This window comes from Tachypleus tridentatus, chromosome 6 (genome assembly GCF_004210375.1).
Source record: "Tachypleus tridentatus isolate NWPU-2018 chromosome 6, ASM421037v1, whole genome shotgun sequence".
Classification (NCBI taxonomy): domain Eukaryota; kingdom Metazoa; phylum Arthropoda; class Merostomata; order Xiphosura; family Limulidae; genus Tachypleus; species Tachypleus tridentatus.
Window position 1 is genome coordinate 56,846,058 of NC_134830.1, and position 129,662 is coordinate 56,975,719.

Below are 129,662 nucleotides of genomic sequence, written 5' to 3' on the forward strand. Positions count from 1 at the left end.
CACATGAGAATATCATATATGGATGACACTTTTACTATTTTCAAAAATTTGGATTATATTAATAATTTTGAGATATTTATATCAATCATAACACCATTACCTTTACAGTTAAGCTTCAGCAAGATCGTGAACTTACATTTTCTTATTTGTAATTAAACTTTATACAAGTTATACAGTCTTTGCAAATGAAGTTTACGATAAAAAATGTTTCCTGGATTGTTTTTCAACTTCACATAAATTATATATTTCTTTAAAGAAAACGTAAGATCTTAGTTCATTGGGTATATAAAATTCTAAGTACTTATGATATTTTGCGTGGTGTGTGACAACTTCAAGACTGGTAAAATATTTTGTATCTTATTTAAAAATAAATAAATAAGCCTAACAAAACCGTCAATATACCTTGAAGTTCCAAGGTGTTTAGTTTATATAACTTTATGACGGTAAGTATGCTTTAAATATTAAAACCAGCTAAACATCCTGCTCCATGGAACGTACCTTCACAAAAAGTTAGGGTGCATTTTGAAACAAGTGAAATAAAAATGTCATCTCGAGTGTTTTTTTTTCAGTTGAGAAGACTGAGTCTCTTCCCTGAAAACGTTAAATGTAGTTTATCAACTTACTTGTCCTTGTTTCAAGTAACGTTACATCAATTGCTCCAAAAGAATCCTGGTAACAGGAGCAAAAGAACATGCAGCTTTAATAATATTGAATAGATCAAACATAGTGGAGGTGTTCTACGTAAATATCACATAGTTATTCATTCAACTTACTCTTATATTTTAACAGAAGTTAATAACGAACCCCTCATTGGTACAATAGTATGTCTTCGGACTTCAACTTATCGAAACGGTGGTTTCGATACATATGGTGGGTAGTTTACACATAGCCCTTTGTGTAACTTTGTGCTTAATAATAAACACAAAATATTAACGAATAAAATTTTTGTATACTCAGACTGTGCAAATTAACGAATTTCAGATCAGCATATAAATTATTGCTTTCGTTAGCACCTCTCAGATTTAATAATAATAATAAGAAAAACAGTTATTTCTTCAAAGGGTAAAACTGCATCTCTGGCATCCACTATAGGCGTGGCACTTAATAACTTTTCAAGTACTAGAAAATATTTGACTTCCAACACCTCAAGTCCACTAGTGTTGATCATCACAGGTCACAAAATCTTGGCTACTAGCAGGAATAGCATTGAGTCAGAGTTTGAGTATAGAATAAAGATATGATAATTACTTTAATCAGAACATTAACGAGATCCGTAAGATTAAAATAAGGTTTATCTCAACAACAAGCAATTAGATAATTTACCAAATACAAAAGTTACGTCATGTTTTACTTATGATAATGTTCCACGCTGGTACAGCGATAAGTCTACTGATTTACAACGCTAAAATCAGCGTTGTACTCGGTGTACTCAGCAGATAGCGCGATGTGGCTTTGCTAAAACAAACTCATGGTAATACAGTTGTAAGGTATACTTTTAATGATTCCATTTACTTGTTTGGTGGAGAAAGCTACTCACATGATTTAGAAAGTTTATAAAATGATTTATAAAAGTAGTCCTTTGATACCTAAAATGTTATTGATCAAGAGAATTTGCAAAATATTTAGAAATAAGGATACATTATAAATAAAAGTATTAGTGAAGCATTAGGTTTAATCTGCTCAGTGAAAGAAGTTAGGGAAATATTCAGATGAGTAGACTCGTTCGCAGAATGTTTGAAAGAGGGGTTCTAATTTGTGAAATCAAAAGCCAAGACGTATTGTACTTCGCGAATATTATGGAAAGCATGCTAATGATACAGGAATCTGGGCGCATGCGATCATAATTTCAAGGCAAAAAATTATAATGCTTTATCAAAAGAATAAATATTAGGTATACAACATGAAACACTACAAGCGTAATATTTTGCGTCACAAAAAGAATGGGTTCCAATGAACCCCGTTGAATCCCTTGCGTACATGCGAGATCAGTGTTAAATATTGCGTATATTCACTTACTCGCTCGATTAATTGTGAAATTAAACAAATTCATTTGTACGTTATCATATTACCATTAAACTTCTGTTGAAAGCGAAAACGTTATTTGGGAACTTAAGATAAAACTATGTACAAATAGTAGTAACCTGTAGAGAGCGTTATGGATGAAGTAAACCATTCTGGCATAAAGTTCGCCGAAGACGTTCTAGGAACACGTACCTAAAATACTATACATAAGTGAAATTGAGAATTACTAAAGATAAGCAACGAGCAGAAATTTCAGCTAAACCAGCAATTTCCAAGACCAATAAGTTTTGTTTTGTTTTTCGTAAACTCAGATGCTGTTCATAGGCTCTTAAAATTATGCTTTTCATATTAATATGAACGTTTAAAACATTGAAAATATGTGAAAATTAAGCACTGGAACTAGAGTATGAAAACCGCGTTAACAGCAAATTATTGTTTTGTTTTTTTTTAGTTTTTGCATTCAATAGGCTAATACGATGATTCATTTACTGTTATAACAAGAAAAAGCTACTGGAATAAGAAATATCATAATTTCATAGAATAATGATTTTTAAAATTCAGCAATTGTTTTTTATGTTAAAGATTGATCTTTTATCTATCTATTGAAAACGATTAAAATGGAATCTGCAGTGTGACGTCATGCATAATCACTGGATCCCCTATAAAACCATGTGATCAATATTAGATGATTCTCTCTTTTGAGTGGAAGAAGTGCTTGTGAGGTTTGTGTGGTATACGGTTTTTCTAAATAAATCGAATTTTTAAAAGATAGTCATCGATAATATCATTTTCTTGTAACAGTATTAAATATTTCTAGGTTAATTTTAAAGCTTGTTTTGTTTTTTGTTGTAAACTTTACGGCGCTATACTGACGTATTGTTATTGTCGGGAAACAGGTGGAGAAAGTAGAAGGCAGGGGAAGTGCAATTATTGTCACTGTTGTAAACATTTAAATTGTAAAAAATGATTAGAGAAAAATGTTGAATATTGGGATATGTTTTATAAAACGTCGAAAGTCTTTATAAAATGATTTTTGTTTTAGAATGCACAATGCTGCTACTTACATTTACTCTTAGTCTAAGAATGTTGTGAACCGGTCAGTATCAAAAAATTATACTTCGTCAGCCATGTTCAGTAGTCGTGTAATCTTGCGAATATGCGGTTTTAGTTGTAGTATTTCCTATTTATTCTGTTTTCATTTATGAACGATAAATGAGTTTGGGATATTAATAATCTTTGCTTAGTAATACTACTGATATTACTCCTAGTGGTGCTGTATAATGCAAATAAATTTACTAAGACGTTACTGTTAAAGACCGAGTGTAGTAATTAATAAATCGTAATTTTGTCAAACAAATGGAATTGGACGTACTTTAAATACTAACTCCTGTTTTTCTGGAATGTAAATTAATTTTAAACTACTCCTTAGCAAGCCATAGACGTTAATTTTTTTTAAAAAAACATGTTTCAAATAAGATTTTTCAATTTGACTATCATTATCATAAATTTTTCTAGTTCGCCAGAACATTTCTAAAAGAATTACTTTTATGAACGACTTTAACGTTAGTGGGATTAATGTGCAGTGGAAGTTTTTGACAGTTTGACTAATAATGGAAGTTAACCTTTTTCTTTTCTTGTCTTGTCTTTATAGCTGTTCTTAGTCCACAATGGGCAAAGAAAAACTTCATATTAACATAGTTGTCATTGGACATGTAGACTCTGGCAAGTCGACTACCACTGGTCACCTTATCTACAAATGTGGTGGTATTGATAAGAGAACTATTGAAAAATTTGAGAAGGAAGCAGCTGAGGTACTTCTAATTTTATTCCTAGCCTACATCATTCTTTATTGACTTTGCTTACATGCTTTAGTGTTAAAACATTTTGTCTTTGTTGCACTGGTGTATCCAGGGGAAGCACACCCCCTCCCTTTGGCTTGTATATTTATTTTCCACAGCTTTTCCATGCAATTCCTGATCTTGCTATGTACATTTTTGGTTTATTTTCATTAACTTCAACTTGTATCTATCTCACTCAAAATCTTACTCGTAGTGTGCAAATATGAATGTTAAGATTTACCTCCCCATCCCACCCTCCTTTTCAGTTTCCTGCATATGGCAGTGGTAGGGTGGTGTTTTCTGTAACAAAAAAAAAAAATCCTTTAAATCAATTCAGTAAATAAAAATTACCTTTTGCATAATGAAAATTTGAATAAATTGTTTCCTTAATGTAGCTGCTAAAATGTATTAGGCTTTTTGGTATTTCTAGGGATGAGATTACCTTCCAGAAACATATGCTAAAACATATTAAAGTAGAATGCTTGTATGTGGTTATGTTAGTGACTATTCTTGCTGATTTTACTCTAAGTGCAAAGTAAATAGTTTAGGATGTAAACTTGCTAACATTGCATTTTCTATTTTTTGAAAGTAAATAACTTGTGACAACTTTTTCAGTTGAAATATTAAAGATCAAGTTTAGGGTTGCTTTTAACCCTAAACTTCTGTAAATTTTACTTTGTAGCAGGACTGTTGTTTAAAAAAAAAAAAAAAAAAAAAAAAAAATCTGAGTTTTCTTAATTCAAGTTTTATTAGTTGGTCACTTGTGTCTGAATATCTAACTTTATGGGCCATTGTTGGATGAGTAGGTTAACTTAGCTAAATAAGTGTTCTTACCCAACTTAATAGTACTTATTTTGTACTTGCATCTTTTTAATCTTAAGTACTTGTTATAATCTTACAAACTATTTAAATTTTTAACTATAATCTAGTATTTGCCACAATTGCACAATTTATTTTTATTCAGCAAGGTTTTAGTACAGTGTGTTTGTGCACATGCTTTAGTAATTAAGTGGTTCAGTGCATTATTTCAAATGTAAATATTTTTCAATACTTTCCTTCCTCAATAAGTGCAACACTAATCCTGAATTCCATGTTAGTAGAACTGGGAAAGGTGAAACAAGATTCACTGAACATAGAAAAATCAACCATTACATTTTAAAATAAATCGCAGGATATTAAATGTGCAAACTTTTAAACAAATCAAATAGCAAAGCTTAGTTTCACAGCATATCCCTGCTCTATACACCTTTTTAAGTTCTTAAGCAACTACCACTTGTTACTGTGATATTCCTGTATTTGGGTAAGCCAGTTATATCTTAATCATGTAAATGTTGTATAATTGTTCTGTTGAATTTGCATTAATGTTTGTTACATTTCTTAGCAGTCTCAACTTGTAATAAGCAGTTGGTATAAATTACATCATAAACCTTAAACTAAACTTTCAACATTTGTCAGGAAGCTCTGTAAAATACATTTTAGTGTTTTTGTTTTTAATGCATTAAAATCTAAAGGGTCAGATGGACTGAGTAAATTTGTAGTGTACAAGTATAACATTTTTTTTTCATCTGATTTTGTGATGTAGCTTGGCAAGGGATCCTTTAAGTACGCTTGGGTCTTGGACAAACTGAAAGCCGAGCGTGAACGTGGTATAACCATTGATATAACCCTATGGAAATTTGAAACTCCAAAGTACTACATTACTGTTATTGATGCTCCAGGACATCGTGATTTTATCAAGAACATGATAACTGGGACATCCCAGGTTGGTGTACATTTTTCTTAAACCTTTTGTTTTTATGTACAGAAAGGAATGTAATGACAACTTGATATGCATTTTGATTACTTAATTATTGCACACTTAATGAGTTTTCTTGTTTTGTGTTAATTTTCAAAGGCTGACTGTGCTGTGTTAATTGTGGCTGCTGGGACTGGTGAGTTTGAAGCTGGCATCTCAAAAAATGGACAAACCAGAGAGCATGCCCTACTGGCATATACGCTAGGTGTGAAGCAGATGATTGTTGGAGTTAACAAGATGGACACCACAGAACCTCCCTATAGTGAGGTGTGTTTTAAGACTAATTGTGAATGTGTTCACATTTAAATAAAGTAAAAACTGTATATGGATAGACCTATATTTGGTCTTAAAGCATATAAAAGGGGTTTTGCATCTAAAGATTGTAGGCAGGGGGCAGAACTTAAATTTAAATCCATGCTTGCATACATGGATGTGTATGTGCAGAGGTGTTAAGTACTTCAATTGGACTGCTTCTGAAGAAAGTGAAAACATTTTTGTCAATATTACTAGCTAGTTTCTGCTTTAAAAAGTATGTTTAATTTCTCCTTAGTTATGAAACTTATTCAAAGTAAATTAAAAATGTGCCTTTATTTAGTTAACTATATATGTAGCAAACATTTACTTCTTTTTCTGTAAATTGATGTGGTTACCTCTTGAATAAATATATATGACTTAAGTTATGAAAGTAACTTCAGATGTTGGATAGTTTTCCAATGAGACATCTTATTTCCCATAAATAACTTTGAAATTTATTAAAGTTATTTGGCTACTTTGTCATCATTTAATATACATACTAAGCCTAACTAAACTTAACTGAAGTCTTCTAGAAAAATCAGATGTATTAGTTAAATATGCATATTCATTACAAATGAATTCATAGATCTGTATTTTGTTTTGCAAGTGTTTCCAACCTTGCACTGGAATCCTGTGTACTGGCAGTTAGTATATTGATAGACAAGACTAAATCTTATATTGAATAGTCTTCTAGCTTTTCAGGCCCTTTAGAAGGCTTTCTACCATCCTTTTTCTTCCTAATTCCCAACTTTGACTTAATTCAAATTATGATTTCCCCCCCCCCCCCTAATGGAAGTTAAGTCTGACTAGCATAGGACTTAAACGTCTTTGATCTATTTCAATAGAAACGTTTTGAAGAAATCCGGAAGGAAGTTAGTGCCTACATAAAGAAAATAGGCTATAATCCTGCAGGTGTTGCTTTTGTTCCAATCTCTGGATGGAATGGTGACAATATGCTAGAGCCAAGCCCCCATACTACATGGTTTAAGGGTTTTAAAATTGAACGCAAGGGTCAATCACAAGAAGGAAAAACTCTCCTGAGTGCTCTGGATTGTATTGAGCCACCTTCTCGTCCTACTGATAAGCCTCTCCGCCTTCCTCTCCAGGATGTGTACAAAATTGGTGGTAAGTTTGGCTTATTTAAGTATTGCAGTTCCTTTTTTCATGTACTAACTTTCTCAGGCTGAATTACTATAACCCATTTTTATGGAATTGGGTATGACTGTTATATTGATTATTTGTACTTTTATAAAGGATGGAATATATCCTTCATTTTTGTATTGTGTACACTTAAGTTCATTTTTTCTTAGGTATTGGGACTGTTCCAGTAGGTAGAGTTGAAACTGGTGTTATGAAGCCTGGCATGGTGGTTACTTTTGCCCCTGTCATGCTTACAACTGAAGTTAAGTCTGTAGAAATGCATCATGAAGCCCTCACTGAGGCTCTTCCAGGTGATAATGTTGGCTTCAATGTTAAGAATGTTTCGGTTAAGGAATTGCGTCGTGGATATGTGGCTGGAGATAGTAAAAATGACCCTCCTAATGCAACGGCTGATTTTACTGCTCAGGTGATTATCCTGAACCACCCTGGCCAAATCACCAATGGATATGCACCAGTTCTGGATTGCCACACAGCTCACATTGCTTGCAAATTCAAGGAAATTAAGGAAAAGTGTGACAGACGAACTGGAAAGAAGATTGAAGGTGGGGTTTGCAACTGTTGTAATGGTGCATTGTAATCTTTCTACAACAGAATGTAACAAGTGTAACTAGTTGGTCATTTTCAATACCCATTGGTGTAATTTGTCTAGTTTAACCTCCATGTACTCTTTTCCAAGAACCGTTATGCATAACTTTCCACACAAAGTTAACTACAGATATCCTATTTGTAGATATGTCTTGGGTAATGCTTATCAGGTATTACTACCTGAACAGAAAATCCTCTCTTCTGTGGTACCTGAAGGGCATTGCCCCAACATTGGCAGCAGTATAAATTTGTATTTAATTCATTTTCTCTTGGTAGTTTGACCTAAAATGTACTCTTATTTTAAATACCAGGTTTAACTTTCTCCTTACGAGGATAGTTTGATTTAAAGTTCATATTTAGTACTAGGAAAACAAATGTTTACAAAAAATTTTGTAAACATCTGTAATAGCACTAGTCCTCTTTTGTATGGATCAAATACTTCAATTAACTTTTCTTCTGCAGGCTCAATATTTCACTAATTTCTCTCTAGATAATCCAAAGTTTATAAAATCTGGTGATGCTGCAATCATTGAGCTGGTTCCATCTAAGCCTATGTGTGTGGAGACCTTCACCAACTATCCTCCACTTGGTCGTTTTGCTGTTCGTGACATGAGACAGACTGTAGCTGTTGGTGTGATAAAGGGAAAGAACAATAAAGATGTATCTAGTAAAGTAACCAAAGCTGCAGAAAAGGCTTCTAAAAAGAAATAACTAGCAATTGTGAATGTACTACTAATTAATGGCAAGGATACAGAACTGTTTACAGAAGATAACATAACTACTGGAATTGGTCTTTATTTAAGCTGCTACAAGGAGTGTAAAAAGTACTTAAGTTTTGTCTGTAAGATCAGAATATATTTGTTTCGTGTTATTTTGTTATTTTTGCATGTTTGGTTGCTTTGCCATAAGTTTCATCGAAAAGAATTTAGGAGAAAAAAAAATTATGGATAATCTTGTATTGATATTGTAAATCACTGGTGTAAAATTTGTGTTTAAATAAAGTCAATTTAACCTATGCTTAAACTTTGTTAAATATATTCTGAAGAACTACTGCACCTTGGTGTTTAAGTACTAGATATACATTTTATCTAATGTTAGATAAATGGTAATGCTTAAGTGTAAATGCAGTTTCTTTCTGATAAATATCCAAAGTTCAATTTGGAAACTTAACACCGATTAGAATTTTTAAACAAACTTCAGACTCTTAAACAAAAATACTTACTGTGTGGATCTTTGTCACTAACTTGTATACACGATGTGTTTAAGCAGTTCTAACATTCCATTCATAAACAGGAGATTCCAATTAACTTAAGCAAAACAATTTAAATCCCAAATATTATCTTTAGATACTTCTTAAAAGAATGCAAAAGTTTGAGTTTTGTTTTTAAGTTGGTTCTTAATTCTAATGTTGGCACTGTTATAGAAGATAGTCAGTTTATCACTTAACCTAAATGTCTTCCTGAGATTTATGCTTAAACTTCCCCTAGTTTAAAGCAGTTTAGACTTTTTCTTTTATAGTGAGTAATTGCTGATCTGCTGAACAAGTTTAAAATAAACATGCATTGTGTACAAATATTGAAGTAGGAATATATAACAATGTTAGTCTTTCAAGTAAGATGTACCTAATGAGTCTAACCTTCACCATATAAAATTGAATTTCAGTTTTTTGCATTTTCATAAGCTTAAGATCTTAGTTTGTCCCAGTTGAGTTTGATACACTTGTATTTAAGGAAGTAAATTTTCTTTTAACCCTCTATTAGCAGCAATGTTGCAGGTAACAGCATTTAATTGCTGGCTACCATTTAATGGTTAAAGGTCTAAAAATTACCATTAAAGTGGTTTTGCCATCATATACTTGTCTTGAGCCACTAAATGTAAATGGCTGAGATGAATTATTACTTCAAACTTAAGTCCTTTACCTCTGGTGCACTCACTAGATCATAGATTCCTTAAAAGTTTGGATAACTTTGCAATAGATCACTTACATGCTTCCTTATTCACCAAATGTGATCTTAACTCACCAGTAACTTAACACTTGCAAAAATCTATGCACTGTTTTGTGTTCAGTATTTGATCATGCTCTGCAAAAAAAAAAAATTGTACTTGACACTTGTGTAGTTATTAGCACTAAATTGTAATATCCACCATATTTTATAGGCTTTGCATAATCCATATAAAATATTAATGTTCCAATTCTCACTCAATCTGATCACAAACCCCTAATCATTGCATCTGAGAATTTAAATGTCTGGACTGAACAACATGAATATCAGATTAATTATAAAATTATTTAACATATGCAAGTTGAATGATACTTATTGAAATTATCATGCCCATACCCAGGTGACCTCATTTTAAGGTAGAAGTCCTCAACCATATTGCATACTATTATAACCTAAGAATTGTAAGTCCTTACCACTAACTTTTGTGCCTTTTGGATTGTTGCCCAATAAGATACTGTACTGTATTAACCATAGTTTGCATGATTTGTTGGAAGGTTTTCTTTATGGTTTGGTTTGTCCTGTGTTTTATGTCCTTTAAGTACAAAGGATATCCCACTTTTGAAAATTTTAGTTCCTTGGCTTAACTTAGCTTAAATGTCATCCAGATGATTAAAAAAAAAAAAACCAAAAAAAGCCTTGACGAACACTTCAGATAACCTTTCTTTAGGGATAAACAGTATCACTAAAAAAAACTCCTTTTGAAAGTTCTGGGGTTACAAAATTTTGGGACTTCTTGGACCTACGTAATTTTTAAAATACCACAAGCGTATGAATAGTTCTAGAAAGTGCTGTTGCATCCCCTTCCAACAACTATCAATTATTGGTTGTATTACTCCCTACAAAATACCAAATGTCATTGTAGTACTATCTTCTTTCGCCACATGACTTGCTAACTTGCATATTCAAAATTATGTTAAAACTTTAACTCTTTCGTGCATGTCATATTTTAAAATCAGTCTTCAACCTGATTTCTTTGTGCTAGTAGTTCCGTTACTGGAAACTATCAAAGATGCAAGTGGAGTTTGACCCACGTGCATCAAGTCTTGTTTTCTTGGGAAGTCAGCTGACCGTAGTTATGACTTTTAACGTAACTGGTTGAATCTTTGAATAGGTACAGCTTGTTCTGTGTATAAACAAAACTGAAAGAACAGTCTTATGCTTAGTACGGTACTTGCACTAGAACTGTTTAAAGATAATCGACAGAACGCAAACTGTGGCCTTCAAGATCAAGTGGAAGTGAGTGTTTTATATCAAACGCTTGTGTTGGAGTTTTACAATAAAAATGAAAGAACATAAAGAGAGAAAACATAGACCGAGTCTAAATATGCCTCTGCGGTGAAATTATTCAAAATGAATACAAAGGTTTGAAAATTTTGAATTTTATATTCAGCTTTTAATCAGGTTTAAAACCAAAAATGTCATTTTTGTTTACGATGTATAGGTATTTCTTTAATCAACCTGTGACATAGCGTATATCCGAGATAAATGTTTTATTAACTGAAAACTGGACCAATACGTTATTCATAACTGAAACTATTACATTATTTAATTCTCGCAAACAATGTCCGTCCTCGGCTCTTATTTTGGGACCTTTTAGATGTCCCTACAACGGTATCAATCTTGTTCATTTTTAGACGCAGCATAGCGGCTCGTAGAATGGATTTTTTCTAAGTACAAACATTTAGCTCAAAGCCCCATCTTTTGACCGATTTGAGATCTAACTACAACGTGGGCTATCGAGAGTTCCTTCTTGTTTTCAAAATATTTCGATCATCTCCGGTTTAAACCTTTAACTCTGAGTCAGTTTTTAACAACTCCCCGTTGCTACAATAAAGTTTAATTTCGCAAATAGCTCCCCTTTAAGAGACTAGAAGTTCAAGCATGAGTTACTAATTATGAGACTCAATTTCCACCGTCGCGTGTAGGTGTTTGCTTTACTTAACTTTGATTGTACAAAACATCAACCTAAATAAGCAGTACGATTAGAGAAGTAAGATATCATGCTCTTTGATAGCTAACTCATGCATGAGACTGTTTTGAGAATATTTAAATTCGTGTTAAAAATAAATTAATCAAAAGCCGTTAAAATCGTGATAATGAAGTGTATGTATGCAATCACGTGTAAACCAGAAACACTATTAATCAAAAGCACAAATAGCATAGAAACCCAGAACCAGTGACTGGAATCTTTTTCTGAGAACTTGCATTAAATAGCTTTTCGTAATATTTGTAAGTTTGGTTGTCGTTAAATACAGTTGCGTAAAAGGCCATCTTTGTACACAATGGGTATTTCAACCTGGTTTCTAGCAGTATAAGTCCACAGGAAATCCGTTGTGCCATTGGAGGTCTTTTTCTCGCAAATTAGAGATTTTTTCTTTCTTTCTTTCTTCCAAAGCCTATGCGAAAATCTGTAGCTCGGAAAATGTGACGTTGAAAATGGAATATTTTACTGATAAGTATCAGTACATGGTGCCTGAAATTATAAGATTTAGAATATCATAATCACGATGGGTGTTCTAACGTGAAGTTTGAACTCAAACGTATTCGTATAGTTTTAACTAATAAATTTGTATCTTAAGATGGAAGTTAGTGTTTGTTTTTGCGACTGCTAGAAAAATAGGTATTTCACATACGGTAAAGAATGTATATGGGAGATGTGGGGTAAAGTTGTAAGTTTTTTACCGTAAGTGTGAGGCTTTATAGGGCATGGATTGTTTACAGTAAGTGTTTATGACGTGATGCCGATAAATGTCAACAATAAATACATTACACAATCAGTTTGTATTAAAACGTATTCAACACAAGACAAACGTATGTATAGAAAATTGCTTACGCTATTGAATATCACAACTGTATCCTTTTCGTCGAAGTCCACACAGGTGGGTTGAATTACTTTAAAACACTCTGACAAGATACTCCTCTACTCTGTTGTTACAATACAAACTGTGAATCACTTTAGAAATCGACCATAACAGCTAAACTGATGATCACGCAGTCTAAATTCACTTTCTCATTTACTTTCACTAACTTGGTTAACTTATTCCACTTTGTATGCACGTTTTTATAACATGCAACAGAAAAATGTACGAATGTTTGGTCCTATAGTGACAACACTATCTACATTACGAGAAAATTCAGCTTAGAATTCAAATAAGATGACGTCAACAGTATTATGAAAGCCTAGTATGACAATTAAGAAGCATAGTCAATGCACACCTGGTGCAGAGTTAGGTAAACAAAACTTATCACAAATATCGGTTTTAAAATAATTACCTTTTTAACATACGTTATGAAAACTAAATAAATAGTAAATCACCAAACAAACTAAATAAATAGTAAATCACCAAACAAACTAAATAATAACTCTTAAACAGTCTCGTATATCTAACAAGGTGTTTATAACCCCCAAGGAAATTTGCTATGCTGCATTCAGTTACTTTATCCATCTTAAGTTGAAATAATTTTAAGGAACTGATTGATTAGAATGAACTTATTTAGACATCATGACCGAGGACAACGTACGTGTAGTGTAAATTAGGGTGAGGAATACCTGTAGCATAGAAAGTTTCAGAGATGAACCACAATAATTATTAACAGGCCCTGGCATGGTCAGGTGGTTCAGGTGCTTGACTCGTAATCTAAGGATTGCAGGTTCGAATCCCCGTCACACCAAACATGCTCGCCTTTTTAGCCATGAGGGAGGTATTCGTTGGTAAAAGAGTAGCCCAATAGTTGGTAATGTGGGGGGAGGGGTGACTAGCTGCCTTTCCTCTAATCTTTCACTGCTAAATTAGGAACAGCTAGTGCAGATAGCCCTAGTGTAGCTTTGCACAAAACTCAAAAAACAAACGATTATTAACATAATATTACCAATTATTTATAATGAATATTCATCAACAGAAAGGCAAGCTTGATGTAAAATTTTCCTTTACATTAATTGTATGGTAAGGGATATTCAATATTCAGAGCCTTTGTTGCTTGGAAATAAAGTTACAGAAAAAACATGAACTATACTGTGTTCTCATACTTTATTCTCTATGAATTAACTTTTTAAGGAGAAAATGAGTGATTACTGAAGTAGTATATCAGACCTAAGTATATTCCTACCAAGTATAAGTGTATAGGTGTTCGGGTCCATTGATATGCAGCATAGAAATTCAAAGGTATCTTCATACTTTTTGTTCGACACATGTTTGAACCAAATACAGAAAATACTTTTAAGCTTTCTTTTATTAGACCCTAAATAAAATATGCAATGGTATCATTTAAGTTCCACATGTTTACAAGAACTCGAGTGTCATTGTACATAAATAGAAGTTTTAAACAGTTTATAGCCTTTAAAGATCATAAGGTTGTGTCAAAGGCCTTTAAGATTAAACAGATGCTACCAGTAAGTCTTAAAATTAATTGTTGCTGAATGTATTCAAAACATCATATACCTGTGAATATCATATACCATAGAACTTCTAATATTGTTGTCTTCAAAATATCACTTTGCAGATTGTATATTTTAGCCATATTTCTATAACATTTTCAGATACTTGAATCATTTGTTTGTTACTAAGTTGAAAGCTGTACCATGGGATTTCTACGCTGTGCCCACCACAAGTATACAAACCTAATTTTCAGCAGAGTGAGTCTTCAGATGTATTGTTTAGCCATCAGAGGCTACAAATAACTGAAAGACATTATTAATGGACTGCATCTTTATAGGAAAAACGTTTTGGTCAATATTCCAAACTGCTAAGGCAGATCTTTATCCATTTAGTTAATACTCATAAATTCAAAATTTATCAATTACTCACTTGATATAAGAAGCAGTTTTTAGAAGGAAAAATGTGGTTTACTGATATAAAAACATTTTGATCCATCATTAAGGGTCAAATTCAAGTAACTTTCACATGGCAAGTTCAAATTACAAATATTACATGCAGAAATCTGAAGTTAATTAATAAATTTACAGGTGGTGCTAAGATAGGAAAAAAATGTAAGTAAAGATCATGGTTACTGTTGTGATGAGAAGGTTGTTTGTTCCCTTTATCATGAAATGTATTCAGCAGTTTATGGCAAATTATGTCTCCTACGCTTTATTCACAACTTCCTGTATTTATGCTAAATAGAATACCAAAAGTAAAAATTCTAATTCAGTCAGTGATTCTTTAGTATCTAAACTGATGTCTTCTTCCTGTGAAAGAAAAAAGTTAAACGTTTAATATATAGACACACACACACTTCATTATCAAAATGGCATCAACCTCTTCCTCGATGAGGGAACTGAGGTGGGCTTGATAAAAATGAAATGGGCTACACTACATCTTGTGGGCACACACATTTTAGTATTAAGAAAGTGAACAAACATGAACAATAGACATTGTTCTTTGAGTGTGGAAGCTACAGTGGAGGATAGAGCACATTTTGGGTTTGTTTCAGCCCTATCAAACCATCCCTTTTTGTTATCAATGATAAAAATCGTGTTAAATATATTATTATGAATATTCTAAAAATATTTCTCTCTTCTGAAGAAATTCTAAATGAAGTAATAATATAATATGTACAGTTATGACAGAAAGTGTTCGTACCCTTGCATCGTGAGTAGTTTTTTCCTCATAACTTAAAAAGTATCAAGATTAGGATAACGAAAGTATAGTATATTATAAATATTATACTAACACACATCTACATAAAGTTTCATGTAAATTGAACGACAAATAAACTGTTTATAAACAAATAACCAAACATAGGAGAGGCAGGAAGTGTTCGTGTGTCTACTTTAATGGTTAGTTGTGTAGCCTTGCAGGTGAATTACTTGGTGCAATCTCTCCTCATAGCCCTCCATGATCGGTTGACAGTACTCGATTGGTATTTTCTTCCATTCTTCTTTACAGAAGGCCTCCAACTCTTGTAAGTTTTTCGGATGACGCTGTAGAATCCTGGTCTCCAATTCATGCCAAACGTTTTCAATTGGGTTGATATCGGGTGACTGCGATGGCCACTCCAGAACGTTTATACGGTTCCTCTGCAACCAGTATTGCACATATTTTGATGTGTGCTTAGGGTCATTGTCATGCTGGAAGATCCAACGACGCCCAAGCTGCAAGTTCCGAGCATCATTCTTGATGTAACTACCTAATATATCAACGTACTCTTCTTTTTTCATGATTCTGTTGATGGGGTGAAGGCTGCCTATACCAGCAGAACTGAAGGAACCCCATAGCATGATCGAGCCACCTCCATGTTTAACTGTAGGGACGGTGTTCTTCTCCCAGAAAATATAGCAAACATCATTGTGGCCGAAAAGCTCGATTTCAGTTTCGTCTGACCAAAGACTACTCTTCCAATAGGTAAAGGGTTTATCTACATGCTTTCTTGCATACCTCAATTGTGCTTCTAAATGAACAGGCTTTAAATATGGAGTTCTATGAGGACGGCATGCTTTGAACCCAGAACTGTACGAACACTTTCTGCTCCTCTTATTTTTGGTTATTTGTTTATAAACAGTTTATTTGTCGTTTAATTTGAGTAAAATTTAGGTAGATGTGTGTTAGCATAATATTTATAATATACTATACTTTAATTATCATAGTCATGATACTTTTTAAGTTATAGGGAAAAAACTACTCACAATGCAGGGGTACGAACACTTTCTGTCATAACTGTACTAATACAAAAGTAATATGAAAAAATAATTTCAAAAAGTATTCTCATTAGATTTATGTATGAACTGATGTAGGGTGCACACATCTTTTTCTTATTAATACCTTTTCTTTCCCAGTTTCTCACAAAAAAGAAATTATTTTGTAGCTATGACTCATCTTTTGTTTTAGCCCACTTCTCTAGGTTACACAAGATTTGGAGATTAGGAAGTTCATCACCGTAATTATTGAAATATTTATCACCATCAGAAAAAAGAGAAGAAAACATCAAAATGTTAGGTAGTAAAGTCCTGCTAACAGCACCAAGAAAAATGTTGGTTGCAGTATTATACTCTCTGTTCTCTGAACGTGTGCAATACAGTACAGTAATTAGTAGATGGAAAAAATAAAAAATATGATCCAGATGACATCTTTTTTGTTTGCATAATTATATAGAAACTCAGCCATAGGATATTATTAATATTCTGTTGATATGAAAATAAGCTAGCTAGTGTGTTGAGAATGGCAGATTGCAGGAACACATATTTACTGTTATATAAGAGTAATCCATACACATACAGACGTGTATATATGAAATGTGTGTCTGTTTACACCCTAACACTTCTAAGCTTATTGAGCAAATCACATTTAAAATCTATATGTAAACAGTATAAACTATGGGGAATGTCCTAAGTGGCTCAAAATTGAACTTAAATCCATTTCTATTGGTTAATTAGTCCTACCCTATTGTGTCAATTTCAAACAATCTTGGCAGGTTGATGCTTTAGACAACACTGAATACTCTAAAGGAATTCAAAGTCAAAGTATAAAAGTTGCTGGATTTTTTCTTAAACAACTATGATTTTTTACAATGTAAATGAGATGTAGGGTGTTCAAGGGTTGAATCACCTCAGAATCTTTATTTATTGGTAAAGGAAAAGTAAACAACAAATGTTGTTTGTGGGGAAGCTTTGCTATAGTGATAAAATTTATGTTCAAGTTATTACTTTATATGATTGCTGTTAATTGTACACTGTTTTAGTAATGTTTAGACATTCCATATCTGCTGATGGGTATTTCAGCTGGTGCAATATATACACTGTTAGTGATTATCATTAGCAACAGCCTGCTGTGCCACGTACAAATAGATGTATATGAATAAATTCCTAATTTATTAAAACGATAAACATCAACCAAAAGTTTAATTAGTGTAGTTTCTGCTTACTTATCTATCCACACTTCCTATGTTCATGTGGCAACCACTTTATCTGTAGCTCAAGGAAAACACATGAGCATGGAACAGCAGCAGTCACATCCAGTGATCTGCAAGGAAAACACAACTAAATATCTAATACTGTATCACAAACGACAGCCATGTCTTAACACTTGCTAAACAAAAAAGTAACATCTCAACATTCTGTGCAGTAGAACTTGTCCATTAATTTCACTCAATATGGAAAATAATATAACAACACAAAGTAACTCTTAAGTTTAAGACACTTTAGTTGAAGCAAATATCACTATAATGTTTACTTATTAACCATCAAATCATAAGGTATTGTAATAAAACAAATGAATATCCAATAATAATGAACCTTAAAAATTATAAACTGACTGATATATCATCAAATCATGAGAGACTGTGGCACATGTTTTGAGATTAACTGAGATAAGCAGTTGATAACTTGATAAAGGTTTACCTCAGCTTCCTCAACATCAACTTGGTCAAATGATAAATTCACAGTAACATCTGAAACTTCTTTAATTTCTGTTACTTCTTCTGCATTATAATTCTGTTGTTTAGCTCTGCAGAAGAGTCCAAGGTCTGTGAAAGCAAGAAAAGTTACGTAGAAGTACATTTGTAAGTTATATTTAATATATAGAGAAAATTATCAATTACCAACAACCCAAACGCCACTTGAATACATCTAAAACGAAATTTCAGAACTTGGAGGTTGACAAGTAGTTAATAGACGTATTTATATTTGAGGCCAAGAATCAGTTTATAAGAAAACAAATTTTAGAGAAAGATAAATAATAATATAGTTTAAAAGTATGGTGCCTTACAGCTTTAGGATATTGTTCATTGTATTTAACCACAAAATAGAAAAAAAAAAAGGAACCTTATTTCGTTTCTGCATTATTGAATTGTATATCTTTACTTTCAATTGTTATTTTATATTACTATGTCACAGTAAGAGAATCAAAGAAATTGTTAACATATTATTACAAATTTCAACATAAATACTTGACTAATCCCAGCAGAAACTTTTAATACTAGCAAAGGTAAAACTGAGTGTAAAACTTGCTTACAGCTTTCAAGTATTTTAAACTAAAATTCCCCTTATTATAGAAAACAGTCTTTTAATTCAATATTTCTAACAATAGGAGCTGTGGATCTCCAGGAGATTGATTAAACATAAACTGTTCTAGATTCAGTACTACTTACACAGAGATTTGTTTTCCTTCCCTACTATATCACATTTTAATCAAATAATTATTATTTCATTATTCTTATTAAATTAGTTTTTTATATTTATTTACACAGCTGAAAATAAATGAATATAAATAGTAACAAAGTTCAGTTTATTGTGTATCATAGAAACATGTTACATTGTGCATGTATTTAAAGAAAAAACACAAATGCATCAAGTTATTAAAATTTGCTACTGTTTATAGAGTTGCTTATAAAAAATTATGAAGTTCCTCAAATGAAAAAGAAAATTAGTTGAAACTAATGACTGCATTTAATTCAAATGATCTAAGGTTATCATTGTCGTGGTTAGTAGCCTATACAATCATCTAAGTCTAATTATTAACTAATTACCTATAGTTAGTTACTAATTACTATTCTGATAATTTTATATCACCCTCTTGGAAATCCTGAGATGGGCTGTATGTTCCTGTGGTGTTAGTAGTTAGTATTGGATCCTATTGATAGAGTAAACTGGAAACCCTGGATTAGTGATAACACACCAATGTTTCTATTGCAATATTTTCTATTTTTTTCATAATACATCTCCTTGCCTCAGGTTTGAGGTCTGTCACATGCTAGACAAATACTCTACCACCTGAGCTAAAAGGCTAGCCCCCAAGCATTTAAACAGCTATACTATCAGTACAACCCTGGGCCAGATCTTTATCAGTAACACCAAAGTCACAATCCTTCTCAGGACATTCCTTAAGAAGGCAGTAAATTAGCAGCCAAAATGGAGGATATAAGTTAATCAGTAGTATACTTGGTATTTTATAATTAAAAACCTGTTAATAATTAGATTTAAGGGAATGTATAGGCTACTAATCATGACCCTGACCAATATCCAATCACTATAACCTTATCATAAGTATTTATTGTAAACCTCTTGTTTTATGTATAATTTATATAATTTAAAAAACTAAATTCAAATTATCTTTAGTTTTGAACACAACATCATAAAAACTTACCTTTTATTCTATGCTTAAAATAAATATGCATATATCTTAATTTCTCAGCAAATTTAAATCAGTCTGCTTGTATTTAAAACTTTTATAGTAAAGGCATTGCCACTTGTTTTAATTTTTTATGTAATACATATACTGCCTGGTCCCTGTAATAGGATACCAATTAACACTGGGTTAGACTATTTTTAACCAGCAAGTGACTTATTCATTTGTAACTCATCTGTCAATATGTGTTATTTACAGAACTTGGCAGTGCATTATAATGATAAATTTAGCATTGAAAATCATACCAGAGATACTCAATTAAACTTAGATCCAATGATTATCTGTCTTGATCACACTCTTTGAACCAATATTTGATAATACAAGCATGGTCAATCAAGGTGTATATGCAGTATTGTGGAATGAACATGATCAGCAAGAATCTTTAGCTGTACTCTGGATAATATTTTTCATTCTAAAGGATTGAGAAAATCAAACTTATAATAAAAGAATGTTCAGCCTTGTCCTATTATGACACTTACACTGTCAAAATAACACAAGCAGAATCAAGAGCTTCATCCAGGAGCTGGAAAATGATTAATAAGGAAACATTTGTAAATCCTGAACAGGAAATAGATGGCTTTACTTCATTATTCAATAAATACCATGAAGCAGCCATACACCCATGGAAGCTTGATCAGTTGAATGATGCCGTCAAAGTGAAAGATCAAATTGGGTAAACGAAGAGTGAAATTTTAGAAATGTTCTTTGCTATAAGCCAAGAATCTAGCAATGCTGCTGATAGGAAACACTGAAAATACCTGCTAAAATGAAAAATATCTGGGTTTTGATATAGCAATGCAATGTAGTTAGTTACTTTCACTGCAGAGTAACAGAGTCCATAATCATTGTTAAATAGAATGAACAATGTAGTTACCACATTTCTGAAAATCAAGCAGATATGCTAAATATGATGACGATTCTTTAAACAAATAACCCAGGAAGTAATTTTTTTTCACAATTATATTTCATTAATTCACAATTTTTGCTTCAACAACAAAAATGTATGGATTTTTCTGTACAAAATTAAGATATTTCTATGGATTAGAAGCCTGAAGATACAGTTGTGGGAAATGACAAATAATCATGATAACTAATGATAATCCTTCAACAAATACTTCTCATTCTACATCATGGCACCAGAAGAGAAGAAATTTCAGCACAATTAGATTATAAAGTTAAAGAACATTGAAGTATTGTATTTATAAAATATTGCTCAAGGAACTGTACAGTTTAAAACATTAACATGTTATTTTATTGGTTTGTAGGATATTTATAACAAAAATATGTTCTAGTACTCTTTAAGCATAACTTCCTGATTATTCTTTGTAATAAATTGTTATAAGATTGCCAAACAGAAAATGCAGTTGGGAGGGATATAAGTTCCTTTTTCCCCCTTTAAAATTTTATGAAATTATATTTTTATTGACATAAAATTTAGTTCAGCCATCATTCTTCTGAAATGATAAAGCTACTATGATACTGAACATTATAGATAATTTAATCACGAAAGATTTAAGCACTGTAAGTATGTGTTTTAAGGTTACAAGGATAAATCAGAATGCAAAATAATATTTTTTTACTATGTCAGTAATATTATTTATTGCCTAAAGTACTCTTTAGTCAGTATAATGAATCAAAATGCAAAATCGAAGAAAATACTAGTAATTAGGTCATCATAAAAAAATGTTTAGACACTGTTTTTATTAAATTGGTGTTAGAGGATGGGAAGTGTCAAATGCATTTCATAAGTCTCTCATTCACCTCACTTGATGTATGCATAAGCAATTAAGAAAAAACAAGTTGTTAACTTTAGCACTTTTCCTATTTAAAGGTTAAACATATATGTTTCACTAAAATTTAAAGATACATATGATAAAACTATCTCGTTCAGTTTCGAGTAACAAGAAAAACTTAAGCAGCTTCCATGTGTTACCTTGATCAAAGTTGTCTTCTCTGACAGGAGCAGTCGAAGTGCTGCTGATATCCTTAACATGTAAAAGGTTCATTGCAGCCACCACACCAGAGCTAAGAGCTGGCTCAAACTCAGTTGCAAACAGCATGGATTCAGTTTTAGTTGACTTCTGACAGTTAGTTTTGGCATTTTGACTTGCAGTTTTTCTTATTTTTGTTTTCACTTCCTTGACAGGGGTATGTTTTGATCTGCAGTTTACATAAAGAATCATATCATATCATAAAAGTTTCAAAACAGTGAGTATCAAAAAGAAAAATGAAAAGTTTATACAATTATGAATCAAAGACAAAATGTATTATCAAGTTACATGACTGTAGTAGATATTTCCATATTCTATTACTATATTATAATAGTTATATAAGCATTGAAAAATGCCAAAGTAAAGTGTTTTTGAAATAAGAGAGGAAACTTATAACATCTATTTTAAATATAAAATATTAACTGCTCAATGTAGTGTTAGTTTTAATCATTTGTAGGGTTTACAACTATGTCTAACTGTATTGTAACTCTTACTTTAAGATGCATCTTGTAAAAGATATGCTTACACTGAATGTCCACATGATGTGTAAATTATTTATTTATTTCACAATTAGGTTTTTTAGAATTCTCAGAACTTTCAAAATACTCAATGTATATTATGATCTAAACATTGTGGTCCACTTATGGATTGTCTATCAACTGTAAGTAACATGATGAGGTAAGAGTAATCAAATGTCAGCCTAATAAAATAAATTATATTACAGCCAAAACGTTTTTTGTGTTAATAATTGTACAGAAATTCATTAAGCTCTGTTTTAAATATGCAAAAAGGCCCAAATTGTAATCTATGAATAGCACTTAGAATGATGCAACAAATATATTTTGCATAGAAATGTAACACTTTATATTTAAACTATGCTCAATATATTCAAATACTCAAAATGAAGTATGACTTAAAACCTTTTCTCACACATATATTTACGATTACAAAAACATAATGAATAAAGTAAATCTCCACAACTTTAAATCATTCATTCACCTAATATAACAATAATTAGAATGATAAAGAAATAAATATCAAAGTTTGAATTTTTACTTCTTTTACAACATTTTCTAATAATAGTTACAAGCTCATTTATGATATTAGGAAGAAGAAGAAACAACACAAAATTAAGTTGCCATTTAGTATTAGCATCAAAATATAGAAGCAGATTAAATAATAAACAGAAATACAATATGACATAATAAGAATTAGAAAATTTATAAATATATTCCAAATTAAAAACATACATGAGGTTTTAAAACGGGAATTTGTTGGACAATAGATGTGAAATGTTGTACATAAATAAATCTATTATCAATAAGAAATAGTTGTTTCCAAACTTCATATTGTTAATAAGTTAAGTGAGTACCTCTGAAAAAGCAAGAAGTGAAACACATACATGGACAAATGATTTGGATGCAGACCACTCGAAATACTTGGAAACTAGTAATGTATGAAGAATTTAAAGTTTATGAAAACATTAATTCAAGGTAGAGGCAAGAATCAGAGTCACTATATATACATCATCTAGTAAGATGTTTGCCTCATGGAATTATAACTGGTAAACATATATGCACAGAAAAAAGAAAAAAAAACTTGCATGGTTAGTTTATGAAGTAGCACTGTGTACTAACATTTTATGCTATGAATTTCATTTTTTAAAAATGAATACACACACGCACCTTTATATATGTATATATATATTTTTAAATCACTAATCAAGGATATGGCTAAAAAGCAGTGCATACCTATATCTTTTAGGTTATTGGCTATCACCAAAACAACCATTGGACATGAAATACTGAGAAGGATTAAAAACAGTCTTTTACTTATTAAATTTGTCATTAGGTTTGCATCCAACTTTAACATTCGAGTCTCATTTTAAGCCTATTAGCAAGTCATAGTTCACTGGAAAGTTTGTACAAAACGAAAACTGCTTTGACAGTAAATTACTCTGATGTAATTTTAGCATATTTAATTTAGTACTGACACATAAACATTAAGGTTAAGTGTTTTCACAGCGAGCCTCCCTGCAATACACACAAGATAATAAAAACACATATTTTCATCATTCATTTGATAAAGCATAATTCTGGTAACTGATCAATATACATGAAAACGATCATTCTTATACCAACATAAAACTGGTGTAATACTGGGTAGAGATTCTGATCAATATACAAGAAAATGATTATTCTTACATAAATGTAAAACTAGTGTAATACTGGGTGGAGATTCTGATCAATATATATGAAAATCATCATTCTTACATAAATTTAAAAGTGGTGTAATACTAGGTGGAGATTCTGATCAAAACACAAAACAATGAAAATTCTTACATAAATGTAAAACTAGTGTAATATTGGAAGGAGATTCTAATCAATATACATGAAGATGATCATTCTTACATAAATATGAAACTGGTGTTAATACTGGGTGGAAATTCTTATCAATATACATCAAGATGATCATTCTTACATAGATGTAGAACTGGTGTAATACTAGGTGGAGATTCTAATCAATATACAAGAAGATGATCATTCTTACCTAAATGTAAAATTGGTGTAATAATGGGTGGAGATTCTAATCAATATACAAGATGATCATTCTTACATAAATATAAAACTGGTGTAATAATGGGTGGAGATTCTGATCAAGATACAAGAAGATGATCATTCTTACATAAATATAAATATGGTGTATATTGGGTGGAGATTCTGATCAATATACAAGAAGATGATCATTCTTATACCAATGTCAAATTGTTGTAATATTGGCTGGAGAGTCTACACAGAATTATATGCTTGTAAGTTAACTTACTTTTAGTTTTTGCAAATTAGTTTACTAATTTATTGAAATGTATGGATCTGTATATCTTTCAAGTTGATGTCAATATATTACAAAATTACTTTTTATATGCACTTGAAAATATATTCATATAAACAGTTATGTACACCTATATAACCTTAAATAATACATTCTCCTAACAGAGCTTTATTGATTGAGTAAATTGGAAACAATAAACAGATTAATTCTGATGCTAATGAAGATCTATCTTTTATGCACTGGATACACCAACAACCTTTAAATACGTGGTAAAAAATCAAATACTTTAACTGATCTATGGTAATTTTCTGTTAATTTAACTTCAGGCTGGAGTATGCTACCTATTTAAAGCAAAACTAAAACTCAACTAAGTAGGGGTATAACTAATCAAATAAACTTTTCTTACATTCTTACCTATAAAGATTAGAATGAATTATTTCTTTATTTGGATACTCTAATGTAATAAAAAAATAAAATGCAATGAAGTATTTATTACAAGGAATGCAAATGGCCAGGGGTTATTTTAATAATCCATATCTCTCTGACATCCCTGAAAAATTGCAAATAATATGTAGCTTGTATACATTTTCACAATAAATAATCTCCTATAACTAAACAATAAAACTTACAATATTACAGAGATTTGTTCAACAGCAATAAAATTTTAATTATGACATAATATATTGTAATTAAGAGATTATTAAGTACATTAATTTTTTTTCTTACCTTTTGGTAATTCTGGATTTGTCTACAACTTTTTCTTCGCTCATCTGAAATGTCTGGTTTCAAATCTTGTTTGTTTATAAATAATAAAGTACTTTTGGGATGATATTAATCTGTTTTTGATTTCTGAACACAATTCTAAAAATTTCATTTTCAGGTACTGGTAACAACATAATTTATTATTATTAGTGATAACATAAAATTAATATTCTAAAACTGTTATTTCGTCTAATGACATGTCAAATATCAATCTAAAACATTTGTAAAAATTCAATCACCTAAGATGCTATTTAATATCAAAATATTATATAGATAATCTATCAACTTGAGCTGATGTGGCTGATAAATGAAAAAAATACAACAAAAAACAGTGAGTGCTTAACTGTTTCTCAAACATCTTACAGCTCAGTCAGTAATAAGGCTGTACATCTTAATAAAACACAAACTTGAGTCTTTGGGTGTTGTTTAGAGTGTGAAAAGAAAATCTTAGATTTATGAGTTCTGGTATTACATCAGTAATTGTAACTCAGAACTAAAATCTAACCGTTGGGATGAAAACAAAAAACAAAATATTTTATTTTACTAGAGATAAGGATTCACTAAATTTTAAAAATGTCTGAGATACTCCAGTCTTGTTATGCACTCTAAAAACAGAACATTTAAAATATTCGTGGTGTCCATATCGCTTATAAACTTGTTGCCCTGGAAACTCTCTGGTTTCCACCTAGTGTTTAAAAAGTATATACACGTGTAATTAAATAAGACGATGGAAATTAATAATTTAATATGGTCATTATATATTTGGAGTGAGAGAATGGGGAGATTTTAGGCTTCTCCTAATTCTAAAAGAGCGGAACTTAGTAATATGTGAATTTCACAATCTTTCAATTTATTTTCTTAATGAATTTTATCAAAGCCTGACATTTTAGAAAACCAGGAGACTATTTGGAATCATGGAAATATTATTATTAATCACACCAGTGCTACAACAAAATATGGATTGTCATGCATAAAGTAATCACCTATAAAACGTTCAATGTTACACTGATCTACGTTTGACCCTCAAATCATTCGTCGAAGATTTACTGTCTGAGGTGTATTATTCACATTTGTTACTATTTTATGCTGCAATTTTGGAAAAAGTATATTGAATATAATTGTTTCAGATTCCCTTCACGCAGGGATCTTATATACGTATATTTTATTACTATTCTATGTGCATTTATGTATTTTAACAATCTAGTTTATATCCCTCTTTGACTGCAGCCACTTGATTTAAAGTGCATTATTCATGATATTTATTTTAGTAATAACTTTTTAAAACTTGTTTAAGGCTGTTGTTTTGAATTAAGCACAAAGCTACACGATGGGCTATCTGTGCTCTGCCCACCACAGGTATTGAAACCCGGATTTTAGCATTGTAAGTCCGCAGACGTACTGCTGAGCCACTGGGGGGCTTGTATAAGGCCACAAAATATGAGTTTTTAATGAAGTATTGTATAATATTATGCTTCTCATTTAACGATCTTATAGTAAGATTTCAGATTGCACAATAATTTATTATGATACAGTGGTGTTTATTTAAACTGTTAAAGTGTAAGGTGTATTCGCATTTTCTTTCAAATCAAATACTTTTATTGTTATTTAAGGAATAAAATCACAAGATGCAATAATGAATAAAGTTTGAATAATGTTCAGTAGTTGATTAAACACACACATACGAAATATATTCAGTCAAATAAAGGCTTAGTAAATCTACTAATTATTTTTCGATTTAAAGTTTATTTTTAAATTTATTTGGCTTCGATATTTCTGGAGCATTGTCTTTACTGAGTTTGATAATCAGAAAAACACAAAATGGTGTTATTTACTAAATAAACACAAAAAGGAGGCCAGTTAAATACATTCATAAATACAAAAGATGATTTCAGTAAGATGCACACAATCGGTAGCATCATCTGAATGCACACAAAAAGAATAAAATGTGATTTTCACTGTTTGATGCACTAATTACGTTACACGTAAGAACAGGAACAAGAGAATGAACGGCTAAAAATTTATGCTCAGTTAAAATAAATCCGAATTAACTGAGTTAAAAAAATCTATACTAAATATATTGTAAAACAACATGGAAAGCAATCTTTATTCACCAACAACATAGGACGATGACAAATGCATGAAAATAACATAAAATGATTTAATCTAACCGTCGACAGATTTTGACAGGAGAGAATAGCGATGGAGATTTCTTTCAAGATTAAAATAAGTTACCACTTTATACAAAAAAAAAGTGATATAATTCATTCCAGAACTCAGAGTCTGTCGAACTTACGATTTTCCCACAAGTAAAAGTATTGGTGCATATTCTCCAACTGCTGTCAAACTTGTATATAATTATTCTCAGTCAACATTGTTGTCCTTCACATACATTTTCCGTTGCAAGGAGATGAATAATAGTTAAGAGGATTGATTAATGGCAATAAATAACTTAGCATCAAGAAGTTGTCATACACCATAAAGGTTTTTCATTCGTGAAAAAAAAAAGTCAGATGTTAATCTGTCTGAAAAAAAGCAACACTTGATATGTTTCACAACACTAGCTCACGCGTTTCCCTTACGTTAAATACATTTATGTATATAAACGTAAACCATGTGATAATCAGTGATGACGAGAAAACCTACTTGCAGAGAAAAATATACATGTTAAACGGCTGGTTTCGGTTGAGAAAATTTTTTATGTGAAGGACAATCAACGTTTCGACCTTCTTCGGTCATCGTCTCTTTCACATAAAAATTTTCTCAATCTAAACCAGCCGTTTTAATATATATATATTTTACTCTTCGTGATAGATTGTTCTTGCCCCTGTGAAACACTTACGCAACAGGGCATGAAAGTAAGAGAAAGAAGCAAAACGTTTCAGCAAAGACACATATTCAGATTCACAATGGATATATATGTTTATGTGTACGTGTGTTTGTACCTTCTCCTCAAAGAAAAGTTAGAACAAAAACAACTTTTAGTTTAAATGTATTCTAAATACGGCTGACATAGATATTAAAACTTTAAAATAAAGTACTTAACACCCATACAACCATTTTCAGAATACATTTTTATTTCAAGTGGATTTCCTGTCTTCATGAACTTCTGCTTTAATTCAATGGCATTTTAGAGAAAAATCAAAGCAAAACAATGTTCAGTTTATTAGGCAACACCTGATTTGTCTGTTTTATAGAGCAAAGCCAAGTTGGTCTGTATGCTATGTTTACCGCTGGGAATCTAACGCCAGATTTTAGCGCTGTAGGTCAGAAAATCTTCCACTTTACCATCGTGGGACAGATCCCATTTGTTCCTGGCTAATACCGTTTGGGTCTGGCAAAGTTTTCTTACCACTCTGGGCTGTTCGGAAAGGAAACTTTCACATGGGTAGAATAAGAATGGCCCGTCAATGAAGTAGAAAGACTGAACCTTCTGACAAGTGTTACAAAATAGCCAGAAGGACCAAGAATTTGATCTTACATAGAAAAAGCCAGAATTGAAGATACTTGGTCAGTATGTCAAAATTTGTAGGTTGTAAAGCTCTAATAGCCAGGTTTCGATAACAATATGCTCTGAAGACAGGTTTTGCAGGTAATGTATCCAAACTACTGTACTTTTCAAGCCATTACTATAGATGTACGTGTGTATTGTTTGTACAGAATGTCTACCAAGTATCGTGAATATCTCAGTTCTACACATTGTCTGTTAAAAATGTTTGTCAAGCAATGTGAATGTCTTACTCCTATATATTGTCTGTTGAGAATGTCTAACAAGCACCGTAAATGTCTCACTCATATATTGTCTGCCGAGAACTGTGAATGAATGTATTAGTCCTATATTTTGTCTGTGGAAAGTGTCTTCCAAGTACCGTGAATATCTATTCTATATAACGTCTGTAGAGAATGTCCCAACCACAGTAAACGTCTCACTCCTACATATTGTCTGCCAAGCGCTTGAATGTCTTAGTCCTATATTTTATCTGTAGAAAATTTTCCAACCACAGTCCTGTATATTGCCAGTAAAGAATGTCCCAACTACCGTGAATATCTCAGTAGAACATATACTCGTCCAGCATATATGTGTGTACTTTTAGCTATGACACTCTCAAACGACAAGAACTTCCATATACATGAATCTTACACTGTTGTCTGGTTATAGCAAAAGATTCCAGTTACAATGGGGTAGAAAGGGGAGCTGAAGTTACATATAATTGTTCCTATTCAAAACAACAAATTCTCTAAAGACTTGATGAAGATTTCTTTTACTACTTAGATTTTCCAGCCCCCAAAATACGATCTTTATATAACAATGCAAATGTTGTTTGTTTTTGAATTTCGCGCAACGATACATGAGGGCTATTTGCACTAGCCGTCCCTAATTTAGGAGTGTAAAACTGGAGGGAAGGCAGCTAGTTATCGCCACCCACCACCAACTCTTTTACCAACGAATAGTTGAACAGACCGTAAAATTATAACGCCCCCACGGCTGAAAGGGCGAGCATGTTTGATATGACGAGGATTTGAATCCGTGATCCTCAGATTGCGAATCGAATACCTTAACCACCTGGCCACGACGGGCCTATTAAGTAACTGAAATTTACCCTTGCGAGGTACAATACCTCACGATACGTCTTGTTGTTGCGTAGTATTTGTAAAATAGTTATATTTGCAGATAAGTTCTGAAATACCAAGTTTATGCTTTCTTTACTAATGTAGTATTTTTGTTCAGAAAGGGAAATTCTCAGAGCTTTATTTTTGTTTTAAATTTCAAACTTAAATTCGTTTTGCTTACACGATCATAAATTTATGTGTCTCATAGTTGATGTTACATGTCAATAAGACTCGTTCGTTAAATTTCGTACAAAGTTACTCGAGAGCTACCTGTTTAACCCTTTATCAACAAAGAGTGGAATTGATCATCACATTCTGCGAGCCGTAGCTGAAAGAACATTTCTGGTAATATGATTCAAACAAGAAACCCACAAAGTATGAATCGAGTGCTCTAACCACCATGCCCAACAATCATGTGAATCAAGTTTTACTTTTTGTCCCTTTGGTTTTCAGAAATGATGTAGAGATAGCGTTTCAAAGCCACAAGTTGAATGTTTCAGTAAACAGAATTTTTAATCGTTTAAAGCTGCATGAAATAGATTTTACTTCTAAAGGTTCGAACCTTCGGTAGCACTAACTTGCATAATTTAATGATGACATAAAATCTACCAATGTATATTTGATTGAACATTCTTACTTCACACGCAATGAATATGAAATATTCAAATGTAATTAAAAACGCACTGTATAGAACAGTAATCATGTTTTCATACGTATTTGAAAATAAAGAAAAGTGTTCTTAAAATATAAGCATACGAAACTACAATTTGTTTTAATAATAAAGCCACATCGGGCTGTTTGCTCTTTTTACGTTTTTCATTATAATCTACTTAGGTTAGTCTTCAATAAAATTGTTGCAGTTGTTTCTAGAGTATCAAAATCCAGTTTCTAGTGTTGCAAGTCTGCAGACATACTAATGTGTCAGCACTTGTTCAAGATTCAATCCATGAAAAAAATAACCCTCTAACTTGCACTAAATTATGGAAGGCTCATGATAGCGATCACGAAGTGTGAGAACCTAGCAGTAATTTAAAATAATACTGGAATATCACTACTATTTACAAATAAGACTACAGTAATAAAACTAAGTCATAAATTCTGATAAATCCTACAGTGACCAAGAAAACAAGTACAATTTTCTCCATACTGAAAAGGAATCGAAGTAGTAAAATATCAATTGAAGAAGGGATAAAAGGAGAATTCAAAATTGAAATAGACACAACAATCTTAACCCATTTTAGGGTTACTGCTACAGGTCTATGTATGCAATATTGGTAATTAATAGAAAAGGAGAGAGCAAATACTCTAAAAACAGGAACAGCATTGATTTGGTTTGAATTTTGCGTAAAGCTACACAAGCGCTATTTGCGCTAGCTGTCCCTAATCTGCCAGTGTAAAGACTAGAGGGAAGGCAGTTAGTCATGACCACCTGCTGCCAATCTTGGGCTACTCTTTTATTAACGAATAGTGGGATTAATCATCATGTTATAATGACCCCATGGCTGAAAGGGCAAGCATGTTTGGCATGATGGGTATTTGAACTGTGACCCTTGGATCATAAGTCGAGTGCCAGGGCTGAAGAGGATCGAACAGAAATAAAAATTTATAAGAGCTATGAAATTTCAGAAAATATAATTGTTTGTTGTAAGGTGGAAATTAAGTGTTCTTTTAAGACTGACAAATTAAAACCAAAAGGTACAGAGTTTTTATTGGGCAAAGACATTTTAAAATTATTCCTAATAAAAAATTAGCATTTGAAGAAAATATGTTCTTTTTCTCTTTAAATGAAAGATGAAATACAAAACATATCTATTATAAAAACTAATAATTCCAGTCAAATGGTTATTACTCCTAACGGTTTTCCATTATCGCCAGGTAAGGTGGGCATTTAGTTAATATTTCATCCACCAAGACTCAGAAACAGAACATTTGTGTCATTATAAAATAAAGAAAATTAGCATGAATCAGGTTGTTTGTATTCTATGCAATGAAAGGTTAACAACAAAAAACAATAATATAAACACTGGAAGTGATAGACTACAGAGAAAAGAGCTAGTCAACATCACCCAATACTAATTTTTTTACAAATTAATAGTGCAATTTACTGTCACAGAATACCTGGCATGTATGATGACAGTCTTTGATCCCACAACTACAGGTTGCCAGTTGAGTATTCTAACCATGAGAAGAACAGGAAAAAAATATTTTCTTGGCATTAAAGTTTTTTCTCTGTTATTATTATTACAATATTGTGCATTCATTTTCCAGTTTATCAACAAAATGTTATTAGACTTGGATAAACAAATAAATAAAAAAAAATGAATTTTTAAAAATTGCTTTAGCCATGTCAGGTTACAGTATTTTCTTTAGAAATTAAACTATTTTTGTTGTCTGATATTCTACAAATTAACATTTTCATTAGAATGAAGAATTAAGTTTATTTGAAAGCAGTGAGACATCAACAAGAAATGAAATCTTTATAAAATACAGTAGAAATCAGTTAAAGCACCTTTATATCAGTTAATGCTAAGTGACCTCAAAAAATAGTTTCAAATTCAAGCTATTGTGGTAAGTTATAATTAACAAAAGTATCAAACAGCAATGTTGCAATTAATACAGAACACACAATTTCTCTCAAATCATTTTAATGACTGTATGTTAGTTTCCACTAGTTCAATAAGTACTGATGATTAGATCTTATTGAATGAAGCTATATCCACACTTTGAACCTAGGGGAAAAAAGAAATTAAAGATGATGAATAAAATTTGTTCTTAATGTACAACCTATTAAGTCTCATTAGAGCATAATTTAGTTAAGGAAAAAAACAACATTAAAGTCAACACTTTTCATAATTAAGTTAACAAATTAATTTCATAAAAAGTCAAATATCACTAACTACAGAGTAGAAACTAGTACTAACTTTTTCCATGTTTTCCAGGATATACATTATTCTTTTGGAAAATTTTTATATTCTTTTCTATTCAGTAAACATACTAATTTTTAATTACATTCATGCTAAGCCTAGTTTTTTTTCATTTATTCATTAATTTGGGGTCTTAATTTTGATATAGTTTCAACTTTAAAAGTTTAATTTTACTGATTAATTAATTAGAAAAATCAAGATATTGAGCACACACATCTGTGGTTGTATTATGCCACAATTATTTTCTCTCTACAAATTATTTTTGAATGGCTGCATTATGAAAACGGCTTTAATATACACAATTGCATATCAGACTATACAAGACTTGTGTCTACTTTACTGTTTCTTAAAGCAAACTTATCTTTCTGTTGTGTAACCATAAAGTATTTAAAAAACTAAACTGCTTTACACACAAAAAAGGAAATATAAGTCTCCAGACAACCAATGAAATCAATACTTTGTGATGAACTAAAAGACAATACTGATTTTGTAAAACAATTCTGAGGATCCTTACAATATACCCTTAGAAAATACACTGACGCTACTGAAGAGAGTAAGGTAAAACCAGATCACAACATAAGAATGGTTCTTGGATTACAGGTTTATGTGTCAAGAGTGTTTAAATAGGACTGCAGTAAACCTACCAATTCATCAAGTTCTTCAATTTTCTCTTGTAGCCAATCAATACTGACTTTCTCATCTTCCACAACACAAGATATCTGGAGCTTATGAATTCCATAAGCCAAAGGAACAGTACGTGCTGCAATAAACAAAAGACTAAAAATAGTAAGAAATTCCATTTTTCTTGTATGTTAAATTAAACTATGAATTATGTCTATCCTATTTGGTAAGAAACCCATGCTCTCTTCCACATTCAGTCAGAATACCAAGTCCCATTTACAAAACTTTCTCATTCAGTAAGAAAAGATACATTCTATTCCATTTTTATTAGAATTACAAGTTGTCAGTTTTCTTTTGAATAGAAAAAATAAAAGTAAAATTGTACTTGTTTGTGAAAAAAAATTTAGAATTATACTTGTTATAAAAAATTAGTATTAGGCTTATCTAATTTTTAAACACTATCTTCTTAATCCATCCCTAAAGGATTTCCAAGGATTAGAAGGATGTATAATAATAGCATTTGAACCACATTATATTTGTTACATCCACTCCTGACAACAAGTTTTACTTAATCTAGAGCTCTTTAGGCCAACTGGGATACAACAACAAGCTGACAAAGAATGACTACAATTATACTTGTCATAACACAGCACTATTAGATCTATTGCATTTTTATTCCAGTCTCCAAAGAATCTTGAAGAACTAGAAACTTGTATGACAAGTATAATCGTTATCAGTTTTTGCTGGCGTGTAAAAGGCAAACACTCCTTAACAACTACTGTTATACCAACTAGCTTACATAAATAGTGTTTTGACCAGTACTATGTTTGTTATATCTCAGCCAGCCTGAAGAGTTCTGGATTGTGTAAAACATGTTGTCCACAATGGATGTGACAAAGAGTGTGTGGTTGGAATATTATTATTATAATACGCTCATCTAATTATTGACTGGATTAAGGATATAGTGTTTAAAAATGTAATATACCCAATACTAATGTCTATACTAACTTTCTATGCTTTACATTTTGGTGCCGATGCCAAACAGCTACACACACACACTACAGATACAATAAATAATAAAAAAAGTGATGGTTTTTAAACTGGTCAACACTTGATCATTCATGTTATTAAGTTACCACTCTCACCTGCTCCCCAAAGAAGTCCATCAGTCATTATTTCACGGACTTGTTTCTCCATAAGTTTTAGATCAGTTTCATCATCCCATGGTTTCACTTCAAGGACTACATTGGACTTTGCAACAACTGGGTTTTCTGTAATGAGAAAAATTGCATAAAGTGAAAAAATCTATTAAAACTATTGTTTTAATTTTTGATAAGTTATTAAAATAATTGGTTAATTATGTCAAACCTATACAGTGTACAGTAAGAAAAATTAATAACCATTCCAGAAAGAAAGACAGTTTATTAAATAAACCAACCAGAAACCAATGGTTTTGAAAAAATTAACATTTGTGTTTTCTTTTAAATAATTCAAGAGAGAAAAAAAACTTGTATCATGGATTGATAGTTACTGAACCTAGGTGTATTCTCTGTGCACAGTTCACGCTCAAAATTGGAGCTCAGAAAAATAAATTAGTGTCACAAACTAAAGGGCTGTATGATAGTACTGAAGATACCCACTTCTTCAATGTATGAGATTATCTGGAGTAAGAAGTGGTTTTCATCTAGCTACTCGTAGTTTATGCTATATTCTAGAAGATGAATAACACATCCAGATCCCTTATTAGCTTATAATGTACAACACAAGCAATACTGTGCAAAATATTTCAGCTGTTATCTGACATACAATCATACTTTATTACTCTATGAAACCAAATTCATTGTGTGGTAAATCACATAACTTCACAAACCAATATAAGTACTGATCATCTTTCCTCAGGTTTATTTCCTCTCTTGTTTTCCACCATTATTCTCATTTTTAATTTTTTTTATTTGTAACTGTTTCATAAATCATTTCTGTTTTGTAGTTGAATTAACTTTACCTAAACCACTCTTTAATATTAGAATTAAACTTACTTTTTAAAACTGGATCTGAAAAGTTCACTTCAATGTAAATGGCAAAAACAACAATTATTATTAAATTTATTTCTGTTTATTTTACAAATTAATGTTCAAAAAAACTTACTTTTTGCTTTTTTGGCTGCATATTCTTCAAGCCTTTTGTTTCGAAGTGTGTTAGCTTCCTCATCTTCCTACAAAAACATGAAGCACATAAAAATAGAATTTAGTGCAATATGGCAAACTACAATTACATAAACAGAATATAGCTAAGCACACTTCACAAAAATCACAGAATAAGCTATGGACTTGGAAAACATATATCATAAGAAACAAGCTGTGAAAATTAACATCAGCTGCCATTACAATTTATAATAAATAAACTAGATGAGTAACATGCAAGTTAAAAATTCAGGCTGACTTAAATAAATATAATGGAACACACAACTCTATCACAGTAGCAATTACCAAAAACTTTAATTCTATTATTTAATTCTACATATTCCTCAAAAGCTGACAGTTATTAATAAGAATGGACCTGAGTTATATGTTACTGTGTTTAGCTTCCTTTAATATGCAATTCCAGATTAAACATCATATTTGTTTGCTAGATAACACATAACAAACAGTAACATGCATGATAATTTAGCTGCTTTCTACCATGCAATCATACTTTACTACTTTACAAAGCCAAATTCATTTAATGGTAAATCATGTTATAGAGGTTAAACTTATGCTAACTGTCACTGTTCTAAGAAAGAAGACATTTCTGTGAAACCAGCAAGAATCCATTGTCACAAAATCAGTATACTGTCAGTTGTTCTGTTTTCACTTAAAATGGTAAAGACATGTTATTCTGATAATTGAGTGTTGCAATTTCATTTGAATTGCAATGCTAAGGCTAGAAGCAAGTTTGGCCCTGTATGTTTACATACTGCAAGTCACATCAATAAGGTAAAATAAAAAGCAAAACAACAACTTTGTTTACATTGCATCTTGAAACAACTAATATTACAGCATATAATGTTGACACCACATGCTATCAGTTGCTTTCAATTAATAATTAGATTATGCCAATCATCTGTTGCAATATAACTTCTCCATTTCATAACTTTTTTTCATTATGTTTGAAATAATACAGTCAACGTCATTAAATTTTTCACATGAAGCTGGCAGTGGGACACCTTGCAGTAAAAGTAACAATAATGATGTCAAACTTTCATAGCTGCAACAGCCAGGAAAGCTTAAGGATTTTTTAATATTTGTATTTGTAATTACTATTTCTTCTGGATGAAGAATCATTTTAAAACTACTTAAAATTGTTTACAAAGATATCAGTACCTCTTTTAACCCTTTCGCAACAGACTCAGTATAAAATGCACAAGTCCGTAAACATATTAATTTAATACTATAACTTTTAATGCTATAAGTGTATCTTCACAAAATTTGATAGGCTTAGTAATGATTACAAGTCTTTTGTACAAAAAAGTTATAACACAAATGCTTGGTCTGAACAGCTTAAATCTCATAACATTATACATTTCTGTATATTTATTTTTATCATACTAACTTTCCAGCTTCACCTAACAAACAATATAAAAGTTACAATAAAACTCATGTTACCATATCCAATAATATAAAACTGATCTTTAGTCTTTAAAAAGTGACCTGTCTTGAATGTGTTATAGTGGGCTAGTATTTTGTAAAATACAGTAATATTTCAATTATTATACATTGTATATGTATGCAGATTATTCCTATTTAAAAAAGTCCTCAAACTTATTTTTCTTAAAACATAGAGCAGTAAATGAAGGACACAAGTAAATAATTATCTTTAAAGTTATGACAGCCTTTATACTCTATTGTTACACCTTGTAGCTTGCCAAGCCTTAAGAATCAGTTTGTTTAGGTTTTATATACATGTTTAAATAATGCAAAAAAAATCACAAATTACTATATCAATAGCACAGAATTCTACTATAATTTATCAAGTTTAGTAACTAAACTCTATTTTGGTGTAAAAAATATGAAATTTCAAGTAGATTACAGACTAAACCTACCTCTGAAATCTTGTTTTGAAAAAAATGAAATAGCTTCTTGATACATGAAAATGGCCTAGAAAGCCACAAGGAGGACATTCTGAACTTATAAATGGTTATTTTCTATCATATACACAAAGAAGTTTATATAATGGATCATTTCCAAAAATGGAAAGAGGTGAGTGGGGCCACTGTTTAAATCAGTACATAAGCACTATCTTGGCAAAATAGAAAACACAGTACATTCTTATTTTATATTCTAGCTTGTTAATATAATATTGATAATTAGAACTTCTAATTTGTACAAATTTATAGATTTGATATTCTAACATCACAAATATCTAATGTGAACCAGTGATGCACTCAACATACCATGTGACACACAAGAAGCAATGTTTAATTTTGTTTAATATTTACTTTTAAATTAAGAAATTTAATAATTTGAAATTGTTATGGTTTGAAAACAATTTAACACAAGTGGAGATTATCTGATTGAATCTGAGTAATCTAATGCATAAATCATATCAAATTAAAATTATTTTAGCATGAAAAAACCCATTGTAAATTGTTTGATCATGTTTATTATTTTTAAATAACTTTCCTCCAAACAAAGATTACTGATAAGCTAATACACACAACAAGAGGCCTGATAAGGCCAAGTGGTTAAGGTGCTAGACTCAATCTGAGGGTCACAGGTTTGAATCCTCGTCCCACCAAACATGCTTGCCCTTTCAACCATGGGGGCATTATAATGTGATGGTCAATCCCACTACTTGTTGATAAAAGTGTAACCCAAGAGATGGCAGTGGGTGGTGATGACTAGCTACCTTCCCTCTAGTCTTACACTGCTAAATTAGGGACAGCTAGTGCAGATAGTCCACATGTAGCTTTGTGCAAAATTCAAAAACAAAACAAACAAGCAACAAAGCATTACTGACTTTATTTCTTAAATCATGAGAAAACCATGTTTGTTGTTAAGTACAAAGCTATAAAATGAGGTAAATGTACTACACCCAGTGGAGGTACCAAAACTCAGTTTTTAGCATTGAGAGCCTTCAGACACATTGCTTGGCCACTGACGGAAAAGGAAACTAAAATTACTTTGTAGTCTAGAAACTCCAAAGATGGCAATTTTGGACATATCTTTTCAAGACAAGTTTGAATCATTAATTAATAAATATTTAAGTCAATTAACGGCATACTAGCTAGTACCAAGGTCTACCCTCTTGGAGTAAATTCAGCATACATACAAACATATCACTAAAGCCACATTCTTGACATCATTAATTAAATTATTTCTAACCTTTTATACTTCTGCCATCACCTTTTTATATTTATCTTTCAATTCCACTTGTGATGTGGAAGGAAAGGTCACAGAATCATGACAGCCAACAGAAGAATGAGCAGACTTTGAAAGTAACTATGAACATAATATTGTATTCAGCTTGCTGCACAACATCTACTCCTTTATGTCATTTGGAGACTTTCATACTTGTTGTGCTTGGCCATTAAGTTTGTGATGTACTAATGAATTTCACTAATCTTATCACTTATCACAGTCTGAAATGCAGGAAATGCTTTTATTTTAGCCAATAAAAATGCCTAAATATTTCAATAAAAAAAACACACTTAGGAAGTTTTTTTCAACAAAAAGTCTCCCACTGACTCATGTGGAGGCTTTTAAAATGGTTTTAACAGTGTATTATCAGATCAAAATTTCATTTAACTGGTAAATGTTACTGAGAGCAGAATAACGAACAAGCAGTCTTTTGTTGCCATGGAGAACTAAAAAATTGGACATAAAACCAATCCATTGGTCATGCAGTCTCCGAGTAAAATGCCCATTAGCTGTCTATAGCATGTTTCCTATGTGTTGCGAGACTATATGTTCATGTTTAAAAACTGTTTCTCTAATGCTATTTCAACATGATATACTTGTAACATTAAAATATTACAGTCTAATTAAATTTTAATGATAAAGTATTAACTTGCTTACATCTTCATCAGAGCCAAACAAGTCAACGTCATCATTTTCAACTGAAGCTTCTGGTGGTTGTGGCTGAAAATAAAATGTATTTTAGTTAAATATTTAAAACAGGTCACTAGTTACTCCTACTTAAATTATATAAATACTGCCATCAACTACAACTAACTTAAAATATATATATATATATATACATACATACATACAAATACTTTAATGAAAAATACTGTTACTAAAATTAAACTAATGAACTTAGGACTAATATTATGTCTAAAGCACTTATAACATAGTGTAACTACAGAAACTTCAAAAACAATGTATGAACACACCTTGTCTATTCCAGCACCAGCTACTTCTGGTTTTTATTTTCAAGTGAACTGACTCTAGCATCTAACTTTGAAACTAAGTTTGTCAGGTTGGTAACAACTGTAGAGAGAAAAGGTATGACATTTTAACAAACAATATGTGCATCAGTTTATGTTTTAGAAATTAAAATTATGTTACAAAGTTAAAAGTTTTCATTATTTACCACACTTTATCCACCTTTTATTAAACTCCTGAAAAGTTGAATAAAGTGGTTATTATTACTCTTTATTAGTTTGGTTTAAAGAAAATCCATAGCATCAATGATAAGACTAAGTTTTATCCAGTTTGCTACATTGCCTTAGACATCAATTACTGTAACATTTCTACAATTGAACTTTCTCAATTACAAAGAATATGAAACAAAACCAAGTGTGACTGATACATGCATTTAATAGTTGAAAATGTATACAAAGTTTTACTTTATATCAATGTTCAAAGATCTTAGCAGTCAAAGGCTTTAATTAAAGAATAAAAACACCCTAATTTGAGATTAGTGTGATCGCTTCACATCACAGGTCAGTAATAAACTTACCTACAAGACAATACAAAGAAGACTAGTTGATTAAACTTTACTAGTTGTATATTAAACCTATACAACTCAGCTTGATCATTTTGACTAATCTTCTAACCACTAAACAGCCATGAAACTATAAAAACCTATAACTGTATTTGGTAATCGATTATATTCAATTAACCGATCAGTAAATGCCCCCTACAACATTACAAGGTATTATAATTGTGGTTAACCATGTAATTATTTTACATAAAATAAGAGGTTAAATTTCTCATTTTTAAATTCTGTAAAGTAATTTTTTACCTGACTGTAAAAAACTGATGAATTGAGGTTAAAACCAGAAAAGCACTTCATGTATTAATCTATATGAAAAGAACAACTATATGTCCCCTGGTTCACTTTTGTTACCAATTGAATGCTTTAAGATATGAATTTAGAAACATATATTTTGCAAATGTATAAAGCAAATAAGGAAGAAAATTACTGCATTAAAAATAACAGTTCAAACCTTAAGGAAATAAAACATTTGATGCTACTGGGGATTGGTAAAGTGATGGCTTTGAAACTTTTTAAAGGAAAAAAAGAAAATTTAGAGTTTCTCTTTTAGGTGTAGTGCTTAAAAGTTGGAAGAATATTTTAGTATCAGAAACAGTCACAGAACTGTAAAGTATGTTTATAATATAACAACTGTATATCCAGTTTAATATTACATTGTCTCGTATGACATTGTATTACATTGGATAGTATAGGAAAAGAGCTAGGTTCAAAATCAAAATATCTTGGATGAATTACAATTTTTTTTAAAAAGTAGGTCAGTCTTAGAAAGCTTATTATAACAGAAAAAACTGTATCAAAATAAATACTTTTTCCACTTTGAAAATTATGTAAAAGGTGAAATGATAAAGCTGTATGATAAACACTTGTAAAAATTTCCTCATACATTGAACACCTTCAAAAACTATTGAAAAAAACAGTTTTGCAATATATAGGTACCTTAGAACAAAGTTTAGAGGTATGGGCAACTTACCATTTTTAAGGTTTGTATTTTCTACTTCCAAATTCTGAATTCGTGAAGCTATCTCTGTGATGTCATGAAGGTTACTTCCACCCAAGGTACTAGAATCACCCTAAATGTATCAAATCTAAGTTCAGTAAAACACAAGTAAAGAAACAATTACTATCCTAATAAAACTTGAGAAGCATAAAAACAACATGGTTACAGTGTTTAAGTAGAGAAAAACTAATGCCTATTACAAAACAAAGTTCTCTAATGCTTCAAAACAAAAAAAAACATGAAATTAATGCATTGGTCAAAGTGTAGATGTATTTTTTACATAATGTCATAACATATTTTCTTAACTATAAAAAACTAAAATCAACTGAATGCATCCTTAGGCACTGTTAGACATGGTACATGTTCTAATTCCATTTGAAAATGCCCAAAATCCCCTTTCAGTATCTTGAAAAACTCAAAACAGAAAACCATGATAGGTATCACACTGAAACTACAAAAACTTCCATGCCTGTGAACGAGATCTCTGAACCTTTTGAGTACATAACAACACCTCTTAAATCAATTATACTTGAAGTTTTCGAAGAAGTTCCTAGGTATTACACAACTTTTCCCTCTTCTGATTTTAGAAAAACTGCAACACTACCCAAGCTTTCCTTTTAAATCTTAGAGAAAATAGGTGAAGTGAATGTGGCAAGTTTTTAAATTATTTATATCATATACAACTACTTTTACTTTTCTCAAACTTAATTTCTTCAATATTTTAATGTTATAAATATTAACAGAACCAGCAAAAAACAATCAAGTCTACTAATGTAAGTGTATACTGATATGTGAATGATACAAAATATTCAATTATTTACTCTCATAAAGAGATTAACAGCACAAGTTTTCTAAAACCTAATTTAGTAATTTACTTTCTACCTTGCCAAACTGGTAGCATTATTAAGCAGTTATTGTTAAACCAATACAACAACTTTCAGGTCCCTCACCTAGTTATTTCATATATACTTCTAACTATTCACACCACCAAACTGTCCGCATGCTGACATAAATGTACATGGTTGTGCTTTTGTATGCGAATATTGATCAAGGTAATAACAGAGAATACTCACTGATAATTTATGTACAAGTGGAGAAAAAAAGCATTATTGAAAATAATCATAGAAAGCAACATTCATACTCTTCAAAGATGACATGACAACTAAATCCTTCTAACAATAGAAATTATCCACACATGGCTTTTTGGGGCAACAAGTATAGTTACCTGCAAAAGTAAGGCTGTTACAATAACCTTTAGTGACTAAAAGAATTTATCCACCTATACTGAATTTTTGATGAATATTTATATGTATATTTGTTAAAAAAACACAGAATTTTACTACACTGATTCAATCTTACTAGACCTACAAAACAGGATTAAATGTAATGCCAAGTTTGCTTGTAATTATACAGTTTCAAAAGACAAAACAAAACAGTTATTTCATAGTAACAAAAAAAAAGTATTTCCCACCTATCTAGAGATATACAAAGATAAATTACAGAAAATATATTTAAAACAAATTATTAAAATTTGTATTTGAGTTTAGGTTGGTTGAAAACACAAAACAAACCATATATACAGCATACATGCAAAGCAAAACCAAATATACCATTGTACACATTCATTAGTTTATGCAAGACAACAGCCCCAAAGAGTTGTTACTCACTGAGATCAGGGAATTTTTTATGTGTTGGCGAGCTCGGGCGATTTCATCAATAAGAGAGCTTTGTGGAGCTTGCTTGCCTGGTGGGTTTTTCTTAGCTGGCTTTTCCTGATAAAAGGAAATGCATGCAAGACTAGCATGTTAACCAACTGCAACTGTTTACCAAAATTAAAAACTATTTTCAATTATGTGCTTTAAAAAAATTACAAATGTGAAATATGGAAACAATAATAAAAAACTTCCCCCAGAAAAACTGCATTACTGTTGCTCAGTTTCTTTTTTCCTTCACATAGATTACATATCCAACACCATAGCAGTATCAAGTTGACATTTCTGGTGATTGTAATTATTCAAAGAAATTTAATTTTTTACAGAACAAGCAACATTTCTGTAACCTGTGATTTTTCATCTTCAGAAAAACTGAAGATGTAACTATACAGATGTTTGGAATTAGTATTTCCAAATTTTTATTACATGTGCCCACCAAAACCATTTTACATTATTTCCAAATATAAAACTGTTAGATTTGAATAAGAAAAAACAATAATGTTAGATATTGTGAATGAAAATAACCAAAGCCAAGGATTATCACAAAACAAAAGCTATGCATTAGCTATGGTTGTTTTTTTAAATATCAGATACCAATAGTTAAATGTTAGTGTTAACAAACAGTTTGTGATAAAGCAACCTTAATTTGGAACTGATCACTGCAGTGTAATGACACTGTCAAACTTTAAAATACACTGTACAAGAAGTCGTCATTATTTCAAAACTTTATTATTTTCCAGTACATATTGAACCATAGTTTCAAGTGTCAGCACACAGTATGTGAAACATCCATTACTAAGGAATCATTATGTACAAATTTAATCAAGAATATTTACTCTCAGTTATGATTGTTATTTTTTGTACAACTCATTAAAATGATCATATTTTTGATACATGAAATGACAGCTAAATCATTCTAACAACAAGAACAGAAAAGAAAAACCCACACATTAATTCTTTGGTAAACAAATACAAGTGAGTAATAAGGTATTGTTGTCAATAATAATAACAGAAAACAAAATTTACATTCTTCAAACAAACAAATCTGAAGATTTCTCAGATTTTGCATTGTTTACCAACATCCATGTAAGTATTTTAAAAAGTTTTTATCAGTGTTACAACACTAAACCTTCTTGTTCTGTTTACTAAACAGAGCTTTATATATACTTCTGTTGAAATATTAGATGAAAGTTCAAACACTTAACTCAAAATGAAAGTTTGAGCTATTATATAAATTATTTCACAGTATCAGTTATATAGCATGATTGGTCAAACAGTGCTAGATACGTACTATACCACCTGCTTGCTTTTTTACCAGCTGTTCTTGCCACAATCTTTCAGCATCAAGATATTTACACTGGTCAAACCAAATTTTTTCATGCAGCAGGGGTTGGGCCATGGCTGGACAGTATTCTAGTTAGAAACAACAACAGGTAAGTGAAATAAAATGTAAGATAATACATTTAAAAATATCGGACTGAATAAAACTTGAGTATGTACAACACAAAACTGGTTTTGTTTGTTTTGAATTTTCAACAAAGCTACTCAAGGGCTATCTGCACCAGCTGTCTCGGACTTGAACCAGATTTGTAAGTTTCACCAACTATAACACTCAGCCAGCTGAATGCTAATAAGTGTCTGTTAATTTTTTCTTAAAACTGTAGTTAAATGTTCTATGAACATGTTTTCTGAGAATTAATTATATTAACAATACATATATAAAGAACATTTATTATTTTTCTAGTCTTTTGCAGAAACTATTTTGTGTGTGTATTTAGTTAATTCCTGTATGTCCTTGATTGGAATTTTAATATTTATATTTGTAACTACTGCTTCAAATCTACTTCTTGATAAAGTGTTATAAACTGACCCATGCAAAAACATTAGTCAAAGAAAGTCCAACATGGTCAAATATCTGATCCTCAAATTTATCAACTGTAATGGCAAAGACAAAGGATTTAAAGGTGATGGAAGAATGCACATGTGTATAACATTAAAAAGTATTCATCAAATGTTTGAATGAATTTTTAAAAAATCTCTACAGTTGAGATAAATCAGTAATAATTCATCACCATTTACTGAATCATGTTTGAGACAGACACTAATGTCTAGATGCAATATTATATGATCCCTGATTTAATCTGTAATGTTTTATATTTTTCTGAATATTCATTTTCTGTAAATATGATAATAAATGTTTTAAAAAATAACCTTAATCTGGCTGTAAGTTGTACACAAGACTTCCATATGAGTGCTACAACCACTGAGGCAATCAGTCTTTGCAATTAAATGTTGACAAATAATTTAAACCCCTAATGTAAACTGTTATTCTGGTTTTACCTGATATTGTATGATACTGCTCTTAACATAACATTTAGTAATTTAAAAAGTTATAAAAGATCCTAATTTGACTGGGACTTCTACCTCAGTCATACCATTGAGCCAATTCAAATGTTACCAAAGAGAGCATTTCAGAGCTTTTTTTTTTTAAATGCAGCATCACTGATTTATAGTGTCCTCATTCTGTGTCATTACACAGTTCAAACCAATTAATACACAATATATGAGTGAGTCAGATGGTCTATAATTTGCAGACAATTTAGTACAATAATTCATCTGCAAGTTTCAGAAATACATTTGCTCTCATAAAGTATAGCTACAATGACAGTTACTATGCTCCAAGAACTATTCAACTGTAATTAATAAATTTTATCCTTCATTATTCTGAAAACAAAAAAAAGATGTTTTTGTTAGTTTTCTTAATATAGTAGCATGATGTACCTGTAAAGAAATTATTCCCAAGAAGATTTAGAATTTAAATGCTTTTACACAAACAAATATCGAACTTGAGCCAAGTTCATCTACTTGTGTTACAGTTTGATACTGGATGAATATGCTTAAAGTGTACTGTATTTTATGTCCACACAATACACTGGTGTCAAGGTCACTCCAGAAAACTTTTCTTACTTCAACTACCATAGGCTAATCTCCCATATAATTTGTTTGAATGCATCTCCGAACAGTTGGTATGGGTATTAACACTTTTACTATTAAAGCAGAGAACAAGGTTTTGACCTTCCTAAGTCATCTTCAGGTTAACAAAATTAACCTCTATGCCAACTTGAAGATGACCTAGGAAGGTCGAAATGTAGTTTTCTGCTTTAATAGTAAAAGTGTTAATACCCATACCAGCCATTCTGAGATACATTTTTATTTCAAGTGGGGTTATCGTCATTAGGTTTGTTTGAATGTTACACAAAGCTACACAAGGGCTACCTACCCTTCTTTAATTTAACAGTGTAAGACTAGAGGAAAGGCAACTAGTCAGTACAACCCACTGTCAACAGCTGGGCTACTCTTTCACCAATGAATAGTGGGATTCACCGTAACATTATGATGCCCACACGGTTGAAAGGGCAAGCATGTTTGGTGTAATGAAGATTCAAACCCACAACCCTGAGATTACAAATCAAGTGCCCTAACCATCTGGCCATGTTAGACCTTTTCCCCTAAATCAGTTTTGAATTCTGTACCAATATAAAAAAGGTTTAATTTCAAAAATTTTCAATTTCAGATAAATAATGAAATACTAAAACTTTTTTTTCCCCTTTTTATTGTATATCTAAAATGAAATCTGATACTGACCAAGTTAGCTGTAAGTATATATGTAGCAGTGATAAAGCTAACACCTACACAGTTGATTTATGTTACAATATTCAAAGAAAACTAAATATGCTGGTTGTGAATATATTCACACAAATCTCTCTCTCAAAATAAGAAGATATGAATCACAGTTTAGATATAAGGTTTAATACAGCTGTAAAAATATTAAGAACTTTCATACAACTAAGACAATGTCAATGTCAACAAAGGTAAAACTTAAAAGAAACTGAGTATGACATTTAATTTTATACTGGAGTGTAGCCATATGGCACATTCATATTTAAAGTATAACCTGCTTACTTTACATTTACAGCTTTAAATTTAACTTTGCAAACATAAAATTTGGAATTTGGATTAAACCAAAGTTCAGGGTCTAGAAGTTTTCTCTCATTTATCTGATAAATGAAAACAAATAAATAAAAACTATAAAGTATAAGGCTATAACTTAAAAACAATCAGTTTCAGCTAGTACTTATGCTATCCCATAATGCTATTACTAATACTTGGCTCTGAGAGTTCCATATGATTCGACTTAATTTATTACTTAAAAATTAGACAAAACAAAAGTAAATCATCGTTTTAAAATTTGGTTATTAATTTGGTCAATATTAAACCTAATTTTGTTACAATTTATATGAATAGAAATACTATGCATCCTAAAGTATAAATAATACAGCACTATAGTATAACTGTGTCTTAAATACGCTTCGTATCTTATTTGCATTTCACACTAGAAGTAATAGTGATTCCCACAACTTGTGTTACACTTTCAAGTTTAAAGCTAGACGTTCTTGCTTCATATAAAATGACTCAAAAGGGCTAATGACAAGAATTATACATAAACACTTTCCTCATAACAGGTTGAAATCAAATTTAGAAACGTATATTTATGGTTTGATTTTATATTGCTGAATACATCTATTTTCAAAGGAATTTAATAACTTACTACTCACATTAACCTTACCCCACCAACGTGACAGAGTGAAAGAATGAATAGTGGAAATACATTATAGAGGCCGCGTGTATCGCTCTTCTGGTAAACTTGTTAATAATTTCTCGTCAAGATTAATTAAACTAACTGTAAATCACAAATAGTTTCTAAATTAATGAAGCCCAATGTATATAGTCAATTGATAAGAAGTGTATGCAAGACAGCTAAAATCTATGATGATTAGGATTCCTTATCAACTAGGTATCCTCATTATTAAAAATATACATATATAATGTTTCCTGATAATATCCTGTAAGGTTCATTAGTTTCTAAATTTGTAAACTAAGCTAACAATACAAAATGATTTTAATAGAAGTACAGATTGGTAAAAGCAAAATATTAAGAATAACAAGAAATATTCAAAATTGTGCTATGCTTCACTAACAAGTGAGAAGGTTTTTGTTTTGTTTTTACTTTCTCGCAAAGGTGGCCGGATGGGTTAAGGCGTTCGATTCGTAATCCGAGTGTCGCGGATTTGAATCCCCGTCGCACTAAATATGCTCACCCTTTCAGCCTTTGGGGGCGTTAAAAAAATAACGGTCATTCCCGCTATTTGTTGGTAAAAGAGTAGCCCAAGAGTTGGTGGTGAGTGGTGATGACTAGCTGCCTCCCCTCTAGTCTTACACTGCTAAAGGACGGCTAGCGCAGATAGCCCTCGTGTAGCTTTGCGCGAAATTCATCAAACAAACAAACAATTTATTTTGCTAATGTGTTTTTGGATTATTAATTAGAGAAGATTTAAAGATACTAAACATGGTAGAAAATAAGGATAATTTTCTCAGAAACTGGCATAACTCAGTAACAAATGATGAATTGAATGTTAGATTGTGCTCTATATTTATTCTAATAACTTACAAAATCTGTTTGTTGAATAATTCAGAAGGATAAGTCAATAACATAAATGCTACATTATTATTCAAAACCTACATAAATAACTCAATAAAAGACAACTAAATATACCATGCATGTAATATTTAAGATTATATTACACATTGAAACTTCCTTTATTTTTAACAACTTTGATTAGCAACAGAACTGATTTATCACAAAAAAAGCTACTGTGTTACACCAGCAATAATAAATTAATTGCACAAAATTTTAAAACTCTTTAACAAAGTCTGCAAAAATTTAAATGATGGGGCTGGACTAGTCTTTAAATACAAAAAATGTTTTTTTGTTTTTCGCGCAAAGTTAGTCGAGGGCTATCTGCGCTAGCCGTCTTTTGTTTGTTTGTTTGTTTGTTTGGGAATTTCGCACAAAGCTACTCGAGGGCTATCTGTGCTAGCCGTCCATAATTTAGCAGTGTAAGACTAGAGGGAAGGCAACTAGTCATCACCACCCACCGCCAACTCTTGGGCTACTCTTTTACCAACGAATAGTGGGATTGACCGTCACATTATACACCCCCACGGCTGGGAGGGCGAGCATGTTTAGCGCGACGCGGGCGCGAACCCGCGACCCTCGGATTACGAGTCGCACGCCTTACGCGCTAGGCCATGCCGGGCCCCGCGCTAGCCGTCCCTAATTTAGCAGTGTAAGACAAGTAGGAAGGCAGCTAGTCACTCTTGGTCTACTCTTTTACCAACGCATAAGGGGATTGATTATCACATTATAACGCCCCCACGGCTGAAAGGGCGGGCATGTTTGGTGTGATGGGGATTCGAACCCGCCACCCTCGGATTATAAATCGAACGCTTTAATACACTGGGTCATACCGAGCCCATTACAAAAAATAAGAAATAAATAAAAATCACGCTGCTCACGGTTCGCATCTCACTCACGTGATCCAAACATTACTGTGATATACTAACAATAACGATAAATAATAATGCACAATATTGGTTTAATACTGCATAAACGTGATGTTAAGCCCCTTACCGCTGAGGTATTTTTAAGCTTGCAGACTTAGAACGCTATACTCCGGGAATTGATTCTCCATAGTAAACACAGCAAATAACTCAACATGGCTGTGATTTTAAAACTATCGATTGAACTTATTAAGTTAAAAGAAGTGAGAAGGTGATTTAAAATAACGACATATTACCAAATTTTACAAATATTTATTAATTTCCGACAAGGTAAGACTGAAATTAGTGTGAACAACATGTAATAATGAATCCTCGTTTGAATTTTCAAATTTCTTACCTGTTTTAGATTATTTAATTCTGCAAGAGATGGCGCAGCATGACCAGGTGGTTATGGCACTCACTTTTATCCTTTCTCTACAAAGCCTGGCATGGCCAGGTGGTTAAAGCACTTGAATCGCAAATTGAGTGTCACGGGTTCAAATCCCTTCACACAGAACATGTTCTCCATTTCAGTTGTGAGAGCGTTGTAAGTAACGGTAAATCCCAATATATGTTGGTAAAAGAGTAGCTGAAACGTTGACGATAGGTGGCGATGACTACTTGCCTTCCATCTAGTCTTACACTGCTAAATTAGGGACGGCTAGAGCAAATAACTTTCGTGTAGCTTTGCACGAAATTGAAAAACAAACAAACAAATTGTGTAAGAGTATACTAAAAATGTGCTACTGAGCTCAGTTTCACCCTGACTCTGACTAACTTCGTCAAACAGAAAAAAAAAAATCAGCATAGAAATAGATAAATCACAACTTTCATTTATAAAAACAATCAAAATTTTTAAACACAGTCAAGTGTTCACTGTGAACCATAGCTATGCAAAATTTGTGAAAGAGAGAATGTGAGAGAGCCTTTAATAGTTTTCTCTCATCAGTTCAGTCTGAGCCCTCTTAAATACAAAAAGAATAACAAAAACCACTGAATTAACAGGTAAAAATACAGAAACTTTTTAAGTTAAGTACAAATACAAACGAATATCTCAAGTTCAAAATCTAAACTTTAAGACTCTGTATTACAATCTACAAAAATCTGAATGACAGAAGAGAGCTGGCCTTTATATACAAAAATTAACTATACAACAAATAAGGTGCTTGCAACTCGCATTTCAACCATGTGATTCAAGATATCTCTGGTTTTAGCACAGGGGAGGAGAAGCCCCCGAAATATTACCCAGTTAGCTGAAAGAAACAACAGCTATCTATGTTGTGACATCACTAGAGATGGTACAGTTATCTTTCCTGCAAGAAAACATTTTTCATGAGCAGTTAGAGAGATTTTGGGCCTGTGTAAGAGCCAATCACGAGAATCCTGTTCTACGGCTTGGATATAGTGAGAAATAAAAAAAAGTAATATAAGAACACACACTGAAGGTGAATTTTGATTGATATAAAACTGTGAAAAGAAATTCTCAGATAAGAATATTACCAATTAACATTTGTATGCCAATTAGTTTATTTAATAACGATGCAGGTTCTATTCAAAAGTTCCATGATAGGACAACAGTAAGTCTATGGATTTATAACGTTAAAAGCCAACGCTCGGTTCCCCACGGTAGGCGTATAAGATAGTCCAATGTGGCTTCGTTCTAAAAATAACAACAAAAACTTTTTTAAAATGGTTAGATCAATGGCGTATTTAAGTAGGGGCTAAAGAGGGTGCATGATCTTAATGAGAGCCCATTGATAATTTTAAGTCATAAAAAAATTGTTATATCAAGGTTTTCTCTTAACATAACTTAACAAAAGACTGTAAGTTTTGTTCACCCCTTTCCACATCTTATGTATACAACAGGTCTAACGCCCATGTCAGTGACTTTATGATAAAGACTTTAGATATCCATAATTTTGAGCTGCAGACTGGAGGGAAGGTAATCAGTTGGTGGTGTTCATTTTTAATCAACTGCGAATTTGAATACCTTTGATAACATCGCACACAACTGAAAGTGCAAAGCTTGTTGTTAGCATCATTCCTGGATCACGAGACATTTTGGAACCACAGCCCAATGTATTAATTACTAGGCCACGTGCGATTATACCACATAAAATCAAGTAGATATAATTTCAAATTTTCGATTTGTTTTGTTTGTTTTTGAATTTCACGAAAAGATACACGAGGACTGTCTGCGCTAGCCGTCCCTAATTTAGCAGTGTAAGACTAGAGGGAAGGCAACTAATCATCATCACCCACCGCCAACTCTTGGGATACTCTTTTACTAACAAGTAGTGGAATTCACCATAACATTAATACACGGCTGAGAGGGCAAGCATGCTTGGTGTGATGGGGATTCTAATCCGCGACTCTGAGATTACGAGCCGAGCGCCCTAACTATTTGGTCATACCAGGCCTATTTTCAAATGGAAGAAAAAAAGCGTCACCAGTGTAAAAACATTGAAAATAAATATTTCTGGTGTCTTTTCTCTTTCTAAACTGACTATTATTAAGTGCTAAACTACACAACATGCTATCTGTACTCTAGCCACTGCTGGTATCGAAAGTTGAAATTTTGTGACGAACCTGCAGAAATTCCACTAGACGAATGACGATTGGATAGGGGAGTGGAAATAAATCATTCTTAACGAGATACACTTCATTAATCAAATATCTTCACACAGAAAGAAACTGATTGGACGTTAATCATAATATATGATAGACGATTTTGGAATAATTAATAATATTTTTCATAGGAACTATACTTTTGGCAACTTTTGACAGCTAAACAAAACCCAAATAACCCGGAATACAACTTTGGATCATCACAACCAATGATATATTTTTGGTTGTACAATATTATCGAGTTAAACGACAATATTCCTTTATCTATAATTCAGTCCTTAATTAACAAACTAGTAAATGTTTATTTGTTTGTTTTAAAACGCAAAGCTAAAATTAAACTATCTGTGATGTGCCAACCACGACATCGAAACATGATTTTAGGATTATAAACCCTCAGATTATTCCACCAGGGGTTGTATCTAAAAGGTCTATAAAGCAGCAGAAAGGATTTTATGGTGTTTGGAAAAATGTATAAAACATGTGTGTGTTTTTCTAATAGCAAAACCACATCAGGCTATATGCTGAGCTCACTGAGAGGAATCGAATCGCTGATTTTAGCGTTGTAAATCCGGAGACATACCGCTGTACTAGCGGGGGGCCGAAATAGATATAGAAAAAAAAAAAACAAAGATAAAAAGATACTTATACCAAAACAAAAATCATGTATGTGAACGTGCTAATAGTTTTCTCTAAAGGGAAGTTATTCAATACAGATGAAGTCTGTGGTGGATTTGTTCATTATCTCCTACACTTTACAAAGCGTTCTATCGAGGTCATAGACAACCTCATGTTTTGTTTGTTTGTTTGTTTTGAATTAAGCACAAAGCTACACAATGGGCTATCCGTGCTCTGCCCACCACGGGTATCGAAATCCAGTTTTTCAGCGTTGTAAGTCCGCTGAGCCATATAACCTCATGTTATATTTAAGTTTATACAAAGTCACTTTGCAGTTTTTTAACAGAAAAATCAGCACTGAGCCCCACGATTTAGAATATTTTACTACCATAACTCAAAATTGAAACGCTGACAAAATAATTTTGTGAAATAAGAACTTAATAAAATAGACGTAATGAGTTTTTTTACAATAATCTGTAGCAATGTAAAATTAAGAATACAATACAGTCAATGTTGACACGTATTCACGTGGCTAAAACCGCGTCAGAAAGACCGACATAACGAGTAAAGGTATAGTTTACACAAGTGTGACTTTCACACAACTAAGACACTATCATAGTGTGAAGTACAGTGGAGTGCCGTTAAGCCGCGGTATTTGGGGGGGGTCAACTTGCTTAACCGCGGCTTAAGTGGTCCGCGACTTAAACCTTTGTGACTGAAAAGCCGAAGTCGCCAACAGCTCCGCCGAGTAGCCTCATCTGGGCCATTGCGTGATCATTATATCGGATTATCGAATTAAAAATAATACTTTAATTATTGATCACTTTTTTCACGGATTTACCGCGGATTAACTTTAATGTATGGAGAGGTGTGATTCGGTAACAATGGCGGCCTCCATAAAGCTGACATAGAGAGCGGATAAGGTAGATTAACGGTCGATTTCTATTGTAATATATTTTATTTATTTCCCAAATAAAAGCAAATCCTTTTTAAATATCCCCTTGAAGTTATAAAGCCAGGATTAAATTCGTAAGTCGCGTTTTTTACACGTTCTTAAATTAGCGGTGAGCCGCGATAATCCTCGCTCACATCGCTCACAAGACTTGCTACAGCGGCTTAAGCGATTTCGTGGTTTACTGGTCCGCGGCTTAATGGCGCTCCACTGTGGTACGAAACACAGCACAAAGCGTGTTGGAGAACACGAGTATTTATTGGTAGTTTTACTTTAGAACACTTAGTTCACCGTTCATTAAAGAGAAAATAGAAAAACACTTAGTTTGCTACACATTTGAAAGAAAAATAGAGAACAAAACATTTAGTTTACTGCACATTACTGATAAAAATAAGGCCTATTAATTAAATGCTCATTACAGGGAAGTACCGTGTTTCTCCGATAATAAGACCTACCCATAAAATAAGACCTAGTGTGATTTTTGGGGATAGTTTTAATATAAGCCCTACCCTTAAAATAAGCCCTAGTTAAGAGTGGCAGGAAGAGGAAAGAAATAAAAAAATTAATTTATTAATTAGTTTAATAGTTAGTTAATTAGTTTGTTTAAGTATTAATCAGTTAGTTTAATAGTTTAATAATAGGTTATTTTAAATGGTTAGTTTAATAGTTTTACTTTATAACTTCATTTTTGAATATATCAAAATAAGACATCCCCCGAAAATAAGCCCTAGTGTCATATTTTGGAGTGAAAATTAATATAAACCCTGTCTTATTTTCGGAGAAACACGGTATGAGTTGCATTGATTACTATACATTACAAAAAAAGTGGACGGACACTTAGTTCGTACTCATTTCAGATAAAGTAGAAAAAAATTTAGTTTATTGGTTATTACTTATAGGGGAAGTGGAAAAACACCTAATCCGATGTTTGTTATTGATAAACTACAATAACGCTCTTTCACTTCTCACCTAAGTGAGAATAGCATTGAGTTCACTAGTCATTACAGAAAAATTACAAGGACACTTTCTTGACTACGTATCTCACTATAATGGATGTAGAATGTAAATTAGTGTTTATGTATGAAGCTATAACTCCTGCACCGTCTATTGAATGGCACCACAAACAGAAATCCATACAAAAAATCACACTTTGTATATTAAGAATTCAGAGAAATTAAAACAAACAAAGGAACAAACAGTGGTATGTACAACAGTCATTTCTTTATAATAAAACATAATTTTAAATAAAAGTTCTCTTTCCACAAGAACAGGGCTTTCACTACGTCTGTACGTGTGGGTTTGGTTTTATCTTTATTGATGTAATTTGTAAATGTGGTACTGTGAAAATGGAGTTGTTAAAAACTATTTTTAAATAAATGGCGCTATTTCTAATACATAAAAACATTAAAAATTTAGTACTACGATTAGTAGCACAAACAGCACCATAGAGAGCGGTGTTTCTGCTAGTTAATTATTGTAAGTCATAATAAGACTGTTATTTGTTTGTTTGTTTGCTTGTTTTTTTAAAAACTCCAACTACTTTGTTTTCAGTTATACAAAGCAAGTGAAAAGCAGTTTGAAAATTTTCTCTACTTGCTGAGGGTCGTTTTAATTTTTATATGTTGTTTTTTATGGTATGTATAAATAACGAACGATTTGTTTGTTTTAGAATTTCGCACTAAGCTACTCGAGGGCTATCTGTACTAGCCGTCCCTAATTTAGCAGTGTAAGACTAGAGGAAATGCAACTAGTCATCACCACCCACCGCCAACTCTTGGGCTACTCTTTTACCAACGCATAGTGGGATTCACCGTCACAATATGACGTCCCCACGGCTGAAAGGGCGAGCATGTTTGGCGCGACTCGGGCGCGAACCCGCGACCCTCAGATTACGCGCACGCCTTAACGCGTTAGGCCATGCCAGGCCAACTATGTTATATTAATATTGAAGCGTACTCGCATATACACTTTTATACTAGGGTGTGATGAGAGTAGAGGTAAATAAAAACAACCAATCACCTGACATGGAGGAGTCCACGTGACTAATTCCTAATATAGGACAAAAAAATAATTATTTATGGATACGTTTACTTAGTTCTTTAGAGACACAATATCTTTTATCGTAATATTTGTGTTATGTTGGAAGGCGTAAATGGTCACAAGTATGTGACTAGGCTTAAGACATTGTTAATTGCCAGTAACTGCAAAAGTAATAATTTCCCCTTTCAAGAACCATCCATTGTCCAGTAATTAATTGTGGGTAACGGCCAATGACTACTCACACCAAAAAATATCAAACAGCACATACACATTTAGATACTTCCCAAAACGTTACAAACGAACAATAAGTTTAATATTATTGAATCATCCGTATAAAACGAAGTTGCTTATTCAGTTACAAGTGACATTAAAATTACGTACTGATATATCGTTAATATGTGAGTTTTCTTCTCGCAAAGCCACATGGGGCTATCTACTGAGCTCACCGCGGGGAATCGTACCCCTGGTTTTAGGGTTGTGAATCCGGAGACATACCGCTGTACTCGCGGGGGGTGTATTGTTAATTCGAATTATGATAAGTATTTCTTCTAACATCGAGTTTGTATTAACAAGATCTCGGGTGATAGCAGTTTTAATGCATTTCATCACACAAGTAATTACAAGTTCGAGAGAATTTCATTGAAAAATGGATCTTGTAGTTTATTGATCAGATAAATGTAGGTGTCACATTTGGTTAAACATGTGTTATTTGAATTTATTCACTATTTCGTATGTGAAATATAAAGTTAAATATGATTCTTATATAAATATCTTGTGAATGTATGTAGTCTGACGTTTGTTTACATGTACAATTACGTTGTGTGTGTTGTCTGACGTTTGTTTACATGAACAATTACTGTGTGTGTGTTGTCTGACGTTTGTTTAAGGTGCAATTACTCTGTTTTATCTGACGTTTGTTTACATGAACAATTACTGTGTGTGTTGTCTGACGTTTGTTTACACGTGGAATTACTCTGTTTTGTCTGACGTTTATATACATGTACAATTACTGTGTGTGTTGTCTGACGTTTGTTTACACGTGCAATTACTCTGTTTTGTCTGACGTTTGTATACATGTACAATTACTGTGTGTGTTGTCTGACGTTTGTTTACACGTGCAATTACTCTGTTTTGTCTGACGTTTGTTTACATGGACAATTACTGTGTGTGTTGTCTGACGTTTGTTTTCATGAACAATTACTGTGTGTGTTGTCTGACGTTTGTTTACATGGACAATTACTTTCTGTGTGTTGTCTGACGTTTACTTACATGTACAATTACCGTGTATGTGACGTTTGTTTACATGTACAGTTACTGTAAATAAGTATTTCATTCTTCATGTAAAGATGTAAATATAAAATAATAATAATACAATATGAAATACAGGGGACTGAAGGACAAGCAGTGCATAAAGGTTTGTTACTTTCGTTTAGAGTAATATTACATTAGATCATCTGCTATGTCCACTTCAGGAATGGAATACTGGAGTTTAAGGTTGTATGTCTGTAAATTCACTTACCGCTGCCCCACCTGGTCAACTGAAGGAATAGTAATGGTTGAACGATGTTTTATAACAGTGTTTTGCTTTGTTCCAATAATTAAAATCTCATAAATATGGAAAAAGAAGTCTTATGGTTCGTTGTTATGTGTGGACATGCTGTACTAGTGTTAATCCCGCCATACGGTTTTAAATAATTGGATAAAACTTTTATTGTGGCAGCTGATGCAACTCACTTAACTCTGATCAGTAGCTCCAAATATCGAATAGTTATACCTCATGTGTTTATTATTGTTACTATTCACAGGAAAACTTACAAACGAACTAAACTGTATTAAACAGTTTTTCCAATGAAACGAGTTTTATAATGAATCCTCAAACGTTAATATCAATGGAATGTTAGATGCAACAGTTTGAATTTCAAACAAAGCTACACAAGGGTTATCTGCTTTAGCCTTCCCTAAATTGACAATCAAAGACAAGAGAGAAAGCAGCTCGTTATCACCACTCACTACCAACTTGTACGCTACCATCTCATTCGGTTTTGTTTTCAATTTCGTTTAAAAGTACTCTACGCTTATCTTCACTAGCCATCCCTAACTTAGCAGTGACAAACTAGAAGTAGGTCAGCTAGTCAATACTACTCGCAGCCAAATATTAGGCTACTCTTTTACCAATGAATAGTGGGATTGATCGTAACTTTATAAAGCCTTCACCGCTGAAAGAGCGAGTATGGTTGATGGTATGGGGATTCGAACTCGGGGCATTATAATGTGAGTGTCAATCCCACTATTCGCTAGTAAAAGAGTAGCCCAAGAGTTGGTGGTGGGTGGTGATTACTAGCTGCCTTTCCTCTAGACTTACACTGCTAAATTAGGGATAGTTAGCGTAGATAGTTTTCCTGTAGCTTTGCGCGAAATTCAAAACAAACAAACAAACCAATTATTTTTAAGAATGTACATAAAATGTTAAGTATATGGAACAAGAATAGGTTTTTTTTCTTGGCTATCTTTTTCAACCTTCTGGTGTTTCGAGATTTTGAGAAATATGAATAATTGAAATTTGGTTAAAAATTTCAAACGTTAAAAGATATTTAAGAAGTACATATATTAACATATGACTTTATATACATTTCCAGTAGTTAATAATATTGTTGTGAGCTAGACTTTTAATGTTGTAATTTGTTTATTTCAAGGACGTAGAATGCGAAGAAAGTTCGAAGGATGTGACGTTAAATTGTATTCCGGCATATCCAAATTTAACTCATAAATACGACGCTCCGTGAATGTGAATAGTGATATCAAGATAAAGAGTGAATCAGTTAATGTGTTAGACATTGTGACTACTTGTATGCAATTAGGTTTGTTTGTTTTACTTTAGTTACTACCATTAATAATGTAGGCCTAAAGCAACTTACGACAGCTTAAGTTGCAAAAACTGTAAAAAAAAAAAAAAAAAAAAAAAGAGGAAATAAAAAATAGTTTACTAGCATTACGTTTAATTATTCTCAAGTGGTTCCGCACGGTCAGGTGGATAAGGCATTCGACTCGTAATCCGAGGGTGGCGGGTTCAAATCCCCGTCACACCAAACCTCTGAAACAAGTAACGAGCGAAAGAAAAAAAGTTACAACAGTATTTGTTTAGTTAAAGTTAACTAACTTTAAGAAAAAAAATGTTTATAAAAAACTATAAACAGTACATCAGGCCAGTAATAGATTCTGGTTAAGAAGTTAGCACAGGAGATCACCTAAAAAAGTTGTACAGCTTTTAACCGAAACCCAAATTCTAACGCTTTCGGACACTATTCTATTCTTCATCAGGAGAATAAATTTATAACAATAAATAACCTCCTTTATATTCATGAGGAAGAATAATCAACTATTTGAAAGTGCTCGAGTTTTGGGTCTCGTTTGAAAATGTTAGACCAGTAATACTACCTACAAGAACAGTCATTTTCAACCTACTGTAAACTTCAAAAACAAACAATAACCTTTTGTCACACTCAGGGTTAATCTTTTTTTTGCCATTTTAATATTTTTTTTCACCTTCGTCACTAGATTCTCAACGTTTTCTCTTATTTGTATCAAAAATCAGTAAAAAAATAACATATATATAGTGTCATCTGTCGAAACGTAGATTCAAGTGCAATAATGCCACCTAATGGTGGAAAAACAAATCTATTATTTCTTCAGTTAGTTATTAAATATAATCTGCTACAAAAGCACCTGTTGCTAAAATTAGTATTCCAGCGAAATATTCACCAATATAACCACAATTTATTAGAGTAGCTAGAATGAAATATCTGAGCTCTACTGCGAAGGTCAAATCCCCCATTGTGACGATTAAATGCTTCCATTATCCATAATTACGTCTATAGCTACCGAATGGGAGGGTGTCATACTAAAAACAAACAAAAACACTTATTTAGACATTTACCTATTCTATCTAATAAGAACGTGTGCCAAGTTTGATCTCTAGTTTGTGAGAAAAGGTACGAACAAGTTTCATATATGACGCTTCAAGATCCCTAGGGAAATCTGATATCAGATTCGGCTTCAGCGACTCTGAACACCCACTCCTACACGTCTGAATAATTTATCAAACACTCTTTAATCTTCCCCAGTATACCCTTTAGCAGGGCCTGTGCTATATATATAAGTATCTATTCCCTCGCCCCGAGTCACCTCGAGTTCGACTGCCAAGTTTGGTTCTGCTAATCCTCTGTAGGAGGAGATAACTTTACATGCAGACATACAAAACTACATAGTGAATTCAAATACGATAATGGCAACGTCAGGTACTACTGCAACCTATAGTCCAAAAAATACAAACTCACTTGAAGCAACTGGAAGAGCTACCTCTTGAGTAAGCCCTCATTTTCTGTCGATATCCTAAAATAGTTACACTATTATACGTCAAACTTTAACCGAAAGTTTTACTATAACGTACAGCATGGAAAAAATAATTACTGGTGCTTCTGGTAAAAAAACTCCGTGGGGAAACAACTGCTCATAGCAACAGTTATCTATCACACTGACGTGTCCTCTGTTGTCGTAGGGAGTACAAACATAATTTTGTGTACAACAATTAGCACCTGTCACTTTGTTTAACAATACGCTTTTCATTGATTCTGGCGACATTCGTTTTGTCGAAGTACGTTTTATCTATTAATGATGATATAAATAGTGCCTCGTTTGTTTGTTTGTTTTGGAATTTCGCACAAAGCTACTCGAGGGCTATCTGTGCTAGCTAATTTAGCAGTGTAAGACTAGAGGGAAGGCAGCTAGTCATCACCACCACCGCCAACTCTTTACCAACGAATAGTGGGATTGACCGTCACATTATACACCCCCACGGCTGGGAGGGCGAGCATGTTTAGCGCGATGCGGGCGCGAACCCGCGACCCTCGGATTACGAGTCGCACGCCTTACGCGCTTGGCCATGCCAGGCCCATAGTGCCTCGACCACAACTATGTCTATCGAATTCACGGCCCAGCATGGCCAGGTGATTAGGGCAGACGACTCGTAATCCCAGGGTGGCGGATTCGAATCCCCGTCGCACCAAACATGCTCGCCCTCTTATCGGTAAGGGCGTTATAATGTACGGCCAGTCCCACTATTCGTTGATAAAAGAGTAGCCCAAGAGTTGGTGGTGGGTGGTGATGACCAACTAGCTGCCTTTCCTTTAGTCTTATTTACACTGCTAAATTAGGGATGGATAGCGTAAATAACCGTCATGTAGTTTTACGCAATAGTTAAAAACAAACAAAAACTGTCGAATTCCATCCGAACTGACGAGCCTCGCTGTATTGAGGAAAACCCGTAATCTCTCGTCATTATTGTTTCTCGTATTTCCTGCACTACTGCAAGTCAACATTTTCTGATAGAGTTTCTGACTACACGAATAGTTGGAAACAAATAAAGCAAAACTCTCGGTTCTTTCTTTTGTTTCGTGAAAAGTCTTTGGTGAATTGGTCAGTTTTCTTTGCCTTATGCGTGTTACTTTTATTTTATATATAATTCGTGCGTTGTTGTTCTCAGTTATCATAAAAAATATGAGACAAAACATTATTTAAATTGGGTGGGGGTGTTACACCTTGTTTGTTATGTTAGCCAACAACTGAATTGAAGACTTAAATTTTAATACTTTTATTAATAAGCAGAGAACAACGTTTCGGCCTTCCTAGGTCATCTTCAGTTTAAGAAAGAGAGAGTTTGAAAGTGACCATTGCCGGACACATGTCTTAGAGACGAGAGTATAAACGGGTGCTGGATTGTAGGGTGAAGGTGACTTTTTGTGTTCTTTGAATCTAGTTTTCATTTTTCTACTTGTTTCTCCAATATAGAAGTCGTGGCAGTTGTTCATTGTATTTTATAAATTATGTTGGTGTTGTGTTTGTCAGTATAGTTTTTACATAGTATGGACTTTAGTTTTGTATCTGGTTTATGAATAAATGTGGTGTTTACTGCAATGTTGTATTTTGTTATAAGTTTTTTTAAATGTTGGTTATTTTTTCGCTGATGTCGGGAACATATGGTATGCAGCAATGTAAGGTTTTGTAGTTTGTTGTATCTTGGGGTTAATTGTTGTTTGTTTGTTGTTGATCTAGGTGTGTGCGGATAATTTTTTTCGAGGGTTTATAAGGAAATTTGTTGATGTTGACGAAGTGTTGCTTTATTTTGTTGATTTTGTTGTTTACTTGGTTTCTTAATATGTTGAGTTTTTGTTTTGTTTCATGTGCTGAGTCCCAGGGAATGTATAATCCAGTATGGGTGATTTTTCTTTAGGTTTCTGTTATGAATTGTGTATGAATTCTAGTGATTTTGAGGTTAAGAAATGCTATTTGGTTAGGTTTTTCCTGTTCACAGGTGAACTTAATGTTCGGATGTATTGAGTTAACGTGATTGAAAAAACTAAGTGTGTGTTCTGTGGATGTGAATTCAGCAATTGTATCATCAACATACCTGTACCAGCATAGTGGTGAGTGTAAGGCTGAATTGATCTCTTAAGATTCAATCTGTGTCATGAAAATGTTGGCTAGAACTGGTGACACGAGATTCCCCATACATAGGCCATTTATTTGTAGGTAGTTTTGGTTATTGAACATAAAGTGAATTTTTGTGGTAGTGAATTCTATAAGGGTTAATAATTGGTTGCTGGGAATGTGTATCAATGAAATGTGGTCTTGGATATAAAGTTTTAAAGCTATCTTGCAGGCTTCAGCTGTTGGGATTTCTGTGAAGAGGAAGATTACATCAAAACTGGCCATTGAGGCTTTATGATTTAGTTGCTTAAGAATAGATTTAAAGTTGAAAGAGTCTTTGAAAAATGAGCCGGTTGATGTTACGTATTTAGAATATATATTTATTTAGCAGTATTTAGCAGTGTAAGACGAGTTTTTTCACAAAAATGCTTTATTTAATAATTATTAATAATATTGTTTAATCAAACGAATTAAGTATTTAGTCGTAATTTTTATTATGTTTTATGGAAGCTAGATTCAAAATATATCTTATTGTTTTAATCTGGATAAATAATGATATGTTTGTTTGGAATTAAGTACAAAGTTACACAATCAGCTATTTGTGCTTTGCCCACAACGGGTATCGAAACGGTGGTTTTCAGCGGCGGGAGTCCGCAGCCATACCGCTGTGTCACGGGGTGCATTACGAAATGTTTAAATATTTAAACCAGGAACGCACATGACATTCGAAATTAATTAAATGTTTATTCAAGATTAGATATTGGTGAAAGAATGACTGAACCTATAGATATTGAGAGAAGTTTTACAACACTAATTTACGAGAACAAAGTTCTTTGACACAAAAGCAAATGAAATCTAACGGTTCTTATAGTGGATGTAACGTGCGCAAGCTTTCAGTAAATAAATTAAAAACCTTAATATTTGTAAGATAGTTTTAAACAACTTTGGGGAATTAACATTTCTTTTCTGTCGTTTTACATATGGGAATATATCAGTCACAAGCCATCATCCTCGCTGTACATACGTTAGTCCATGAAGTAATACAGTTAATTTTTCGCGAGTCTCGAGCAGTAAATAAATTAGTTTATAAAAGTGAATACAGACGAGATGGCAGTCAAGTTCTTCCCCACCTTCTCGTTGTGTTGAAAGCGCCAATTTAATTATGCTCGTTTAAGTAGATAAAACGAGATAAAAAATAATTGCATAACATAATTGTGTTGAGTACGTCGTACGTATTCTTCCAATTTGTGACGTTTCTCACTCCTTTAAGCAAAGAGTAAATACACCCAGTAACGTAATATTTATAGTGCATTGTCAGACAGGAAATATAAGTAGTATATGCTATTATAATTAGTTTAAATGTTTCAATTCTTGGAAGAAATTAAATTTACTGAAATAAATTTTACTATGTAGGTGGCGGTCGCTCTACTGTCAGGATGTTTACTATTTAAAAATACACAAGGAATTTAAAACAGTTTTTTATTTTTTTCTCCTGAAACAAACATTTGTTATCATATATAAGGTTTCATCTTAGTTGTTTCCAGTGAAGCATTTTTATTTTTCAAAACTTATTTAAAAATTCAAAACTTTTTATATGCATGCAGAGACGTTTTTTTCTTTTCAAAATCTTTGCGAATATTTTGTTGTCTTTACGTATGGGTACCAGCTTGCATTTACGCAAATAATATTAAGAATCATTGTGTTTTGTATTAAAATATGTGATTCAGCGTCTGACTTCATTTTATGTTGTTCATAACTTTTCTGTTACATACTGTATGGAAATAAATATGAAAACACTACGATACACATACAGGATTTACAATATAAGAAAAAGAAACGAAAGTGAGAATTAAATTTATTAATAGTATAAAACTTTATTACAGGAATTAAAAAAAGAAAAACTAAAGTTGTATGAGGTACTAACGTCATATATGTTAGTTCTTTGCGTTAGCCCTTCTCCTATAGAGCGTTAGGCCTAACTCTTATACTGCTAGACAGTTTACCAATACGTCATTCATTAGTCTCTATAAATTAGCTAAGTTTTGTTTGACTTTTGTTTTTATTTTTTTTTTTATACACGCTCAAACAGTCTCAAATGTGTTGATATTGCGGCTTTGTGCAGATAAAGCCACGACTGTGAACGTTCCTTAAGTCTTCGTTCACTTTGTGTAAATCACCAACACTGTTGGTAAAGGCGTAGCTCCGAACGTGTACATCGACTATGAGACCCTTATCCTCTTTGCCATCGAACAAACTTGCATTGATATGAAAAACAACAACTAACTCCATCTGTTCTAATTTCACTATTTCAAACTTTTGTTTTGGTTGCTATTTCTCATCATCAGCAGCTTTCGAGTAACTGTACGCCCATTGAGGCCATACTGTGTACATTAATATAATCGAGGCAACATTCACTCCTGTGTTTTACAGAAAGTTATTTAGCATGATCTATACTTGACTGTCATTTATCTTGTAAAGAACGTACTCTGAGTTATTTAACATCACTTTGGAAGAGTTATGTTTGATTACCTCTAACACTTCTATTAGTAATAGAGCCTTACTACAATTTTTCTCGTAAAATATCGTTGACCAGCTAAGGCTTTTCGTTCAAGTTTGTCTCGCGGCATTTCAGTCTTAGGTGCCATGACAGATTTTTGCACTGATACTGCAAGATATAGTATGTATGTTTATACATTTATAAGATTTATGATGGCGTGTGTCGCTTGATGATTTGGTTTGATGACAACCAAACAGTGTAAACTATCTTCACAGGATTGTAATCTATCACAGTTCATTTTTACACAATGAAGGGGGGCATTCTCGTAGTAATTTCCTTTTTATCTCCCTCCGTTTTCCTATTTATTTCTGTTACTATGTATGTGTGTATTATCTGTGGCATCCTGTTGTTGTCAAAATTATGAATTTTTGAAGGTAATATATAAAGGTAAGTTCCATAGTATTTGGGTTTTAGAATGTTTTCATTTTTATATTAATATCCTAACAGTTCATCTCTCTGTTCTACTTTGATCACAACCAAACTTTCTGTTTTTACACGTAAACTTTCTTATATTTCACGTTTAACCATTCTTCAGTTTAAAAAAATACATTTTCTTATTTTTAATTTATTTATTTTAGAAATTCATAAAGGGTGTGACCTCTTATGTGCAAATTCAACAAAACTTTGCTCATGCAAGATTAACCTTGTTACTGCTTTCTATCGAAGGTGTTTGTTTTAAAGTTAAGCACAAAGCTACAAATGTGCTATTTGTGCTCTATCCATCACAGATATCACGATCTAGTTTCTAGAGTTATAAATCCATACAGCTGTACCACAGGATGATTCTATTAAAGGACCGCAGAGGATGGTGAAAATAATTTTTTGAAATGGGTTTTTCTCTCTCCAATTAACACGACAAACATTTACAAAATATATCTATATTTACCAACCATTATTCGTTCAAGGCTGGAAAAATCTTTTTTCTCTCTCAGGTTCTACGATAAACCTATGAATGTACTTTGTCTCGAGGCCTTTGTGGAAGTTTAGATAAATTTTCTGCACTTATGTTACGGAAGTACAAATATCATATTATTATAATCACACCATATTTTATATAAGCAATGAAGTTTTAACAAAGTTATTAAATTTTAGAGTTTCTGGTCAAGATGTTTTATGTTTGATCACACATTATATCTACTAGTATATAAGAGCTAAGAAAAAAAATTTAAGATGGCAGTCAAACTCATGAAAAATGATAATTAATGAAGTAAAGGGTTTTAGAACCTCCTCGAGGCAGACCCCAGAACTATATTGAGATTGAGAAGTTGGAAAGTTTTTTGTCACTGACAGACAATCACAAGTCACTTAGTAATATAGATGCCACTGAATAAATCTTTTGACATTTTTCGGGTAATGCCAGTCTCACTAGACTTTATAGAATTGTATATTATTTATTCCACCACAACTCTTCGAGCAGGCCACCAAATGTGGTGTTAGTTAGAAATAACACAGCTTAGTTTAACATGACAAGTTTTCTATTTTTAAAAGTAAGGGAAAAAAGAGGAAGTACGGGAATGAATTATTTAATCCAACTCTTTAGCGTAATCTAAAACTGTTTATGTGAATGGTCACTTGTTTGTGCACGTTTCAAAGGAAACACTAATAGTATGTTGTTTATAATTCTTCGCATTGATGGGCATGTATAAAGTAGAAAAAGTATTATGAGAGATATAGAGACTTTTTTAATGAACCTATAGGTGCATACTTTATGTGTTTTACCTGTGAGGAACCTCATTCGACCCATGAATTAAGGTTCAGTTATAGTTCATCCAGACTTGAGGCTACTGACCAGAAGAGGCCAATCGATTGTTCAGCAGGACTCGTTGCTAGGTGCAGGTGATTTGTCCGTCGTTTAAATGAATATCACTGTTATAACGTTCTCACAGTAACATTACGACGAGAAGCTCGAATTTTTCGATACGCAGCCCGACACACTAATCACTGCTTTGTTTTTCTTTTGTTTTTTTAAACCTGGGCAAAGCTATTAGAGGGACACCTCCATTAGCCATCCCAATTTGAAGTGATAAAGTAGAGGAAAAGCAGCTAGTGAATATCGCCCGGTAGCAACTATTAGGGCTACTCTTTCTACCGACGGTAGTGTGATTGATCTTTACATTAGTGATGTCGAGAAACCCACTTGTTGAGAAATGTATATGCAAAATCGGCTCGTTTGGGTTGAGAAAATATTTTACATAGAAGAGCGAACAACGTTTCGACCTTCTTCGGTCATCGTCAGGTTCACAAAGAAAGAGGTAACTGACCGGAAGCTGACCACACGTTTGAAAGGAGTTGTGTAACTGAGTGTCGGAATGTAGAGGGCGGTGTTAGATGTTTAAATATATAATTTTATTTATTATATTATTTTAATAGAGGTATAAAGGCGTTCCTTTATATTGATTTATTTTGGGTTTAAGTTGTTGTATAAGTAAGGCTTCTTTAATTTTGCGTTTGTTTATGTTTGTTTCTTTATTTAGTATTTGAGTGTTTTCTATGGTTATGTTGTGTTTATTTGACTTGCAGTGTTCGAAAACGTGTGAAGGTGACTTTTTATGTTCTTTGAATCTGGTTTCCATTTTTCTACTTGTTTCTCCAATATAGTTATCACATTGTATTTTGTAAATAATGTTGGTGTGGTGTTTGTCAGTGTAGTTTTTACATAGTATAGACCTCAGTTTTGTGCCTGGTTTTTGAATAAATTTGGTATTAACTGGAATGTCATATTTTGTTACTAATTTTTTGCCAAATGTTGGTTATTTGTTTGCTGATGTCAGGAATATATGGTATACAGCAGTATATGGTTTCGTGATTTTTTGATTCGTGAAATATATTCACTTTAGTTGGTTGATTTTGCTTTCTGTCTAGGTGTGTGCGTATAATGTTTTCTACGGTTTGTGGAGGAAACTTATTGATGTTGATGAAGTATTGTTTTATTTTGTCTAATTCATCGTTAATTTTATCTGGTGAGCATAGTTTTATGGCTGTGTTTATTTGGTTTCTTTGTATGTTGAGTTTTTGTTTGGTTTCATGTGCTGAGTCCCAAGGAATGTATAGTCCAGTATGGGTGATTTTTCGGTGGATTTCTGTTTTGAATTGTGTGTCGGTTCTTGTAATTTTGAGGTTAATAAATGATATTTGATTGCTTTCTTCCTGTTCACATGTGAAGTTAATGTTGGGATGTATAGAGTTAATGTGATTGAAAAAATTAAGTATGTGTTCTGTAGATTTGAATCCCGCAACCGTGTCATCTACATATCTGTACCAGTACAGTGGTGGATTTAATGCTGTGTTAATTGCTTGTGTTTCAACTTATGTCATAAAAATATTGGCTAGAACTGGTGATACTGGGTTGCCCATGCTTAGGCCATTTGTTTGTATATAGTTTTGGTTCTTGAACATGAAGTTTGTCTTTATCGTGGTGAATTCTATGAGGGTTGCTAACTGGTTACTGGGAATTACTATAGTTGGGTTAGGGTCTCGGATATAGAGTTCCAAGGCTATCTTGCAGGCTTCAGTGGTTGGAACTTCTGTAAAGAGAGATATAACATCGAAACTGGCCATTAAGGCTTTATGATTAAGTTGATTAAAATTAGACTTGAAATTAAAAGAGTCTTTGATGAGTGAGCTGGCTGATGTTACATATTTGGAGAATGCCCATGCTATGTATTTAGCAAGATTGTAATTAAACGATTCATATGTGGACATTATTGGTCGTAATGGACAATCTGGTTTATGAGGTTTGGGGATGCCATATGTTTGCGGTGTGCGTGAGTCGGTTTTACGTAGGTAGGAATAAAGTGTTTGTGAAATTGTGTTGGCTTTTTTCATTTTTAGTAGTAATTTGTTCAGTTGCGTCTCGTGTGTCTTTGTTGGATTTGTGTGTATTGGTTTAAATTTGTTCGTGTCTGATAGGATGTTATTCATTTTTTGGATGTATTCATTCGTGTTCATTATGACTATAGCGTTACCTTTATCTGCTTTTAGAATTTTTATGTTTTTGTCTTGTTTTAGGTTTTTAATGGAATTAATGTCTCTTTTTGTAAGGTTGTTTTTTTAGTTTTCTGTTTTGTGAAATTATGTTGATGGTTTTGTGAGAAAATTCTTTGAATAAACTACACTGACAAACACCACACCAACATTATTTACAAAATACAATGTGATAACTACCTTGGAGAAACAAGTAGAAAAATGGAAACCAGATTCAAAGAACATAAAAAGTCACCTTCACACGTTTTCGAACACTGCAAGTCAAATAAACACAACATAACCATAGAAAACACTCAAATACTAAATAAAGAAACAAACATAAACAAACGCAAAATTAAAGAAGCCTTACTTATACAACAACTTAAACCCAAAATAAATCAATATAAAGGAACGCCTTTATACCTCTATTAAAATAATATAATAAATAAAATTATATATTTAAACATCTAACACCGCCCTCTACATTCCGACACTCAGTTACACAACCCCTTTCAAACGTGTGGTCAGCTTCCGGTCAGTTACCTCTTTCTTTGTGAACCTGACGATGACCGAAGAAGGTCGAAACGTTGTTCGCTCTTCTATGTAAAATATTTTCTCAGCCCAAACGAGCCGTTTTTGCATATAAAAATGATCTTTACATTATAACGGTCCCACCGGTGAAAGGGCAAACATGTGTTTTGGGACTGGATTTCCGTTCAGTATTACGTTTGTTTGTTAGTAAAGATGATAGAACTACATTAGATTTAATGGACATCTTTCTCTCTCCCACCTTTATTTCTCTAAAACTCTAATAAATTTCTTAAGCAATTTACTTCCGTAGATTCTCCAATGGGTCTTTTATCGTAAAGAGTTGGACGAGGTAAAATGTCTTATCTTTGTTTGAGGAATATGTCTGAAATTTTATACTGTCGTAGCCGAGGACGACATTTTAACAGTCGCATTTTGTGAAGCAACACGGTTCGCACGTCATGTGATGTTCGAAATGCGCAGAGCGAAACGTGTCAGTAGGTTACTTCGCCTACAACGCCAAGGCAAACAGCAAAGCTCCCAACTAGTCTTACAGTGTAAACGTCTTTCTAGACATAAAAATGGTGATGAATTTGTTCAGGATTATGTTGCCAGCGATTTGTTTTCACCTAGTTTGCTGTTTAAAGATTCTCGAAGTCTGACAGAGTAGCCATAAGACAGTTTGTTGTTATGATCCACGTATAAGTCTTCTTATCTTGGAGACTTAAGACAATTATTTTTTCATTCTCCCATTCAAACTTGCGAATCTTGTATCTAAGTGTCGAAAGTTATTTCATGTTCTTCTTCATGTCTGGACATTACAGGTACGTCTAAATTTTATCTATAGAAAAATAAGAAGTTTAGAACGAAGCTTTTCGTAGATATGCTCCTATTAAAACCGATTTAATTACGTGTCTGTATGCTCGGGTCTTCCTATTTATATTATTATCTCTTCGTTTATCTACCTATTCTGGAGCCATTTTTCTGGAAAATCCAACCTTTTACTATTGATTTTATGTTACAACCGAGCAAAAGGATCGATTAGTCGGCGTCTTCAGGTTCTGAATGGAGGTAGAAAGGAAGTGGCAGACTCATTAATCTGAAACATTTTGTTCAAACTCTCGATTATTTAATGTGTGAGGAAAACTGAAAATAACGGTGATAATTTAAAGTCAGGGTTATTTAGGTTTGACCAACTAAAACAGTTTATAATTAATTAAAAAAACAGTTGCGTAACACATAGCCGTCTTTAATTTTGAACTGATGGACTAGATGAAAGGAAGTTAAGAAACAGCACCCACCGCCCATTATTGGGGTGTCCCTGTGTGACCGAATATGGGAGTTCTATCACTCTTAGAGCAATTCCATATTCCCCAAAAAGCGGAAGTAATGTTTGCAGCAAATATATGAGAACCATGTGCTAATGGATTCACAGTTCGTGCACGCTAGCCTGAAAGCCACGCCTCGTCCTTCTTTAGTGAGCGTTTGTTTTTTTGAACTGTACCGGATAAGTTTCGTTTATTCTGAAACACATTTTCTTGATTATAATATCATACCATTAAAAAAAATGACTGAAAAGTGGGACAGAATATTTTAGGCTTAAATAAATGTCATATCTAAATATATAATCTAGTTGATACTGTTGAACTATGCACGTTATTTGAGCTGGATTATTAGGTTTTATTCTTCTGCAAGTGTGACTAGTAATTTCGCGCCTCTTTATCGCCTTTCCCCAAAAAATAAAATGTCTTCTGCACTTTCGAGACTCATTACAAAGATGGTGGTCCGATCCCAATATCTGGCTCCACAGTGGCATAGCGGAATGTCTGCGGATTCACACCGTTAGGAACCGGGTTTTGATACCCGTAGTAGGCAGATCATAAATAGCCCGTTGTGTAGTTTTGTTCTTAACTTCAAACAAACAAACAAACAAACCCAACATATGATCAAATAAAAAAGCTCAAGAGGTGGCGGTGACTGTCATCTCTCTAGCAAATCAGTTGAAAATTAGGGATCACTAGGTCAAAGAGCCATCCAATAGATGCACACGACTATCCAAACCCAAACATCTAAAAATGTATAGATAGGTGGACAAATAAACAGAAAGATAAATACATGATTAATTAATTTATTTGTTTGTTTTTGTTGTTATTGCTACATGTTGGGTTGTTTGCTCTTTTTGTAGGTTATACGTGACTACTTTAAACTACCTGTCAAGGTGCAAATAACATCCCAGTTTACCACTAGAGGCCCATACCACTAGAAACCGAGCTTCGATCAGTGGCGTATTTAGGTAGGGGCTAGAGGGGCCTCAGCCCCAGAGCCCATGGTCTTAACGGGGGAAGGGACATTGATAATTTTATTCGATGTACAATTACATGGAATGTAGGGCTCACACAAATTATCAACCCCTGGGCCCCCACAATCTTAAATCCGCCACTGGCTCTGATACTCGCTGTGGGCACAGCACAGATAACGTACTGTGCAACTTTGCTCTTAACAACAAACAAACAAAGCAATATCGTTCAAGTGATGGGCTAGAGTAACCCAACATCTTCAAACACCGGGCTGTAATAAAATAAACAGTTTAGTTATTGATTGTTATATTCATTTTACTTACATTCCTGTTGCACAATTAACCACTTCTAGTGTCCAGGAAGGAATTTTTAATAATTTCCCAAATTGTACACATTTATATACACGTTTAAATATACCATAATGCAGTGTGCTTCCTTAACGTAATATACGATCTATTTTTATTCTTTTAAGCAGACTTTGTATTTATTTATTGGAAGATACTACATATCTAATGTAATTTTCAAACCTTTATTTGTTTGTAGTTAAGCGCAAAGCTACACAGTGTAAGACCGGCATGGCCAGGTGGTTTAAGGTGTTCGACTCGTAATCTGAGGGTCGCGGGTTCAAATCCCCGTCGTACCAAACATGCTCGCCCTTTCAGCCGTGGGGCATCATAATGTGACGGTAAATCCCACTATTCATTGGTAAAAGAGTATCCCAAGAGTTGGCGGTGGGTGGTGATGACTAGCTATCTTCCCTCTAGTCTTACACTGCTAAATTAGGGACGGCTAGCGCAGATAGCTCTCGTGTAGCTTTGTGCGAAAATTAAAAACAAGCTACACAGTGGGCTAACTGTGTTCTGCATTTGTCTTTACAAGTTTTAAACTCTTTAAGGTTCATTTGACTAACAGGGCGACGAGTCAGCTAATATATTAAAAATGGTAGGAAAAGTTCTATAATTGTGCGAAGCTTTGAAATAATACTGGAATAAACACCATTGGAAGAAGTATACTATTTAGAACAAATAATTAGTTCGATTTCATTTCATGTTATTGGTTTCTGCTCCACTAGTTTTATACCACTGCTTTAATACTATATTACTTTTTTACTTTATTGCTTTTACATTACCTTAACTTTTTATACCACTGAACTTAGAAGATTTTAATGCTATCAAAGACTACCTTGATATATTTCTTTTACCCAACTAGCAGAATAAAAGTAACGTCGTATGAAAATAAATACGAAATTCTAGTAACTTCAAAGGTATACCGTGTTTCAGTATTAATCAATTTCGCTGTTACTTCAAACAAACTTAGAGGAATAAATTGCGCACACGAATCTCTATAATTACGAAAAGTTTGGTTGTTGATTTTTATACAATAATCTTCAGACCTAAAGGATAAGTTACAGGATTCATATATGATTCTGATCCAAAATCCTGATTAAGCGTGAGATTTGAAACCTACTAAAATAATACGAACAGTGCTATACGTGCCCGATTTTCGTTTTTCTTTTTCATTTTTTTTCTGTTCCAGTAATCAAGAAAATTGAAGTGGTAGATACGTGCTTGCCTTGTGGTGATGACAGAGAGTAGTTTGTTTGTTTGTTTTTAGAATTTCGCGCAAAGCTACTCGAGGGCTATCTGCGCTAGTCGTCCCTACTTTTGCAATGTAAGACTAGAGTAGAGGGAAGGCAGCTAGTCATCACCACCAACTCTTGGAGTGCACTTTTACCAACGAATAGTGGGATTGACCATAACATTATAACGTCCCCATGGCTGAAAGGGCAAGCATGTTTGGTGCGGCCGGGATTAGAACCCGTGACCCATGCCGGATCTACACGGTGAGTGGTACACAAAAGTGTAACAAAGACAGTAATAAAATTGTTTTTTTTTCAAGTTTATTATTCTGAGAAACCTTCAAATTTAATGTACATGTTATAATTTTTAATTTATAATTCGTAAGATTTCTTTTTTGGCTAACTAAGTAGATTGTTTGTTTGCTGTTAAACGCAAAAGTACACAAATGGCTGAGTACAAAACGAAATAATTTTTCGATATACTGATTTTATGAACTGACATGCATAACAAATTCACGTGCAGATAAATAGATATGCAAAATAAAACGTATACAGAATAAAGGTATGTCTAAGGTGTTTAAAATATATGTGTAAATATATCTAAATTATTTAAACAAAACTAAGAGATCAATCGGTCAATGTGCTTCACGCCATAACCATTACTATTCCTGAAAATGGTGACGTATACAGCGTCTAGACAAGTATCACGTCTGTCGCATCTCAGCTGCGTCATGAGCCCTGATATTAGGCGAAAGGCCTCGTCAGCACAGGACATAGGAGATGTGGTATTGTGGACATTATTAAAATATATTCTTCTTTGTTTTCATTCGTGGATTCTTAGAATTTGTCAGTCGCGCTGAGCAACAAATGCTCTTGTATTACTTCAATTGTTTTCCTGACGCACTTCAGATTGGAATGTGTAGGTAGGTAGACGTGTGATTCGAAATTAGATTAAAACTGATCCGAGAGCCAACAGCTCAGCGGCGTTTGGTCTAGAGATCGCGTCAACAAAGGTGAATGTTCCGCGTGTTCAGTTTGGTGTTCGATATGACATTGTTGACTGCCTCGTCAACATAAAATAATAAAAGAACAACGACCCTATTACGCACGAAACACGATCTAATAATATTATTAGCTTCCAGGTAGAGTCCAGTATTTTGGCTTCTCAGTTAAAGAAAACTTCGTGTTTTTGTTCAGAAATTACAAAGAACTAGGAAGTCATTTATCGTTTTCTCCACGAAAGTAAAAAATTATAAACCATGCGAGCTTCGTTTTCCATTTTCAAGAACTTATGACTTCAGATAATTCAGTTCTTTTGAATAAAATACTCGTATGTTAGACAGTGTTGGCATGACCAGGTAGTTTGGGCGTTCGCTCCTAACCTGCTGGTTACGTGTTTGAATACAGTTCCCCAAAACATGTTTGCCATATCACCCGTGGGAGGGTTATAATGTGAAGATCAATCCCGCTATTCGTTGGTAAAAAAAAGAGTAGTCCAACAATTGCCAGTGGGTGACGTTGACTAGTTCCATTCCTTCTAATCTATTACTACGGCTAATGCAGATATCCCTCGAATAGCTTTGCGCGAAATTTATAAAACAAACAAATATTTTTTTTGTGGCCATTGTCGTATACTTCTTGAGCTATATCTTCAATACATTGTATGTATATCCTCGATATATCTCACTCTATACAGTTTCAATCAGTTTTTTTTTTTCATCCTGCCAGAGGACACACTGTTCATTGTTACACATTCATTATTTAGTTTTCAGGTATACAAAACGAGACGTTTGTATCTGTATTTTGTACTAATGGCAGTTTACTCTATGGGGCAGCGAGTGCGTTATAAGGATGACAGTCAAGTCCTAGTTGTCAGTAAAACAAGAGTATCCTTTCAACTGACGTTGTTGGATGCTGTTAGCTAGTTGCCTTCCCTTGTTTATTCTCTTAGTTAAATTTTAGGGACGACTGGGGCAGGTAGACATCGACTATCTTTACACGATTACCCGAAACCAAACAATACGTACGTGTTAGCATTATTTGGATAATTTAGTTCCTAGCATTATTGTTATCATTAAGATTGTTTTTATCTAGGGTAGGCTGGAGAGGGCGATAAATTAAACACTTTTATTGTACAATAAGAATGAACAAGAAAAGATGAAAGAAGTAGAACTATTTTTGTACCTTTCTGTTTCCAACGGTATGACGTGTTTTTACGTTTTCTCCTCAGTATTCTGTTATCCGAGAGACACGGGTTCGAATCCACCTTCACATCAAACATGCTCACCCTTTCAGCCGTAAGAACGTTATAATGTGACGGTCAATCCCACTATTCGTTGGTAAAAGAGTAGCCCAGGTGGTGGGTGAGGATGATCAGCTAGCTGCCTTCCCTCTAGTGTTACATTACTAAATTAGGGATGGCTAACGCAGACAGCTTTCGTGTAGCTTTGCACGAAATTCAAACCTCTGCCTTCTTTGTTTAAATATGTGTTACTTTATTTCTTTATTCAACTTTTTGTATGCTTGTTTAATTTTTTTTCATTCTATTACTTTATAAATTAAGTTTTCTTCTTTGAATATTCTTCTATCAGACCACCTATTACTTTATGTTAATGATGTTTAAATTTAACTTTCTGAAAATTGTCAGTGGCTCAGAGGAAAGTCTTTAGGGTTATAACTCTAAAGAGCAGGTTCTGATACTTCCAAATGGCAGAGCACAGACAGCCCATTGTGAAGCTTTACGTTTAATAACAAACATACGAAATAATGTTCGTCATTCAAATTTTGCTTATATATATATATTCCCTGTTTGGTCGGCGATAGACTTCAGAACTTACAACTTTAAAATTCTGGGTTCGTTCCCCATGACAAACATAGCGCAGGTAAACCATTGTTTGTGGCTTTGCACTAAAAAAATTAATCTATAGACACCTATATTTGCATTATTTCTTTCCGTGTAATTAGCTTTGTAAACTGTCAGTGGAACACGTGTAATTAGCTATGTGAACAACTGAACTGTGTCAGTGAAACGCTTGTAATTAGTTTTGTATCAATTGAATGTCGGTGAAACAGTGAGGTTATCAATCACCTTGAAAAATTTTGTAATTACGCAAATGGACTATAATTATATGTTGAAAGGCACCATAGTGTATTTAATTAGACAATTTTTACATTGATTTCCTCGGTTATATTGTTCTAATAGCACTATAAATAAAATAACAGTTAAGTTTCGGGGTACTATTTATGTGTAAGGAACGATTGTGTGGTATATTTGATTATAGAGTGGTATCGTGTGTAAAAAATAGTAAATTTTACTGTACCATTTAATGCATTTTAATATTAGGATGGACACGGAATATTTTAACCTTGGTTAACCAAACATTAAGACTTAAGAAGTTAAAAAGGTAATTTCCGCTTGGTTAATTCTGTCATTAATTATGTTCAGCAACAACAAATAACTTTGATTTACTTTATTCGACTCTAGCTCGAATAGTGTTCCCATCTCTTAGTAAGGGTACTGTCATCATTGTTGTCTAGAGGAAATATTAACCTCAACAACTCATAACTTCAAAGCCCCGGCATGGCCAAGCGTGTTAAGGCGTTCGACTCGTAATCTGAGGGTCGCGGGTTTGAATCCCGGTCGCAAAACATGCTCGCCCTTTCAGCCGTGGAGGCGTTATAATGTGACGGTCAATCCCACTATTCGTTGGTAAAAGAGTAGCCCAAGAGTTGGCGGTGGGTGGTGATGACTAGCTGCCTTTCCTCTAGTCTTACACTGCTAAATTAGGGATGGCTAGCGCAGATAGCCCTCGAGTAGCTTTGCGCGAACTTCAAAACAAACAAACAAACAAACAAACATAACTTCAACATTTACGATGAATAACACTATATAACACTTTTTCGAGAGTTGCGACTGTATTGTAAATCACTTTCACGTATCAGCTCTCAAATATAGTCTCCCATCATGTTTTCGTTATACGCTCCCAGGTTGTAACAGCAAAGTTTGAAGAGAAAAATATTTTTTTTTCTATTTACTTTAGGTGTAAGCAATTGAGAAATAACACTTTCTGCCCAGGAACAAGAAAAAGTAAAAATTTTGTTACATAATGTTATATAAGAGCCTCATAAGAAAATTATAAGAACGTGTGTGGCTTAGAAAGCTCACGGTAATACTTTTTACTTTTTGTTAATTCTTCTAAGGGAATGACAGTACAACTTTGTTGTGTGAAATTAGTAGTTGGGCCATGAATACACGGTAAATACGTTTAGTTTATGGATTGTCTTATGGTAATAAGAAAATTTCAAGAATCTGAGCACTCTGTGCTGGGAATATTTATCATATTGTTTATCATATTGTGTTATCGAAATTAGTTTCAAAGGATGTAAATTCTAAATTTAGTAACTGGTAATAACCAAAAATGTGTAAATCTTAGGATTTCAGTCGCACAACTATGAGGTTGTAGACGTCTTCGAATATTGCCTCAAAATTATTATTCTTAACTTTGTTTAAGACAAACTGGAGTTTATTACGAGATATTTATTACAAACGTAAATAAAATGCTGACCTATATCTTCAGAATGTAACTTTATTATCTCACTATCTTGCAATTACAGTTAAGTCAGGAGCTATTGACGTTGTAAAAGTTCACCAGTTGAATCTAAATTTTTCGTGAAGGAAACAAGAAATACAGGGAGTAGAGGGCGGGAAGCGCATGCCTGAGATGTGTATATCTGTATTTGTATTTATGACAAATCTATTAAGTCTACCTGTAACGTCCCTAAGTTTGAACTAACTGACCAGAAGGAAGATAGTCAGTTCTCAGCACTCTACAACTGACCATCCACGCTAAGAAAATGACTGTCACACTTGTAACCTTTTATAATGTGCAGGGAGTATTTTATGGTGTCGCACGGGTTCAAACTAGGCTTGCCAGCTATGAAATACAAAGGTCTTTTTTTAATTAAGCACAAAGCTATACAAAGGGCTATCTGTGCTCTGCCCACCACGAGTATCGAAACCAGGTTTTTAGCGTTGTAAGTCCGCAGATATACCGTTGAGCCACCGGGGAGCCAACAAAGGTTTCACAGAAGGCCAACCGGCGCCCTGTGATTTTATTTTGTAAACTATTTGTCCCACGGGAAAAAGTTTTCAGCAGACATATTAAGAGTAATAATATTGATTCAGGAAATGTTGAACACGGTGTAGAACGTGCGACAAGCTGTCACAGAGGGTGTTCAGTATATCAGCATACTTAGCCTATTTTTAAATGAAGCTACTAAAAGTATCGTCTGTTCCGATAGTGTTTATTAATTCTCACGTGATACTGCGTAAAACACGCATTTTATTCAAATAATAAATTTTGCATTTAGTTTGTGAATACAATTAGTTTCTGATTAGGCAGCATAGGATGTTTTAGTAACACATATTTCAGAACGAAATCTCAAACATTCCTGAACAAATTAATAATCCTATCTGCGCTTCTTCTGAAATATTGTCTCTCTCTAGTAAGTTGATTGTAAGATACGATCATTTTAAACGAGATATTTTATTTGTTAAATAATAAATAAGTTTGTTTAAAATAAGCATTCAACTGGAGTAAATGGTTTATTTTGTCAGTATACGTAAATTTTCTTTGGTGTTAGAAACAGGTTATGACAATGGGATTTTAAAAATGATTCTTCGGTATTGGATTGTTTAAGATCAGTTTTCTGTGTTTTGTTGGTTGTTTTTCTAGGTGTACGGTATTTTGTCGGTAGGGGTTTGTTTGTTTGTTTTTGAATTTCTCGCAAAGCTAAGCGAAGGTTATCTGCGCTAGCCGTTCTTAATTCATCAATGTAAGACTAGAGGGAAGACAACTAGTCATCAACACTCACCGTTAACTGTTTGGTTACTCTTTTACCAACGAATAGTAGGATTAACCATAAGTTATAACACCCTCACGGCTAAAAGGGCGAGCATGTTTGGGGTGACGGGGATTCGAACCTGCGACCCTCAGATTACGATTCGAACGCCTTAACCCACCTGGTCATGCCGGACCATTCTCGGTAGGGGAAACAATTAAAGATATTTAGTCTAGAGAGAATAAAGGTAATTAACCCCCTTTTTTGTGTGAGTATTTTGATCGCAGACATAACTAAATATCTAAACCTTTTAAGGATAATTTTAGTTTACCCTCACTTCTAGTGTCGTGAATCAATATGTAAGATTTTGGTTAACACATCGTCCTGTCGCAAATACGTAATACCAACAGTCTTTTTTTTTTTTTTTATCAAGGTCTGGCATGACCAGGTGGTTAAGGCACTCGACTCGCAATCCGATGGTCGTGGGTTTCAACACCCGTCACCCCAAACATGCTCACCCTTTTAGCCGTGGGGGCATTATAAGTTATGGTCAATCCTACTATTCGTTGGTAAAAGAGTAGCCCAACAGTTGACGGTGAATGGTGATGACTAGTTGCCTTCCCTCTAGTCTTACATTAATAAATTAAGAACGGCTAGCGCAGATAACTCTAGCTTAGCTTTGCGCGAAATTTAAGCAAACAGAAAAACAAACTTTCACTGTGTTTCTTGCGTCAGTAATCAGTATTTGGAATATGCTTTTCTCTCAGTCCTGGCGTAAGAACCCCCATTAGCGAAAGATTTATGACGCTTAAAACCGGGTTTGGGTATCTCTTGTGTGTAAAACATATATAGTCCATTGTGTGGCTTTGCGTTTAAAAAATAAAACCTTGCGTCAGAAATTAGCACAAGTAGTTTGTTACCCCACAGGATGCCATTAGGAAACACCACATGTAGTTTATTTTCTCTCTTATTCCTGGCGTCAGAATTAAGTATTAAAAGCGTATTATTCTTTCAGTCATCCGAGGAATCTGAATTGAATATCTATAGTTTGTTTTCTCAGTAGCCTTGGCGTCAGAATTCATAAATTGCAGCTTGTTTGTCCCCTTTAGTCTTGGTGTCGGGATTCGCACCTGAACTGGATATTTGGCATCAATATTCGAATCATCTTCTTGGATAGATATTGGATATGAATCTGTGACGTTGACTTATCCATCCCTACATACGTGTTAGAAAATGTGATCTCAGAATTTGAACGTAGAATTAGATTGGTTATAATTAATGATAGTGGGCGTGTTTGGTTTGGTTTGTTTTAAATTTCGCGCAAAGCTACACGAGGGCTATCTGCCCTAGTTATCCCTAATTTAGCAGTGTAAAACCAGATAGAAGGCAGCTAGCCATCACCACCCACCGCCAACTCTAGGGCTACTCTTTTACCAACGAATAGTGGGATTGACCGTCACTTAAGAGCGCCCCCACAGCTGAAAGAACGAGCATGTTTGGTGTGATGGGGATTCGAACCCGCGACCCTTGGCTTACGAGCGAGTGCCTTAACCAGCTGACTATGCCGGGCCTAGAGGGTGTGCAAAGGTTTACTGATTAACTAAAATAAAACTCACAAGCCTTCAGAAGATACATTATTTTGGATGTTGTTGTTATCTCAGATAATAAAAAAGTCATTCAATTTTCTCTTTGGTATATGCATTTTGGGACATTCTGTCTAGTTTGTTGTTGGGTTAGACTTTCAAGCATTGTGCTATTGAGCACGATTGCCCATTCTACTGCGTCACCAAGGTAAGTTTAGGGTCTTATAAAACTCTAAAAATTTGAGGTTCTACTTCTCGCAGTCGACAGCTAACAGAGAGTTCATAGTGTAGCTTTCTACTAAAACAAATAAAATTATAACTCATTTGACTTCAAAACATTCCAAGTAAACTTATGGCTCTTAATGCACATCTGATTATCCAATAAAGTTAGTTCTACATTATTTTACTGTGATTTCAAATGTTAAACGTTTGTTACTATGTGTAAACTTATACTTGTTATGTATATGTCCAACCAGATGGATCCTGGTTGAACGTGATGAAGGCGAAGAAGTGGAGATAAAAGAAATCTACATCGATTTAAACCAAAGTCATTAAAAATAAATTGGTCTGAATTGGAATCGGTGTCTAGACAAGTCATGTCTGATACTACTACTACTACTATTACTATAAAAAAAGGATTGCTATGGCAACAAAGAGACAAATTCTTCAGTCGTTGGAAAGAACGTTATTTTATGTTAACTCTGGACTACTTAGCTTGTTTTAAAAGAGGTTCGAAGGTGGGAATGTCAGAGATGGGAAGCTTTCAGTACAAGGTAGGTGTAAATTCTCGACATTAAAGTATACAAATGATGTCGTTAGAAATTGTTATTGTGATAGAACGTGGAATAATCAATTACTAGTTCAGTCATAAGCTAACTGGTTCAAATGTATATTACATAAACAAGTTTTCAGTGAATAAACAACCACCTAACTAGTCTAAACGTAGGGTAAAACGGATATACTTTCAGCCGTAAAATAAGTGGTCCAAATGCACAGTATAATAGTTCTTACCCGAAAGGTAATTGAGCAAGATGTACATTGTAATAAATATACTTTAAAGATAAATGGCCCAAATGTACACAATAATAGATGAGTCTTCAACCAAAAGGTAATGGGCCAAAACCTACATCATCATAGAAATTATCAGTCAAAAAGCAATGGGTCAAAGTCTACAATATCATAGATGAATTTTCAGCTGAAAGATAACTGTCGAGATGAAATAAACAAGTTCGCTATAGAGCTAGTAAGTCTCTTTGTTTTTCAGAGTTAATTACACTATCTCTTCGATTTTTTTCTCATTTATGTGAAGTGTATATAGCTATATAGCGTTTCACGATGTTATAAGCATACATGGTTGAGGAAGTCTGCTATCGTTGTATTTTAGTTTACTAATTATTTGCGCAGAAACAAAACTGAAAATAACGTATTACAGTATATTTTTCTCTGCTCAGAAATTTATACATAAGGAAATTAGAAACATAATAAGAATAACGAAATGATTAGACTTGTATAATCGAAAAGTTTACCAACTATGATAACAAACCCCATTCTTGATGATATTACTTTTATTTTAATATAACAAAATAAGTCGCCATACCACTACCCTGCAAACAGACTTCATTTAACTTTATAACTTTAATATTTAAATCATGTAGTAGACTTTGTTTAGTTAAACTGATAGTTGTGGTTTAACTATTCTTATTTGCGTAAATTTCAAAACGATAAAGTTTTTTTTCCATCAAAAATTTGAAGGGATTGCATAGTGCGTTGTTATTAGTTTTCGACTGCCTGCCAAACAGTGTTTTTTCTTGCTAACTAAACCTACAACTTGATTATATTTTATTTCGTGGATTAATACAGAGTTAAAGATTATAGTGTTTAATATTATACAATATCAGCCGCGTGTTTTCATTTACAATTAAATTCTGTAGCATTATTTAAGTGTATCCCCTCTAACAGGTCAATCTAGCTGATGTTGATGGCCTTCATTGGACAGATAAAAAAAGGGATGGAGTTATTTCCATCAAAGTCGGTCAGGAAGGGCAGTTGTTATTGTGGACACCAGAGGGCTTGGATGACTGGATGTTTAGTCTGCGGAATGCCATGAGTGGAAGTAAAGGCCGTCGAGAGGTTCTTCGAAAGTCACAAACTTTGTTTCCAGGGTTCTCGAGTACAGGGTTAACAAAAAGGTAGGAATATATCTAAACATTATTATTACGAACATTTACCTTGTAGATTTCAATCTTGGTGATAGATTTTAATTTTTGTCAGTCCAGTATAGAGTTGCTGTTTTTTGTTTTTCCCAGTTTCCTTCACCTGAAAAAGTTTAAGTCTGCCTACCTTTAACCAGCTATAAAAATGAAAGAAAATTAATTTATTAAAGATTCTATATATTACTTGAAGGATTTTTATGCTCGTGTGAATTTGAAAATCGTACCTAATTAAGGAGAGAAGGAAAATATTAAAATAGTATATTTCTATCACAATAAAAAACGAGAAACCAAAAATTATTCACCGCACTTTGTGTACAGTTGGGAAAGATCCCTCTTTCATTTAGACTAACATTAATCCTTCTGAGAAAAACTGAAATTATTAGGAAATAAATGTCAAAGTATTGGTGATATTTATCCATGCCATTGAAGTATGTGGGAGTACATATATATATACAACAATGTTTTAAGAAATGTGTTTTCCTAGAGATAAGAAAATTTCCTTTTTTTATTAGAAGATTAGGTTTTAAAATAATGGAAAAATTATAGGCTTAGGAGTTTGACTTTCGCTTTTAGCAAGCTTTTGAAATATCTTGTTACAGAACTTGTGGAAACTCCTTAAAAGTCGCCATTTGCACAATAATATTCATTATTAATTGAGAAATGTTTTTACTGCCTTACCAACTGCTTTAGACGACGTGTATCTGGAGCTTCAGAAAAAAAAACCCTTATGTGTCACCTTTCAAGAGATTAATGAATGGGATTTTGACGAAACGTTTAAAGATAAAAAATATGAACAGAAGTTTGGCTATGTGATAGGAAACAGAACGAAGCGATTAATTAATTAATTTTTCGGATTTGGAGAGAGGTATCTCGGGGGTCTGTTTTAGGGCGTTTGTTATTTATTATTTGTAATAATGGTCTTCATGACTATTTATTATTTGAAATAATGGTCTTCATGACTATTTATTATTTGTAATAATGGTCTTTATAACTATTTATTATTTATAATAATGGTCTTCATAACTATTCATTATTTGTAATAATGGTCTTCATAACTATTCATTATTTGTAATAATGGTCTTCGTGACTGCTTGTGTTTTAGTGGTAACAATATATTAGGAAATGGCCACTCTGTGAGAAATGCTTTTTATTTCAAGAGAACTTGGACAGTTTGACAGAGTGGACAAGTATACATAAAATGAATTTAAATAATTTAAAACCGAGCAAAATGCATGATAAATTTGGGATTTAAAAATTGTGAAAAGACCAAATTCTTTTTTCTGTTAGGTAGAAACAAAAATGAATTTGGTGTGATTTTTGGTAAGTGCCTGGAACGCTGCGGTTAGGAGACTTAGTAGGAGTCCTAACACCAGTTTATAAAATTACCCTAGCAAGAAGGTTCACGTGTTTCTACTAACGTGATAAAAGTAAATAGCATTTGTTTTAGATTCAAAACCTTCACAGTCTTTGTCACGTTGTGTTTCAAGTAATCGTAATGATGTCTCTAGATTTACATATTTAATCTAAAGGGTATTTTTGGCAGATCAATTCTATTTCGTAAGTAGAAAGTTTATTTTTAATTAGCTGTGGCACCGGTACATTAGGTTTGCCTATGATGTATTTGTGACATCGTATCTGCACCCTAAGAATGGAGAAAACTAAAGTTCTCCGTGACGAGAAACGGAGGCAAAATGAGAAAATCGTGACCCTATTGCAAATCTACATCCACACAGGATGAAAATTTCGCGAATATGGAGTTGCACATTGTGTAATAAAAACGTTTTTCCAGTATCATATAAGCAAGAGTTCCATTATAGTATGATATAAGCCAAGGTTTAGATTCCTTTATTCTATGTTATTATATTCCTTACAAAAAAAAACATACAACCGATGGAGGTAGTGCAGGGGCAAGTTTAAATAGTGAGCCAAAGAGCTGCTGAAACACTTGGTAGTATTTTCGCTAAAGTTTAAACGAACCATAGTTGACTTAGTTAGGTTATGTAAGATTGACGAACCATAAGTAGATTGATTTAGTTAGGTTATGTAAGATTGATAAGCTACTTAAGGGAAGATTATTTAAGTGGTGGAACGGTAACGCTGAAAATAAGAAATACAAACACTAGGGACAATAAGCGCACGCTTCGGAAGGCTACATCCGGATCTGCTCCTTAGCAAAATTGCTCAACAATTATAAATTTGTGAATGAGGATGTCTGGTTATATGGTATTGCTCTGTTTGTTTGATATCTGTTGGATATGGGTGCTAGTAGCCACATTTAATCCATTTACTTGCTTTAGCTCGAGAAGAAGTGATCTTTTAATGGACTAAACGACCTTCAGTCAAGTTGATCATTTTTATATAAATATGAAAGTGAAATTTTAGGGAAAAAGCATGTACGTTTTGACATAGAATATGATATTGAACATACGCAGGTATCTCCATACCTTACAATCTGACAGCTGCGTGAAGACCTCTTTAATATGTCGGCGCAACATTAGTATGGACCTTGAACGTTTAAGTGACCTGCGTCCAGTGGCAGAAAAACAGTCCCCGCCACAAAGAGGAAAATTCTCAGATGGGAAGCATGGTGAGGGTAGTTGTTTTTTTTTTATTTTATGGCACGTTAAAGACTTCGTAACCAATTTCACACAGATCGTTTCTCATTGTTTTACGTCACATTTCCTCAATAAGACAAAATATTTCATTTCACGTGGAAAATAAGTTAGTTTTACCCAGTTTTAGGGTTGTTGTATGGAAGTATTTTCCCCCTTTACTCCATCCTAACCACTTTCTTGAAAACAATTTTTTAGTTAACACTTTATTTAAAAACTTCTAAATTAAACAGAATGTTAAAAAATTTAACATTTAGCATTCGCATTATTGAAAACTTAGATACTTGAACAATTGAACAATTGCCTCTTAGTTTAAAAAAAATCACTAAAATACGCCATGAATGACCTTAACTTACAAACTTAAAAAGAAATGATAACCCTTTCGAATACTCGGAGAAGAACCTATGATTTAACCCTCTGCCAGATCCCCTAAGGGCTGGACGATAATATTATATATTAATCTTTAGATTCTGAAGTTATCCGTGAGAAACTTTCTTGTAAACCGTATTACAAAATCATTGCTGTGATACTGTCTATTTTTACCAGTGTTGTTCTCTGTGCTAACTTTCATACTTAGTTGAGCAGTCACGTTTTTTTTTATTTTGCGCAAAGCTACACGAGGGCTATCTGTGCTAGTCGTTCCTAATTTAGCAGTGTAAGACTAGAGGGAAGGCAGCTAGTCATCAACACCCAATGTCAACCCTTGGGCTACTGTTTTACCAACGAATAGTGAAATTGACCGTCACATTATAACACCCACACGGCTGAAAGGGGGAGTATGTTTGGTGTGACGGGATTCGAACCAACAACCATCGGATTACGAATCGAATACAATAATTACCTGCCTATACCGTGCCACATAGAAATGTTTTTGTTTTTTAATAAAAGAAGTATCTGCGATTAATCAGTTTCGCCATTAAATTCGCACATTTTAAGTCCACCAACTTGATGTAGCACAATGACTGGATATTGTTGTTCAGTTCTAGGGGAAACAAAACACTTAACTGTGGTAATGGTACCAGTATTAACGAAACGATAAGTAAATGGTTCCGCGTCTTTACTCTCCTTCCAAACAGGTATTGTTTAATAGTTATCGAGCCAGACCTTGATTCGGAGGGGGGATCCTCGGTCGTTGTTCTGCTCCCACAAAATCGTGCTTTTCACTTTTAGGACGGTGGGAACGCTATAAACGTGCTAGCCAAAGGTCACATTTAGCAGAGGGCGCTGTAGACTAAGTGCCTTCCCTCTAACCTACGAGTTCAAAACTAAGAAAGGCTAACTGCAATGGTCCGTGAATAGTCGAAACAAACGAAAATCATCTCACCTCTTCTCAATAATTTTTACGATTCTTTTGTCGGCTTAAAAAATCACCTACTTTACATTATTACTGATGCAGCATTTATTATAGTTATTACTACTCAAGACATTATTAGTGATGCAACCCTTTTGCTCTACTTTTTGTAAATTTTGAAGCCAGCAGACTAACTCTGTTTACCGTATTTCGTCATTGTCGCTGTATATGATAAAAACAATGAAAACTTTTCTGAAATAAAAAGTTATCTATTTTAAATTGTAACAACACTCACTTCAGCGGCTCAAAATTACGTTTCTCTGGAGGTTAAAATAAATATTTCAATCTTATTCAGAGTAATTGTAAAAGATTGGTGCGTTGGAACGAATTTATTTTTTAAGGAACTGTTTTCTTCGTTAACTTTTACGTCTACATTAAACTTAGACTGTTCACATTGTTTTAGTTATAATTTTAAAATAAAAACATTTTTGTCTGCTACTTTTTTCTTACAGATACTAGTGGAGTTGAACAGTTTGAAAACAGTGCTTGTACTCGATTTGAGACTGATGTTCAGTTTCCATCCCGACCAGTCCTCACTCCTCAACTTGCTACAAAATGTTCAGTCGGTTCCTACTCTTCCCTTGTCTCACTGGGAAGAGTTTCCTTGGGGAAATACTTTGAAAGATCCGCTGCGCGCTCTCTCCAAGTGTCACCAACTCTTTCCCAGCGTTCCCTTTATGCTCAGTATATATTCTCCAACCCAGAGGTTGCTCCTGCCTCGAATTCTCATTTTCACAAAATGGGGATTTCACCTGTCACTTCCGAGGTATATTTTGTTAATCCGGATTCTCCTATAGCTAGTCCTACCAACAGAGGAAGCTTTAGCCATTCTCAAAGCGATAAAAATCAAATGGTGAAAGTTAAAAAACAGTTTACTCGATCAGTTTCGTGTTCTTCTGACTCAAGAACCCGGGTAGGAAGCCCTCTATGGATTGTTCCTCATGGAGACGACACTCGCCCTTGTAGTATTCATTGTCAGCCATTACTGACCTCAGAAAAATCTACATTTTCTACCCAACCTCCTGACTTAATACCTTTGACAGTAAATGGACAACCAGCTCTTAAGCAGGCGTACAAACGTAAGAATAAGACGTACAGTCATTTTAAATCAGACTCTCAGCTTTTCAACGTAAAATTTGCTGTTAATAACAGCTGTCCACTGAAGGGATCGCTAAAAATAAGTTGATGTTTGATTTCAGAGGTTTTCTCATAGCCAAAAAAGGACACCACCTAAACATTTCATTATTATTTGTTCAATATTTTATATAATATTTAAGTATCAGACATTTGACTACCACGAGTAGATTTGACACAAATGCGCACTTGTTTATAATAAAGTTCATAATGGGACATTTTATTTCCTCCACATTTGTTGTAGGTTATCTGTTTATTATTCAATATTTTATCAACAAAGTAATGCTATTATTAAATCTTAAACGATACAACTTATTGATACGTGTTTTTACATTCGCTGGAGTTCTTAAAGAGTTTCAAGATTAAAAAAATGGTAGTAAATATTTGTTCCTAAATAAAGCCCGTTTCGTAAATTAAGGTTTTTTTTTTTACAGAAACGTAAATTGGTATAACCACTGTTCTTACTATAGATAGCCAATAAGATACGCTTACCTATTTTGGAGCGGTCATGCCAAGTGGTGAACGTATATGGCTGCAAATCGGAAAGTTCGAGACGTGGTGCCGTTGAATATACTCTACACTTTCAGCTGCGAACATATAAATGTGACAGTCAATATCCCGTGGCGTCGGACCTTGCTGGATGGTTGCTCTCCAACTACTCAGTAGTTTGAAATTAGGGACGGCTATACCTCAATCCTGAGGCTCTCGGATCTAGTCTGTTTCTTTTTAACTTATGTTTAAATTCGTCAGCCTCCAGCTGTAAAACTTAGTTTAACTGTTCATTCAAAATGAATTATGATGGTGCATTTGTGATCCCAACCATTGACTTCAGTGGTTATCATTTATTTCCCATCGATTCGACCTCCTGTTTGACATCTAGAATGTATGTGTTTTCGTTGTTACTAAGCACGCGGTGCTTTAGTACAAATTATTTAAATAAATGTAGGAACATTTTTGTAACAGCTTTCTTGATTTCCTGTTTATTTTGGACGTATAGCTCTAGTGGTTTAGGTTATTAGTGGTGAAGAAAGAACTGTACATCAAAAGCATACAAACTTCTTACATTTCACCATTATATGAAGCTTACTTTATCTAATTACGTTGCCCTACTTATGAGCTGTGAATTCGACGAAACTAGTCTGCTGTAGAGAAAATAGCGGATCAAAAAATATACCGGGAATTTACGTCATTTTTTTCACTGAAATTCACGAGGAATTTCTGTTAACTTGTAACATTAAAAACGTTACAAATGTTTTGTTTTCACACAGACACAGAAAATGGATTTATCATAATTATGACGTGTTTTTTTGTCTGAATAAATCGTGGTTAAGTAGGGATGTTTATTACAAACATTGATGTCATACTGATGGTGGTGGTAATAAGTATTAAAATAGTCTCGAATATATATATAATGAACATTTCGATTAAATGTTAGTTTTCACTTTTAGGAACACATAAAGGACTTTCTTCTGGAGCACATGAAAGCATAAAATATACCATAGCATTGTCTTGGATAAGTGTGTAGACACTCTAATCTGAATTGTAACTCGTGAAAAGATTATGTGTCACATGTACATCCAATATCGGAATCTTTTTATTTATATCCCCGATAACACTCCAGTGGGTCATTGGTAAGTTAATGAAATTACAACGCTGAGATCCAAGGTACGATTCCCTGTGGTGAACAGAGGGCAGGTAGACCATAGTGTTGCTTTGTAGTAAGAAAACAACGCCATCTCCTTGATAAAAAGACAAATAAAAACACGTCTTCTTGTATTACATCGTTCATTTAGTTTGAGTTTTGGCTTTTTAGTTATGTGCAGAATTGCGAGGAGAATATAATACGTTCCATGCATACAACCAGCAGTCTGCAAAACTCTTGGTATATACGAGTGTTCCAAGATGGCCTTTGGTTAGTAACGTGTACACTTGATGTTATAACGACGTCAAGATGGTGACTTTATTAATCTAATCACCAGTCAAAAAAATTTAAAAAAGCTAAAAGTTTTCACTTTCAGTACAAAATACAATAAATTGTCTTTATTGGGTTTGGTCAAGGGTGTTTTTTCTTCTTCTGTAATAAGGTGAAAAGAAACACTTTAGAAAAATCGCAGCAATATGTATACCAGCAAACTACCATTTCTAGAGAACTACGTTCATGTGTTTGTCTGTTCTAGTTTTTACGCTACTTATAGTAGGAGAAGGGTATTCTTGGTTGAAAACATAATAAACAGTTGGAACAGTCATTAACTACTGCAAAAGCTACAGAGTTCATTAATTAGCCATACAGCTCACAATAATAATAACCATACAACATCACAACAATGCATAGTTTTCATTAAGCTTTGTATGAAAGCCTCTTGCACTTGGCCTACTTAAGCTATCCGTGTTCTGTAATTTATAATGAATTAGATAACGTTATTACTGTCTGTAACTACAGGAAGACAGACAGACAGACAGAAAAGGTAGAAAAAATCCTCCCATGTATCTTCAAACGGATACAGTCAGTTTCCAACTTTAAAAGCATTGCTGTCTTCTAATTGCATGCGGACGAAACATGCTCACCATTTCAGCCGTAGGGGCGTTATAAAGTTACGGTCAATCCCACTATTCGTTGGTAAAAGAGTAGCCCAAGAGTTGGTGATGGGTGGTAATGACTAGCTAGCTACCTTCCTCTTGTCTGATACTGCTAAACTAGGAACGACTAGTGCAGATAGCCTTCAAGTAGCATTGTACGAAATTCAATAAACTTTGTCATCGGTGCCGTCTGTCTTTGATTATACACGTTAAAAACTTGGAATGTCGAGGGATCTAATCGTCAAGAACTAAGCATTTACAACATATTCGTCATGCACATTAAGATACAAGGTATAACCTACAGAACATACAGAGTGTTATTAAGTGGATGTGCTCTACCGGACCCTTACTTCACATACCAAATTTCAAGGGAATCCATTATTAAATACACGAGATATAAAAACTCCAATTTTGATTCAAGTTTTCCACTTTTTTTTTCTTTGCACCGAAAGTACAGGAACTATTTAATAGAGGAAATACATATTTCACTTAAATGGCTTTTCTTCCAATTTCGTACATTGAGAGATTTTTAAAACCAACAACAAGGAGTCTCATTTGGTCTAACTATAAGCCACATGTATAAAGTTATGTTATTCAACAAAAACCGCTAAAATTTGACCACAATTTTTGCGCACGCCTATGCAAAAAGTCATGTGAGCTATTGGTCTACACATTCACTACAGTTTTACCTTAAAGGTGAACCGTTTTTAGATTTTCATCATTCAGGTTAAAGATGTTTCATTTAGAACAACAAAACTATAGGGTTGAAGGATGTGTGCAGACACGAGTAACGGATAGGCCAAGCAAACTATATTAACAGTTTCTAGCTGAAGTTTCAAAAAGAATCATATGGGTAGACTGTTGTTATTATACATCATTCACTGCCCACTTTCAAACACAGATTTAGTATATTTTATAAAATTATACTAATTAAGGAGTTTTTAGAGTCACATTATATTAGCTTAAGTAGTTAGCACAAATAATAATGCTTAACTGGGCTATAGCGAGTATATATGGGTGATGACAAGAAACTGTTAATCTAGTTTACATGGCGTGATTATAGATGAGGTTACTGACTTATCCACCAAAGGTGCTAGACATTATTTATCACCCTCTATGAGCATTTGTCAGCAATATTTATCGAAAACGGATGAATTGATTTTGATGAAAGTTTGTTTACATGTGGACTATGATCCAACTTAAAAATGATTAGTTTTTGTAGGATCAGTGTCACGAAAAGACAAAACGATCCTTATTTGTTAACGTGACAACCAATTTTTGCTTTATAACTCAGTCAAAAATGATCGTATTTTGATCAAACGTGGTTAATATAGGTAGAATATTATTACTGTTTGTTCTGTCAAAAATATTCCGTGTCCGTTTATAATGTTGAACATACGGACATATTTCCATATGCTTTTGAGAACCGAGTATGATCAACATATGCGTGACAGAGATGTGCGCTCTACTGAGTGCACCTCTAATTAAAACTGTCTTAGGGAATTGAAAACGACCACCATACATTTTAAAGAATCTTGTTTGTTCTCTAAAGTATAGGCCTGTTCCAAATGGTTACTAACGTGTGTCACTTTTTTACTTCCCCTGGTATGTATTAACAAAAGGTCATGGTATCTAATCAAAAACATCTTAGGTGTGAAAGTGTGTTTTCTTATAGAAAAGCCACATCTGGCTATCTGCTGAGCCCACCGAACCCCTGATATTAGCGTTGTAAATCTATAGACTTACCGCTGTACTAGCGGGGGTCAGGTGTGAAAGAAAGGTGTGGCCAAAAAAACGAAAAACTGAGTGTGAGACTTATAGGAATAAACCAAGCTGGTGACCCAACTGGTAGCTACACCTATATGAGCTGGTGTCCCAACTGGTAGCTACACCTATATGAGCTGGTGTCCCAACTAGTAGCTACACCTATATGATTGATAACAATGTTACACCAAATATTTCTATAACCAGGCCGCCTTTTTTCTCTCTCTTTTTGATAAGCTTGAGATATGATGGTGGATAATATAGAATACGCCACCTAGCTAACTTATGAATCACTACGTTCTGTAAAATTCGTGTCAATGCTACCAGTTTGGCCGCCGATTTTGATTTCATTCCTTTAAGTCGCAAGGGCAGTTCTTTTCGGCCAGACATAGCCGGATGGTTAATGCACTAGACTCCTAATCTGAGGGTCGCGGATTCGAATCCCTGTCACACCAAACATGCTCGCCCTTTTAGCCGTGGAAACGTTATAATGTGTCGGTCAATCATACTATTCGTTGGTAAAAGAGTAGTCCAAGAGTTGGCGGTGGGTGTTGGTGACTAGCTGCCTTCCCTCAAGTTTTACACAGCTAAATTAGGGACGGCTCGCGCAGATAGCCCTCGCGTAGTTTTGCGCGAAATTTAGAAACAAACAAACAAACAGTTCGTTTTTTTGGCGTTCTTTGTCATATAGATGATATGTCATACGCTTTCAAAAATATCATTTTAATTATTAATCTTTTAAAAAATATTGTAGTACTGTAAACTTATGAACATTTTCTGTTATTTAGGCTGGTATGAAAATAAAAGTAAAATTCGATCGTGTTGAATTAAGTTAAGATTTATACTTAAAACATCGGCTCGGATCAATTTATACTTCAGGCTAGAAAAATAACGCTAAGGTTTAATTAAACTGTAAACTTTAGTATTTTAAGTTGCTCTTAGAATCTTGAGTTTCAATGAGACGAACTTTGACATTCTTCAAGTAATTTATTGATTAAAACATATAAACAATTTTAGTAGATTTAATCAGGTATTTTTAATCAAAATAACTGCCTCTCAGTAGCACAAATATTTTCAATAGAATTTAAGTCCGGAGAGTTTCCAGGCCAACCCAGCACCTTTATTCGTGTTGTAGTCATAAACTTCTTCACAAGTTTCGATGTGTGGTACGGAGCCAGATTTTGCTGAAAAATGCCAGATCCATCTGGAAATCTGTGATGTCGAGAAAACCCACTTGTAGAGAAATATATATGCAAAAACAGCTCATTTGGCGTGAGAAAATATTTTACATAGAAGAGCAAACAACGTTTCGACCTTCTTTGGTCATCGTGAGGTTCACATAGATGTCATTTCTTCAATTGATAATTCTTTGGTTTAAATTTCTTAGTTTCTTAACGATCGTGTGAGCGTGTACTGTTAATAGTGGTGTACGGTATGCTAGTTCAGACATAATGGTAACAGGTAAGTACAAATACACTTAGAAAAACACAAAGACTTACACTTCTCGTACAATCGCCGTGATTGAACCTGACGATGACCGAAGAAGATCAAAACGTTGTTCGCTCTTCTACGTAAAATATTTTCTCAACCCAAACGAGCCGTTTTTGCATATATACATCTGGAAATCTCTTTTTCAATTCTGGAACGACTCTTCTCTGCAAAACTTCGATGTACCGTGGTCCTCGCATCATACCTTCTACGATATGTAAGCTTCCGACGCCATAGTAGCTGAAAAAGCCCCAAAACATCTTCTTCAAGGGATATTTTACGAACTGATTGATGTGAGATTCTCGATTTTTTCACCTGGAGATCTACGAGCATGCAGACTTCTTTGACCCTGTACGAAGAAATGAGTCTCGTCACTGAATAACACCTTCCTCCATTGTTCTTGCATCCAGTTCTTGTATTTCAGACCCTATTGATACCGTTTTTTCTTCATTGAGTTGGTAAGAAGTTGTTTTTTAACTGGTCTCCTTACTCTTCTAACGCAATTTCGAATGACGTAATATTCCTCAAAATTTCGTCATATTTCCCAAAAATAGATCGACTGTACTGCAAAACACAGCTAATGACGCCGTCTGTGTGAAAAAATGACTATTAAAGGAAATCAGCGGGTTTAGCGAGCCTACACCGACCGTCATGCTGAAAATATTGTAAAATGACCGTTTGTTTCAGTTAATTTGCACAAGGGTGTAAATCTGGCAGATTGTATCGCTAAAATCCAAGTTTCTACAACCGTTACGTAGCTTTGTGTTTAACAACAAACAAATTGAAAGACCTACAACGTAACCTACGTGACTAGAAATGTATTGATTTTTTTATTATTTTACATTCCATGAAATTGAATGTGAATATTAGAACTGAGTCACAAAAGATGGCGCTTCAGTGAGATATACTTTTTCACGTGTCTAATGAGTATTGTTTTTTTTTATTTCGCGCAAGCTAAGCGAAGGTTATCTGCGCTAGCCGTTCTTAATTTAGCAGTGTAAGACTAGAGAGAAGGCAGCTAGTCATCACCACCCACCGCCAACTGTTGAGCTACTCTTTTACCAACGAATAGTGGGATTGACCGTCACATGATAACACCACCACGGCTGAAAGGGCGAGCATGTTTGTTGTGACGGTCGAATTAGTAAATGCTAGGATAACGTTCTTACTCTTATATTATAATGTAAATTACATAAAGACATAACTGAAAGATGTATTACACCCGAACATTATAGATTTTATGGTAAACTATGGTAAACTCTGTTACATCTCTTTTCTTTTTCCGACAGTGCATGCTAATATTTGTATAACAATACGTTTTTGATTACATAACACTAACTAATCTCACTACATGACCAAAATTATACGGATAAGTCTTTCAACCGTACTGGTACAATTACATTGTTTTTTCGCTGTTATTGTTTGATTTTATTTGTTTGATTTAGAAATTTCTTGTACAACTACCTAAAGGACCGCCTGCAAACATCATTCCCTAATTTTGAACTAATAATCAAAAGCAAAAGCAGCTAATAGATAGTATCCATCACAGTATCATAAGCTAATGCTGGGTTCGGTTTGACTGTCTCTCTTGTGGCGTAGCCCAAAGTGCGAAAAGAGTATTTGTAGTAAAAGAGCAGTTATCCTTGAACCATTCGAATCGTAGTTCAAACATGTTACAATTATCGTAATTTATTTATTCGTGTTTGAAACGCAAAAACCCAAATAAGTTAACTGTTTCAATTGTTAACAGGTGGCGCTACGTTTTGTTTTGATAAACTTTTCATTATTACTGATTTATTGAGCTATTCGCGTATCTTAATTATTGCCCTTTTTTTAATGGCAAAAAGCCACGTCCGCGGATTTACAACGCTGGGAACCGGGTTTCGATACCCGTGGTGGGCAGAGCACAAACAGCCCAATGTGTACCTTTGCGCTCAAATTCAAACGAACAAAGTAAGCGAACGTCACGTCGTAGCGCAGCAGTATGTCTACGCACTGACAACGCTAGAAACCAAGTTTCGATACCCGTGGTGGGTTAAGCACTGATAGCCCATTGTGTAGCTATATGCTTAATTTTGATCAAAGAAAACACAATCTTAATTATTAATATGTTTGGGTTAGTTGCCGATCACAAAACCTTTTCCAATTTTCCTTTAAAATTATGTGTTTAATCCAATTATTCATAACATTTTCAACAAGTATTTTTTGACTGAACCAACCTGTTCCGTAAGTTTTGACGACGTTTGCTTGAGCGAAACTAAAATGTTGCAAAAACAATTATAATTAAGTCTCCCGCAGTCTACCAGAAACTATTAAAATCCTTTTATCTCACAACGTACAAGCCTAAAACACCGTTTAAAAACACGTTATACTCTAATACACATAAGCCTACTTAAACTACAAACCGGTCCGGCATAGCCAGGTGGTTAAGACACCTCGACTCGTAATCCGAGGGTCGCGAGTTCGAATTCCCGTCACACCAAACATGCTCAACCTTTCAGCTGTGGGAGCGCTATAATGTCACGGTCAATCCCACTATTCGTTGGTAAAAGAGTAGCCCTGAAAAACTGGTAAAAATGAAAACAATCTTTACCTTTCAATGAGTATAAAAACAGTGCACGTGTTCACACATAAGGATAGTTGTTTCTACCAGCCTGTGCTTAGTCCAATAGGTTTCTTTATCTCAGAATTGATTTTTGTAGAACCAAACATAATGATACAGGTGTAAGTCTTCACTGGACGATCTCCTTCTTGAACTAGTTCAAGAAAACGTGCATAAGTTCAAAAGGTAAATTCGCTTTCTTTGTGCAGCCAACAATGTCACCTTATGACCTTTGTTCTCTCACAAAATTAATTGACTATATTGTTTGTTTTGACAACTTTAAATCGTCCAGCAAAGGATATTACAGTGCTAATTCTTTTAACTTGGATACTTAATACTACTGTCATATCCTCTCAGGCAAAATAGACATTATCTACGATAGAGAACAAAGAAAGAAAGAAAGCAACTGAAACAAGACCATTTCAACGGGATCCGGCATGACCAGGTGGGTTAAGACGTTCTGACCCGTAACATGAGGATCGAGGGTTTGAATCCCCGTCGTACCAAACATGCTTGCTCTTTCAGCCGTGGGGGCGTTATAAGGTGACGGTCAATCCCACTATTCGTTGATAAAAGAGTGGCCCAAGAGTTGGCGGTGGTGGTGATAACTACCTGCCTCTCCTCTAGTTTTACACTGCTAGATCAGGGACGGCTAGCGCAGATAACCCTGTCTCAAGATCAATAACTTTTATTGATAAGTAGAGAACAATGTTAATAGTGTTAATATCCGAACCAGCCGTTCTGAGATACATTTTTATTTCAATGGGTTTCTCGTCATCAAGAATTACTTCTCATTGCATAATGACGTAACTACTGGGTATACAAGAGTAAATTATTTTTAGTATCAGATCCCACTTTTAATGAGCTTCATATATTTGCATCAGAAGCCTATATGAATAAATCAATTGAAAATTAAAAAGGAAGAAAAATTATGTCTTGGAAGTTGATTCGAAACAACTAATTTGAACATTGCTTTAGATATTTATATTATTCGTTGGGTTATTTCGAATCGTTCGGTACAAAGAATAATTCAAAGTCCAGTTCACTTAATAATAATTACACTTACAAATTCAACAAGTTTCACGTATTAAGATATCTTTACAAATAATGCTAAACACTAAATTACTTACTAATTATCTCTTCTATCTATGGCACTTCTCCTGTTTGTAGTGATTCGATAAAACAAACTCAATACTCATAAAACTGAACAAACTGATCGACTGTCTGGTAGTAACATACAACTTAAAAAATAAATTCGCTAACTAAATAAGCAATCAGATCACCTACAATAACAGATTCACAAATCAAACATCACCTACTCTACCTTAAATCGAATTTTATACTAGACAAATCGCTTCCTAAATTTTTAGAAGGTTCTAGTCGTTAAGCCACATCTATCATATTATGTCAAACTTCCCTCTGGCGAAACAACAATACACGTGTCTTGATTAAAAATATAGCCTAAAACACTACTCTGGCTATATCGCTGTAATATAAAAATGCCGCAAAATTATCTACAGAGAAAAGATACTCAATACTTCACTGCTAAAAGTAACCGCGAGTACCTAACACGAAAACATTTTATTTTAAAGACAGCTTTCATGTTAGACGTTGCTACTAATTAATATATATATATTTCTCGTGATGTCAGTTATCATATTACTGACATAAACTTAACGAAACAACAACAAGGAATTCGTTATTAACCCGTAATATGAAACACATGTAAAAAATGAATTTTTGTGAACTTATCAGTAAGTTACACGAAAAACAAAATTTTGTTTGTTTCTTTCTTTATTTTAGTTGTTGTTTGTAATTAATCACAAAGCTACACAAGGGCTATCTGTGTTCTGCCCACTATAAATATCGAAATCCGATTTTTACTGGTACACGCCCTCAGACATACCGCTGTTCACCACTTCGGGATATTTGTCGTGTCGACTTCGGAGAATCTATTCTTGGATTTTAACTTCGTAAGTCCGTGGAACTTATCGCTGTCCCACTAAGAGGTAATAACCAATACATGTGGGACTAGCATAAAGGAGTCTGAAAATACAAGACTATCGTAAGGAAAGAACAATTTCCTGGCCAACATTTTGGCCAAACAACTTCTTTGATTGTTGACGATATAATTATTTCTCTCTTGCGGGTGATTATAGCTTTCTTTTTTGTATTTTCCAGTTTGTAGATATGGATAGCTTGCTTGTTTTGAATTTCGCGCAAAGCTACAAAAGGGCTATTTGAGCTGGCCGTCCCTAATTTAACAGTGTAAGACTAGAGGGAAGGAAACTAGTCGTCACCACCAACCGCCGACTCTTGGGTTACTCTTTTGCCATCGAATATTGGAATTGACTATAACATTATAACGCTCTTACGGATGAAAGGGCGAGCATGTTTGAATTCCTCTTGAGTGACCGCTACTCACACCTCCAAAATTCGAAGTGCAATTTGGAGACAAGGGCACGATAACCACAAGACAACACTTGATTAAAGTCAATAAGAAAAAATAACAATATGATAACTTGAGGGTACTGTAATGCGTTACACAGTATCACGTAAAATACTATTATAAAGATATATAAAGTGTTTGATGGAATTAAGATGTGGAAAATACTCGAGTATGTGTACCATGTCGTTGCTTGTTTTACTGTCCACGTCAAACACGTGCGACTATCTTTTGTACGTCATCATTTCTGTTGTATGGCGTGGTACATAAAGGCTAATTTATATGTTCTTGTTGTAGATGTCTGTTATTGAAGCTCGGCTTGTCACTTGGTCATCGTATCCAGTTAATTTTCTGACACGTTGGTGTTCAATGGTTGTTTCTATGAGCTACTTGGCGTTTTGTTTATCACGTGACATACCTGTGTTGAATAAAGTTTTCCATTCGCTACATGGTACTTTGTCATGTGGCGTACTTATGTTGAATACAAATTTATTAAGCGCTGCTCCTTTAGCAACTGTAGTCATAAGATTTGTTCCTACAGAACATTATGTAACAACACAACACAACACACACGCGTTTGAAATCAAAGTTAAGCCTCAGCAAGCGTTTCTTTGCGTCTACTAATAGCTTGAGCTAAGTTAGTCACGTGAGATACGTGTATCTAATAGCAGTCTTTGTGTGAGCGTTTTACGGGTACATAGAGAGACAGACACCTGCATTATATGTAATATAAATGTGTGGTTATTTTTTCTTTTATTTCTTAATATAGTTCGACAAATTTAAGAAGAATATGAAACCTGTTCCTAAATTATACCAGGACCTGTTCCAAAGTTAAACTAAGATATGAATTGCATGACATACAAATAGCTTGTTCCTGTCATGAGTAAAATAGCCTTCGGTTTAAAAATATATTTTCTTCTAAGGAAGAAACTTGTCGTTTTCTTCTTTTCATCCAGTAATTCTCATATTTTGCGAAAACCTTAATTTCAATGGTTTGTTTCATGCTGCTGTTAACGTCAAAAATCTTGCAATAACGTCAGTTATACAATAGTGTAGATAACCTTTATCTGAAAACAACAGTATTAATTACTGGCCTTTGGACTCACAGTGTAAGAAGTTTCGCTTTATCACTCGAAGCTTCTTGTCGTTGTTACGTAACCACCTGGTTAGGTACGCTCAAGTGTCTAGTGAGATTCGCGCGTGCTCCTTACTTCCCTGGTGGTGTTTCATAAAATTAGCTACAGGATCACAATAGCTCGTCGAAAGTAACTATTAATTCCATAATATTAATATATTTTGTGTTAAATACAAAAAGTATATCATGGCACCTAATCGTATGAATCAGCCTGCAGAAGTGGTAAGTCTACACAATTATTATCTCACTTGCAGTCTTTAGGGACTTAGTAACAATAAAAGTAACCATACTAAAATAACATCGTTAGGCTAAGTAAAGGTTAATGATTTTTTTAAAATAACATCCCTAAAGATTTTTTTGCTACTAACTAATAACCGTATTTGGCTCATCTGGCATTAATATAGTAAATATCAATATTTAATGTCCGTGATTAGCAATATATAGCTAAAATTATAGTACTGATAACGAATTATTTCAAGCACTTAACGTCGTGAGGATAGTTTCCACTTCTTCACTAGGACTTGCGACATACTTCTGCACTTCATTCTTGATGTTCTAAAGCTGTGATTTACCATATTTTACAAAAACGTTGTGATTGGAAGAAGAGCTGGAAAAATGTCCTTCATTCTGACTTTTCACGGTTTATGATTTTCGAACATTGTATGAACCTCAGTTTTTAAAAGCTTAATGTATTTAAATGTATATCAAAATAGTAAAAAAAACACAAGTAATTACAAATAGAAGCTTAACTTATTTCGCGAGTTCTTTCATACTGAGGATGCAAATATCTATAAACATATGACAGTAAAATTTAGAAATATGTGGGATCACTTAGTAACCATGGGAACAGTGTCATACTATTGTTCTTTGTTAGAAGTTTTGTTCTTTCTGGTAACAGATATTGTTCTGAACAACAAATTTTGTTTATTTACTTGGCGGGTTAGAATCCCCGTCGCACCAAATATGCTCGCCCTTTCAGCCATGGGGATGTTATAATGTGACAGACAATCTCACTATTCGTTGGTAAAAGAGTAGCCCAAGAGTTGGCGGTGGGTAGTGATGACTAACTGCCTTTCCTCTTGTCTTACACTACTAAATTAGGGATGGCTAATTTTTGATTCATTTGTCAATTTAAAGTATACCAATTACGTATTTGCTGTCGTCTGTTAACGAAATATATTTCGTGTTTTGCCGTGTGTTAAACAGACATGCCTAATGTAGTAACTGAAAACACACATGAACGTACTTAGGCTGAATACTTTGTTTTTACGTACTATGAGAACGCGCACAAAGTCACGTGTTAGTGCCCCCTGGTTTATAGACAAGAAAACCACATATTTATTAAAAGCAGAACATGCAAGAGGTTCGAGGACAACCACTGATAAACATTTCCAGTTAAAATGGTAAAGTGCTTTATATCATCCTATAACTGGTTATGAGTGCATTTAAATACTTAGACGTGTGGGCCTGACGTATAGTAATAGTAATATAACTATAATATTGTAGTAATGGTTTTCAAACTAGATCCAAAACTCGAGCGCTTTCGAATAGTTCGCTGTTCTTCTTCAGGATCTACTCGAACACGCTCGAGTTTAGGGTCTTGTTTGAAAATTATTACAACTTTAGTACATGGTCTTGTGTGCTAACTTCTTGAAGAGTCAATGTTTTTTGTTTGTTTGTTTCGTAACTACATCGAACACCCGAAAAGACAAAAAAAGGGAGTTGAGAAAGAGAGCCTTTGCTTTCTAAATCATCAAGTGTGAGCCCAGGGCTGGCTTATTGCGGGGGCTGTGGTATCTAGACTCAGGTCCCTTAAACAGTTGAGACTCTAAACTTTCGTCTATACCCAAAGAAGAATATGAATTTAAAAAAAAAATCTGGAACGACGTGTAAAGATATTTGTAATAGTTTTCATGTTCATACAAAAGGACGGATTTAAAAGTCTAAACTAAGTTTATTTCACGAACAAAGGATGATGTATCTGTTAAATTTGATTGATGTGTATATTTTAAGTTTATATTTGGCTTAAATGTATATTTATAGGTGTTTATATTTACATATATATGTTACGTATATACGTATGTAAATTAGCGTGTGTTTACGTAATATACATATGTTTATACGTATTTGAATAAGCATAACATATATTTATAAGCTTTATTTTAAATAGATTCTAAGTTATAAGCTAAGCTCAAAAGTAACCAAACTTAGAGCTCTGTGGCTATAGGTCAATAGTAAACTAAACAAAACACCACTTGTATCTCCGGTAGGACAACTGTAAGTATTCGGATTTACAACGATAAGATTAGGGATTATATTTTTCCCCTCGGTGAACATAGCACATAGCCTGAGGTGGTTTCACTGAAAGAAAAATATTATTACCTTAATTATTTTTGTCTGTTCAGTCTAGCAATGATCTACTATCACATCCACCGACTAAATACATCTTGGAAATAGTACGTATATAGACAGTTTGGATAAAGCAGTTTTATAATCGTACAGTGTCTTTACATAACGAAACTTGTGTGGTATCATGGAGTTGCGATTTCTAAATATGGTAACCTCCATCAGCTCAGTCTGTGGTGTTCCTGGTTTGGTTGATAAAGACACAGGTTTTTAACGGTTAAGCTTTGTTTACCATTGTATACATATGGCATCAGACACTCGTGTTAAAATTGTCGAGACTCGTAACCAACAGTGTTAAAATCCCAGACACGAGCTTCTTTATAGTGTCAAAAAATTGTAGGCGCAAGCGTAGTAAAATTTGGTGTTCGTTAAGAATGCATGAGGAAACAAGCAAACAAAACGTCATCTTGATTTCTGCGTACAAAACACTAAATATAGTGTTTTTTTTATTGAGCAAGGGAGGTACTATAGATTCTATGTACTCAGCGCCTCAATATATCTTTTTTATTTAAATTCGATCTCATGTGAACCAACTTATCGTACAAAAGATTGCATTTAAGAAAGTCAAGATTAAGTTTATTTCACGAATCAAGATTTGGTGTTCGTTTCAGCAAAGATATGGATATTTTGTACTTCAATTTTGTGCGTGTGTTGAAACATTGAAAAAATAACTAATGAGGTAGAAACACTGTGGTTGGGTGATAAAGGATCCTCAGCTAAGATGCCAGCATTCAAAACCAATAGTGGATAAAGCTGAGTCTCTTAAATAAGTTTGTTTGTTTGATTGTTTTTTGGAATTTTGCACAAAGCTACTCGTAGGGCTATCTGTGCTAGCCGTCCCTAATTTAGCAGTGTAAGACTAGAGGGAAGGCAGCTAGTCATCACCACCCATCGCCAACTCTTGGGCTACTCTTCTACCAACGAATAGTGGGATTGACTGTCACATTATAACGCCTCCACGGCTGGGAGGACGAGCATGTTTGGCGCGACGCGGGTTCGAACCCGCGACCCTCGGATTACGAGTCGCACGCCTTACGCGCTTGGCCATGCCGGGCCGTCTTAAATAAGTTGAAAAAAGCATTTCATCATTGGGTATCTGAACCCAGAACTTGGACTTTTAATAAAGGCGATTGGATGTGAGTTCAGATAATCTTTTAAAGTCTAAATAACAACGAATAGAAGCTTAACAAGACATTGGTAAATAGGATACTTAATCCTAACATTCATCACACATATCTTTTACTCAACTTTAGACGAAACTGTGTTGAAAATTTATGCATTATGATCAATTAATAAGACGAACGTTTGGTCCAGACCACCACTTTTGCAAATCCTCGAACCTAATGGAACTCCTCCAGTAGAAATGAATATCTACTTTGTTTTTCATGCAGAACGTAATACTAGTTATAAGCGTTGATTTACGATCAGCTGGGAGTTGTACTTTCTAAAAGTGTTAACGTTATCTCGTCAACTCAACCGTTTCAACGTGAGACAAAGTTCTCATTAAAACATGAATTAGTTTTATACGTGATTTGATCTTTTGGTTTTGTTTCTCAAATTTCGCACAAAGCCACAAGAGGGCTATCTGCATTAGCCGTCCCTAATTTAGCGGTATAAGACTAGAGGGAAGGCAGCTAATCGTCATCACCCACCACCAACTCTTGGGCTACTCTTTTACCAACGAACAGTGGGATTACCGTCACATTATTACGCCCCCCATGGCTGAAAGTGCGAGTAAGTTTGGTGTGACGGGAATTCCAACTCGCGACCATCAGATTGCGGGTCGAGCGCCCTAACCATCTGGCCATGCCGGGGAGGTGATTTGAATAACAAACTTCTGTAAAAAAATGTAAACAATTTTTATTTATACTTAAGATTTTGTATTAATTTCTTCTTCTTGATTTAGTGAAATTTAAATGATGACGTCACTTACATATTTTCTACAGTACAAGTTAAAATTGAAAAAAGGTATTTGTGAAAGGGATATGCAAAACGAAACAGTTTTTTAACACAGTATTAAAATGATATATTTAGGCAGATTGCAATTTCGAAAACTTGCAAGTGTTTATAATGGATAACGTCAAATATCACTTTCGAAAACTCAGAAAATCCTTCTAAGATCCGGAATGACCAACGATCCGGATCATGTTATGTAGTGTGATGAGAAGTCTCAGTCTTAATGTGTCCAGGAAATTTGGTATGAACAAGATCACACTTTACAGAGTTATTAACCCAAAACCACAAAAAATGCCCTATCTCCTCATTATATTAAAAAAAATGTTTTAAAGTGATTCAAAATGTAGATCTAGATCAAATTTGGGGAGAAGTGCCCTATACGGAATTCGTATCTTTATGTGAAATTTTGGTTCTCTTTCTCTATCTTGTCTGGATTTGGTTATAAAGATCCAAGATGGTCAGGTTGGTTCATCGACCTTTTCTTCCTGTACATTGATACACAGTTTCTGTTAAATGTATTTATATATGCTATATGAGAGTCAGTGCAAACCGCAGCCTTTCTAAGGACAATATCCGTGTATTGTTTACAAATATATTCATGTAGAGATACTGTTTCTCATAAACAGTTCTATAGCATCTTTCAAATGTCATTTATCCTACAATGTTTTTAATTAAGTCTATAACCATTGTGGGATTTTGTCTACTAATTATTTGGCCTGTTTTTAGTTCTTAGATATATATATATATTCTCTTGAAGTAAGTACTTAGATCTGTCATCGTTATGTAGACTATATATGTCAAGTTCACATTATAAATCATTACTTCTCCAGTTCTTCTCGAAATAATTTAGTGTGCTACGTAGGAGTCTGTCTGTTACTGTTTCTGTATTTGAATATTTATGCATGAAATCAGAAAATGTAGTTCTGTGGACTTTATATGCTGTTGTGAGTAATGTGTTTTGTGTTTTTGTAGTTTGGTTTGTACTATATTTCGTGTTACCTTTATCCATGTTGAGGCTGCACAGTCGCTTGCAGGTCGGATGTATGTTTTGTAGTTTTATAATATGTTATCAGTTGTTGCTTTACTGTTTCTACCAGTTAGACTCCTAGCATAGTTTGTTCTTTGCCAGAGTTTGGTTTTAATATTATTTAGGTGGTTTGTCCATGTTAATTTTGAATCATATGTTAATCATAGAAATATGGTGGATGTAGCAGCTTGAAGAAGTGGTTCATGTATAACTCTGGCTGTTTTTTACTGTGTTTGGTTCATTTTGTAAAAACCACTAGTTGGGTTTTTGGTATATTTTTTAATTCTATATTTCTGACAGTATTCACTTATTCTATTTAGTCGTGGTTGTATATTTGTAGCTGCTATTGATGGTGTGGGAGCATTTATCTAGACAACTACATCAGCTAACTGTGACGAGTATCCATGATTTGGATCATTGAGAGACATATTGTTAACAAATATGATGAAGAAGATAGGTAGACGTACAGCAAGTGTTAAGTCCAAATATGCAAATTCGATAGTTAACGGGGAATTAAAATTATGTCCAATCACAGATCCGAGTTCTATAGTTAAAACTAACCGTGATTTTAGAAACTAAAATTTTAAAGTTAACGCATAACATGTTACTGTATGTAACACTTAAAACATTTCATGTTACTAAATTAAAATATTAACACTAACGCTTGATTAATGTTGCTGTTTTCAGAACTAATTATTAAACGTTTGCTTTTTCTAAACCAAATTATACGTATTTTCTGGATGTTGAACTTTTTCCCCTTCTTTTTACACTTCACGTTTGTGTTTTTACAAACTTTTTCTTCTTTTATCCCTCACTTATATTTAAACGTAAAAAATAAAATATATCGGAACATATTTTAAAAGTTACTCGAATATGGTCCCTTTAAATAGTCGGAAATGCATTACTGATACCACTTTACATGTAGAGTGTTTCACACGCCAACAAGGTGTCGCTTTACCTTTTTCTAAGACCGGGTTTGGTATTATGGTTAGTTAATGCGTTTTCGGCTGCGGATCAAATAGTCCAGTGTACGAGACGTGAGGCCAATAAACTTCTTCCGCACTTTCAGCTGTGAGCGCGTTATAAAAGTGGTGTCAGTCCCTTTATTCGGTTTAAAGAGCTTCAGAAACTCCATGTGGAAACAAGTCCTGCTGGTTCATTGCCTTCCCTCTGGTCAATAGGTTTAGCCTCCGCCCCCTCCCAATGACACAGTGATATGTTTGCGGACTTATACTACTAGAACCCGGGTTTCGCAACCAACAGTGGGCAGAGCACAGACGTCCTCTGTGTACCTTCGTGCTTAATAAGAAGCACGCAATAGTTCAAATTAGGGATGGCTATACTTGAAACTTAGGGATTTCTCATCTGACAGGTTAGGTGCCGATTAAGATAAAAATTCTAATTCCCTTTTCAGATAAATCTGTCATTTACAGTCCGTGCAATAAATAATCACCATTCAAAGGTGTTTAGTTTGAATACGCAGAGGTCAGGTATATACTAAGGAAATATAATTCGCAATACATATTCCCGAACGTCAAAATGAAAGAGACATTACATTATAAGCGCAAGGGCATACATAGGCAGACAAAGCAACATGCTAACTCTTCAACCAAGTGGCAATAAAAACAAATGAAAGAAAATGATATTTAGTCGATATTCAGCTTAAAATATTCTTAGCAAAAAAATTCTTTCAGCATTCTCTGTCTGGAGAATTTAGTATACACCCATACTTCAAGGCCCGGCATGGCCAGGTGGTTATGGCGCTCGACTCGTAGTCTGAGGGTCGCGGGTTCGAATCCCTATCACACCAAACGTGCTCGCACTTTTAAACGTGGAGGTGTTATAATTTAACAGCCAATTTCCCCTTTTCGTTGGTAAAAGAGTAGCCCAAACTTTTGCAGTGGGTGGCGATGACTAGCTGCCTTCTCTCTAGTCTTACACTGCTAAGTTAGGGATGGCTAGCGCAGATAGCCCTCGTGTAGCTTTACGCGAAATTCAAAAACAAACATATTTCAACTATTCATGAGTTCTGAACAAATATTTTAACACATGGAAAGAATTGCTTTTCTAATAAAATGTCAGCAACATTTTCCCCTGACTCAACCATAGTGTTTCCAAGTGTTCAACAAAATATTCTATTTCAAGAAATAAAATAAAAGTTTATATAATAAGACATTCTACGCCTTTTCGATGTCTTCATTTTCCTACTTAAACAAAGATGTGTTTTTCTTATAGCAAAGCCACATCGGGCTATTTGCTGAGCCCAGCAATGGGAATCGAACCCTTGATTCTAGCGTTGTAAATCCTATAGGCATACCGCTGTACTAGCGTGGATCGTTAAACAAAGATTTAGACAAATTAATTTTTTTTCATTGAGCAAAAACAAGACCACAACAGCTATTTGATACGAGTTAATGAAAAAAATGATTTTTGTACAGAACTTGAAAGAAAATTCGCTTCAGTCTCGTTTCGAAAGTTCAACTTTTAAAATGACAAGACTAGAATAGTTACGCTTATCTCGTTCCTCTTGCGAACGTGCTTGTGTGAACGCCCTTGCAACGATAGTCACAAGCTTGAATGAACCGAAGTCAACTGATATCTCAAGAATTCATCATTGTAAGTAATTAATGTTGACAGAGCCCCTACGGGTGATGTTCAATTGTTAGCCAAGGAACTTGAAACGTATCACAGCACATGTGAGTAAAGTAAACCGTTTTGGTTTTTTTTTTCGTAACAAAATAAGCATTATGCTCTTGGTAACTAAAAACCTACAGCCCAAGAAACGATGAGTAAAATAGCCCAATATTTTTCCGTCTGTTGCGTGTGAGCTTTGCTTTGTGAAGGTGTATGAATTTAGACTAGTACCCTACATAGTGTTGAGGTTGTCCGAGTATAAATTATTAATTGTTTGTTTTGAATTTCACGCAAAATTACACGAGGGCTATCTGTACTTGCCATCCCTAACTTAACAGTGTAAGACTAGAGGGAAGGCAACTAGTCATCACCACCCACCGCCAACTTTTGGGCTACTCTTTTACCAACGGATAGTGGGATTGACTGTCACATTATAAAGCCCCCATGACTGAAAGGACGAGCATGTTTGGTGCGACGGAGATTTGAACCCGCGACCCTCGGATTACGAGTCAAACGCCTTATCCCACCTGGCCATGCCGGGCCTAAGTTATTAATGCGTGCAAAGATCGACTGGTATTTTAACATGACATCAGAACTGGAACTATTAGTTTGATCGCTTGTCACAAAGAGCAATCTGACCTAATTCAGTACTAAAACACTAAATAGATTTAATGCACACGAAATATGAGTAGAAAACGACTTGCTTTACGCATTTCTAATATTACAAATTTGCTACATTCAGAACAAAAATTCAAAATGGACATTTTATTCACATAAATATAATGTTTGTTTTTTTTTCTAATGTATGCCCATTTAATTAATCCGCAGAGTGTGGATGAATGTTTATCGAAATTGGTATTGAGGTTCATTAGGTTCATGCGGGCTCTAGGTATAAATATTAGGTTTTACGTGTTTTGCAATCGCGTATAAAAAAAGCATCTTTTTATGTCCTAAGATAACATTTCAATAATCATAAATTTAGGTTGTGTCCGTTCAGGAGGCGGGTACTCGAGTTGGTATATAAAATGTTTTTTTCTCTTTTGATTCAGCTGTTTATTATGTCAATTTCAGTCACAAGTCCGAACCACATCGAACGCGTTATACGATTCAATAACAGTTCGTACAACGAGTAAACTTCTGTGTTGCGGGGCCTTAATTTTTTTAAATCCATGTAACTTGAAGTGAAATATTATGCAGTGTTATATTTCACGCTAAACACTTCTTGAAATAATGATTTGAATACCAATCTCCACTGGAACATACTTTCTGAAAAAGCTTATTTCTGTTACTGAAATATGCATAAAGCTTCTGTTTTTGTGTCACAGAATAGCACTTCTGCACGTCGAGAGTATCTGTACAAGATTCTGGTAATTGGAGAACTTGGAACCGGGAAAACCAGTATCATCAAACGCTACGTGCACCAGTTTTTCTCTCAACACTACCGAGCAACAGTATCCTTTTTGTCTTGTATATTATCAGCTAATATATATATATAGATATACGTTGTACGTCCATGTAACTATTTAGCAAGGTGTGAACGGATATTCACCAAAAGTGGTATGGAGATTCATATAAATTCTATGTACTGTATTTTTCGGTTTTTATGGGAATTTTGTACCTGTATTTCGTCCACTTTAGATGGGTCTTCACTATATCTGGCACGAATGTTTACTGGGTCCACGCAGAGATACGTGCAAACTTGGGGTTTCATATTTTTTGCAATTTTTATGGACGTTTTTGATAATTACGTATAAGGAAAGCAACTTTTCTTGTCCTAAAATCAACTTTCATTATATCACAAATTTACATAATTTCCGTCCAGGTGACTGGCACTTCAGCTAATTTGAAATAAAGTACAAGCGGGTATCTTGCAAAGTAAATTGAAAGATATTGTTTCTCTCGCGTGTTATGTTCTCTTCGTGTACCAGTGCATACTTAATATTTAAGAGTAAATGCATTGTTAATAGATAATATGCCACCAGGTTTACTGCCAGGGAGTATTAATGTGGTTATAATACTGCGCCCATATTCTTTTTATCTTGGTATTTAATTTACGTATGTTTCCAGAAGGTTGTAGATATGTTTATAGAATGCATTGTTTTTGTCGTGACTCAGATGATAAATCATTGAGTGAGCTAATTTCATAAGGGAATACAAACGTTCAATACACATATGTGGAGAGTTAATTGTTAAGAGACCAAGTAATAACTGCCTATTTATCGATCATTTGGAATTACTTACATAAAGATTTGAACATGGTTACGAGGGTTGTCTAGAAAGTTCGTAGCCCAACCTATGGGAAAAAAGAGGCAGTGGTTCAATTATGATTTATTTTTCAACATAACCTCCTCCTTAGCCTATACTCTCACACCAGCGATGCTCTTAGGCCTTTAAACACTTCTGAAACAACCCTTCTTCTCTATCTTCAATCTATTAGTTAATGGTACCTATGAGGTCATCATTACAATGTAATATTGTGACCTTTCAGAAATAGTTTAAGATTAAAGAAGAAAAAAAGTATTTGGAATTAAATCTGGTGATTAGGGAGGGTGAATAATCTGAAGCCAACATCGTAGATCGTATTCAAAGCAACACGCGATTTGTGAGATACTGCATTGTTGTCCTGATGGAAGAGAACATTGTCCTAATGAAGAACACATTGTCCTGATGGAAAAACACATTATAATTATGAAATAATTCATTGTCTTAATGAAGAGCATATTGTTCTGATGGAAAAACACATTATCATTATGGAATAACTCATTATTTTAATGAAGAACATATTGTCCTGATGGAAAAATACATTATCATAATGGTTTGTTTGTTTGTTTGTTTTGAATTTTGCGCAAAGATACAAGAGGTTTATCTGCACTAGCCGTCCATAAGTTAGCAGTGTAAGACTAGAGGGAAGGCAGCTAGTCATCACCACCAACCCTTGGGCTACTCTTTTTCCAACGAATAATGGGACTGACCGTCACATTATAACACCCGCACGGCTTAAAGGGCGAGCATGTTTGCTGTGGCGGGGATTCGAACTTACGACCCTCAGATTACGAGTACCTTAATCATGGCTCTGCCGGGCCATCATGATGAAATAACACATTAACCTGATGAAAGAGTAATCCACTTTTCTTTTCTTTTATTTATTGACGCAGATTGTTGCTTAAAGATTCAAAGCAATATGTTGTAAAGGTTTGATTCCTTATTTATAACTAACTAGTAAAACTCCCTTGGGAACAAAATGTTGATGCCATAACCTTTTCAGCAGAGGTGGGTGAACTTAGGTGTTTCCATTGCAAGCTTCATAACTTTGTTTTTGGGTGGTGAACTGACGTTTCTTCCACTGCTATGAATCTACTAAAATATTTCGAGTCGTCGTTAGCTTTCAACAACTAGGACCCGTTCCTGCTCAGGTGACAACCATCTGGTACTAACGTTATTCATGACAATGACCGAAGAAGGTCGAAACGTCGTTCACTCCTCGACATAAATTTTTTTTCAACCCAAACTAGCCGTTTTTACATATATAGTTTTATCTACAGTTTCTGTTGTGGTTGATGTCGAGGTCTTACCTGACTTTGGATCGTCCTTACATGATTCTCTACCATGCAGGACACCACTTCTTTACTCTTGAATGTGCCGAAGCGCCCTCTTCCAACGTTGCTTCTATGTCCTGGCAAACTTCTCATTTTCTTTTCAACAAAATATTTTATCATTTCACGAAGTTCAACCTTCTGCATGATGTTTAACACTACTAAATTATTTCCTCAACACGCACAATAAGTCCTCTAAGTTATATGTTACGTGTTGTATAGTCATAAAAAGGTTTAAATTTAATATTTTTCAGAAGAAAATCACACATTCAAGTTGCTGGATTTTTTTTTCTGTTTAGGTTGGGCCACGAACTTTCCGGACAGTTCTCGTTTATTCCAGTTTAGTTAATTACTCATTCTCTGAATACAACATGAAGTTGGAATAACAACAACAGTAAGGTTCATGTAATTTAAATTCATTAGAAGAAGAACGATACAACCTTTACAAGTAAAACAAAGAGAGGCTTACCCATATTTAGAAGTTCTAAACCCAGTATTGAAATCCAAAAAAATGGGTTGTCATCTATTTTCTCTTTCAACCAGATGTAATGTTGCTGTATTGTGGGACACGTGCAATCTAAGAGGGAAAGTTTTCCAACACTTTCTGGCACTGGAATACTTCTGAGATGTTCTAATGTCACATTTATGATACTGCTGATTAATGTTAATCGCAATTATATTATTGTATCGAAACTACAGTCTGTCTTCTTTCTTCTTTTCAGATTACGTAAGCCATGATGATTTAACATCTCGTGTACACGTTCACACTGCACACTGCTGAAATACATGAATGACGTGTGCGTGTGTGTCCTCATCCATACTCACTACGTTTTCTTGCCCAACACTAGTATCAATGCCCAGTACCTGGCATTGTAAGTCCACAAACATAGCACCGTGCTACTGGCGAGGGGGGGGGATTCGAAGAGTAAAAAACGTCACATGTTCAAAACTTATTTGGAATATTTTTGCTGAGTTGTAAAATATATGTATGTATATATATATACATCTGTAAAATATATGTGTATATATATATATCTGTAAAATATATGTATATATATATGTATATCTATTTTTTTATTTTTTTATAAAATAGAAATTCTAGTTACTTTCGTTCCTTAAAGTTTCTCCAGATTGGAGTCGACTTTGCTTTAAAGGTTCTCAACTGGGATTCCAACACGCTGATTCGACTTCAGTTATGGGATATTGCAGGTAAATTTATCATTTCAACACTCTACATGAACTTTGGTTACATTGCCGTTTTTTATCTTCATTTCTTTTAATATTATAAAACCTTGGGTGGCACATACTTATCATGGTAGTGTGAAATTGACAAGGCAAAATATGTACTGATGTATCCAATCAAAAAGTAGATTACTTGTAGTTCGATGGTGAATGAACCAAGTGTGCATTGCGTGTTAATTGTACCACGTTACTACAGTGACCGACCAGTATCTTAGTTTGATTTAACCTAAAATAAAAATAATGGCAAGTCAGAGAAGATACCGATTTTTTTTTTTTTTACAAAGCTTATGCTTTGGATTTAGTTTTTATGGAATATTTTACTACTTTACTCTAAAAAATTACACCTAAAATAATAAATAAAGTAGTATACACGGAAACGAAATGTGTTATATTTGTGAAGGGCAAGAGAGGTTTGGCAACATGACAAGAGTTTACTACAAGGAAGCAGTAGGAGCCTTCATCGTTTTTGATGTCACAAGAACAGCGACGTTTGAAGCTGTCATGAAATGGAAAAACGACCTGAACAACAAAGTCCATCTAGCAAATGGAAGTGTCGTGCCCTGTGTTCTTCTCGCAAACAAGGTTAGTTTGACGGAAAATTTTCGTGTCCTGTGCTCCTCCAGTAAACAAGGTTAGTTTAATGGAATTGCCGTGTTCTGTGTTCTTCTGGCACAGAATGTTATTTTGACGGAATTGCTGTGCCCTGTTTTTTTTGGTAGACAAGGTTAGTTTATAGATATATGGTGATCGGTGGTGCTAGTAGGCCTCACGCAGCCGGCAAGAGGAAAGGAAGAGTGTTCTCCCCCCCTTCCCTTCAAGATAAAGGTAGGTACTTGTACCCGTGACTGTGAAGTCTTTTTATTGATTGAAATACCACGGATATTTGGTGCTGGACTTGTTGTTAATGATGTGTAATCGAAAAACTAAACTAAGACGTTAAGTTAGTAATCTGAGTTTAGGGTGTAACAGCTAAACTTTATCTTTTGTTATCTGTAAGTGTTTCTATTGGAGATAAAAACACAATTTATTCCCCTGGAGGCTTGCATTTTGAAAACTCAAATGATGATAATCCAAGTAAGATAGAAACCTGAACATAACACTAAACACTGTCGGTGTATGCATGAAGCATGTTTCTCGGTTAGTCAACGGTAAGTAAAGTCGGCATGGCCAGGTGAGTTAAGGCGTTCGACTCGTAATCTAAAGGTCGCGGATTCAAATCCCCGTCGCGCCAAGCATGCTCGCCCTTTCAGCCGTGGGGGCATTATAATGTGACGGTCAATCCCACTATTCGTTGGTAAAAGAGTAGCTCAAGAGTTGGCGTTGTGGTTGGTGATGAATAGCTGCCATCCCTCTAGTCTTGTACTGCTATATTAGGGATGGCTAGCGCAGGTAGCTCTCGTGTAACATTGCGCGAAATTCCAAAGCAAACAACGGTAAGTTTTACGTATTTTCGAAGTTAAAATACGGGAGAAAAAGGAGGGCACGATTCCCTGCAGTAGAGAGGAGATGATCTGTTGTTTAGTTTTGTACTAAAATAAAAAAAACAAGTGTTAAGCCTAATCACGAAAACCAGAACTGCCACACACACACATGCACGGTGACACCCGATGTTTGAACTCTGGCCTATTACATAAATGACATTAAACCCCTACATATCATACCAACTATAAATTGTGGACATTACGTTGCGTTTAAAGCTTTACTGTCCTCAATAAAGCATTACAGCTAAGACTGAAAACTTAGTTGCAGAACTTGCTACTTCTTACCTGGGTTAAAAATTAGTAAAGATTAAACTAACTTGCAGTATTAATAAATTATAAGGTTTCCTTACTTAAAACTGTAGAAGCCTAGAAACGAAATCGAAAATTATATATACATGCTCATAAAAAAGTGTTACCTAACAGTTGGTGTTTATTGACTGAGTCTGATATTCAAAAATTACAATAAAACTGTATCGGAGAGGAAAACTCCGTGTTACTCCACCCATTACTTGAAATACACGTTGTAGAACAACGATAAACGGTAAGAAAGGAGAAACTTCAGGCAGGTTGGAATTCAGGTTAAACTTGTTCCATTAAATATAGAACAGTAATGAAGAACAAGAAACGTCAGGGAATGAAGTAGCTAGCTTCAGAAGGTTGGAATTCATTGTCTACACTTCACTAATTATATATAAGTCATTAGTGAACACAAAGAAACGCATGGAAAGGTGTAGCTAGCTGCCTACGCTTAGTTAAATATAGGTTACTACTTAGTAAGAACAAACGACACGAAAAGGTCTGTTCATTACAATATCTCTTCTGTTATTCTTCACGTTGACATTAGATTGTAGAAACAGAGTTGATTATAAATTGTCTTCTGTTCTGTTAGTAAACAAGGGTTGATTATAAACTCTCTTCTGTTCTGTTAGTGAACAAGGGTTGATTATAATCTGTCTTCTGTTCTGTTGGAAACAAGGGTTGGTTATAAACTGTCTTCTGTTCTGTTAGTAAACAAGGGTTGATTATAAACTGTTTTCTCTTCTGTTAGTAAACAAGGGTTGGCTATAAACTGTCTTCTGTTCTGTTAGTAAACAAGGGTTGATTATAAACTGTTTTCTGTTCTGTTAGTAAACAAGGGTTGATTATAAACTGTTTTCTGTTCTGTTAGTAAACAAGGGTTGGTTATAAATTGTCTTCTGTTCTGTTAGTAAACAAGGGTTGATTATAAACTGTTTTCTGTTCTGTTAGTAAACAAGAGTTGATTATAAACTGTTTTCTGTTCTGTTAGTAAACAAGGGTTGGTTATAAACTGTCTTCTGTTCTGTTAGTAAACAAGGGTTAATTATAAACTGTTTTCTGTTCTGTTAGTAAACAAGGGTTGGTTATAAACTGTTTTCTGTTCTGTTAGTAAACAAGGGTTGATTATAAACTGTCTTCTGTTCTGTTAGTAAATAAGGGTTGATTATAAACTGTCTTCTGTTCTGTTAGTAAACAAGGGTTGATTATAAACTGTCTTCTGTTCTATTAGTAAACAAGGGTTGATTATAAACTGTTTTCTGTTCTGTTAGTAAACAAGGGTTGATTATAAACTGTTTTCTGTTCTGTTAGTAAACAAGGGTTGATTATAAACTACATTTCATTATATTGTTAATATTAAACAAGGTTTTTCAAATGTTTATTAAGTAAGTTTATGTTTAAACTGTCTGTATTCATTTACAAGTTAGTTTCAAACTGTTCTTTATGCTATTAACTGCAGTATATTTTCTTATAAATGTTTATCAAGGTTAAACTTGACTGACATATTTTCTAACACATTATCAGTTATTTTAACCTTCAACCTACTAATTTACTTTTCTATGGGTGGGCTCAACAGATTGCGTCATAATGAGTGAATTGTTTTATATTTGTCGTGTAAAAACCGACAAAAATGCAATAAAATAATTTATTTTATACGTAAGATACCCAGAGTATTCCAGCAATAATTAGTGGAACTAACTGATATTATTGTGCCTAATGAAGTCACGAAACTACAATCAACTTGTTACCTAAACAGTTTAGAAAATTGTGTTTAAAAACCAATGGGTCCACATTCCAGAATTAGACTATAACGGATTCTTCTAGAACATAATTGATGATATATTTCACATAAATTTCAATTATGTAAATAACGTCTGTTTGAAGTCTAAATATTCAAGTTTTAAGATAATACACGTGGCTGGTTTTTTTGGTTTTTTTTAAAGCATATTATTCAACCATCCAGAGTGAGGCAAAGTACATATGGAAGAGCTGGTAGTAAAGAAAATATCACAATGACAATTTAAAACAACATAGTTATTGTATTGTTTCAGGGTAATTAAACTGTATCATATCCTACATGAAAAGGCTTTGTCTCTTCCTGTATATTTAAGTACGTTTAAATATACGCTGGGACCTAATAACATATTATCTTTATCATATATTAGTGTGATATGCCAAAAGTAGGAGTCGTGAATAATCCTGCCCTCATGGATCAATTCTGCCAAGACAATGGTTTTATTGGGTGGTTCCTGACATCAGCTAAAAATAATATCAACATAGAGGACGCTGCAAGATTTCTTGTGTCAAAGGTATGTCAGTTTATCCATTTGTCAACGTTTTAGGAAGACTGTTTGTTTTTCTTCAACTGAATTGTAAATGTTTAAACAACTAAAAGATAAAAGTGATAGAACTTAGTCACTTATGAAACGTTCCTGTACACCTTTTGGAGATTTCATCGTTTTTATACACGTTTCTAACAAACCAAAGCTTAGAGCTTTTCCATTTTCTTATTAAAAAGGCCCGGGATGGCCAGGTGGGTTAAAGCGTATGACTTGTAATGTGAGGGTCGCGGGTTCAAATTCCCATCACGCCAAACATGCTCGTTCTTTCAGCCGTGGGGGCGTTATATACAAAATAAGCATGAAACTGCAATAAATAAATACGTGTATAAATATATTCAAATATACTGGCACGGCCTGGTGGTTAAGGCACTCGACTTGCAATCCGAGGGGCGTGGGTTCGAATTCCTCTCACACTAAACATGATTGCTCTTTCAGTTGTGAGGGTGTCTTAATGTGACGGTCAATCCCACTACTCGTTGGTAAAAGCGTAGCCCAAGAGTTGGAGGTGGGTGGTGATGACCAGCTGCCTTCCCTTTAGTCTTACACTGCTAAATTAGGGACGGCTATCGCAGATTGCTCCCATGTATCTTTGCTCGAAATTCAAAAACAAACACTGTTATTAAAAATACTAGCAAAAACGCCCCCATACGTCATTAAAAAGTGACATTTTCTTCAAAAAAATATTATGGTCTTTAGTCATATACAACTTATTATCTCAAAATGATTCAATGTACGAAGCTAAACATTTTGTTAAATTTTACTGATATAAACTGTAATGTTTTTATAATTAAAAGTGCTTCCTTTATGGGCAAAAATAATAGTTTTTTAACAATGCCAGATTCTCAGTGCTGCATTTAAAAATCATATCAGTAAAGATATAATCAAACCCTCAGGTGCAAGACTAATGAAAGTCGTGTTCTTGTAGTGAGAAGAGAACTTTTGTTTAAAATTATATTCTATTATAAAGAAATGACTGTTGCACATATCACAATTATTTTTATAATTGTGTAAATATGAAATAGCTAAAATGTTAATTTTGTTACGGATGTTTGTTCGTGGTGCCATGGAGTAGATGGCGCATTGACAGAAAATAGCATACGCGCTACGTCTATTAGTAAAAGAAATAATTTTATGTTCAATTAAAGTTAGTTTTATTTTAATTTGTATGTAGATATCCTGAGTTAGCTGAACCTTGTGAAATATTGTTTACAGCTAGAATATCTAATTAGAGAAACAGCGCATTCTAACATTTACAAGAATGACCTAAGAATAGCATATTTAATTAGCTATATCGATGTTGGATTTATTTTTAGTAAGATGTCATTATTAACTAATTCTTTTCAAACTTTTGATAACTGATATAATTTTGTAATTAGGAATGCCTGGCTGATACAAAATATTGCTTAAGTTATTTATTTAGTGACGTAAGGCTGGTAATACTACAGCTGTTTTAAATTTCAAATTGAGCTATCCCATGATCTGCACGAGACAGGAGTTTTAGGCTGTAGAAGTTTACTACGTTTTTGTTTCATTCTCTGATTAATTTATGTCAATTTATTGTGACATATGTTCCAGATGTTTTTGCTCTTCCTTAGGTTTTGGCCAATCAGAAGTCGCTGATGGCTGAAGAAGCTGTGAGAAACAACATTGTCTTGGAACACTATCAAAATTCTCATCACATTTCCAAAGATCGCAAGTGTTGCTAATAGAGTCAGAGAATACAGACATTTTTTATTGCTTATAGCAATAGATTTATAAGAACAAAGTATGAGGAATAAAATGGGACGGTAAAGCTAAAAGGTTTAAGCTATAACGTTTCAAAGATGGTAAAAGATAATAAAACAGAATTATATATTGGAAGGAAACTTAAATGATTAGCATTGAACTGAAAAGGTCAAAGATGTAAATATTCGTTTGAAAATTGACACAGAAAGCTGGCATGTATTACATAGACTGAGAAGACAAAGACATAAAAATTATTATAAATCAACAATCAGTCATCAAGCCTTAGAAACAAGAATCAAATTTATTTAATAGCAGATAATAAAATGAGAGAGTTAAAATTCTTACTTGTGAGTTATTATGTGTAAGATAAATTAGTTTAAACGTTTTTTTTTTTTTTATAAAAGGTAAATTTAATTGCCAGAAATTCAAGTAAAGCCTGAACAAAAAGAGGTTAAAGGAATTTCACACAGCCAATAAGACACATATAAAAAATCTGACAAAATATAACTGAAATATGTTCGATAAGATAAATGCATTAACACTGAAGTGCTCTGTAACCTAACGAGTAAACTCATATATGATTTACACGTGATAAAGAATCAAAAGTGTTAACGTCAACCGCTTAAAATTAATATCAATACATTAGGCAAAGCTTTAACAGTTTAGACCAGTGTTTCCCAGCCGGAAAACCGCGATATGCTAGCAAGATACTGTTATTTTTAAGATCTCCTTCCACTATATGTAAGAGTGTATTAAGCGAGAAAAGGTTGGGAAACACTGGTTTAGACATTAAAAAATATATAACCACGATAACAGATATGCAATCTAAATAATTCATTTTGTGTAAAAGGTAGCATTGAGTTGAAAGAAAAAATAACGTTAAAAATCGTTTACATGTTAAGCACAGTAAATTCAGAAATATTCGCTTTTGAGTGTTTATAAAGTAATGTGCATCTCCATTTGTCTCTCCTAATCATGTGTGCTTATATATATATATATATATAATAATTGAATAAAATGATTAGAGAAATCTTGAAATATTATACCAGTTCCCATTTATAATGTCAAAATTATGATAGTCGATTATTAAACTAAAGTAGAAGCGGACGTAAAACGCTAGAAACCGGGTTTCGATACCTGCGGTGAAAAGAGCACAGACAGCCCGCTCTATAATTCTGTGCTTAAATATAACAGAAAAAAACAACAACAAAATAACTAACTAATGAAAAATTGTGATATTTGAAGTTTTGCACGTGTGGCACCACGTTCTGTACACGTCTTTACGAAACGGATAATTTTATTCCGTCCTTCCTCTGTAAACCCTTGAATTATCTGTAAAATTAAGGATAAATAGAGCAAAGACATCAAAGTTTTGAGAAACTAAAAAGTGCCGCCACAATAAGACTGAGTAGATTGTGTTAGATTATAAAGTAGAGAAAAAATGGATATGAATGTTTGATATATAACGTCAGCACATATAATATCAGCACATTACTCTCGAACTTTAATACATCATCAGCGTTTTACCCTCGAAATCATATATAACATTACCACTTCCACTAGGAATCAAATGTCATATAAACATGGATACGACAAAGACGTGTTGCAAGATCAGAAGTATCAACGACATTGAAGCCAGAACAATAGAACGGTGGTTGTTTTTATCATATTAAGCATGAAAATATTCGTTAAACTATAGATAGGTTGCTTTTTAAATAATAATCTCATAAAAATAAGTTATTTTTTCTTGGTTACTTTACGTAAGACAAGTATTTAAAACCCTTTGAAATTTGTAATTTTCAGTGTTCATGTGAATTACGTTTCAGAAAAAAATAGAATATCACGGGTATTTAGAACATAACAATAAAGTATAATTAAATGTGTTTAAACCTGTAGTTAAAGACTTATTCGTAAAAATAATTGTACAGTTCCTATTAAGAAGCAAGCATCAGTTATAACAAGATTTTATAACATTGTTTAATATGTAGAATTGAAATGAACAATTGCTATAATAAATGATTAATAAATATTAAAGATTGTTTGTTTGTTTTTTTTCTAATTCGAGGGCCATCTGCACTAGCCGTCCCTAATTTAGTAGTGTAAGACTATAGGGAAGGCAGCTAGACATCATCACTCAACTCTTGGGCTACTCTTTTACCAAAGTATAGTGAAATTGACCGTAACATTATAACGTTCCCACGGCTGAAAGGGCGAGCATGTTTGGTGTGACAGGGATTCGAACTCGCTACCCTCGGATGACGAATCGAGTGCCTTTACCACGTGGCCCTTCCGGGCCAAATATAATTAAAATAATTTCTTCAAAAATATTATCTTCATTTTTCATTGACCCTTTTTGTGTCATTTTCAATACGGGAAAAAACTTTAAAACCCCAGTTTTCTAATGAAGATGTAGAGTATTTGTGTTAGACTGTTACTTCGTTTTTGAATATAGAATATTGTGTACACTTACGGTTTTTCCTATGACTTGAAAATAAATGACACAAAAACATTTTCTGGTTGTTCGTAATTCTAATTTAGCACAAGTTTCCTGAATTGAGCTAAATACACTGTAAAATAAAGTGAGGTTTTACTGTAAAGTATCACAAAACATAAACTGTGTTTCTAAAAGACTGGTTTTTGTGAAGATTGTTTGCCACACCAAACATTCTCGTCATTTCAGCCATGGGAGCGTTATAATGTGACGGTCAATCCCACAATTCGTTGGGAAAGAGTAGCCCAGGAGTTGGCGGTGGGTGGTGATGACCAGCTGCCTTCCCTTTAGTCTTACACTGCTAAATTAAGGACGGCGAGTGCAGACAGCCCTTGTGTAGCTTTGCGCAAAATTCAAAACAAACAAGATTGTTTTTTGAATTTATTATTTTTTATTATTAAATAATAAAATTATTAATAATTATTATTTAATTATTTATTATTAATGTATTTAGGTCTAATCCAAATCTCCTAAGCTGGTAGAACCTTCTGAGGTATTTTTGCGCTTACAGCCAAAAATATTTTAACAATGAAGATACTCAAAGGTAGAAACAGTATATTCTAGTCTTCATAACTGAGAATGCAGATGAAGTAAAAAAAAAAGGTATATTTATTTAGCTATATTCAATACCAGGTTGATTTTTCGTTTCGCTCTAAGTAGGAAACTTGCTCTGATTGGATGTTAATAATAATGACAACTCAAACGATTGTTATAGCGATATAAGCACACAGGTGGTGTATTTTTTCTAGCAACACAAATGATGTGTGGTTTTAAGTTCAAAATCGTGTTTATTTAAATACACGTTGTTGTATTGTGAAGTCACATTTGTTTTATGCGTACACTTCTCTCCCAGGGGGCTCAGAATCATGTCTGAAGACTTGTAACGATAAAAATCATAGATCGATGCCTGCAATGGATAGAGCACAGATAGCCTAGTGTGTAGGTTTATGCTTAATAAAAAAACAAATAAACAAAATTACATGGAAGTTATTTTAAATTAAACGTGAAAAATTGAACATTAATAAATTATCTTTTGCTTTGTTTTGTTAGCCTACAATCGTTTTTTTTTTAAACCTGAACTTGTGTTGTAACCATAACAGAAGATGTAATACTTTAACACGAGTTTTTCACAGCGTGCACTTTCAGTAAACAATAAAGACATTTCCACCATAATTTTGTGAGTATTTTTAAACTCTGATAAAACAATAAAACTGATAGAATAAAAACAGAATCTTTCACCTAGATTTTAATCTATAGCTTTTCTAAGTAAATATTACTACTATTTTCGAAATGAAGGCAAGTTATTTTTTTGCAATGTTTAACAGTCACCATAGACTATTTATCAGAAATGTATATATATATTTAATTGGGATTATAAACGAAATATAAGATACACTCCTGAGTGATGAATTTTGGCCCTCTCGCTTGTACACTGATCGTAAAGTATGTTACATTTGAGTGTGAAAGTCAGCAATACTTGTTTGATAAATGCACGCTAGAATACTGTCGAAATTCTACAAACTCGCGTAATTCCTACAGAAGCGGCTACTTGAGAGATGGAATAAATTATTATTGGGCAGCTACAGTCAGTGTGATACAGGCCAAGTACGCTATGATTGTGATTAACGTCTATTAATCAGAAAACTACAGAATGTGACCAGGAATGTTCATAGATTTCGAACATTACAAACTGTTCAACTTCAGTTAATTATTTTGAACGTTACTATTTCTACGGGGATATTAAATATATTCACTGGAAAAAGTTAGCTTATACCCATTGTGAGATTAGCCAAAAAAGAAGTCGTTAACTCAAGCGAGGTGTAACGAAATCAACTCCAATTTAATTTTCTCGTCGTGGACCTGGATAGTTGATCAAATACTCAGTTCTAGGCCTAATATAAAACTTTATATTGTCTTTAAGTTTATAACACTGTTGTATATAAACTATCATTTGTAATAACTATTAGTAATAACCATTATCGTATATAGTATTTCTTGTTTGTTTGTTTGTATGTTAAAATATATTGGTGTAAAAAAGGATAATTGTGTGCATTAATTTTGTTAGCACAGACTATAAATTTGATACATGTTAACATTTAACTAACTTCGAAATTCGAATTCCAAATTTCCGATTATTTGAAATAGTAATCGTAACGTAGGTTACATAATAAATCAAAGGCTTGTCCGAAATAAATTATAAAATGTAACTATTATAGGTCACATGTATCAAATAACAACTTACTGTCAATACTAAGTGAAGTATAAGTCATGTGTACCAATTAGCCTTTTTTTCTTATAATTACTAAGTATAAAACTATTGAATAGAGAATATAGTTCAACGACTTTCAAAGCAAGAAAATATGTACAATGTGTGATACAATATTATATGTTTAAATACAATAAATGTAAAAATATAAATTTTTTACGATAAAATTTAACAGTTTAAAACTAAATATTTAAATAATTATAAACGGAACAGGAATTGTCTGCTTAAAGAAAACAGTTCCATCGTCAACGTTGATATATAACAAATGATTAATATATATAAATGTGTTTTTTTTTCTTACGAAAGGTTTGTTTATTTGTTTGTTTTAAATTTTGTACAAAGCCACACGAGGGCTATCTGCTATAGCCGTCCCTAATTTAGCAGTGTAAGAGTAGAGGGAAGACAGCTAGTCATCACCACCCACCGCCAACTCTTGGGCTACTCTTTTGCTAACGAATAGTGGGATTGACCGTCATGTTATAATGCCCCTACTGCTGAAAGGACGAGCATGCGTGGTGTCACGGGGATTCGAACCAGCGACTATCGGATTACGAGTCGAGCGCCTTAACCACCTGACCATGCCGGGTTTTTTATGAAAGGTGAAAAAAAAAGGACCTGTGATGTAGAAGTCTCATGCATTCTCTTATTAGCTATGGACTGCAGTTTCGCCTATCACTCACAGCAAACCAAAAAAATAAGGTTAGACCACTTATAACAATAATATCTAACATACTTTTGGTGGCTTCAGAACAATGTTTTACGTCTATTACTTCACGATAAGACACTACATTTATATTCACGGCAAATCCACTAAGGCTATCTATCGTTTCATATTTTGAACCACTAACCGCTCTGCCGCCCAACATTTAGGACAGCGTTTCCCAAAGTGTGGTCCGTAACCCGCTACAGGTCAGTCAGTCACTCAAAAAAAAAAACGTCCGTAGAAAACTAAAAAAAAATTAAATTAATATTAGCCCTTCATTACCAACCGACATTTATAAACTTTCTACAAGCCCTTGTTGAATATTAAAGAAAAATGTAATTTAACCAGTAAATATAAATATATTCTAGTAAACTTACCATTTTCAAATACATTTTAATTTAAATTTTCATTTTATCTATCTTGGGTTTCTCAGTATTTTAACTAAGCTAATATAACAGGAAGAAAAGATGAAAGTTTATACTTATGGCTATGAAACTATAGAATTCACAGATTGGCGATTGCCTTTATACCTCAACCTACCAGGAATCAAAATGTTCTCAGTGCGATTTAGATAGTCTAAGACTAAGGTTTACGGAGTTGATAAACTTGAGGATCTTATGAAATGCCGTAAATATAAGCCACATGTTAGCTAGTCACGTCCCCTTCTGATGTATTGATATAATTATTGCTTCCAGTTGGATAAGACTTAGTTATGTCTTAGCGGGTTATCGAACAGGAATTTGAAAAGGCCTAGCCTCATAAAAAATTACGAAAATAAATCGGTCCCTAATTGGAAAAGTTTGAGAAATGCCGATCTACGATAATGCCTTTGATTTAGTGCAAAGCTACACAGTTAACAATCTTCGCTCCATCTGCAGCGAAAAGCTGAGCTCTAGATTTTAGCGTTGTAAGTTCGTAAACGTACCGCTGAACTACACCAAGAGATTTGATGTTCGTGTAACCCACACGCAACACAGCTTAAAGTGTTTGAGAGATTTATTATCTGGTAATGCGTGAATTCGAAGCTGGCATGGACCCGGCATGGCCAAGCGTGTTAAGGCGTTCGACTCGTAACCCGAGGGTCGCGGGTTCGAATCCCGGTCGCACCAAACATGCTCGCCCTTTCAGCCGTGGGGGCGTTATAATGTGACGGTCAATCTCACTATTCGTTGGTAAAAGAGTAGCCCAAGAGTTGGCAGTGGGTGGTGATGACTAGCTGCCTTCCCTCTAGTCTTACACTGCTAAATTAGGGACGGCTAGCGCAGATAACCGTCGAGTAGCTTTGCGCGAAATTCAAAACAAACAAACAAGCTGGCACACTAACTTCGAAATCAAGAGCTCTGCCACAGAGCTAACCCTCCCCTAGCATTAGTTTCACCAGGTAGCTAAGGTAGGAGACATTCTCCCTCCCTGAGGTTAAGTAATAATATCTATCTTTTATATCCCACAACAACAGGCTGAACACATTTATCAATTTTTTTCGTCTTCCATGGTATAAGTACAGGTCGTTCAAGAGACTCGCTGACTTATGAATGGACTGTTGGAAATTATCTTGTTTAGCAGCTGTACTCCTAACGTTTTATGTTAGCTGTTTTGTTATGTGTTAAATATATCCGCATCGCCTTTACTGTTTAATCTTAAGACATTTTACTTTCTGCAAATAATATGTTTCACATGGAGGTGAATGTCGCATTTACAAAAATGAGTTAATTTTGACCTGATAAAGTTTGCGAACAAACACTTGAACAGTTGCTAATCGGTAATCATTCTATCTTAACTTTTGTGTTTACATTAGAAAAAGTAAAATCAAGACAAATGAAATTGTGTTTTCCTAAAAAATATCTCCTCCCCTGCCAAATACAAAACAAACTTAATTCAAATTTCTTTTGTTTTAATCTTTGCTAAGCCAAAGGTACACAATAGGCAATTTATGCTGTGTGGTTATCACATGGTTAAACCTGATTTATAGCGTTTATAATTCATGAGACTTAACCTTGTGCCACTTGCTGGCAATTTGACTTTGGGAATATGCGAGAACGAAAAATAAAAAAAATCTTATTACCTTTTAGTGTTAAAGAAGTTAAGATTTTTATTAGGTTTGTATGAGAGTTTCGGAATAACCGCTACGTTATCATACAGGTGGGTTAAGGTGTTCGACTCGTAATCTGAGGGTCGTGGGTTCGCATCACCATCGCCGTGGGGGCGTTATAATGTGACGGTCAATCTCACGATTCGTTGGTAAAAGAGTAGCCCAAGAGTTGGCGGTGGGTGGTGATGACTAGCTACCTTCCCTCTAGTCTTACACTGCTAAATTAGGGACGGCTAGCACAGATAGCCTTCGTGTAGCTTTGCGCGAAATTCAAAAACAAACAAACAAGTTTTGTTGTAATTAGTGCCACCTATGTTATCAGTTATATTATATTATTGAAATTACCTTTTCGTAAAACGTTTCTGTCAAAAGTTTACAGATTTTATCAATATTGGTAACCCTTTTTCAGTTATGATATTTTGTCTCCAAGTCAATGGTTTTAGAAGTACAGTTTTAAGAATAAACCGACTTATTATAACTGATTACATTTCTCTTAAGTCGTGACATAATATATTAGTGTTAGACCTAGTATATTTTTAACACAACATTCTTTATTCATTCCCTTGATGATTTTGTTTGGATATGAAGAATGTAGTGGGATTAGAATACTATTATTACACACACTTAAAATTTTGAAAATCTCCAAGAGTCTTAACACTCCCCTGGCTGTGGTTTCGCTAGATAGGGACAATGGGAATCTCGTTAATCCATTCATTAATGGATTGAAATGGCAATATCATTCAAATACAAAATTATTAGCCTAATATTAATAACCTTTCAAGTTGCTCTGGGGCCTATTAGGCCCCACTTTTCGTAGGAGTGTTAATGAATAATTTTTGTTAACAAATATAATAAACCTAATATCGTCAGCTTCTAAGAGGCGTTCGTATCTTAACAATTGTTGACCCAATGTTTTCTTTTGTTTTTGAAAACGTAATAATCCACGTTGTTTAGTGTAAACAAACAAGGTATCATCCATATGATAAATACAATAAAAAACAAATCTTATCTTAATCCTACACTGCAAACATTTCAAAAGTACGAAAAATTTGATTTTAATGTTTTACTTGAACAGGTTTATATTGCTCAGTGTATACCATATTTTAAATTCAAATATACTGAGTTCTTATACAAAACATTTGGTGAGATAATAACGAATACTGTAATAAAATGTTGTTATAAATATACTGTATGTGTGTGAAAGTTAGGATTTTTGTTATTTATCACAGCATCCACGTACACGTTTTTCATAAAGTTCATAACCCTGACAAAGGGCCTCAACCTGTACGATTTATAAATATCTGCTGTGTTTTGAAACAAACTGTTGAAAATACATTTTCTTCATTGGTGACATGTTCGTGATAAAAGGTTTCTTTAAATGATAAAACAAAACACTAAAGTGTTGTTTACAAGGACAATTTAGCGATGTACACTCGATAGAGTGGCGAGAAGTGTTCCTTTAAGATTTCGACCGGAGCCACAAAATTCCAAGTTAAGGCGCTATTAATATTCTTTGACCACTTTATTCATCATAGGAATGTTGGCTGTGGTGTTACCTTAAAGGCAAAATGTGTCACGACGCACCCCATACCATGTGATGTGATCCACATAAAGGATGCCAATGAAAAGAAGATGGATTGGTTCCATTCCTCCAATGGTATGTAAGCTTGTATGAACAAAGAGCCCTACTACAGCTGAATACTCCGTATCACCTGGGTTTGAAATAGATCCGTTGAAACTATAGATGGTGGAATTGTTCTTTTTTTTTTTTTTTTAAACACGTTCCAAAACACGCTTTACCTGTGGCACTTCCTTCACGAACTTATAAAAGGTTTTAAACACTTTTTATAAGTAAGCTGGTATATAAAGAAATTAATTTACTAAATATTCAAAAATAGAAATATGAGGAGTATGTTAACTTTCTTCATGACGAGAAACCCACTTGAAATAAAAATGTATCTCAAAACGGCTGGTATTGGTATTAGCACTTTTACTGGAAACGTTGTTCTCTGCCGTATTAACTTTAATGAGGCGCCCGGGGCTATTATTTTTTGGGGTGGTGATGGTGAATGGCTTACATAAAAACATGGTATTTTGACATGCACAGAAAGATTAAGTTATTTATTAATTAAGGAATAATACTCTATATGTAAAACATTACAGATTTATTCGAAGTTTAATGATGAACGACGGGAGCAACAATAAATATATAGCACGCGTACATTAACGAACATTTAATTTTTGGGCGTTTTTAAATATGTACATTCCATCTTCAGCAAGTTATATTGAACAAGATAAATATTAGGTGCAAACATTTATAAAAAAAACAGTTAAAATGCAGAATAAAAGGGTGAAATATTTTTTTATATAAAAGACAAATAATAGAATAATGCAACAATATTATTACAAAAGTATTAAGAACAAACCAACTTATAATAAAGTAGTTGTTATTTAAAAATGAAAGATCGGTAACAGTAAATGAACTTTCTTGAATTAAAAGTTCAATATAGGTGATCCAGATAAGATGACTTTGAAATTCGTAATCAAGACTAGGTAGTTGGTGTTTTCATTTCACTAATATATGGGAATTATGAGATCTGGGAATTTTATAGTTTTTTTTTTTTTTTTTTTTTACCAGTTCTGCTCGATACTACAATATGTTCACAGTCTCGCAGGTGTAAGTGGCATTACAACCATCATGTGTATGAAGACGAAATATGTACATTTCGAACCGTTCAAGAATTAAATGTTTGTTACTGCACATACACACTGAGCAAATGGATAAATACCGTACCTCTCCATGAAACATACTCACTGCGCGTGGGCCGCCTATCGATAACAGCTGAATATGGATCATTTGTGTGGAGGGGAGTGCAAAGTAAAAATCAAGAGGCGATGGGCCTGCTTTCGAAGTTTTGTAAATACAATCAAGAAAACAAGGGATTCCCGATAGCCAGAGTTGATGGGTTTGATACTTGTAAGAGTTGGCTATAAAACAAAAAATCATGACAGGAATGTAGTTTTCAAGGGGAATGAAATTCTTCCACACTAGGTTGTTCTTTCGCCGCGCTTGCGAAAATTTGAAATGTATACAAAGATGTAAATATATGTAGGTATACGTATGTATGCATATATATATACATATCGACTTGTTTCTTGGTTTACATAATTACATATTGAAGTAACCAGTTTAGAATCATTCTTAAAATAGCAGAATATAAGGTCAAAGCAATGAAGGCAAAGCGAAGGCCACATTTAAGAGGTCGTCGCATCAAACGTTCAACTTGTGCGGAGGCATTAAATGAACAAACGGCGGGAATACATTTATTCGATGCTTATAGTT

General features: G+C 33.7%; 6 protein-coding genes across 11 annotated transcripts; 3 read left to right on the forward strand and 3 right to left on the reverse strand.

The window, feature by feature from the left end:
- Positions 1 to 2,616: 2,616 nt before the first annotated feature.
- On the forward strand, positions 2,617 to 8,712 carry LOC143252579 (elongation factor 1-alpha-like). 2 transcript variants are annotated; one of them, XM_076504923.1, is made up of 7 exons: positions 2,617 to 2,744; positions 3,674 to 3,833; positions 5,443 to 5,622; positions 5,755 to 5,922; positions 6,795 to 7,074; positions 7,260 to 7,652; positions 8,186 to 8,712. In XM_076504923.1, the coding sequence occupies exons 2-7, from the start codon at positions 3,690 to 3,692 to the stop codon at positions 8,404 to 8,406; spliced, it is 1,386 nt and encodes a 461-aa protein (XP_076361038.1). In that variant the 5' UTR covers positions 2,617 to 2,744; positions 3,674 to 3,689; the 3' UTR covers positions 8,407 to 8,712. The 2 variants fall into 2 exon arrangements, with proteins under 2 accessions (XP_076361038.1, XP_076361040.1); XM_076504925.1 differs by lacking the exon at positions 2,617 to 2,744 and adding an exon at positions 2,915 to 3,118.
- Positions 8,713 to 14,519: 5,807 nt separating this feature from the next.
- On the reverse strand, positions 14,520 to 32,700 carry LOC143252589 (uncharacterized). Of its 2 annotated transcripts, none has more exons than XR_013029053.1 (5): positions 25,363 to 32,700; positions 21,750 to 21,976; positions 18,031 to 18,155; positions 17,556 to 17,653; positions 14,520 to 14,883 (listed from the first exon to the last, which is right to left on the reverse strand). XR_013029053.1 is itself a non-coding variant. In XM_076504949.1 (5 exons), exons 2-5 carry the CDS (start codon positions 25,404 to 25,406, stop codon positions 17,606 to 17,608), a joined length of 444 nt encoding a protein of 147 aa, XP_076361064.1. In that variant the 5' UTR covers positions 25,407 to 25,415; positions 25,743 to 32,700; the 3' UTR covers positions 16,287 to 17,605. The 2 variants fall into 2 exon arrangements, 1 of the variants encoding a protein (XP_076361064.1); XM_076504949.1 differs by lacking the exon at positions 14,520 to 14,883 and having other exon boundaries at positions 16,287 to 17,653; positions 25,363 to 25,415; positions 25,743 to 32,700.
- Positions 32,697 to 37,707, reverse strand: LOC143251618 (putative elongation factor 1-delta). The gene is made up of 5 exons (XM_076502886.1): positions 37,630 to 37,707; positions 35,697 to 35,763; positions 34,697 to 34,822; positions 33,575 to 33,690; positions 32,697 to 32,735 (listed from the first exon to the last, which is right to left on the reverse strand). Exons 1-5 carry the CDS (start codon positions 37,705 to 37,707, stop codon positions 32,697 to 32,699), a joined length of 426 nt encoding a protein of 141 aa, XP_076359001.1.
- On the reverse strand, positions 35,697 to 47,893 carry LOC143252590 (elongation factor 1-delta-like). Its single transcript, XM_076504951.1, has 7 exons — positions 47,848 to 47,893; positions 44,530 to 44,651; positions 43,194 to 43,298; positions 41,500 to 41,599; positions 39,922 to 40,018; positions 39,605 to 39,667; positions 35,697 to 35,763 (listed from the first exon to the last, which is right to left on the reverse strand). Exons 2-5 carry the CDS (start codon positions 44,635 to 44,637, stop codon positions 39,942 to 39,944), a joined length of 390 nt encoding a protein of 129 aa, XP_076361066.1. The 5' UTR covers positions 44,638 to 44,651; positions 47,848 to 47,893; the 3' UTR covers positions 35,697 to 35,763; positions 39,605 to 39,667; positions 39,922 to 39,941.
- Positions 47,894 to 60,155: 12,262 nt separating this feature from the next.
- LOC143252588 (uncharacterized) lies at positions 60,156 to 88,286 on the forward strand. Of its 3 annotated transcripts, XM_076504947.1 has the most exons (6): positions 69,885 to 70,269; positions 73,357 to 73,585; positions 81,222 to 81,518; positions 82,705 to 82,934; positions 85,391 to 85,545; positions 87,374 to 88,286. In XM_076504947.1, the coding sequence occupies exons 3-6, from the start codon at positions 81,342 to 81,344 to the stop codon at positions 88,105 to 88,107; spliced, it is 1,296 nt and encodes a 431-aa protein (XP_076361062.1). In that variant the 5' UTR covers positions 69,885 to 70,269; positions 73,357 to 73,585; positions 81,222 to 81,341; the 3' UTR covers positions 88,108 to 88,286. The 3 variants fall into 3 exon arrangements, with proteins under 3 accessions (XP_076361063.1, XP_076361061.1, XP_076361062.1); XM_076504948.1 differs by lacking the exons at positions 69,885 to 70,269; positions 73,357 to 73,585 and adding an exon at positions 60,156 to 60,277; XM_076504946.1 differs by lacking the exon at positions 73,357 to 73,585 and having other exon boundaries at positions 69,635 to 70,269.
- Positions 88,287 to 100,094: 11,808 nt separating this feature from the next.
- Positions 100,095 to 120,804, forward strand: LOC143252580 (ras-related protein Rab-32-like). 2 transcript variants are annotated; one of them, XM_076504926.1, is made up of 6 exons: positions 100,095 to 100,289; positions 109,416 to 109,541; positions 112,814 to 112,892; positions 113,326 to 113,507; positions 116,869 to 117,012; positions 118,641 to 120,804. In XM_076504926.1, the coding sequence occupies exons 1-6, from the start codon at positions 100,254 to 100,256 to the stop codon at positions 118,749 to 118,751; spliced, it is 678 nt and encodes a 225-aa protein (XP_076361041.1). In that variant the 5' UTR covers positions 100,095 to 100,253; the 3' UTR covers positions 118,752 to 120,804. The 2 variants fall into 2 exon arrangements, with proteins under 2 accessions (XP_076361041.1, XP_076361042.1); XM_076504927.1 differs by lacking the exon at positions 100,095 to 100,289 and adding an exon at positions 101,452 to 101,470.
- Positions 120,805 to 129,662: the final 8,858 nt, after the last annotated feature.

What these genes read in the sequence shown, in the direction of transcription:
- LOC143252589 (XM_076504949.1), bottom strand. Translation starts at nt 25,406, where the DNA reads ATGAGCGAAGAAAAAGTTGTAGACAAATCCAGAATTACCAAAAG. An exon ending in AAATCCAGAATTACCAAAAG is followed by an intron (nt 21,977 to 25,362) that starts GTAAGAAAAAAA and finishes TGTAAACTGCAG; the next exon opens with ATCAAAACATACCCCTGTCA. An exon ending in AGAAGACAACTTTGATCAAG is followed by an intron (nt 18,156 to 21,749) that starts GTAACACATGGA and finishes TTGCTTTCACAG; the next exon opens with ACCTTGGACTCTTCTGCAGA.
- LOC143252579 (XM_076504923.1), top strand. Translation starts at nt 3,690, where the DNA reads ATGGGCAAAGAAAAACTTCATATTAACATAGTTGTCATTGGACATGTA. An exon ending in TTGAGAAGGAAGCAGCTGAG is followed by an intron (nt 3,834 to 5,442) that starts GTACTTCTAATT and finishes TTTGTGATGTAG; the next exon opens with CTTGGCAAGGGATCCTTTAA. An exon ending in GGATGTGTACAAAATTGGTG is followed by an intron (nt 7,075 to 7,259) that starts GTAAGTTTGGCT and finishes ATTTTTTCTTAG; the next exon opens with GTATTGGGACTGTTCCAGTA.
- LOC143252588 (XM_076504948.1), top strand. Translation starts at nt 81,342, where the DNA reads ATGTCTGATACTACTACTACTACTATTACTATAAAAAAAGGATTGCTA. An exon ending in TGGGAAGCTTTCAGTACAAG is followed by an intron (nt 81,519 to 82,704) that starts GTAGGTGTAAAT and finishes CCCCTCTAACAG; the next exon opens with GTCAATCTAGCTGATGTTGA. An exon ending in ATTCTCAGATGGGAAGCATG is followed by an intron (nt 85,546 to 87,373) that starts GTGAGGGTAGTT and finishes TTTTTCTTACAG; the next exon opens with ATACTAGTGGAGTTGAACAG.
- LOC143252580 (XM_076504926.1), top strand. Translation starts at nt 100,254, where the DNA reads ATGGCACCTAATCGTATGAATCAGCCTGCAGAAGTG. An exon ending in TCAGTTATGGGATATTGCAG is followed by an intron (nt 112,893 to 113,325) that starts GTAAATTTATCA and finishes ATATTTGTGAAG; the next exon opens with GGCAAGAGAGGTTTGGCAAC. An exon ending in CAAGATTTCTTGTGTCAAAG is followed by an intron (nt 117,013 to 118,640) that starts GTATGTCAGTTT and finishes GCTCTTCCTTAG; the next exon opens with GTTTTGGCCAATCAGAAGTC.
- LOC143252590 (XM_076504951.1), bottom strand. Translation starts at nt 44,637, where the DNA reads ATGGCCCAACCCCTGCTGCATGAAAAAATTTGGTTTGACCAGTGTAAA. An exon ending in AAAAGCAAGCAGGTGGTATA is followed by an intron (nt 43,299 to 44,529) that starts GTACGTATCTAG and finishes TCCTTTTATCAG; the next exon opens with GAAAAGCCAGCTAAGAAAAA. An exon ending in TAAAAAATTCCCTGATCTCA is followed by an intron (nt 41,600 to 43,193) that starts GTGAGTAACAAC and finishes TGATACATTTAG; the next exon opens with GGTGATTCTAGTACCTTGGG.
- LOC143251618 (XM_076502886.1), bottom strand. Translation starts at nt 37,707, where the DNA reads ATGTCCTCCTTGTGGCTTTCTAGGCCATTTTCATGTATCAAGAAGCTA. An exon ending in TGCAGCCAAAAAAGCAAAAA is followed by an intron (nt 34,823 to 35,696) that starts GTAAGTTTTTTT and finishes TTCTCATTACAG; the next exon opens with AAAACCCAGTTGTTGCAAAG. An exon ending in TGGACTTCTTTGGGGAGCAG is followed by an intron (nt 33,691 to 34,696) that starts GTGAGAGTGGTA and finishes TGTTTATTGCAG; the next exon opens with CACGTACTGTTCCTTTGGCT.